The sequence below is a fragment of the Ammospiza caudacuta genome, chromosome 2 (assembly GCF_027887145.1).
Source record: "Ammospiza caudacuta isolate bAmmCau1 chromosome 2, bAmmCau1.pri, whole genome shotgun sequence".
Classification (NCBI taxonomy): Eukaryota; Metazoa; Chordata; class Aves; order Passeriformes; family Passerellidae; genus Ammospiza; species Ammospiza caudacuta.
This window is the reverse complement of record NC_080594.1, coordinates 120,872,361-120,994,256: the sequence shown is the minus strand read 5'-3', so window position 1 is coordinate 120,994,256 and position 121,896 is coordinate 120,872,361. Positions and strand designations below refer to the sequence as shown.

At 50.0% G+C, this 121,896-nt stretch overlaps 3 protein-coding genes across 5 annotated transcripts; 1 reads left to right on the top strand and 2 right to left on the bottom strand.

Annotated features, from left to right (window-relative positions):
• Positions 1–600: 600 nt before the first annotated feature.
• GART (phosphoribosylglycinamide formyltransferase, phosphoribosylglycinamide synthetase, phosphoribosylaminoimidazole synthetase) lies at positions 601–36,102 on the top strand. 3 transcript variants are annotated; one of them, XM_058824733.1, is made up of 23 exons: positions 601–637; positions 4,238–4,308; positions 8,289–8,437; positions 12,964–13,059; positions 13,622–13,796; positions 14,406–14,517; positions 15,677–15,745; positions 17,213–17,338; positions 17,952–18,039; positions 18,420–18,505; positions 19,072–19,240; positions 19,727–19,958; positions 23,978–24,072; positions 24,999–25,108; positions 25,735–25,933; positions 26,970–27,218; positions 27,520–27,672; positions 28,749–28,952; positions 29,215–29,346; positions 29,893–30,023; positions 31,745–31,886; positions 33,308–33,423; positions 34,724–36,102. In XM_058824733.1, the coding sequence occupies exons 3-23, from the start codon at positions 8,293–8,295 to the stop codon at positions 34,904–34,906; spliced, it is 3,012 nt and encodes a 1,003-aa protein (XP_058680716.1). In that variant the 5' UTR covers positions 601–637; positions 4,238–4,308; positions 8,289–8,292; the 3' UTR covers positions 34,907–36,102. The 3 variants fall into 3 exon arrangements, with proteins under 3 accessions (XP_058680716.1, XP_058680715.1, XP_058680717.1); XM_058824732.1 differs by lacking the exons at positions 601–637; positions 4,238–4,308 and adding an exon at positions 5,850–5,900; XM_058824734.1 differs by lacking the exons at positions 601–637; positions 4,238–4,308; positions 23,978–24,072; ... (8 more) ...; positions 33,308–33,423; positions 34,724–36,102 and adding an exon at positions 5,850–5,900 and having other exon boundaries at positions 19,727–19,962.
• A 1,418-nt stretch (positions 36,103–37,520) lies between these two features.
• LOC131572451 (trifunctional purine biosynthetic protein adenosine-3-like) lies at positions 37,521–63,902 on the bottom strand. The gene is made up of 21 exons (XM_058825631.1): positions 63,758–63,902; positions 62,606–62,701; positions 61,397–61,571; positions 59,959–60,070; positions 59,449–59,508; positions 58,080–58,205; positions 56,765–56,852; positions 55,922–56,007; positions 55,330–55,498; positions 51,815–52,046; positions 51,587–51,681; positions 50,861–50,967; positions 48,033–48,231; positions 46,969–47,220; positions 45,072–45,221; positions 43,876–44,082; positions 42,999–43,139; positions 41,505–41,635; positions 38,983–39,124; positions 38,103–38,218; positions 37,521–37,799 (listed from the first exon to the last, which is right to left on the bottom strand). Exons 1-21 carry the CDS (start codon positions 63,900–63,902, stop codon positions 37,521–37,523), a joined length of 3,108 nt encoding a protein of 1,035 aa, XP_058681614.1.
• An 18,008-nt stretch (positions 63,903–81,910) lies between these two features.
• Positions 81,911–85,515, bottom strand: ATP5PO (ATP synthase peripheral stalk subunit OSCP). Its single transcript, XM_058800158.1, has 7 exons — positions 85,449–85,515; positions 85,244–85,294; positions 84,504–84,614; positions 83,872–84,001; positions 83,646–83,758; positions 82,399–82,485; positions 81,911–82,092 (listed from the first exon to the last, which is right to left on the bottom strand). Exons 1-7 carry the CDS (start codon positions 85,476–85,478, stop codon positions 81,979–81,981), a joined length of 636 nt encoding a protein of 211 aa, XP_058656141.1. The 5' UTR covers positions 85,479–85,515; the 3' UTR covers positions 81,911–81,978.
• Between the last annotated feature and the right edge of the window lie 36,381 nt (positions 85,516–121,896).

Genomic DNA, 121,896 nt, shown 5'->3' with positions numbered 1-121,896 from the left:
TAATAGTAGTTCTGCTACAATCATCAATACTACTTAGAGCATTTATTCATGTGACTTTCCCTTTCAAAGGAGGAGTCTGGTCTGGTGCTTAAATATGCAAAAAAGAACATTAAATTTTATTTCCTAAGGTATTTTACAAAGAACAGTGATGCTTTCACATTATAGCTCTGGAAGGGAGGAAAACTGGATTAAATTTTGTTTTATTAACAGTATCATAGCACAACTGTAATGCTGAATTAGACTTAAGACTAATATGCTTTGGCTTCATAAAGCAAAAAGTTCTAAATGTGGGACAAACCAAGGATGTGGTATTTCAGGGGATGTAGAGACAAAACCCAACTTTGCACAGCCCTCACAGACCACCACACTCAGCTCCTGAGGCGATGGATAAAGCAAAAAACAACCTAGGCGATGGATAAAGTAAAAAACAACCTAGGCATCCCTAAGGTCTTTGGGCCGCCTCTCTCCCTTTCCCCAGCCGCTCTAGACTTCAGGGATTGCTGTGCTAAAGCGAACTCCGGATGGCCCAGCCGAAAACACTGCTCGCTGGTTCCCGTCCCTCCTCCCCCTGCGGTGCTCTCTGGTTGTAGCATTTCCGGAGCGTTTCTTTCTACTATCGCATGCCCTCTGGAGCACAGTAAGTTCCCGAGCCGCGCTGGAAGCGTGCAGGAGCCGCGGTTTCCTCGGGTGCGTGGCTGCCGCTGTCCCGGCGCTGCCGGTGGCCCCGCGCTGCCCGCGCCGGGCTGGGGGCGCGGGGGGCGGCCCGGGGCCGTGTGCGCCGTACCCGCACCGCAAAATGGCGGGACACTCCTCATGGGGTATCCCCGCTCTTCAGGGCAAATGCCCTCACGGCTTGGCGTTCAAGGCACTCCCCTCATAGCATCCCAGTCATGGTTTGGCCCTCATGGCAGTCTCCTCATGGCTTGGCGCTCACAGCATAGTCCCCCACAGCAGTACCCTCAGGGCACGGCCCTCATGGCACCCCCTTCATGGCAAATGCCCTCATGGCATCCCCCTCATGGCGTGGTCCTCTTGGAATCCCCATCACGGCTTGGCCTGGTGAGAAATGCTACTCACTTTCAAAAATGTAAAAGGTTTATTAAACCTTTATCAAAATACAACAGAAGACTGAATAGAGAAAATATTACAGAGCTGGAGCAAAGGAATTTTTCCCCCCCGCCATGTGCTTTGAACCCTTTGGCCCCTCCCAAAGCTCTGCCCACCGACTCCTTCCCTGTCCAGTGGTGATCATTTCCTTAAATCTCAATTGATGCCAGCTCTTGTCACAGCAACAGTGCCACCCTCCCAAATGTCCCAGGCCACCCCCTGATAACAGCACAAGGGGGGTAAAACATAACTATAAATCTATAAAACTTCTCCTAACAAATATACATGATATTTGCATTTGAGTTGTGAGAGTCAGCCATGGCATTACTCATCTGTCGCAGCCCTCATAGCAATCCCGTCACAGCCTGGCCTTCACAGCCAAAGTGGTGAAATATTTACTTGAAATAAGTAAATATTTCGTCTCTGGTTTTGGACTTTGATTCACTTGAATTCTTTCCCTGCTGTTTGCAAAGTTGGGGGCTTACCAACTTTTGAAGCATTTTTTTAAATTTATCCAGTAGCTGTTGGAATTGAGCATAGTTAATACTTATGCTATTGTTTTGGGTATATAGCTGAAAGGGTAACACAGAAAGTGCATTTCAAGGTTTGTGCTGCTCCCTCATCACGGTACAAAACACCGAGCACTTCCAGCATCCTACTTGCTTGAGGTGTCAAATTTAGTACTATGGGGGTGGTTGTAAAAGTTTATGATCCTGTTTATTTTTGGCAGCAAATCTTGAGGGAGTGTTTTGCCTAGAAAAATGCCAAATCCAGCTGTTTGGAGGATCGTACTTGGACACAAGGGGCCTGTGTGGCAGAGCTTCAGCTTGGGCCATGAAAGACACATGTAATAATGACTTTTTTCTTTTATTTCGTTTTCTACACCGTACTGAATGGCAGGAGGTGAAACAAGATGATCTTTAAGTTCCCTTCCAACCCAAACCTTTCATGATTCTATATGGCCGGGTGAGAGCTGGGAATTTATCCTAAACAAAACACACGAGTTAAAAGAAGCTTATTTAACCTAAAGCTCTAACTGAAAATAATAATTGCCACCAGATTCTGGAGGCCTCCAGGCTACTTAAGCCGCTCTTCATGTGTTGAAGTCTGAGGAAGTGAAAAGTTTTCTAAAGTTGTGTTTTTTTCCTTCAGGATGAGCCTAATTGTGCCCCAACCTAAACCTGCAGTTCCCCTGTGGGATTCTGACCATTTTGCAGGTTTGGTTGCCATGGCTGTTTATTGTTGTGCCTCAGAGCTGCCTGCACACTTGGCACAGTGAATTCCCTCTGGAAACTGAGCCACACAGGGAAAAAATGCAGAGAGAGGTGGATGTCTTCCCTCCACAGCCCCCGGTTCCCTGGTGTGTCTGTCCCTGGGAGCGGGGCCAGGCTGGGGCAGGAGGTGGGAATGGGACTGCAAACTTGACTGTGTCCTGGTCCCTCCATCCATCGGGGTGACCCTGGGCACAGCTGGGTTTGCTGTCTCAGCCTCCCTGGCTGCCTTGTGCTGCCGCTTCCCTTGTCCTGGCTGTGGTGATCCTTCACCCCTCAGCAGCTGGGAGTATTTCCTTTATATACCCACAGTCACACATTCACTTTGCTGCACTGCTTACCCTCGCAGTGTCTGCTCTCCAGCACTGCCCTCCTGCCCCAGGTGCCCACACTGCCCTGGCACGGGCAGGAGCAGAGGGAAGGAGAGCCTGCAGGGGGAGAGGTTGGGCTGGGACCAATGGGGACCGGCCCAGGCAGGGGCAGCTCAGCCCTGTGCACCCGCAGTCGCTGAACCCGCAGCTTGCGCATCCCCGGCTGAACGGGGGCCAGCAGCTGGCACACATCCCCGGGAGGCTGCCTCAGAGCTCCCCTCCTGCCTGCCAGCTCTGGGGGCACCCAGCGTGGCCAGAGAGGCTCATTCAGAGGGCATCAATGCAGCCCACGGGGCTTTGGGGCCACACAGCCTGGCCGTGGGTGAGTTTGGGGGCTGAGTCAAGGATGGCAGGGTGGATCCTAGGAGGGAATTGAAGTTGAGAGGAGAAAGTTTCAAGCTGGGAGGAGGATATGGCAAGTTTTGGCTTTTTCTCCAATCCCTTCTTTTGATTTTTTTATCCCATAACAAGTCTGAAGAAAACCCTGAAACTCATAAACACTCAGACTGCTAGGGTCAGAAACACACAGCCCTCAGTAGGATGGGAATGGCACAGCCTTCCCAATCTGGGCTTTTTTCTATCTCCTGTGAGAATTATTTTTTTTTTCTTCTGCCTAACTGCAAGAGGAAGAATGAACCTTGTCCTTTAGTCCAAAGCCAGGTTATGAGAGCTCCTCTCCAGGGCTGGAAGTTGTGGATTTGAACTTCCACAGTGACACTGGGCTTGGGTCTGTAGTGTTTGGGAAAGTACTGGGCTGTTCTTCAGACTCAGCTCCAAGAAGGGTAGGAGTTCATTCCCTCCCAGGGTGGTTGGAAGGGACCTCAGAGCTCATCCAGTTCCAGCTCCTTGCTCTGTTGAGGGACTCCCTCCACTTCACCAGGTTGCTTCCAGCCCTGTCCAACCTGGTCCTGAATTAAGACACTCTGGGCAAAGACCATATCTTTGATCTAAAAAAACTTGGATGCCTGCATCAGATTTCCTGAATGCCAATGTTGGGAAACAAAGATACAGAGGAAACAAACAGCACTGGAGCTTAATTAAAAAAAAAAAAAAAATACAACTGTGTGAAGCTGTTGTTTGCTGTTTGTGCTGGAGTGCAGAGGTCTGATTGTAGTTGCACCTTTCCTGCTGTAGTTTGAGGTGAGCTGATAAGGCACTGCCTCATTAAAATACTCCACCCGGTTGAGATTGAATATTTAGGTGTCTTGCATCACTCTTGAGAATAAATTGCTTAGGGAGTTTATGTTTTCTTAGAGAGTTCTGTTCATAAAGCAGCCAAGGAGCTGAGTGTAACCCCCAGGTGTGTGCACAGGGTGAGTTTGGGAGGGTCAGTGGCTCCTGTCCCTGGGATGGGACAGGAAGGGACAGCCTGAGTAGCCTGACGTCACTGCTCCCTGTGTTTGGAGCCTCCCTGTGCAGGAATTGGGCTGGGAGGGCTCTCAGGACTGTGGGCTTTGCCTCCCTCACTGGATTTTCTCTGCCCCACAGGCCCTGCTGGTGAGGAAGAGTTCCCTGGTGTGTTGGTGAGCCCCAGCTGCCTCCCTGCAGTGAGGATAAAGGTCTCTGAGCTGATGCTCCTGCCTGCTGACTTTGTCCTGACATCCTTGGATAAGCTCTGGGAATCTCCTTGCTCCACTCTGTCCTTGCCTCCTCTCCTCCTGGAGACACCGAGTGATTAACTCATTTCTTCTTTCCTGCTCTCACTTCATATAAGGATCTAACAACAGAGCCTCTTCTGAAATGTCCCTTATCTTCATTTTAAAGCATCTTTTAAACAAACATCTCCTCCTTCTTTACCAAAGCAGGCAATGGGTGCAGAAGGTAATGACATCCCATGGTTTGGAACTGTTAAGGATTTCACACATTGCTTCCAGAAATCCTGGGGGTGTGATAATCCTCACAGAGTAAATATCTACCTTGTGAATGACTTTAGCTCTTTGGGGAACACATTTTTGACTGCTGGATTAGTGACAAAAATAAAAAGGAATGTTTCCTCTTGGGATCTTCATTTTTAAAGTGAGGTCCTGTTGGGCAGCAGAGGGGCCTCCATGACATCTTTGAGTGTCAGTGTAAAATAAAACAGAGGCTGCCATGGCTACATCTGAGCCTCCTAAACTGGCACTGCCACCACAACTTCTTCTCAAGTCACATTCCTAAATAAAAGTTGCTAGGATACCATAGTGGGATGCACAAATAACACTGAGCTTCAAAACAAAAGTGTGAAACCTAACCTTCACTCACATTTTGATGTAAAATGATCAAATATTATTTGACAATAGCAGACATGGCTTGTTCTGTTACTGCTCCTACAGAAAGCTTTGTCCTGTATGTGATGAATTCTTCCATCTGACAGTAGTGCCAGAATGTTTTACTTCAGGGAGGAGAAGGAGGTGACTCTTGGAGTGGGTTGCCATCATGGTGAGTCCCTTGAGGTGGCCACGGTGTCACTGGGTCTGCAGGCTGTGCTGAATTTCACAAGCGCCTTAGGATGAAGCAGAGCAGGGCTGGATGGGACACTGGGAATGAGGAATTGTTCCCTGGCAGGGTGGGCAGGCCCTGGCACAGGGTGCCCAGAGCAGATGGGGCTGCCCCTGCATCCCTGGCAGTAGGATCCAGGTTGGACACCGGGGACATTGGAGGAGCCTGGGACAGTGGGAATTGTCCCTGCCATGGCAGGGCTGGGATGGGGTGAGATTTAAAGATCTCTCCCAACCCAAAGCATTCCATAATAATTTGCATTATACCCCCTATTTATCATGCTGCTGATTACACAGAGTATTTTTTATTTATTGCAAAAGTGCAGATCCTGATTTTTAGATATAAAGAGAATGTTCACAAGCTGGTTAATGAACAGCTTTTAACCATAAAAAAAGAATACCTGGGATGAGACAGAAGTTCTAAACAAGAGGATGAGCTGCTCCTGTCCTGCAGAGCTTTTGCCTCTCTCTCCTAGAGCACTTGCAGGGAAGTTTCTGTCCCCTGTCCCCAGCTGGAAGGGCTGGAGTCCCTTCCATTGGCTGCCTGCAGGGTCATCAGTGGGGCGGGAGTGTTGGGACAGGGACATTTTAACCAGGGGCTGCCAGTCTTCGCTCTCTTTGTGCCTCTGAGCTCCTGAGTCCTGCTCTCCTCAGCCTGCTACACACAGCACACAGTGAGTAGTTTAAAGTCATCCTGGTTTAAAGTTTTAACATTTTAAAATTTAAATTTCTTAACATTTTAAAAGTTAAAAGTTTTAATTTCTTTTTTTTTTTTTTTTTTTTTGGAAAATCATGTTGTGTATAGTTCAACTTATTCTTGATAAAATTTGCCTTAAAAAGTACAATTTAGTGGCCACTGGCTCTGGATACCACTGGCAATGCTCATTTGACTTCAGAGACACTGCCTGCTGTGTGATCAGTGCTCTTCTACCTTACTGTTATGTTACTGTATTTATCTAATTCACCCTTTGTTGTATCCCTCATTCTTTTACCTTTCCTTCGTGCTTGAGTTGTAATATAAAAGAATTGGTCATGTGGTTTCTCAAACATCTCTACCATAACTGATAATTTATAGCCTAACCTGAGCTTTTTTATTGCAAGTAATCATGGTGTTTTATAATTAAAACATATCTGTAACTTTGCAATATCTACATTTGACCCAACACTGGATTAGAAACCTGTTGGTCTCCCCCAGCAGATATTAGCTCAGGCATGTTTAGTTGACAGCAAACAGCTCAGTGTTCATTTTCTCTATTTTATCCTTCTGTCCACATTTATTTTGACTTTGTTCTGTCGGGATGTTTTGCCTAATGCAGATATTTTCCCTCATCAGGGCAGCTTTAGTCAAGTCAAGCTGCAGCAGCTGATGTGAGGGCAGGGCACATCCCAGCCTCACCTGAAAATCTGCTTTGGATCAATTTTGCTTTTCCCTTAGAAATCTCCTCGATTTTGTGTTGTTTTCCCCCTTTTCTAAGATGTATTTTGTGTTGTTGCCATCCCCTCTTGCCCTCCTGCACAGGGGGCTCTGAGCTCACCTGGGCCCTGGCCAGTGCAGGTCAGTGACTGGCGGTGTGAGGAGGGTGACCCTGGTTCTGTGTTGTGTGTGCTGGGATTACACCAGGGGCACTCGTGGCTCCTTTTGTCCTGAACCCTTCCCTGGGCTCTGTTCCTCCCCCAGCAGTGGGAGATGGGAGCTGATCCCTGCAGCCAGGCTGGGAGAGCTGGGGGTGCTCACCTGGAGAGGAGAAGCTGCAGGGAGAGCTCAGAGCCCCTGGCAGGGCCTGCAGGGGCTCCAGCAGAGCTGCAGAGGGACTGGGGACAAGGCCTGCAGGGACAGCACCCAGGGAATGGCTGCCAGTGCCAGAGGGCAGGGCTGGGTGGGACATTGGCAGTGAGGAATTGTTCCCTGGCAGGGTGGGCAGGCCCTGGCACAGGGTGCCCAGAGCAGCTGGGGCTGCCCCTGCACCCCTGGCAGTGCCCAAGGCCAGGCTGGGCACTGGGGACAGTGGGAGGTGTCCCTGCCATGGTAGGCATGTTGGAATGGGATGAACTTTAAGGTCCCTCCCAACCCAAACCAAACTATTATTTTAGCTCAAAAGAAGAACATACAGAATTAGTTTATAAATTATGTCCTTCCTTCCTGGAATCCTTCCTTTCCTGTTTTCTGGATTCTGGTGGATTTGTCAGTGCAGGTGAACTCCTCCATCAGTCAATATGTGAGAGTACACAGGGCAGTGACTCTCAGGGAGCAGAGGTTTCCTGGCTCTCAGGGAACACGCTGTCCTGTTGCTGTGAGCCCCACGTGTGTAAGCCAGGTGTGCACACCCAGGGGATGACGTGGGCACCCGTGCTCCCACTGGCCAGCACAATGTCCATGTGTTTTTCCAAACCTCACTGCAATGGGAGAGTGCAGTGGATACCCCACTCTACCTTGTGTGAGTGAGCTCCTCCAAGGAAAGCCAGAGCTAGAAGTTACTGTGTTGTCTCATTGCTCAGAGCCTTTCCTTTCCATGAGGTGTTCAGAGCTTTTCAGTCATTGCCTCTAAAATCTCTTGAGTGGCCTCAACCAGCTCCAGACACTCTCTGTTCATACCATGGGTGTAGCAGAAGGGCTTTGACCTTTGCAGGTTTGGAATCTCCAAGGAATTGTTGCTCAGAGGGGCTGTGGACTCTCCATCCCTGTCCCAGGCCAGGTTGGACACTGGGGCTTGAGCAGCCTGGGACAGTGGAAGGTGTCCCTGCCATAGCAGGGGTGGCACTGGGTGGGCCGTGAGGTCCCTCCCAACCCAAACCATCCTGAGAGTCTGTGATTCTCTGGGCTGCAAATCCCAGCCTGCTCACTCAGCAGGGTTTTGTCCTCTATCCCAGATTTCTGTAAGTGGGAGCAGTTTCCAGTCAGACCCAGGAGGGTTTTCCTGACGGGTTCCTGCTGTGCTCTGGGTCAGCTCAGCCTTGGAGGTTTAGTGTGTACCCGATGAAGCTCTCCAGCACTGCACGGTCCCTGGAGCTCCTGCTGTCCCCACGGTCCCCAGCTGACCCCCGGTGTTTCCTGTGTGCCGCAGGGCCATGGCAGAGCGGGTGCTGGTGGTCGGCAGCGGCGGCAGGGAGCACGCCCTGGCCTGGAAGCTGGCCCAGTCCCCCCACGTCAAACACGTGTTTGTGGCTCCAGGAAATGCAGGCACGGCTGACAACGGCAAAATCTCCAATTCAGGTAAAAACAAAAGTCACCCATTTGAAATTTGATCATTCAACTAGGATGTTGCTGAGCTGAAATCACAGCTGGTAGTGTGAAAGGATGATGATGATGATGATGATAATGAAATCATGATGATGATGATTGTGGTGGTTTTAGTTTGAAGCTGAGTGGAAATATTAATTTTTGTATAGTGGTTTTGGTTCGCTAATTAAATTTGGTTCTCTGAACTAATATTTAAATCCTATTTTACGCATTCATTTTTTTATCTTGACATTTTAATTTTTTTCATTAAATAATTAAACCATATATCCCTACATTATCCAAATGACTTATCATCAATACTTTCAATTAGCCTTCCTCTATATTTCCTATTTCATCAAAAACAATGACCAACTGTCATCATCATTTCATAACCACCCCAAAACAAACATAGAACCAACCCCAAAAATAACCCCACCCAAAAAAAACCAAGTAAAAATACAAACCATCATCATAAATCATCGACCAATCACCCACCAAATTTTACGTTCTTGTAGCTTATAAAAAGCATGACACTGAAGATGTCAAGATGGCTGCCATACACACCCAATGACAAAAGTGTGTTAGTTCTAGTAACTAACTTACTGTTAGTTTTTGCTAGGTAAAAAGCTAAAAAAGCTTTTGTTTTTAATTTTAAGATTTATTGGCTGATGTATATAACTACAATTCCATAAAAAATTTAAACAAAAAATCCTATACCCCCCCAAAAATCTCTATTCCCATAAAATAATTTAGAAATAAATAATAATAACTTTTACATTTAACCAACTCATCTTTAAAACAGCACCCCATAAATCAACATAGCCCATAAACAAACTGATGATGGATGATGATAATGGATTATTATTTTTTTAAAGTTTTGGGCATGTGAAATAGGTGCAGTTAAGAAGAGAAAAAAGTATTTGAACAAAGCCTTGTGTAAGTTGTGTAATTAATTTTTTGAGATCTCAGCTGTGAAGTGTCATTCTTTAGGTTTGGGTTTGGAGGATTCAGCCAGAGCTGTTCCTCTGGGATCCAGCTCAGAATAGTTGCTGTGGTTGCACCTAAATTCCCTCTTGTGCTCTCAGAATTGTGTTGAAACCCCATGATCCCCACAGCCTGTGACAAGAGCACGCTGTCACTGGGAGCATAATTCACTCCTTTGTCTTTGTGACCTTAAGAAATCAAGGTTATCTTCAGATATTTCTCTGTGTACTGCCTGCTTGGCTGGAGCTCTGACTGGCTGTAATTGAGACTTTTCATAGTTAGTAATTTTGAGAAATCAAACTTCAGATGTTGCAAATTGAGCATCCAAAATTTGGAGCTGCATTTCAAAAAAGCCTGGTCTGAGGGGCTGACACCCAGGGAACCAGTCCAGATCACAGAGATTCCTGTGTCCTTTACACAACAGATCCTGATTTGGGGGTTTTAACCTCCCCAAAACCTCAGTTTTCCCCTCAGAACATGTGTAAGATGTGGAGTTCACAGGATGTATGTGAATGTGGATCAGACACTTCCATTTTCTGCACTTGTGCTGCTGTGGGAATAGCTTTGTGTGTTGTTGTCTCATGGAAATGTGAGTGCTGCCAGGTCCTTGTACAGCAGGTAATTATTGAATAGAATTCCCTTGGAATGCTTAATTACAGCCCTTTGAAACAACTTTGTCCTGAATTTCTTTGTCCAGTCACAGCATCATGAGTGAGCTCCTCACTCCAGTTTTTTGTTCTGTTTGGCCTCTGAGGGGAGGCCTGGAAGGAAGAGCTTGACAAGATCAGAAAGTCAAAAAATCCCCTTTACCCTTGTGCTAAATGGGGTCAGTGCCAGGCTGCAGGGCCTGTGGAATGGGAATTCAAGTAGGTTTTTTTCAAGCTGTGCCTTTTTAAACCCCCACTGGGTTTTTCTCTCTTTCATCCCATAAAAAACATTGCACCAGCAGTGGGAAATGCTTGATCTCGAGCCAGGTCTGTGAAATTTCCATGTGGAATAAATGGTTTTGTTCTGCACATGGGCTCACCTGTGCTTTGGGAGGGAAATCTTCACCACCCCAGGAAGAGCCTAGAATTTATGAAGAGTTTGACTTAAGTTGGTTTTTAAGGAAAGAATTTGTCTCACCTGTTCAAGAATTCCAGTGCTGTCACTGGGGCCTTGATTTAACTCAGGGTGGAAAATGAGGAATTGCCTGTCAGAAAGAAGCACATGAGCCCTGTGATGTTGTGTGGGCAACAATACCTGGGATATCTGGGAAATTCCTTCCCTGGTTTCTGGGAGTTTTTTGGTATCATCAAGATTTTGCTCTGAGAGTTCATCCTCCCTTTGTGGGTCATGGAATTGCCTTTAATTAGGATTGCAGCTCTGGGTCTTGGGTGACTTCTGAAACACAAAAAAGTGAGCTGAAAATTATAAATAACCTTAAATCTTTCAAACTTTGTATTCAAGTAAGAAAAAAAAATTGTGGTTGATCTCAGTTTGTAATTGTTTCCAGCAATAAAGTGAGATTTAATTTGGGTGCCTAAATACAGGTTTATATTTAATTTAGGTGGATTATCTGGGCAGTTTTGGTGCAGAAGCACAGACAATGGCTTGCTAAATGAACAGATGTGTCTGTGAATGGAGTTCACCATCCTGACACCTCCTTCTGTCACATTTTACCTCTCAGTGTAACTTGTGCTCTGAAATTTAACCTCCACCCTGGAAATCCTTGGGCCAAGGTCCTCCTGTCTGCTTCCAAAGGGATGGTCAGCTGTTGTTTCAAGCAGTCAAACACAGCTACAGAAATGTTCCCTTTCAGCCAGGAATCCAAGAAAAATTATATTTGGGAGGAAAATTAAAATCATGGATAAACAACACAATTTGTTCCTTCCTGTTTGTTGTTAGGACGTTTCTCCATCGTGTAAATCTTGTGCCACACTCACTGCTCATACCCTGAGATCAGACCTGCAGAAGGAAATCTGGGGTGAATTCCAGGCTCTCTCCTTTCCTGCCTGGAGAGGGACAAGGGGAAATGGCTCCCACTGCCAGAGGGCAGGGCTGGATGGGATATTGGGAATTAGGAGCTGTTCCCTGTGGGGGCAGGCCCTGGCACAGGTGTGTGGTGCTTTTGGGTGAGCCAGAAGTCAGCTGGCATCAGCTGCACATGGAAGTCAAGGTACAAAACACTTGGGCAGTGGAAGAGGTGCCAAGGAGGTGAATTTTATTTGTGCTCTGTCTGGGTGTTCACCACCCCACCTGAATAGGGTAAATTTATAACAAAATGTAGATTCTGTTGTGAATCAGGAAATTTTATGGGCAGGGATTGTTCCCTGGCAGGGTGGGCAGGCCCTGGCACAGGGTGCCCAGAGCAGCTGGGGCTGCCCCTGCACCCCTGGCAGTGCCCAAGGCCAGGCTGGGCACTGGGCACAGTGGGAGCTGTCCCTGCCATGGCGGGGGGGTGCACTGCGTGGGCTCTGAGGTCTCTCCCAGCCCAAACAAGCCTGGAGTTCAATGATTCTATGAATTTATTCATCCAGAGCAGGGGGAGCACAGTGGGACTGACCAAAATTCTGTCATCCCCTTCCTCTCTCATCACTCCCCAGAAAATGGCTGGAGGAGACCATCAGCTCCCAGTGTATTGCCATGTCCCAGGGGAAAGGACAAGAGAAAATGGCCCTAAATTACACCAGAGGAGGTCAGATTGGAAATTGGAAATAATTTTTCCCTGCCAGAGTGGTCAGGCCTTGGAAGTGTCCTGGAGGTGGCTTTGGGGACAGGGTTTGGGTGCTGCTGGTGGCACTGGATGGTCCCAAAGGGCTCTCCCAGCCCTGGTGATGCTGGGATCCTGTGCTCCCTTTGCCAGCTCCGTGCCCTGGTGTGTGCAGTCTCCTCCCTGCCCAAGCAGCCAATCCCCACTGGGCTCATCTCTTTTCTCCCATCCCTGCAGACCTTGGCTTTGTTTATTCGTGATAAAAGCTGTGCAATTGCAGGGCCTTTTGCGTAACTTCTGGGTTATTGTCTTTGGTGCAGGACTTTTGCTTTTGTTTGCACAGTTTGGGCCATTTCAAGTGTCATCACACTGAATGTTTGGTTTTGGAAAGATAATGGTTGTAACAGCCCAAGCCCACATACCCTCAGCCATAATGACAGCACAGTGCCCTTAATTAAGTTTAACATAATGGAAAACAAAATTCTCATTCCCCCTGCTTCCAGAGGGCTCAGTTTAGTGCAATTTTTGGTAGCACTACAGAAAGAAAGAAAATAAGAAAAAAGATGTTGGAATTCTACCATCAGCCATTTGTTTCATCCCCAACACCCTGGGGGTCCCTGCAGCTCAGGACATTTTGGGATTCTGTGATTTAGGACTCTGACAGTGGATGTGCAGCCAGAGCCTTTGCCTGGGGTTTGGGGCTGTGCTTTGGGTGAGTCTGCGTCAGTATGGGTCTCACCCCTCCAGGTTCCCTGGCAGCCCACAGGAGGCTGGGGGTGCTCTGTGGTACCTCACCCTGAGGAGCACCCCTGGTGGGATCTTTCCCTGTTTGTGTCCCCAACAGCTGTTCCAGTCAGTGACCACGCTGCTGTGGCCCAGTTCTGCAGGGACCAGGACATCAGGCTGGTGGTGGTTGGTCCTGAGGTTCCTCTTGCTGCTGGTAAGAGACACAAGCTGGAAATCAGAGCCTTCGGCATTTAGAAGAAAAGTAAATTTTAGTCCTCATATATGCATCACTCAGCAGTGTTTCCAGTCTGAATGGAAACAGATCCTCTGGAGTTTCCCTGAAATCCAGAGTTGTGCTGAGGTGAAAAGGAATTTCTGAAGGGTAGTGTGTGAGCAGGAAAGCCAGTTTTGGTTTTCCTATGGAGTTTTCATGATTTGAAATAACTATAATCTGAGTCTTGCTAAAAAAAACCTAATTATAAACATGCTGGTAGTTTTTCTGCTTAAACCTTTTGGCATCTCCACCAAAGACTCATGTTGACTTTTGGCTCAAAGGTGTTATAAACCAAGGGGGGATTGTCATCCCTTCCCAAAGGCAGCACATCCTGAGGGGCTGCAGTGGTGCAGGGTTTCTGCTCCTGGCTCCAGTGAGCAGAGCAGGCACTGCAGACACAGGTTACTTCTATTCCTGGCATTCCTGCTGAAGGAATCAGTGCAGCTTGGCTGGCCTGACCCTCATAAATCACCTGGAGATTTATGACATATTTTGTGTTTAGGAATTGTGGATGACTTGACAGCAGCTGGGATCAAGTGTTTTGGCCCCACAGCAAAGGCAGCTCAGCTGGAGTCCAGTAAGAGCTTCACCAAAGCCTTTCTGGATCGTCATGAGATCCCCACTGCCAGGTGGAAATCCTTCACTGATCCCAAAGCAGCATGTGCCTTCATCAACAGGTACAGTTCTGGTCAATATTCTTACTGACACTGTAAATATCCAAACCAATCCAATGATTGCCAGGTATCCATGCCTTTGGGATAGAACATCTGCAAAGGTTTCAAAGGATCACCTGCCATGACTCTCTCAAACTGCAGAAAGTCTGAGAAAAATGGTTCCTCCTGCTCTGAAATGGAGTGCAGGTTCAGTGTTCACTTCACAGGAGAATGTAGGACAAGCTGTTATTTTTTTGTCACTCTGCCTGCTGGGGAAAGGCAGGGAGCAGCCCAGAGCCATCTGTGCTGGCCTCTTATCCCTTTTCTTCACCAAGAAAACCTGGAGAATTACTCAGCAACTGATGATCTGCTCATCACAGTGCAAGCCATGTGACCCCAGATGAAATTCCCAAATGGAAATCAGTAATGGGCAGTCAGGGAATTCCCTGGTGGGGAAAAGAAGCAGGAACCTTTCTCAGGCAGAGCCTAATGAGAGGAGCCTGGTGTGATTTGTGTGTTACTCAATAAGGTTGCCATGAAAACTGAGAAGCACTTTGATTTTTCAACTCTGGAAATGTTCAGAATGTCCCTGCAAGGGCTGTTGGTGTTGAATGTCTGTCCTTGCCTTGGCAGTGCCACCTTCCCTGCTTTGGTTGTCAAAGCCAGTGGGCTGGCAGCTGGCAAAGGAGTCATCGTGGCTTCAAGCAAGGAGGAGGCCTGCAGAGCTGTCACTGAGATCATGCAGGTGAGGAGGAATGTCTCACACCAAAGCAGCTCCTCACCACCTCAGAGCATCACAGATACTCCTTATTGCATGGAACAGGGACAGACGTGGCTGTCAGACATCAAACCTTTCACCCTTTTATTTGGGCAGCTGATTTATTCATGGCTTGAGGTGCAGTTCCTGCAGGCTAAAATAAAACCATTCTTCATGAAAACCCACCCTTATTTCACTGATTTATATATGCAATTCCTTTTATTTCACTCTATGAGACTCCTGCAATCCATCAGTCCCACACTGAACTCCTCAGTGATTCAGGTGGGTCTTCACAAGCCCCATTAGGACCAAGCACAGCACTTCAATGTGCAGTCAAATTATTTGGGATTATTTCCAGTGAAGTTCACACTGAGGAAGGATATTCCACAAATGTATTTGGAGCATCAAGATTTGAAGTGAGGCCAAGTGAAGTAATTTTATCTGCCCAGTGAGGAGCACAGAGCTGAGGCTCCCAGGTCAGGCCCTGAGCTGGTGTCAGCAGCACAGCACCCTGAGATTCCTTGGAGCTCTGCTGATCCATGGAACACATTCTGGGACACACTTGTGCTTCAGGGGTCAGGGCATGGGTGCTGCAGTCACATTTTGGGGGTCTGTGGTCACTGCACAGTTCATGTCTGAACAGGGCCCAATGTCTTCTATAAAAAACCTGAGTTAGAGATTTCTAGAGACCCCCAAAATCACCTTGGCAGTGTGGGCTGTTTGTTCTTAATTTCTTAATTATCCAGAATATGCAGTCAGGTTCAAACATTGCACTGGCATGTGAGAATCTTGCTCCCTTCCCAGGTGTTGGATAAAATTGCACTTTTTTATCCAGTGGAAGTGCAGACTGGAGACTTGGCTGTCACTGGTGTTGGGGTGAATTTCAGAAGGCAGAGCATGAGGAATTGCTCAGTAATCACAAATACCCTCTGTCATTCCAAAATATTCACTAATAAACCCTGCATTTATTTAAGGACAAAGAGAGGAGTAGGGATTTCACTACTGGTGACATCCCTGGGGGGGAGAAATGGATTCATCATCTCAAACCTGTGCTGCATTTTTGGCTGTATTAAAAATACCTATTTCTTGTTGCATTTTCAGCAGTTTAAAACTGAAACAGAACTAAAGAGATTTTGTTTCACTGTAGGATAAGAGTTTTGGCACAGCTGGGGAAACTGTTGTTGTTGAAGAGCTTCTTGAAGGAGAAGAAATTTCTGTAAGTGCATCTCACTGTAACACTTTAGTTCTACCTGTTCTAAATTGTTTGGGATTCACTGAGTGCCTTCACCTACAGAGTGGAGGATTTGATCAGTTAAATTAAAACCATTCCCTGCTTATAAATAAAATTGTATTGGTTAGAGACAGCTGTGTGGCTCATTTTGGATCCTTGCTGGTTTTATAATTAGCATTGTAAAATGGTTTTGAGTATTGCTGTCATTAGTCCCAGTATGAGTGCACAACATCCTCCAGTTCCAGAAGATGCCAGCAGCTTTGTTATTCTGAAGATACTGAGGATAAAAACAACTGCTATAGAAGTAATTTATAAATATTTCTCAAGTAAATAACTTTATCAGCAAGGAGAAGGAAGTCTTGAAAGGGATGTAATTCCTTCCTTCCTTCCTTCCTTCCTTCCTTCCTTCCTTCCTTCCTTCCTTCCTTCCTTCCTTCCTTCCTTCCTTCCTTCCTTCCTTCCTTCCTTCCTTCCTTCCTTCCTTCCTTCCTTCCTTCCTTCCTTCCTTCCTTCCTTCCTTCCTTCCTTCCTTCCTTCCTTCCTTCCTTCCTTCCTTCCTTCCTTCCTTCCTTCCTTCCTTCCTTCCTTCCTTCCTTCCTTCCTTCCTTCCTTCCTTCCTTCCTTCCTTCCTTCCTTCCTTCCTTCCTTCCTTCCTTCCTTCCTTCCTTCCTTCCTTCCTTCCTTCCTTCCTTCCTTCCTTCCTTCCTTCCTTCCTTCCTTCCTTCCTTCCTTCCTTCCTTCCTTCCTTCCTTCCTTCCTTCCTTCCTTCCTTCCTTCCTTCCTTCCTTCCTTCCTTCCTTCCTTCCTTCCTTCCTTCCTTCCTTCCTTCCTTCCTTCCTTCCTTCCTTCCTTCCTTCCTTCCTTCCTTCCTTCCTTCCTTCCTTCCTTCCTTCCTTCCTTCCTTCCTTCCTTCCTTCCTTCCTTCCTTCCTTCCTTCCTTCCTTCCTTCCTTCCTTCCTTCCTTCCTTCCTTCCTTCCTTCCTTCCTTCCTTCCTTCCTTCCTTCCTTCCTTCCTTCCTTCCTTCCTTCCTTCCTTCCTTCCTTCCTTCCTTCCTTCCTTCCTTCCTTCCTTCCTTCCTTCCTTCCTTCCTTCCTTCCTTCCTTCCTTCCTTCCTCCCTCCCTCCCTCCCCTCCCTCCCCTTCCTGGAGGGGAAAGAGTCATTTCCATCATGCAGTATTTTAATTATTTTTTTTTAAACCTTTTGAGTGTTTCTTTTCAGTGCAACTGCTGATGGTATAATTTTTCTAGGTTTTATTGATTTCTGAAGGAAGGTCACACAAAATGAGTCCCAGCTTCCTGAGGAAAAGCCAAATGCTTTGAACGCCATAATTTATTTTATCAGGGAGGCAGAGTTTATCCTCTTCAATATCCCTTTGTCACACTGAAAATCAGCTCTAGCTGCACTTTAACTGTAACCATGCCAGGAACTTTACCTGTTGTCCTTGTTTCAGTGCCTGTGTTTCAGTGACGGTGTCACCATCGCCCCCATGCCCCCAGCCCAGGACCACAAGAGGCTGATGGATGGAGATGAGGGCCCCAACACAGGAGGGATGGGAGCTTATTCCCCAGCTCCTCAGGTGAGGAGGGGCTGATGAGGAGGGGATGTTTCACTGCAGCTGTCACTGAGCCTTGGGCATGGTTCATTCCAGCAGAGGAGCAGGAGGGATGGGCTCTGCTGGATGGAAATTGCTGCCCAAAGCAGCCAAGGCCAAGTCAATCCCCAGCTCCAAAACCTCTCTAAAGAGAGAGTATCTCCACTGAATTACCTGGAATTCCAAAGCAGGCAGTGTTATTTCTGCAACCTGGTGTCTGATTGGGATTTAAGTTATGAAATGCTGCTCATCAGAACCAAGGGCCTAAAACCACAGGTTTGCTTTGTGCCAGACAAAGCTCATGGTGAATTTTGGCTGTGGCTTAAAGTACATGAAATGCTGCTCATCAGAACCAAGGGCCCAAAGCCACAGTTCTGCTTTGTGCCAAACAAATCTCATGGTGAATTTTGGTTGTGGCTTAAGGTAGTTGGGGGTTTGTTTGATAGGGAACTTCTGTGAGCAGAAATAGAGAGAAAAACATTCTTAGCTTTCCATTGGAGTGAGCAAGAGGCCATCCAAGAATTCTGCTTGGCTCTTAAAAACACAAAGCCAAGCCCTCCCTTTTTACAGACACTGGTTTCCAATCCTTTCTTATCAGATTTCTAAAGACCTGCTGCAGAAGATCAGTGAGACTGTTCTTCAGAAGACTGTTGATGGCATGAGGAAAGAAGGAGTCCCCTATGTGGGTATGTACAAGACTTTAAGATTTTTAATCATAATGAAAACAACCTTTTATTTTGCTTTTTCCTCTTTGTATCCTGACACACTGGAGGTTAAGGGGAAACAACTTTAATTTATGAGGAACTGGGTTTGGTACCAGCCTTGATTCAGGGTCCATGGAAATCAGCAGAGGTCATGAACAGGGAATAATTCCTCAACTGAGGAGGAGCAGAAAGGAAAATGTTCCAAAATATGCTGTAAAATTGTGACAGCCATTTCTGCCTGATTTATTGTTACCGTTTTTCAAATTCACTGAGCACAGGTGGCAGCCTTTTACACCCTGTTACCAACAGATTCAAAACAAGTGAGTTACTGAGAGATCTTTATGTCTCATGTTTTGTTCCAGGTGTGCTTTATGCTGGATTAATGCTCACCAAAGATGGGCCTAAAGTTCTGGAGTTTAACTGCAGATTTGGTGACCCAGAGTGCCAGGTGAGTTATTTTGTACAATTTGCCATTATGGGAGGAGTAAAATCTATGACCATCTACCACTGTTGTTAACCAGATTTGGGGTGAATAATCAGAATTTTAAATCACCAAGATTTAAAACATTTGGGTTGTTTGTTCAAGGCAGAAGGTCTGTAAGGAAATTGTTCCATTCCAGAGAGGATTCAGTAGGCTGGACTCAAATCTGGGCTTTGCAAAGGTCAGCTTGAGAAGAGCTCAGCACTTCCCTGTCTTTTCTGGAATGGATTCTGGATTTTTCCTTGCTCCCTGTTGACAAGTGGAACAAAACTCTTAATTTCTATTCTTCAGAACAAATGAGGTTCTTTGTCCTCACCCTTTCCTCTCCATATGTAGCAATTCCTTTACCCACAGAAATTCCCTGCAAGGATGAGTATTTCTAAGATTATCTCTCAGATGATCCACTGCATGCCTGATGTGTGAAAGCACAATATGTGGGCATATTTAATTCTGCTTTTTCAGCTGCACTGGTGTCTTTCCAAGGCCAGGGAAGGCAATGACCCCATTTGCTTTGCTGCTGTGTGTTCCTGCAGGTGATTCTGCCCCTGCTCAGGAGTGACCTGTACGAGGTGATGCAGGCAGTGCTCAGCAGGAGGCTGGCCAGCTCCATGCCAGCCTGGAGAGAGGACAGTGCAGCTGTCACTGTGGTCATGGCCAGCCAAGGCTACCCAGGGACATATCCCAAGGGCTTGGAAATAACAGGTAAATGGAGCAGAGGAGCTGCAGGAGCCTCATTGCCCCCCCAGCCTCTCCCTGTTCTCTGCTGCTGCTGCATGAAGGAACTGGAACTGAGATTCATAGAAACCCTGGTCCTGGGTCAGCAAGAGCAGCTGGATTTTCACACATCTCAGTTTATTCTGGTGTATTTTCAGTTCTCCATGCTGCTGTTATTTGATATTGGCACAGGTGGTTCTGATCAGGGTTTTGGGTCACGTTGGTGCTGATGTTTGTCACTGAGGCATAAAACCCCAGCTGCAATCAGATGTTGTGTGCCACATCCCTGAGCACACAGCTAGGCTTGTCTCTCCTCCAGAGGTATTTTTAACAGATTTATTCCCTTTTTTACAGATTTACTCCCATTTCCCAGCAGGATCACCCTGACTTTGCCTGTGGCTTTCAGACAGAAAGCGTTCGGTCTCTCACTGAGAGCATTCTAACCAAGAGCTGGTGTTTGTCACCCACCCACAGGGCTTGCCAAGGCCAGGCAGCTGGGGCTGGAGGTGTTCCACGCAGGCACAGCCCTGAAGGACGGCAGGGTGGTCACCAGTGGGGGCAGAGTGCTCACGGTCACGGCCATCAAGGAGGACCTGCCCGCGGCGCTGCAGGCGGCCAACCTGGGGGTGGCTGCCATCCACTTCCAGGGGGCCATCTTCAGGAGGGACATTGGCCACCGGGCCATCGCCTTCCTCAGGCAATCCAGGTAGATATTCCCACTCCCTGACATGGCAGTAATGGGGGTCAAAAGGATCTAAGCACATCCCTGGGTGATATTAATAAGTTCGAACCCCATCCGTGTGCTCACCGTCAGCAAGACCAGCCAAGGCAGGATTATTTTAAATGCCTGATGTTCTTACTCTCCTAAATCTGAGTTAAACTACAGTGACAAGCACAGAGGAGTGATCTGCGTTGCTGCAGTTGTTAGGCCTTGTTTAGGGAAGGTCAACTTCTGCTTCTTGGGCTTTGGATCACAGATTTGATCTGGTTTGTTTTGGATCACAGATTTGCTCTGGGTTTGTTTTGGATCACAGATTTGCTCTGGGTTTGTTTTGGATCACAGCTTTTGCTCTGGATTTGTCTTGTCCAGAGGTCTGATATTCAATATCATGAAATGAAAAATCATGTAATATCATGAAATGAAAAATCGTTTAATATCTTGAAATGTGGTCCCAGCCCCAGCCTGCCAGAGCTCCAGGAGTGTTTGGACAGCTCTGCCATGTGGAGTTTTTGGGGTGTCTGTGCAGGGTCAGGGCTTGGACTGCATGATTCCTGTGGGTCCCTTCCAGCTCAGGAGATTCTGGGATTTTACATATTAACAAAGTTGAAGCTGGCTTACTGGTTCTTTTTTAGCTTTTAGAAATGGTTAAAATCACCTTGAACCCCCCACCTTGTTGGGATTTACATTTTACTAGCACAGCTGCCTAACACCAGGGTAGGATTCATCCCTTCTTTCCATTCTCATCCCTTTAATTGGCTCAGTATTTACTGTAAGACTCTGGAGATCATATGGGTGTGGGTTTGTTTGGTTTTTTTTAATAGTAGGGAGTCTTGTTGCATCTTTAATGTTCCTGAAAGCTTCTTGTAGTTTTTTAAATCATTTTTACCTAATAAGAAAAACTGCTCTGCTCCAAAGTGCTCCCAACGTGTCTTTTCCCAAGGGGTTTTTTTGTAGGCTGGGAAACACATCAGTGACAGTTCTGTTGCTGCTGGCAGTGTATCCTGATTAGCATTTTGTAAAATTATCATCAATAAACTTCCTAAAAGAACAAGGGTGTTGGTATTTAGTCTTCTTTCTCTCTCAAGTGCTCTGCATCTCTTGACAAATTGATGTGACAAAGTGGAATTGGGATTTGCAGCAGGGAAAAAAGCCCCAAAACCAGGTCAGTGAGGCAAGAGGAGGCTCTGGGAGCAGTTCCCTCCCAGTGTTCATTCCTTCCAGCCCCTGGAACGGCTGCCTGGAGGATCCCTCCTGCACACGGAGGCTCCTGGGGCTGCTGCAGGCACTGCCCTGAGGCAGCACAGGGTGCTTCAGCCCCAGAACCCCAGGCTGGGCTGGCTTAGAAAGGACCTTAAGGCTCATCCATGGCAGGGACACCTTCCCCTCTCCCAGGGTGCTCCGAGCCCCAGAGTCCCCTCTGGACTCAGTGAGGAAGGGGGACGGCTCTGGAATCAGGACTCAGCTCCTCTTGGCAGCCTGGCAGGATCCAGTCCTGAGGCATTTCACCTCAGGAAAACAGCCAGAATGCTTAAAAAAAAAGTATTCCAGAAAATTTAAAGAACTAAAGATTCATTTAAAGGATCAAAGCAAAAAGAAAATTTAACAAATTTGAAATGCTCCTAAAAATATGGTGCAAATCTGGTGGACATTTATCATATTCAGACTGAAAGGAGCTGACTTTGATCTCTGGTTGTTGCAGGCCAATATTTCCCTGAGTCTTATTCACAGCCTGAGCAGCTGCCTGTGGTGATTCTTGTCTTCCTGCCAGTTTTTGGGCAGGGTGTGCTGAGAGTGCAGACACCTTTGGATTTTCCTGGCAACGCTCTCCTGGGCCAGTTCTTCTGGCACTTGAAGTCTTTATCAATTCCAGCTATTCCAGCAATGATCTTCACCAGAGAAATACCTTTGATCCTAAAAAAAACCTCCCACATCTTAAAATAAGATTCAGTAGGCAGAGTAAAAAAATATTTACTGCATTTAGTGCAAATGTAGGCATTTGTGTCTGTCTCTGACTTTTCCAGTGTTTGCTGAATTCTTGACCTGGTTCCTGAGGTGGGTTTTGTGGATTAACTGAATTTTTTTGTTCAGCTGAGTCAATTCTAAATGGGTTTCAGTTGTTTTGTTGTATTTGTCCTTGTTAATCAACACCCTTAGAACTGAAACTTCAGGCTGAATCCCATGCATAGGAGAGAGAAAACAGGGATGGATCTAAAATAGGGATGCACCTGGTTCATGCCACTGACAGCCTGGGAATAACAACTGCTCAGCTGGCACGAGCCTGAGTGTTTGCTGCAGGGAAAAGTCATGAAATCCCTGTCCCCAGAATGGAAAGGTCCTTCTGTAAACATGAGCCGGTGTCCCCAGGGAGCTGTGGGGACACACAGGTGACACCAGTTTGTACCAGGGTGTTGATCTTGCATAAACCCCACCCAGAGCTCACAGACATCTCCTCTAGGTTCCTGAGCCTTAGGAGCCTGGGTCTTTTGAAGGAAATATATTTTATGTTCTTTATTGAAAGCCCATTGAAGTAAGAGAGGCATGGCTGCTTCTGAGGTGGGATCATTGCAGTGACAAGGAGAGGCAACCTTAGAGCAGCAGCTGGAAAAGCCTGGAAGGATCCTGGGGGTTATTGATTCACCTTGGGGGTGGAAAAGTGACTTCAGCTCAGCCCTGCTCTGACCCAGCCGTGCATTTCTGTGCTTGGTTTGGTTTGGGTTGGTTTGGTTTGGTTTGGTTTGATTTGGATTGGTTGGGTTTGGTTTGGTTTGGTTTGGTTTGGTTTGGGTTGGGTTGGTTTGGTTTGCTTTGGTTTGGTTGGGTTTGATTTGAGTTGGTTTGGTTGGGTTTGATTTGGGTTGGTTTGGTTTGATTTGGGTTGGTTTGGTTTGATTTGGATTGGTTTGGTTTGGTTTGGTTTGGTTTGGATTGGTTTGGTTTGGATTGGTTTGGTTTGATTTGGTTTGGTTTGATTTGGTTTGGTTTGGTTTGGTTTGGATTGGTCAGGTTTGATTTGGATTGGTTTGGTTTGGGTTGGTTTGGTTTGATTTGGATTGGTTGGGTTTGATTTGGATTGGTTTGGTTTGGGTTGGTTTGGTTTGATTTGGATTGGTTGGGTTTGGTTTGGTTTGGTTTGATTTGGTTTGGTTTGATTTGGATTGGTTTGGTTTGGTTTGGTTTGGATTGGTTGGGTTTGGTTTGGTTTGGTTTGGTTTGGTTTGGTTTGGTTGGGTTTGATTTGGGTTGGTTTGATTTGGATTGGTTTGGTTTGATTTGGATTGGTTTGGTTTGGGTTGGTTTGGTTTGGTTTGGATTGGTTGGGTTTGATTTGGATTGGTTTGGTTTGATTTGGTTTGGTTTGGTTTGATTTGGATTGGTTGGGTTTGATTTGGATTGGTTTGGTTTGGGTTGGTTTGGATTGGTTGGGTTTGATTTGGATTGGTTTGGTTTGGTTTGATTTGGATTGGTTGGGTTTGATTTGGATTGGTTTGGTTTGGGTTGGTTTGGTTTGATTTGGATTGGTTGGGTTTGGTTTGGTTTGGTTTGGTTTGGTTTGGTTTGGTTTGGTTTGGTTGGGTTTGATTTGGTTTGGTTTGGTTTGATTTGGATTGGTTTGGTTTGGGTTGGTTCAGAGCTTTCCCACTGACACCTCAAGGCCTGGAGGTGGCACTCAGAGCTCTGGGCTGGGGACAAGGTGGGGATCAGTCACAGCTGGGACTCCATGGGTTGTATGGATTCAAACCCTGCAAAATCAGATCTGTGCTGCTATTTTACCTTGTCAGGGGTTTGGTTGTTGGGTTTATTTTGGGATTTGGCTATGTGATCCCAATGCTCTGATACCATCTTCAAAACTCTGGAATTATCCACCTGCTGCTCCTGGCAGTGCCTCCTCAGGCAGCAGGATGGGATTCTGCACAGTTCACCCACCCAGGGATGTACAGAAGTAAATATTATTTGGAAATACCTCCAGTAATCAGCTGCCATGCCATTTTTCCCCACTCTTGCAGAGGCCTGACCTACAAGAACAGTGGGGTGGACATTGAAGCAGGGAACACTTTGGTGCAGAAGATCAAACCCTTTGCTGCAGCCACATCCAGGTCAGGTAAGACCAGAACCTTCTGCTTCTGCTCTGGTCACTTCTTGGCAGTGAGGTTTACCAGTTGATCTTGATAAAAAGCTCATCTTCATGTGCCCTGCCTGTTTCTAGATGACACAAGAAAGCCTGTGGTAAGCAAATGCCAGTGATTTTATTGCAAATGCACAGCTTTTAACCCCCACATGGCTCTAAACTCCACCTCCTGAATGCCAGGAGTGTTACAGAGCACAGTTCAGCACTGTGTAAGGATAAATGCAAGGAAAAATTTCACCATTAAGAACTGAGTTTGAGTCCATGGATTATTATTTCTTGCACAGTGAACTCCACCATTTGGGGGGATGAATGTTTAGACAGGTTATGAGATGTAGAACTCCTGAGACAGATGTGGAACCCACCTCTTTTGCTCAGTTGAACCAGCATTGATTCATCCTTGAGTTTGGGGCTCAGGCACACCTTGCTCTAGCAAATTCTTGTAGTTCTTCAGACAGATTTAAAATATTCATTTATTTAAAATATTCATTTATGGAATGGCCCTTTTATTTCAGATTAACTGAGAACCTTCTAATGAAGTCAGGTATACATAGAGGGGAAAATATAGATTATTTCACACCAGTACAACCATCTTACCACAATTCCTCCTGTGTTTCAGAGAAACCTTAGTGCAAGGGGGAAACCTCTCATTTACAGGAATTACTGACTGCTCAGTCACAAAGTTGGGGATTTTTAGGCTTAGGCTAATGATGAATTAAAAAGGCAAAGCCAACCTAAGCAGATTAGGAGCTCCTCAGTGAAAAGGTTCTAAATGGCAGAGAAAAGTTTCCTGGTGACAAAGCAAAGCCGTGTTGCCAAACCTTGGAGAGAATTTGTGCTGGAGATGCTGGGGAAGCCCCTGGGAGTAAAGCTGGGCTGTTTCTCCTTTTCCTGGCTGGCAGGCTGCAATGCAGAGCTTGGAGGCTTTGCTGGGCTCTTTGACCTGAAAGCAGCTGGTTACAGAGATCCCATCCTGGTGTCTGGAACCGACGGCGTCGGCACCAAACTCAAGGTAAGGTGGAAATCCACCCAAAGGAGGAAAAACAGCACAGAAGGGAAAAGGTTCTGTCACAAAATAGCAGCTGTCCCGGAAAAATACCTATTGGTCTTTCTAAAAAAGGGGATGGAAACTGAAATTGCCTTTCTTCAGGCAAGAGAATTAAATACCTGTAAATAGCCAGATATGCTGATATCTGATAATATCAACTGATATGATAATATCAACTATCAGAAGTTGATATGATAATATCATCAGTAAATATCAGAAGTTGATAAGATGCCTAAAATAGCAGGGTTTTAAATATTAAGACTATAACCAGGAATCTTGTTTCACAAAGGCAGCATCTCCACCCTCAAAAAAGATTAATTGATGGGGAAAAACATTTAATCCCAGGTTTGCTGTTGTGTTTGGGCTGCAAGGAAACCCTTTTGCAGCAGTTTCCTTCTCAGTGCCTTTTGGATTTGCCAGTGGAGACAGGAATAATTCCTGAAGAGAGTTAGGAGAGGATAATAAACAAAGCTGCTCCTCAAAGATTTGGCCCATTGCTCACAGACTCTGCTCCTGATTTCAGTCCCTTGCAGACCCTGCCTGTGCTCCAGGGGCCCAGAGCTGATCCCAGGCTTCTCCCTGTCTTGCAGATTGCTCAGGAGTGCCAGAAACACGACACCATCGGGCAGGACCTGGTGGCCATGTGTGTCAATGACATCCTGGCCCAGGGGGCTGAGCCCCTCTTCTTCCTGGATTATTTTGCCTGCGGCAAACTCGACGTGGACGTGGCTCAGGGCGTCATTGCAGGAATTGCTGATGCCTGCAGGAAGGCTGGATGTGCTCTTTTGGGTAGGAACACTTCTCAGGGGGATCTGAGAAACCTTCTGCAAGGTCTTTTAGTTGGTGTGAATGCAGTTGGTTTCCTGCTCTGTGGAAGAATCTGGGAGGAGTAAAAAAGCAAAATGTTCCATGTCTTTGCTTTCAGGGAACTTGATGTGAATCACAGTGGAAGGAGACAGTGCTTTAAAAGTTTAGGTTAAATTTAGATTAGGTTTAGGTACAGATTTAAGTTAGATGTTGAGAAAAGGTTCTGTCCTTTTTTCCAAATTTTAGGGAAGTTAGGAACACAAGTCCTTTCTCAGTGGGTGTCATTTTGGGTCTGTTTATAAGCTTTGAACAAGAGGCTCTTTATGCCCTGGTTTACTTTTTTCCTGCATGAACTGTTGGTCAGCTTTATGTTTGTTTTAAGGTGTTCTCTGCATTTATCAAATATAATCACCCCATTCATGCTGCAGCAAGGTCTGTGTTAGGTGAAACCTTGTGATGAAACCACCAAAATGTCAAGATTTTATCTCCAGTTCAAGATTTTCAAACCCCACAGGCCTTTCTGCAAGAGCTGAACCTTCAGCTCAACAAATTTAACTCATAAGCCCCCTGACAGTGAGGGGGTGAGGGCTCATCTCTTGCCTGGTTTTGCACAATTATTTGTGGATTTAAGTGGTGGGTGGCCAAGCAGTTCTCCATCCTCCATTTGATCCAGCCCTCATTAAATACAGCTGAAACACCAGGACTGAAAAAGCAGGGGAAGCTGGAGCACAGGGCAGGGAGTGCAAAGTGGGAAGAGGAGAGAAAAAGGCAGGATTTTACCCAGAGCAGCTGGGGCTGCCCCTGGACCCCAAGGCCAGGTTGGGCACTGGGGCTTGGAGCAGCCTGGGACGGTGGGAGGTGTCCCTGCCAGGGTGCAATGAGATGAGCTCTAAAATCCCTTCCAACCCAAACCAGGGATGAGATGAGCTTTAAAATCCCCTCCAAGCCAAGCCATTGTGAGATTCCATGATCAAAGCCAGGCTGTTTCAGCCCCTCTCTGCTGTGTTTTGGTCCCCAGGAGGAGAAACGGCCGAGATGCCGGGGATGTATCCCCCTGGCGAGTACGACCTGGCTGGCTTTGCTGTGGGGGCCGTGGAGAGAGGGCAGATGCTGCCCCAGCTGGACAGGATCACTGAGGGGGACGTGGTCATTGGGGTGGCATCTTCTGGGGTCCACAGCAACGGCTTCAGCCTCGTCAGGAAGATCGTGGAGAAGTCGTCCCTGGATTTCTCCTCCCGCGTCGGGGTCTCGGGGGACCAGACTCTGGGTACTGCTTCCTCCTGAGCTTCCTCCCAACTGGGCCTTTGAAACTTTCTCAGGCACCAAAAAAAGAAAATCATTCCATCTTTAGCATGTTTTCATCTTTTTCTTTTCCTGAGAGTCACATGTGCAGGGAAGAAACAAAGGGAGGGGGATAAATAATTAATTGTGGGCTAAAATGAAAAAGGTAAAACTTTGTGTTTCTCTCTAGTACAATGCTCATTACTATCCAAACTGCTGTTTTGAGATTCCCCCCATTTTGTACTGGTTCCCATTTCTCTCCATGCTTTCCCCTCTGCCCTGGGCAGGAGAGCTGCTGTTGACCCCAACCAAGCTCTACAGCAAGACCCTGCTGCCCGTGCTGCGCTCGGGCCACGTCAAAGCCTACGCGCACATCACCGGAGGGGGCCTGCTGGAAAACATCCCCAGGGTCCTCCCAGACTCCCTGGGGGTCGTTCTAGGTGAGAGAGAAGCAGAGCTGTGGAAAAACCCTCACCTTACTGTGCCTTGCTGTGGCCACAGCAGCTGATCTGTGCTGTAGGAGCTGGACATGTCTCTCTAGAAATGTTTGAGTTTTTCCTTGTACCTGAACCAGAGCCAGTCAAAACAGCCAGTGCTTCCTTTGTGGTGGAAAGACTGCTCCCCACTGAATTCCTTCCCCTGGGGGTGTTTGGGATTGGATTTCATAGGACACTTGCAAAAAGAAAACAGCCTTACCAGCATTCCCAAGTCAGCTGCACCATTTGCAATTCCCTACGAAATTATTGCTAATTAAATGATACTCATGAAGTTTTCAATTAGCATTCAGAGGTGGTTGTGAGCTCAGGGAGAGCTCCTGCTGTTTGGCTTCATCAATCCTCAGCACTCTCCCCTCAGGTGTGCTGGAGAGGTTTCACTGCTGGGGAAGGTGGGAAAAGGCTGGCACAGGTTGTGAGAGCTCACGGGGTTGTACAATAAAACAAGGAATTAATGGGGAGTTCTGAACTCAAGAACTGCACATGAATCATTTTCCACTTGTCCACTGATAAATATTTATGTGTGTGTGCACCTCTGCTCTGGAGCCAGGCTGGGAGAGCTGGGGGTGCTCCCCTGGAGAGGAGAAGCTGCAGGGAGAGCTCAGAGCCCCTGGCAGGGCCTGAAGGGCTCCAGCAGAGCTGCAGAGGGACTGGGGACAAGGCCTGCAGGGACAGCACCCAGGGAATGGCTGCCAGTGCCAGAGGGCAGGGCTGGGTGGGATCCTGGCAATGAGGATTTAAGGTCCCTTCCCACCCAAACGATTCTGTGATTCCATGGATCTGTAGAAACTGGGATAGAACCATTTTCAAAGAGAACAGGACAAGAAAGAAATTTCCTGTCCTTGGAATTCCTTTCCAGTGCTTTGTCCAGAAGCATTTTTGTGCTGCTGTAAGTCATCCTCACATGGTTGGAACTGGGGCAGTGGGGGATTTTTGTGACAGATTTTCCTCTTAACACCCCAGTAATTGTAGTCCATTGGCAGCAATTCCCACTCTTGATCTGTATTTCCCATTCCCTTCAGATGCTCTCACGTGGAAGATCCCTGAAATCTTCTGCTGGCTGCACAAGGAAGGGAACCTCTCTGAGGAGGAGATGGCTCGGACCTTCAACTGTGGGCTGGGGGCAGTGCTGGTGGTGCAGAAGGACATGGCCCAGCAGGTGCTCAGGGACATCCAGGGACACGAGACCGCCTGGCTCATCGGCAAAGTGGTGCCCCTGCAGAAAGGTTACTGCAGCTTGGTCTGCCTTGGGGGAAATCAGCAGAAATGAGAAGCAGAGGGAAATTCCCTTGTCTGGGAGTCTTCATGAGGTGAAAACCTCTGCACTGGCACCTCCCTGACTTTTTTGTGGGGGTATTGAACTGATTATCAATTATTATTATTAGAGTTCATTAATCTCTTCCATGGGGGCTTTTCTCCTCTCTCTGTTTCTCCCTTTACTGACACTTTGTTTTGCTGTTTTTTGGGTTTTTCCGTGTGCCTGCTCAGGCTCTGACAGCGTTAAAGTCCTCAATCTGCATCGGGCCCTGCAAGCAAACAGGTCCCTGTGTGTGCAGAGCCACATCCAGGGCAAGATCCAGACAGGCAAAATGAAGGTTGCTGTCCTCATCTCTGGAACAGGTGAGTGCTGCTCTTTGCTGCCCTGGGATGCAGCCTGTGCAGAAGGGAATTCAGCTTGCATTTAAAGTCCCTGCAGTTCTCCATGGGCACTCTGGTAGGTTCTAGCAGGCAGGGGAGATGTTGTGCTTGGATTGATGTCAGTCACAAACCTCTTTTAACCTCTGCTGCAAACTGGGTTCAGTTTATCCCCAAACCTCTGCAGGTGTCCAGATTCAGGCTCCCACTCTGCCCTGTAGGAACAGCAGCATCATTTCACAGATAGAGCAGAAGTTCTTCTTGCCATGTAGAACTCCATCTATTCTATTTCCAGTGTTCCCAATCACTAAGGCCACCAATCCAGTGCTATCAATTACAGTTTCCAAGTGCAGCTGCCAGGAAAGGCCTTCAGCTGTCTGAATCAGCTCCCAGCAAATCAATTAAAAAAGGATTAAAGTTTCATCAGGGCTGTTTGGTTTGGTCTCCCACTCAGTGATGCTTATTTAAAGCCTCTTCCAGCTGTTCCCTCTATTTATTCTCAGGATCCCTGAGTTATTCTCTGTCCCCCAGGCACAAACCTGGAAGCCCTCATCAACAGCACAAAGAAAGACACCAGCTATGCACAGATAGTTCTGGTTATCTCCAACAAACCTGGTGTGGAGGGGCTGAGGAAAGCTGAGAGAGCTGGGATTCCTACAAGGGTGAGCATTTCCTTTTGTAATAGCCACCATTGGCTGGGACTGCAGCAGGAAGGTGTTGATGAGTTTAATGGGGTAACACATGGGCTGGTAGGGAGCGTTGGCTTTTCTTTCTTGGTCTGTTGTGAACTTGTGACAGCAAAATCCTTCCTTTTCTCCTTCTCTGCCAGCAATCCTGATGCTCTGGGGACAGTTATTGCATTAAACCAGCATAAAACTTTCAGTTACAGCTTAAACTTTGTCAGTTGCTTAACTGTAGGGCATTGACACTGAAGTACCAATCTATTTTATGTGAATTTAATTTTAAAATTACCTGGTGGTTCATTTGAATGGAATAGAGAGGTCACACTCAGTGGGGCCTCCCTGGGTATTGCCTCAGGCTCCCCAGGAATCATTCCCAGGGCTCCCTGAGCTTCCCTGGGTTTTGTGTGCCTTCCCTTTGCGTGGCAGATCTGAAATGATCCTGTTGTCACTTAGAAACCTTTTGCAGTCACTGTTCCCTGCTGAATACAGACCCAGGGAAATTGGGGCCCCGACTTTGCTCCTTTATTGGTGCTGGGATCTGTGCTGGTGCTGCAGCTCCTCCTTGGGAGGACACAAAGGGCACTGGGGAAATGTGAAGAACAAACAGAGAATCACAGACTGGCCTGGCTGGGAAAGGCCCTGAACGCCCATCCAGTGCCAGCCCCAGGGTTTTTATCAGGGAAAAACCAGTGTGGGAGAGCTGATGGCCCTGGGGGCTCAGCTGTGGACTGAGGGGTGGGACAGGCACAGGGCAGAGGCTGGTGCAGCCCAGGGCTGGGCTCTGTGCCCAGTGCCTGCTGTCCCCGTCACCTGAGCAGCCCTGGCTTTTCCCAAACCACCCCTGTGACTCTGGTGACCTTTGACAGGGCCTTCTGTTGAAGAATGGGTGCTCTAAGTTAGGTAATGGTCCCTTATCCTGCTTAAATCAGGGGATCTGTCCTGGGTGGAAAACACACAGCTCAGGCTGGGAGAGCTGGGGGGGCTCACCTGGAGAAGGGAGAGCTCAGAGCCCCTGGCAGGGCATGAAGGGCTCCAGCAGAGCTGCAGAGGGACTGGGGACAAGGCCTGCAGGGACAGCACCCAGGGAATGGCTTCAAACTGAAAAATTATAGGTTTAGATCAGATTATGAGGAACAATTTCCTCCCTGGCAGGGTGGGCAGGCCCTGGCACAGGGTGCCCAGAGCAGCTGGGGCTGCCCCTGCACCCCTGGCAGTGCCCAAGGCCAGGCTGGACACTGGGGACAGTGGGAGGTGTCCCTGCCATGGCGGGGGTGGCACTGGGTGGGATTTAAGGTCCCTTCCCACCCAAACCAGTCTGGGATTCTGGGATTCCATCGTTATGGGGTAGGGGCTGGTTTAGGAGTTTGTGAGCAGCCTTTTTCCCAAGCTTTTCTGGTGCAGTTTTTGCCACGATTCAACTGCTTATGACTGCCAGAGGCCTTGAAGTGGGGGAAATCTTTGGAAGGCTTCAGGATGGCTTAAAGCCCTGCACTTGTAGGGTGTTCCTTGGATCACCAAATCCATGTAGGGTGTTCCATAGCATCGAGAGCCGTGGGCTTATCAAGCGAAACGTGTTTGTCCCACTGTTCCCTGTGTGTGGGGAGGAGCACAGGCTGCACTGTGTCTGTCGGCTGGGCACTGAGGGGCTGTTCATCCTGCTGGAATTGCCAGCACATCCCTGTCTGTGCTTTGGTGCCCAGGTGGTGGAGCACACGAGGTACCAGAGCCGCACCGAGTTCGACAGCGCCGTGGACAAGGTCCTGGAGGAGTTCTCGGTGGAGCTGATCTGCCTGGCCGGCTTCATGCGCATCCTCTCGGGGCCTTTTGTCAAGAAATGGGAAGGTGAGCACAGCTGGGGGGCTGTGCATGGGCACCAGGGCATTGCAGAGGTTGTCACCAGGAAAAAGAGAGAGGGCACCTGATTAAACATGGTGATGTTCAAAGTTCCCTTCCAACCCTGCCATCCTGGGATTCTGTGAAATGAAACCCTTCCCATCTTGTAAGGGAAAGGATGAGAGGGAAAGGCAGTGCACCTGTGCAGAGCCTGAAGGAAGCCAAGGGCAGGCACAAGTCTGGCAGTCTTTGATTTCTTAGAAAATATCTTTTAAAAGGCTGTGAAGGCTTTGTGCCTCTGCACACAGGAGGTGCTGGCAGAGGTAAGCACCCAGCCACTGAGATTCCTTCCCCTGACAGAGGAACTGCTCTGGGTCCTTGTAAAACCACCAAACTGGGCAGCATTTTGCAGTAAAACCACCAAGCTGGGCAGCATTTTGCAGTTCTGGGTAAGAAGCCCTGGCCAGTCCCAGGAGCTGCCTGAGTCCATGGTGGGGTGTTCCACAGGCAGATGCAGGCTGTGCTTGCTCAGATGTTCACAGTGTCTCCACTCTGCTCATCTTTTAGTTTTCCAGCTCTCTGAGAGGCTGGTGACACCTTCAGGGCCTGCTCTCCCTGCCCAGCTGTTCCTTTTCTCTTCTCCTGTGTTTTCCAGGAGTCCTGAGCACACAGAGCAGCTGCTGCTTGCTCTGCTTTGGGCCAGGGTTACCTAAAGCTGCCCAGAGCAGGCACAGCCTGGTCAGCCTCTGCCTTGCAGCTTTCACTGTTCTTTGGTGACTTTTGTGTTCCCCTGGGTGTGCCAGCAACATTTCACACCTGAACTTCTTTTCAAACCTCTCTTTAGAATCAGTAGAGCAAAGCAGGCACTCCTGAGAGGCCTTGCTGTGGGTTTGGAGCTGTCAGGTGAAGCCAGTCAGGTGAATTGCTTTTGTTTGTCTCCACTCAGGGCCCAGAGATGGAAGTGCCTGTGCTGGGGGCAGTGTCAGGAGGAGACAGAATCTCTCACTCCAAGGGATGGCTTTGGAGCAGGCAGTCTCTGTACAGGACAGAACAGAACTTCCTCTAGTGCAGAATCTTGTGCAAATAAAGGATTTTACTGCCTTCTTATTCAGGGACAGAGCACTGACTCTTGTCCTGCACAGTGCAGGATTTGCTTTACCTGCATGGCTGTGAGAGAAAAGTAAAGACTTTTTCCAGACAGAGGAGTTAAACTAAAGAGTTAGTTAATGAGTTAAATGAGTTAAACTCATTTTTTAAATGTCCAGAACTGGACTGAGCTTGAAAACCTGAGCTGGGACCACGAGATGGGAGCTCAGACCTTGAGCTCAGCTCAGGGAGCTGGGCCAGCTGCAGGACCCTGTCCTGGCCCCTGACACCCCTGAGTTATCCAGGAAGAATCAAAGCCAATAACCTCAGCTCTGCTTTCCCAGGGAAAATCCTGAACATCCACCCGTCCCTGCTGCCGTCCTTCAAGGGAGCGCACGCGCACAAGCTGGTGCTGCAGGCCGGGGTCAGGGTCACGGGCTGCACCGTGCACTTCGTGGCTGTGAGTACCCCTGCTGCCCCTGCATGCCCCCCTGTGAACATCTGCACCTCTGAAATCCTTCACTTTGAACATCTGCCCCTCTGCATCCTCCCCTGTGAACATCTGCAGCTCTGTATCCTCCCTTTTGAACATCTGCACCTCTGAAATCCTTCACTTTGAACATCTGCCCCTCTGCATCCTCCCCTGTGAACATCTGCAGCTCTGTATCCTCCCTTTTGAACATCTGCACCTCCTGCCCCTCTGCAATCCTCCTCTTTGAACATTCTCACCTCAGAGCCTGCTGGGAGCACCCCAAACCCTCGTGTTTGATCTCCTGCCCTCTGTGTTCAGAACTTTGTATCCAAAGGAGGTGGAGATTTTATTGTGGCCACACAGTGCTGTGGTTTGCTGGCTCTGGAGAAGGAATGGAAATGGATAATTTGTCCAGGAGTTTAGGCTTTCCCTAAGGGAACTTCTTCCCTAAGCATCCCACTATTCCCCCCACTGGAGAGGGGGAATAGTTTATGTAAGGCCTTGGCTAAGCCAAAGCTCTGTTAAACATGGCCCAAACTTCCTGGGTTTTGTCCTACAATCTGCTTTGTTTCTTGCTTTCAAGAAAAAGAAAAAATAGAAACAAACAAACAAAACCCCCCTGGAAATGGCAAAAGATTTTTAAAGGAGTGATTAGATGTTTGTGGGAACAGAGCAAAACTTGACAATTTATGCTGGTCAGACCCTAAGTGAAGAAAGAGCAGAGATTGCTCAGCTTCAGAGCCATACTTTGTCAGGCCAGGGATCATTGGTTCCCTTTTGGTCACTTCTCAGGGTTCAAAGGTCTCTCCTCTGGCTCCCCTCTCCCTCTGCTGCTGGAATCTGTCTCAGCATTTTTGCTTTCCCTTGGAAAAAGAGAGTGGAATCACTTTTGCCAATAGAAGGGAAAACTGCATTCTTCTCTCTATGCCATGACTTGGGGTTTCTCTGTGTGGCAGCTGCTGAGGAACAGCCCCTGCCCTGCAGGGATCTGCCCCAGCAGCGTTCCAGGGAAGATCTGTCCTGGCTCAGTCAGAGGGGGAATGAGGCAAGGACTGCACAGAATGTCCTGCCGGCCCAGCCCCTGCTGTCCCTGGGCTTTTCTGGGATAGAATTGTTGCTCCCTGCTGTTCTGCCTCCCTCCTGCTCTCTCCGAACCCTCCCCAGAGCACAGCCAGCCCCAGCCCCTGCTCTCCCCGTCCCACCAGCCCAAACCCCAGTTCCTGCCAGCTCCCCAAGGCACCCCAGGCCTCCCCTCTGCGCCAGCCTGACCTTGCCGCGTCTGCTGCAGGAGGAGGTGGACGCTGGCGCCATCATCTTCCAGGAGGCGGTGCCGGTGAAGCTGGGGGACACGGAGGCCACGCTGGCCGAGCGGGTGAAGGAGGCCGAGCACCGCGCCTTCCCCGCCGCGCTGCAGCTGGTGGCCAGCGGCGCCGTGCGCGTGGGCGAGGCGGGCAAGATCTACTGGAAATAGAGCCGGGCCTGGCACGGGCCTGGCACGGGCTCTGCCCCTCACCTCTGCCTCACACGGTTCAAATCCCAGGAAAGCCACCAGTGGGAATTTGGGGGCCGTTCCCAGAGGGTGCAGCAACGGCTCCTGTAAGTGCTTCCTCATTTTAATCGCTTCCTTGGCCAACAGTTTGGTTCTCTCAGTCGCGTTCCTGACAACCCCAGTGCAGCCAGGTGGGTCTGAGCAGCCCTGGGGTGGGCTGGAGACAACACTGGAGACCCTTCCATGCAAAATCACAATCCGTCTGGGAAGTGCACAAGCCTTTGTCACATGGCTGTCTCCAGCATTGGGATTAACTTCCACTCGTGCCAGGTGGGGAATGTGGTGAGTCTCCAGCTGTGAGTCTCCAGCTGTGAGTCTCCAGCTGTGAGTCTCCAGCTGTGAGTCTCCAGCTGTTTGCCAGCCACCGGGGCTATTCCCTAACAGGGACCCTCCCTGTGCTGGGAAGTGCTGCTGAGGGAAACTGCAATGGAAGAGACAGACAAAGGCAGAACCCTCCGCTCTAAAAACCTCATCAGACCAGGAAAAACTGTATCCCCAAACACCAGTTATTGGATTTTTCTCCATTTGCCGCCTGGTTTGATGGTGGCCCAGCCCCGTGACACACCCTGTCAATTCCAAACCTGAAGTCCAGCAGATGCCAGCAGCATTCAGTGTCTGCTGCCCCTTTGTCTGCAGCATTCCCATGTGAATCCCACAAACTCCCCTCAGATTCAGGGGTTTATTTTTTTACATGAGTAGAAAGACCAGACACAAAACACGTCCTTGGCTTGTGAAACAGTCCTCAGGAATTCTGAAGTGCCTTTATTCTGGAACCAGCATTTTCACCTGCAGTAACACTGAGGGACACCCAGGAATTATGAACATTTGGAAAACAATTGGGGGTTTTGTGCAGCTCAACACTTGTGGTTTTCTTTTAGTATTTTCATATAGTTATGAAACCATTTAAATGTTCTTACTGAAAGGATCAGGTTTCCCACACACCGAGCAGATGAGGTGGTTTGGAGCTCCCCTTAAACACAGATTCAGAGAAATCTGATTTTTAATCAGAAAAAGCAGATTGTATTCTGGGCTCTGATGTCCTGACGGTACTCCCATGTTGGCATATTCTCCTTTGGGATTTGAAATAAAGCCTAATAAATTAAATAAAAAATTCTATCTACAAGTATTTCCTTGGAATTGATTCCCAGGGCTGCTGGGGGGAGGAGGGAAGGGGCTGTACATGGTGTGGGGGCTGTGGGGCAGTGGGGAGGTCACAGCTCCAGCCAGGGAAGGCAGAGGAAATAAAGACTTGGAGGGGTGAAATCAGTGCCTGCGCAGGGAATCAATATCACATTATTGATCAGAGCAGCTGATCACTGCAGAGAGGCCAACAGAGAGAGCTGGCCCAAATCCAATATCCATCTCCATCACAGGCACCTTGGTCCAGATTGCCATGTGAGCCTGATGTGAAATGAGAGGGACCCCAAATCTCACCCAGTGCCAGCCCTGCCATGGCAGGGACACCTCCCACTGTCCCCAGTGTCCAGCCTGGCCTTGGGCACTGCCAGGGGTGCAGGGGCAGCCCCAGCTGCTCTGGGCACCCTGTGCCAGGCCCTGCCCACCCTGCCAGGGAACAATTCCTCATTGCCAAGATCCCACCCAGCCCTGCCCTCTGGCACTGGCAGCCATTCCCTGGGTGCTGTCCCTGCAGGCCTTGTCCCCAGTCCCTCTGCAGCTCTGCTGGAGCCCCTGCAGGCCCTGCCAGGGGCTCTGAGCTCTCCCTGCAGCTTCTCCTGCCCAGGTGAGCACCCCCAGCCTGGCTGCAGAGGGGCTCCAGCCCTGGAGCAGCTCTGTGAATCCTCTGGGCTCTCTCCAGCAGCTCCATGACTTTGTTGTCCCAGCAGCAGATCCTGTTTGGGGTTACTCCGGGAAGTTCCCACTGCTCTGCCACAGAAATGGATTCCTGGGAAGGATGAATTCCCCTTGGAAACACCAGATCAGTTTTACAGCTCGAGCCCTGTCCATGTAACACATTTTCTCCTTTACAGGTTGAAAAACAGAACGAAGGAATTCCAAACCTGAAAAGCCAACCTGGCTCCCACCATGGATTGTCCAAGGGGTGTGTGACAAAAGCTGTGATCTTGGGGAAAAGGCTGGGAAGGGAAACTTGGGATACTGAGACATCCAAGAGAAGCACATGGAGGAGAAGGGAAGAGGAGGGAAAATGAGCTGAGCCCGAGCCCCTCAAGGACCCGCCCAGAGCCCCTTGGGGACCTACCCAGAGCCCCTCGGGGACCGGCCCAGAGCTTTCCCTTGGAAAAAGAAGGTGGAATAATTGAATAATTGAATCCCTCAAGGATCTGCCGAGAGCTCCTCAAGGGACCCGCCCAGAGCCCCTCAGGGACCTGCCCAGAGCCCTTCAGGATCTGGCCCAGAACCTCTCAGGGACCTCCCCAGAGCCCCTCAGGGATCTGCCCAGAGCTTTCCCTTGGAAAAAGAGGGTGGAATAACTGAAGGGCGCCCAGAGCCCCTCAGGTCCTGGCCAGAGCCCCTCTGGGATCCACCCAGAGCCCCTCAAGGATCTCCCCGGAGCCCCTCAGGGACCTGCCCAGCGCCCCTCGCGTTCCGGCGCCTCCTCGGTAGAGGCCGCTCCGCGTCCCTGCTCCTCCTCCGGGCTCAGGCTCTGGCTCTGCCGCCTCCAGCACGTTCTTCCGTGGGCTCCCAGCCATGCGGCCCCGCTGGCCACGAGCTGCAGGGCCAGGGGGAAGGCCCTGAGCTCGGCCTCCTGCAGCCGCTCGCCCAGCGCTGCCTCCGTGTCCCCCGGCCCCGCGGGCAGCGGCTCCCGGCGGATGGCGGCGCCGGCGCCCGGCTCCTCCTGCGGGCACAGAGCGAGGGAGGCCCGGGCAGCACCGGGGAAGGGGCCGGGGGTGTGCGGGAAGAAAGGATTTCTTCTCTTGGGAAGAGGAGAAATGGGAAAATCCCACCCCAAAATGCAAGGGAGGAAGACAGGGCTTCAAGCAACTCCAAATCTTCCTGGTTTTTACTGGTAACAATCCCAAGGTTCTCACCCCTTCCCACACCTGTTACCTCTGCCTGTTTCTGCCCCTAGAAAGAAAAGGAAAAAAACAAATGCCTAACTTCCAAATTTTGCTGATTTCCCAGTTTTGAGGCCACTCACCAGGACGAAATGCACGGTGCAGCCTGTGACTTTGAACCCACTTTCCAGGGGCTCTTGCTGGGCATTCCCATCCTTGGTGAGTGGAAAGAGCGATGGAGAAGCATTCAAAATTTTCCCTGGGTATCAGTGTGAGAGGAGAAAAAAAAAAAAAGGAAAAAAAAAGATAATTTGAACTGAATTTCCTTAGAAATAAAATGAGGTGAGATCATCAGTCCAAACCCTGAGCAGTACGGAGGGAATTCTGCTCTTCCAAGAGCACGCGTGCAGCAAAATTACCAAAGGAGCCTGTCCAGGCTGTCAGTGAGTGAGTAACTCCTGAGCAAGGCCTCAGGAGCTGGCACTAACTCACTGCTCACCTCTCAGTAACTCACTGCTCACCCCTCACTCACTTAGGGCACACACTGAGCTGTGTCAGGGTGTGCAGGACACCACAGGAGGCAGAAATTCCTCCTGGGAATGGATAAATCCATCTTTCTCCCATTTTTCTGAGAGAGAACTGTGGGGGCTGAGTTCAGCAGGACTCCCCAGCACAGCTCCCTGGCAAAGGATGGGACCAAGCTCCTTCCCTGGGGAAGGCACAGAGCCACTCCACACCCCCAGTTTGCCCCTCTCACTGCTGAGGCACCACAAGGAGTTCCTCTGGAAATCCTCAGCTAGAATCCCAATACAATCCCACTGACAGAGGGAAGGGGAGCAGAATCCCAAATTCAGAATTCCCACAGTCCCAATGCCAGAGGGAAGCACAGGGTTTCCATCCTGGAATGTCAAAAGTGCCAGCAGGGCTGAGGGATTTAATCAAAGGACAAGGAACTCCGACAGTGCAATCCTGGTGAGACCAGCCAGCCCTGCTTTAGTTTCTCTTTTACGTTTGATTCCTCACCTTTCCATTTTCGGAGAAAAGGGCTGGACAGAACTCTCATGAACCCTGACAGGCAGATCAGCTCCACAGAGAATTCCTCCAGGACTCGGTCAATGGTGCTGTCGAATTCCGAGCGACTCCCGTACAATTTGTGATCAATCACCTGGGGCAGTGAGACACAACACAAGGTGGGACTGGGAGCAGCTGCTTGGGCAATAAAGAGGAATAAACCAGATTAATTCCAGGAGACTCCATGATTTAAAAGGAGGGTGCACTGAGGTGGGGTCGCTCTTTTCTGCCATTTCCCAGGTGAAAGGGTGAGAGGAAATATCCCTGAAGTGCACCAGGGGAGGTTCAGATTGGAGATTAGAAACAATTTTTCCCTTTTAAGAGTGGTCAAACACTGGAATGAGTTGCCCAGGGAGGTGGTGGAGTCAGTGGGCCAGACCCTTGGCTAAGGGGAGGAGGAGGTCCTTTATTTCCACCCCACCTCCCATTTTCAGCCCCCCCAGGTGAGTGCAGATTCCTGACTCTCCTGAGGACCTTCAAACAAGGGGCTCACAAAACTTTGTGCTCTTGCTTGTGAAAATCTGAGTGGATTTTGGTATCACTTATTTTTTAGACATGAGTCAGAAAAATATGACATGAATCCAAGTCAGGAGCTGAAGAAGCTGCTTCAGAACCCTTTCCATGCCGGGACACCCTCTAGCAGAATTTATTTCCATCTGTGCACAGCTGTAAAAACACCTCCTCAAAACCATTTAATATCAGAAGGAGGAGTTCCTGCCTTTGACATCCCAAGTCACGAAATGCTCTCAGCCAATGCTGGTGGTCCTTGCCAGGGGTTTTTATGGAACAAGCCAGAGCAAATTCCTGTCCCAAAGAGCTGCCTTGTGGCCCACAGGCAGGAGAAAACTTGTATGGGACTGGGCACAATGTGAGACACAGGTTTTCATCCTGGAGAGGAGAAGCTGCAGGGAGAGCTCAGAGCCCCTGGCAGGGCCTGCAGGGGCTCCAGCAGAGCTGCAGAGGGACTGGGGACAAGGCCTGCAGGGACAGCACCCAGGGAATGGCTGCCAGTGCCAGAGGGCAGGGCTGGGTGGGATCTTGGCAATGAGGAATTGTTCCCTGGCAGGGTGGGCAGGCCCTGGCACAGGGTGCCCAGAGCAGCTGGGGCTGCCCCTGCACCCCTGGCAGTGCCCAAGGCCAGGCTGGACACTGGGGACAGTGGGAGGTGTCCCTGCCATGGCAGGGGTGGCACTGGGTGAGATTTGGGGTCCCTCCAACCCAGACCAACCCAGTCTGGGATTCTGTGATTCTAAGGAAAGATACACCCAGGAGACATCACATTCCTGTGCTTTAAAGAACCTGAAGTTTGACTGATTTCAGCCAAAGCTTGAGGCTCATGGGCTGCAATCTCAGACCCAAGCCATCCACTGAAATCCCTTCCCTGGGATGCAGCACTCACTGCTGAGCTGGGAAAAGCCCCCAGACCCCAGTGAGGCCTCCCAGCTCTGTGCTGCGTCCATGGAGCTTCACACTGAAGTGAAACCTCAGTGCTCAGTAAGGACTGCCTGACCAGCCACAGGCTCAGCAGCTGGGAATAGAAAGGAGGAGGGGATGTGTCCTTACTGTTGGAGATGGATAATGAGATGATTGGTTTTCGCAATTAAGGGATGGATACTGTGTGTATATTAAGAGAAACTTTAGTGATGTATAATTATGTTATTGTGGTTTAGATGTCCTCTGTTCTCCCCACAGTCCCCTTTCCCCTCTGTATTGTTCCCAGCAGACAGCCTGGGCTCTTTAGGACAGGTAGAAAGAAGCCATGTGCACACACTCATTGCATGGGAGGGTCAGGAATGGAAAAGCTTGGTGCTGGGGGGGCATGACAACACCTGACTCTCCAATCAAGGTGCAAGAAATCAGTGTCCACCAAAAAACTGCAAAGAAGAGCTGACTGACAGACTTTGGGAGGGCCTAGGGGTGGCTAGTGCAACCCTGAGGGGTGTAAAAGGCAAAACATCAATCCTGAAGATTAGGGCAGCCACGAGGGCAGCTCCCAGCGCTGCAATTTTTCCTTATTTCATCCTTGTGCTGTAATTCCTGTAAAGGTTTAATGTTACAGACATCTTTTATGAAAAATCCTTTCCTTAGGATTTTTCCTCCTGAGAAGCTGAGAGGCCTCAGGAACAAAATGTAAACAATGGTTATCTGCTGCTGTGGAATGCAACAGGTGGATCTGTGATTGACCCATGTTGTTTCTAATTAATGCCAATCACAGTCAGCTGCCTCAGACAGAGAGTCCGAGCCACAAACCTTTGTTATCATTATTTCCTATTCTCTTCTTACCCAGCCTTCTGATGAAATCCTTTTTTCTATTCTTTCAGTATAGTTTTAATGTGATATATATAATAAAATAATAAATCAAGCCTTCTGAAACATGGAGTCAGATCCTCGTCTCTTCCCTCAACCTGAGCCCCCTGTGAACAGTTTACCAAACCCTCTACCCCTTTCAGAGTGAGCCGTGGTTTCCCGCTTACCCGCGTGGGGATCCCGGCGCGGGCGGCGCGGCGCAGCTCGGGCACCCCGGGCCTGTTGGAGATGACCAGCACCAGCTGGGCACAGCTGCCCGGCTCCCGGGCACCGCCGATCAGGGCAGGCAGGGCCGTGCCTCCAGCAGGGAGAGAGCACACAGGGGACACGTCAGCACCCAGCCTCGGCAGCCCTCTGAACCCTTCCCTCAGGGAAATCCACAGAGCCCGGCCTTGGAAGAATTTACCACAGTTTCCCCCACCTGGACGGACAGTTTCCCGCCCATGGACTCTTGTTTAACAATGAACCACTCCTGTTCCCTTCCCCACGTGTCCCAAAGTCTCCTTTCCCCGTTCCCTCATTGGGTGTGGTATCCCTGGTGGCCAGCCCCATCTCCCCTGGAGGGCAGTGTCCTTTGCCCTCAGACCGTTGGCCACTGACCCCACACTTAACCTTGTGCTTTGTCTTTTGTCCCTGGTTTCCCTTTGGCCTGCTGAAATAAATCTCCCTGGAACTGACCCTACAAATGCCCTCCTGCCTCTCTTGGCTGAGCTAGCTGAGTGTGGTGTGTGAATGCTGTAGATACATATAATATTGGCTTTTTGCAGATATTAAAGTGGATCTTATATGTGTGATGTTAAAGTAACTTTGTTATAAAGATATTTTTTTATTTCTGTTTTTAATTAAGCTCAGTGAAATAGCTGATATCAGTGTGCTTGTGTTAAACTCCTTGCTTGGGTGGGATAACACCCAATGAACACAGGATGAGCACACCTGTACACATCTGCCAGCTATCAGCGCTCACCCTCTGAAGGCAGGGTGGGCCAGGGCCCAAAAATTGAAGGTGATGATAAAAAAGGACTGAAACCACACCCAAGGAATACACAGGCTATAAAAAAGTGGACCCAAGAAGAAGATATGCTAAACAATTATTGGAACATGTAAACTGCTTTGGGGAAAAAAGTTTGGTATGCATAAGCATCTATGAATATGCAAAGGGCTGATGCAATGAAAAGGTATTTAAGGGGTATCCCTGATGATAACAGGGTGCTCTTGGCTGAGAAACAACCTTTGCTCTGTGCTCCTTGTCTCCTGTTGTCCTTTATTAAACTTTTTACATTTTCACAGGAGAGTGAACATGTTTTTCACAGCGGACTTGACTGCCTTGCCTGAATGCCTCCCCAAGCAGCTTTTCCACAGGAGGTGCTTATTGGGGATTATAGGTAGCAGGATCCACCATGCAAACCCCACTCTGCCACACCACAGCCCTGGGAGGAGCTCTCAGCTGCTGCTCACAGATCTGCTCACCCACAACCAGCCCTGAGGGTGGGGGCACTGATAAAGCTCAGTTTCTAAGCAGTGCAGCACAACTCTGGCCTACAGTGAAACCCTGGACTTTGAGGGGTCTGGAGATTCCACTGGAAGCAAGGCCAGGTGGTCACACCTGAACCAGCCTCTGCTGTGTGAGGAGTTTCTCTGTGCCAGGACAAGTGACAGCTCACCTGCTCCAGAGACAAGAACAGCCACCTTCACCTTCCTCCTCCTGGGCTGGGGCTGGATATCAGCAGTGCTGGAGTCCAGCAGCTGCTGGGGGCTGCTCAGCTGCAGGGCCTCTGCAAGATTCTCCACTTCAATGTGACAACCTGCTCCAAACACATGAGAAAAGTGTTAGATTTTACCTTTTCATTAAACTGACTTCGTGCAGTTTATTAATAATGTTTCAACAACAAGAAATTCCATCAGCAGTGAGTTTATGCTGGCACAGATGGAGCTCCAGAGGGATTCTGTGCTAGAACAGCCCAGATCCCAGGAGCTGTGCTGCTCTCTGGTGCTCACAGAGTTGTTCACAAAGGCCCAGACATGGGCTTTTCAAGGATTAGTCCCATCTTTTATACCTCCCGTGTTACAAAACGACACTGGCAGAACTGAAGTGACATTTTGGCTGCCCAAACTGTTGGGTTTCCAGAAGGATTTGGTTCATGTCCTGCTGGATGTCAATCAGTGCCACACCAGGGTTCAGCCTGACCATCACCAGATGTGACTGTACAAAGCTGTGGCCTGTCCTCAGCCTTTACACAGGTCTGTGTGAGCTGGGGAGGGCTGGACAGGAGGGGAGGTGATCACCATGAGGGTGGTAAAACATCCCCTGATTTTTGGAACAATCAGCACAGGGATTCCCTGAAGCCCCAGGGAGGGGAGGAGGTTATCCAGGTGCTGCCACTCTGAAACAAGAACTCATTTCTCATCTATTTAATACTGAAATGTAGATGTGGAGGTGTTCAGCAGCCTCCAGCCTAGTGAAACAACAGGAAAGTGGTGTGGACTACACAGACTTTGCAACAGGGAGTCTCTTCAGTCCCACAAGGACTCCCTGCTCACCTGTGTGACAAGGGGCAACCACCTTCCCAATCAGCCAGGCCTCCTGCTGCCTCTGGATGTCCTGGAGAATGTGCTGGGCCAGCTCCTTCTGCACGACCAGGACAGCCCCAATGCCACAGGGAAGGCTCTGGGCCATCTCCTCTGCAGAGAGGTTCCCCTCCTTGTAGAGCCAGCCAAAGATTTCAGGGATCTTCCAGCTGAGAGCATCTGGGAAAGAATGAAATTGCTGTGTGGGCAGCACAAATGTTTGTTATTACTTATTATTTACTGTCTGCAATGACAGTGATGTGTCACAAGAGCTGATAGAGAGCAATTCTTGCTGCCACAGAATCCCCAAATTCCCGGGGCTGGCACAGCGCTGCCAGCCCATGCAGTGCCAGCTGTGCCCACCTTGTGCCCAGCCCAGAGCACTCAGTGCCACCTCCAGGGCACACCTGCAGGGATGGGCACTGCAAAGCTCCCTGGGCAGCCCCTGCCAAGGCCTGAGCTCCCTTTCCATGGGCAAATTGCTGCTGCTGTCCCAGCTGAGGGGACCTTAAAACCCATCTCAATCCATCCTCTGCCATGGCAGGGACACCTTCCCCTATCCCAGGCTGCTCCAAGCCCCAGTGTCCAACCTGGCCTTGGAAATTTCTTTCTTTCCTTTCCAATTTCATTCCAGAGAAATACAATCCAACACACAGACAACTTTCTTCCTCCCTCCCCATCCCCACTGTATTTTTAGACTCACGTGAACACGGTTTTCTTTAGTATTGCAAACTTCTGAATTCTTTGCCCAATTTTGGCTTCATCAGAAAAAGTTCTGCCTTATAGATGTCAGATGTGGTGGGGAAGCTACCAAAAAGTGCATTAAATATGTGTGTGTGTAGAGCAAATCATGCAAATCTATTGCCCTACCAAACCTCAGTATTTGGTCAAAATGTTTTGTTTGGAGAGGTGTCCTGAGGAACACACAATCTTCCCCAACACTTTTTGTCCTGGAGATGTGCTGCCCTAATCTCCTCTGGAATTTCCCTTCTCCAACCAAGAGTGGGGATGGTGACTTGGAACAGGAATGGCTTTGGCAGCCCCTTGGGAAGCAGCCACGTGGGGCTGTTCCCCTCTGCAGGGACATTTCTGAGGACTCCACAGGTGACGCTGGAGGTCAAGGCCGTGCTGGGCCTGAGTTCTGTGCCCCAGGCACCCTCAGTACTCACCCAGGACGGCGCTGACGTGCTCGGGCAGGAGCCTGGAGATGCCCCCCAGGAGCCCCTCGGCCGTGGGGGCAAAGCCCTTGACGTGCCCTGAGCGAAGGAGGGGCAGCAGAGCTGGGCTGAACATCTTCCCCGGGGTCAGCAAAACATCTCCTGCAAGGAACAGCCTCAGCTCAGGCCTGCTTAAAACTCAGGAGAGGTTTAGAATCAAAAATCACAGAAGGGTTTGGGTTGGGAGGGACCCCAAATCCCACCCAGTGCCACCCCTGCCATGGCAGGGACACCTCCCACTGTCCCCAGTGTCCAGCCTGGCCTTGGGCACTGCCAGGGGTGCAGGGGCAGCCCCAGCTGCTCTGGGCACCCTGTGCCAGGCCCTGCCCACCCTGCCAGGGAACAATTCCTCATTGCCAGGATCCCACCCAGCCCTGCCCTCTGGCACTGGCAGCCATTCCCTGGGTGCTGTCCCTGCAGGCCTTGTCCCCAGTCCCTCTGCAGCTCTCCTGGAGCCCCTTTGGGAACTGGAAGGGCTCTGAGCTCTCCCAGAGCCTTCCATTCTCCAGGCTGAATTCAAAGGATTTGTTTCAAAGGCCATGGGGTGTTTTTGGGAATGTTTCCCAGACAGGTTCTCTCCCAGTCTTTGCAGAAGGCCTTGGGAAGGAGGCAGATGTAGCCATGATATTTTCTGAAAAACCCTTTCCTTAGGATTTTTTCTCCTTCCTGAGAAGCTGGGAGGCCTCAGGAACAAATGTAAACAGTGGTTATCTGCTGCTGTATGCAACAGGTGCATCTGGGGTTGGTCTCATGTGGTTGTTTCTAATTAATGGCCAATCACAGCCCAGCTGTCTGGACTGTCTTGGTCAGTCACAAGCCTTTGTTATCATTCTTTGCTATTCTTAGCCAGCCTTCTGATGAAATCCTTTCTTCTATTCTTTTAGTATAGTTTTAATATAATATAGATCATAAAATATTAAATCAGCCTTCTGAAACATGGAGTCAACATTCTCATCTCTTCCCTCATCCAAGAACCCCTGTGAACACCAGCATAGGCAGAAGTGCTGTCCACTCCTGCAGAGCAGCGGGCACCATCCCACCCCGCAGAGCCCCGGGCACCATCCCACCCCGCAGAGCCCTGGGCACCATCCCCACCCCGCAGAGCAGTGGGCACCATCCCTACCCCACAGAGCCGCGGGCACCATCCCCACCCCACAGAGCAGTGGGCACCATCCCTACCCCACAGAGCCGCGGGCACCATCCCCACCCCACAGAGCAGTGGGCACCATCCCTACCCCACAGAGCCGCGGGCACCATCCCCACCCCACAGAGCCCCGGGCACCATCCCCACCCCGCAGAGCAGCGGGCACCATCCCACCCCGCAGAGCCCTGGGCACCATCCCCACCCCGCAGAGCCCTGGGCACCATCCCCACCCCGCAGAGCCCTGGGCACCATCCCCACCCCACAGAGCCCCGGGCACCATCCCCACCCCGCAGAGCAGCGGGCACCATCCCACCCCACAGAGCAGTGGGCACCATCCCCACCCCGCAGAGCCCTGGGCACCATCCCTACCCCACAGAGCCGCGGGCACCATCCCCACCCCGCAGAGCAGCGGGCACCATCCCACCCCACAGAGCAGTGGGCACCATCCCCACCCCGCAGAGCAGCGGGTACCATCCCTACCCCACAGAGCCGCGGGCACCATCCCCACCCCGCAGAGCAGCGGGCACCATCCCCACCCCACAGAGCAGTGGGCACCATCCCCACCCCACAGAGCAGCGGGCACCATCCCCACCCCGCAGAGCAGCGGGCACCATCCCCACCCCGCAGAGCCCCGGGCACCATCCCCACCCCACCAGCCCAGCCCCACGGGAGCAGCCGCGGCCCCGGGGAGGAAGGGGAGCGCACCCAGCGTGGTGTGCCCGCAGGTGCCCGGCGCAGGCGAGGAGCAGCGCAGCGAGGATGTCAGCAGGACGCTCCGCACGAGGCCGAAGCCGCGGCCGGGGATGCCGGGGCAGCCCAGCCCCAGGAGCGCGTCCCCCTCCCGGGCCCGCTGCAGCCCCGGCAGGCGCTGGCCCCGCTCCACCGCGCCCACCGCGAACCCCGCCAGGCCACAGAGCCCCGGGGCACTCGGAGCGCCCACCTCGGTCACCTCCTCACCTGCAAGGGGAGACAGCGCTCAGCACCTCCTGCGTGTGGGCGTTTTACACTCACAGGATCACACAATGGTTTGGGTTGGGAGGGATCTTACACCCACCCAGTGCCACCCCTGCCATGGCAGGGTCACCTTCCACTGTGCCCAGTGTCCAGCCTGGCCTTGGGCACTGCCAGGGATGCAGGGGCAGCCCCAGCTGCTCTGGGAATTCCATCCCAGCCCTGCCCACCCTCCCAGGAAACAATTCCTACCCAATATCCCACCTAACCCTGCCCTCCCTCAGCTCAAAGCCATTATTGTAACACCATTTTAAATTCATGGCATCTCCTAGAGTCAGCAGCACATCCAGCCACGCACAGCCCAAGAAGATTCAGATGTATTTTTAAAATCCTTCTTGGTTTGTTACCTCACCTCAAGACTCCAACAAAACCAAGCTTCATGAGAGAAGTGATTTTGTCATTATTGATTCTGGTACCCACGTAGCACCTCCCTGAGTATGGGAGAGGGCTTGGAAACATTGACACTGACCAGTGTGAGGCTTCCAGTTCTGCTCTCCTTGGTTCAGGGATAAAAAAGGAAGAACAAGGAAGGTCTCTTCCAACCTTGTGATTCTGTATGAATACTAAACCCCATCTTTCTGTGCTGACCCATTTTACACACTAGCAAGAGCTGAAGCACAAATTCCCAACTGTTTTTCCCACCAAACACAAACCAACAACTGCAGGGCCATATTCTGCCTCCGCCTGCCAAGTCCATTTCTCTGGTGATAAATTCAACCTCAGACCCTTCACATCTCAGAGGAGAGGAGGGTCCCCACCCAGGAAAGCACAGCCTGCGCTCCTGCAAGCCTCAGCTATTCCTTCTTTGATGGTTTCCATCACTTCAGCATCGAGTTTGCCACAGGACAAATGGCTGAGGAAGAAGAGGGGCTCAGCCCCCTGGGCCAGGAGCTCATTGACACACAGGGCCACCAGGTCCTGCCCGATGGTGTCGTGTCTTTTACAGACCTGGGCCACCTGCAAAACATGGTGGGAAGGAGAAACAGGCAAAACTCAGTTATTCATCAGTGAAATCAGCAGAAACCTTCTTTTCCCTGAAAGGAATCTCTACAGGACACACATGGAAGACAGAACTTGGTGCATTACCTGGTTGAAATCAAGAGAAAACAGCTCATTTTCTTGCAGACAGGAAAAGAAAACTCTATTTTGCTTTTTTAAAATATTAGTTCAAATTTCAGCCATAGAAATTCTATTTCAGCTGCCTAGAAATTGTCATTTTGAGTTGGTTTTTTTGTTTGTTTTTTTTTTTTGTTTTTTTTTTTTGTTTGTTTGTTTGTTTTTTTTTTTTTTTTCTTTTTGGAATATTATCATAGAAATTCCATGATTATCATAGAATCATTGAATGATTTGGGTTGGGAGGGATCTTGAAGCCCACCCAGTGCCACCCCAGCTATGGGGACACCTCCCACTGTCCCAGGCTGCTCCAGCCCCAGTGTCCAGCCTGGCCTTGGGCACTGCCAGGGATCCAGGGATGGAATTCCATCCCAGCCCTGCCCACCCTGCCAGGGAACAATTCCTCATTGCCAATATCCCAAGGGTGCAAAAGGCCTTTAATGATCAGTGGACAAACTTCCAAGGAGGTTCCTTTCACTGGCACAGTGCCATCTGTGCAGAAAGGGCCAGGACAGAGGGATGGGTGAGGGAATAATGTGAATAAACACCACTGGATTCCCAATGGGGAGGGAGCAGCACCCAGACAGAGCCTGGGCTTGGATTCCTGATGGATTTCCCTGGCTGCTGGGTTGGGGAGTGCCATGGAAACAGGCAGCCCACGGCCTCTGCTGCTCCTCCCTGCCCCTGCTCCAGGAGCGATCCTGGCAGGCAGCTGCCAACCTGTCCTTGGCCAAGGAGGAACCTTGGGAACACAGCTGGGGATGTCTCTGTGCCAGGCAGTGCAACAAAGGCCCACAGGAGCCTGCACCACTCACTTTTCATGCTCAGAGGTGCCTGAGGGTGTGAGACTGCCAAAGACTGGGGGATGATTCTGCTCAGTCTCCTGCTGTTTGTTGTCCTGGCATTAAAGGCAGAAACCATTGGAAACAAGGGACATTGCTGTGCCTGACAATGAAAGGAGCTTCAGATCTCCACTCTCCTGATGGCTGAAAACCTCCTGATTCAATAGATAAATAAATCCCCAGGCCAGCTTATCCTGATTCAATGCACAAATATACCCCTGGTTCAATTTATCCCAATTCTCCACATAAATATATTCCTAACTCAGCTTGTCCTTTGTGTTCTTGCCTAATTAAAATTCTTTATTTCCTGGCTTCTTTAATGTTTATTTCTTCCATCCTTCCATTCCCCAATGCTCTGAGCTGTTCTCCTTCTCCACACACAATTTATTAGTCTGAGCCTGCCAGTTCTCATTCCAACAACTCCCTGTGCTCCTCCACACAGACCCTCCTCAAAGCCAGTGGAGCCTCCAGTTTATAGCAGAAATTCTGGGCTTCAGTGCCTCAAGTTTTCAGCTAAATTTGGGGTTGTTATCATTTCACCACAAAATATCCACATCCTCAATTAAGTATGCCCAGGCCTGGCAACAATAACAATTTCCAAAGTGCAGATGCCCACTGTGGTGGACTCAGGAGTGTTTGTGGAGCTCAGGAGGGTGCAGCTGGTGGCACTGAAACATCCCTGGCAGGTGGTTGGAACCCTGGTTATGGAGAATTTCAGACTTTCTGTGCTAACAAACACTGACCCCCAAGAGAACACTGCATTTGAGCTGAAACTGTGGAGAAAACTTCCAAAATTAAATTATAAAACTGAAATTATTGGTGTGTAGTTTAAATAGAATTGTGTAATATCACGTGGTAAAAAACTTAGAGTTTAAAGTTTTAGAATACAGTAATATATATAAAAGAAGATAAAAGTTTTTAAGCAGAAATCACTCCTTCTTTACCTTCATCTTCTTCACCTTCTTCTTCATAGGTTTAAGTAGCATTGTGTAATTAGATAAAAAGCCGTATTACAAGTCATGGGTAGTTAGTTACTAAATTAAAAGTAAAAATAATTTAAGTGTAATTTCTTAATTAGACAGTTTATCCTTAAAAAACCTTATAGAAAGACACAACTCCAGTTTTTACCTTGTTAGTAAAGTACTGTAAAACTCACAACTTGTAAGACTGTAACATAAATAAAAACTAATAAACATCTAAGTCCACGATACAACAAGATACAGACATGTAAAGAAACAGCATAAAGACTTCGAAGTGAGTAAATAAAAATTGAAATCCAAAATAGGAGGGATGAGGAAATGCCTTAATCTTAAGGCTGAAATCCTCTTGCAAAACTATAGAGAATATTTTTCCCTATAACACATAAAATTATAGAGAGATGAAAGTGTTCAAATTGCTATCAAACAAAAGCCTCCATATCGAAGTTATCAGATGGTAAAGTAGTTGTAATCTATAAGTAGTGTAAACAGAGAAAGAGACAAAAATTATAAGACCCTATACCCCCAAAGAGAGAAGAAGACCTCTATTCCCAGAGATAAAGATGATTTTAGAAATAAATAAAAAAAACTAAAAATCAACAGCAGGTGCCATCAGCTGTGCTGCAGTGGAGCTGCCAGTTAATCACTAATTACCTGCAGTTTGGGTCCAAGGCCCTTGGTCTGGGACACCAGGATGGGATCATCATAGCCAGATGCCTTCAGGTCAAAGAAAGCAGCAAAGCCTCCTCCTTCTGAGCGACCTGCAGAGGGCAAACACAGCATGGGCTGGATTATGGGAAATAAAACACCCAAAACTCTCACCAAGAAAAGAACTGCAAATTATCCCCAAATCCCTGGGGCTGGCACAGCCCTGCCAGCCCATGCAGTGCCAGCTGTGCCCCATGGGCACCTTGTGCCCAGCCCAGAGCACTCAGTGCCACCTCCAGGGCACACCTGCAGGGATGGGCACTGCAAAGCTCCCTGGGCACCCTTTCCATGGGCAAATTGCTGCTGCTGTCCCAGCTGAGGGGACCTTAAAACCCATCTCAGTCCATCCTCTGCCATGGCAGGGACACCTTCCACTGTCCCAGGCTGCTCCAAGCCCCAGTGTCCAACCTGGCCTTGGTAATTTCATTTATTTATTTCCACTCTATTCCTCTCCATTCTGCACCTCTAAGAAGCACAATCCCCTCTATGGCAAGGCAGGAATTTGTTAATTCATCACAAGAGGAGTGACAAGAAAGAAATTTATTTTCTTTCTTTGTGGTGATCCCAGCCCAATTTCCCAAGCTCAGTTTCAATGCCACGAGTGCATTGCCCAACCCCCAGGGAGGAAAAACCCAAACACTGAGGGAATTCCCAGATTCTTCCCAGTCCTACCTGCCCTGGTGCCTCTCACAGCTGATGTTTGTGGCAGACAGCTCAGAACCTCCCTGGCTCCAGCTCCCACGTGTCTGTCCTTGTACATCAGGGCCCTGTGGGGAGGGAAGGACGAGCTGGCAGCAGCAGGGACCCTTTCTGCAGGCCCAGCAGAGGTGGCCCAGATGTGAGGGGCAGGGGGGAACATCTCGGAGAGGCAGGGGGAACATCTGGGCCATGCTCACGTACAGGGGCTGGTGCAGCAGCCGCAGGCCCCGGTGCCCAATGTCCCTCCTGAAGGTGGCCCCCTGGAAGTGGATGGTGGCCACCCCCCTGTTGGCTTCTCCCAGGGCTTCCATCAGGTCCTGCCTGACAGCAGTGATGGACAGGACTCTGCCACCAGTGGTCACCACCCTGCCATCCTTCAGCGCTGTGCCCCCGTGGAACACCTGCAGCCCCAGCTCCTCGGCTTGCAGAAGCCCTGCAAAGACAAATTTGGGGATTCTCTGAGGGTTTTGAATTGCATTCTCTGTGGACAATCTCAGATTTAAGGTGGGAAGAGCCCACCCAGTGCCACCCCAGTAGCACCAGCACCACCCCAATCCCTGTCCCCAAGGCCACATCCAGACTGCTCGGGGACAATTCCAGGGACTCCAAACCTCCCTGGGCAGCTCAGCCCAAGGCCTGACCACTCTGCCAGGGAAATTTTCTGTGCCAGTCTCCAACCTGAGCCTGCCCTGGTGCCATCTGAGGCCATTTCCTCTCCTCCTTTCCCTGCCCCTCCTGGCAGGAGCTGTGCAGAGCACTGAGGTCCCCCCTGAGCCTCCTTTGCTCCAGGCTGAGCCCCTTTCCCAGCTCCCTCAACTGTTCCTCCCAGGATTTGTTTTCCAGATCTTTCCCCAGATCCATCACCTTTTGTGGGCAAAACACTGAAGATTCAAGTCCTTTATTCAGTCAAGGGAGAACAACAGAAATTTTCACCTTTGCTTTTTTCTGAGAAACAGCATCATCAGTGAAAGGCTGCACGGGCCCCAGGAATTCTCTTCTGAGCCATTCCATAATGGAATTCCAGACTGGTTTGGTCTGGGAGAGACCTGAAATCCCACCCAGTGCCACCCCTGCCATGGCAGGGACACCTCCCACTGTCCCCAGTGTCCAGCCTGGCCTTGGGCACTGCCAGGGATGCAGGGGCAGCCCCAGCTGCTCTGGGCACCCTGTGCCAGGGCCTGCCCACCCTGCCAGGGAACAATTCCTCACTGCCAGGATCCCACCCAGCCCTGCCCTCTGTCACTGGCAGCCATTCCCTGGGTGCTGTCCCTGCATCCCCTGGCAATTGTCTCTCTCCAGCTTTCCTGGGGCTCCTCCAGGCCCTGCAAGGCCACCCTGAGCTCAGCCCAAAGCTTCTCCTGTGCAGGTGAGCAATGCCAGCTGTGCCAGCCTTTCCTGCCAGCAGAGCTGCTCCATCCCTCTGCCCATCCTGGAGCCTCCTCTGGGCTCTCTCCTACAAGTCCACATCTGGGGCACCCCAAAATTAAAGAAAAATCCCAGAGGAGCAGAAATGTGGGATCCAGGAGCCCCCACAGGACACATCCCTGCCCTGTGCCAGGAAAGCTGTGCTCTCTCTGGGAGCTGTGTGGAATTTGTGCAGGGTTTTCCTGCAGGAAATCTCAATTCACAGCCATTTCCTGCCTGGATTCCCCCCTTTCCCTGGCATTAAACCATCAGTGCTGATGTTACCTCTGCTCTCCCCCACTATTCCATCCTGCCCACTCCACACAATTCCCTGGAACTGTTCCACAAACACTCACAGGGCTGCTCTGACACAGGGGAGCAAAACTGTGCAAGGTTTGGAGTTTGTTTGGATTCCTGTTTGGAGGGAAGGATAAGGGAACAGGAGGAACTGCTGCCATCACCTGGGAAATGAGAATCAAGCACAGTTTGTTTAGATTCCTGTTTTGATAAGGGAACAGGAGGAACTGCTGCCATCACCTGGGAAATGAGAATCAAGCACGGTTTTCTCCTTGCTACAGGCTCAAGGGATTCTTTCCCCTGGCCCTGCTGCAATCCGGACCCTTTGCATCCTGTTTTAAGGAATACTCAAGAATAAAAGGTTTGTCAAGCCATTAAGATCAGAGAATCACAGAATATCCTGAGCTGGAAGCACACACAAGGATCGCCCAGTCCCACCCCTGGCCCTGCACAGGACACCCCAACAACCCCACCCTGGAAGCATCATCCAAAAATATGTGGTCTAATGTGAAAAGAGAATAAAAACTAATAAACCCCATGAAACTCCTAAGTGGAAGATAACAGCAGAATAATAACATAATAATAAAAAATAATAATCATAATTATGTAATTATAATGAAGAAAAGAAATAATAAAAAAAATCATAATAAATAAAAGAATAATAAAAGAATGGATTGGATTCCATTGGTTTGACTGGTTTTTTTGTGATTAACAAGTAGGGGGTCAGAAACCCAGCCAGGGACAAGGCACCAGAACACAACATTGTCCCTGAGCAATGGAGAAATGGAGAATCTCTCTTTTCCCCAGAGAGAAAATGTCCAAAATTGCTGCCAGAATTGGGGAGCCCTGGCCAGGAGCTGAGGTGCTGGGCTGGGCTGACACCAGCTGAGGGTGGGACTGGCTGGGCAGGAGCTGAGTGGGATGGAAATGGTTCTGTACAGTTCCCTCTGGTTTTAGGATCATGAGATCCTGAACCAGGAGTACTGGGACAGAGGAGATGGATATTGGATACCTGCATGAATCCTGAATATCTATATCAATATCCCAATGGATATTGAATACCTGCATGAATCCTGAATAGCAATATCCAAATGGTATTGATATCTAAATGCATATTGAATACCTGTATGCATCCTGAATATCTATAGCCAATATCTAAATGAATACTGAATACCTGTATGAATCCTGAACATCTATATCCAATATCCAAATGAATATTGGATATCTGTATAAATCCTGAATATCTACATCCAATATCAAAATGAATATTGAATACCTGCATGAATCCTGAATAATATCAAGATATCAATATAGATATCAATACAATATAGACATCAATATAATAATATCAGCATAGATATCAATACCATTTGGATAATATAGCTATTATAATATATCTATTATCCAAATGGTATTGATATTTAAATGATATCCAATATCCAAATATATATTGATATCTAAATGCATATTGAATACCTGTATGAATATCTATATCCAATACCAAATGAATATTGAAAACCTGTATGAATCCTGAATATCTCTGTTGAATATCTATATGGATATTGAATATCTATTTCTAATATCTGTATGAAGATTGAATAGCAATATCAAATATCCGTATGAATATTGAGTATCTATTTCTAACATATATATAGATATTGGATACTTATGCAAATAGTGAACATCTGTATCAAATATCTATATTGATGTTGAATATCTACATGTATATTGAGTATATATATCAAATATCCATATAAATATCTAATATCTATATGCATATTGAATATCTATATCTAAAATCCAAATGAATATTGAACATCTCTAATATATATAGAATATCTATTCTAATATCTATATGACTATTGAATACCTACATGAATATTGAATACCCATCTCTAATATCTAAGTTACTATTGAATACCTACATGAATTCAGAATATCCCAGTGCCCACCTTGCCCAGACCCCGGAGCCCTGTGAGGAAGCAATTAAATAATTAACAATCTCCCAGAGTTACCTGTTACCTCCATGCCTTTGTCAGAGTCCCCTGGGTATCCTGGGCTGGCCATGACCACACACACAGCAGTTCTGTTCTCCAGCCAGGCTGGCATGCAGCTGCAGAGTTTGCCATCAACTGTTGCTTGAATCACTTCATAAAAATCATTTTTAAGCAGAGGGAGAATTACCTGTAGAAAAGTTTTCAGAGTGATGGAAATTTATTTTTATTTTGTTGGCTTGTTGAAGTTCACCTTAGGGAAAATTCAGTTGATGGAATACAATCTGTATGTGCCAAGCCAGTTTTCCCTTGGAAACTCTGGGTTTCAATTTCATTTGCACCATCTTTTGGAACCAAAAAATTTAGAAACATAAGGTGTGAGCTTATGTAGAAGGAACATGAATTTAGGTCTCTCCCATTCTGCTTCTATCCAGAAAAACAAAACCTGAGAAACAGATTTTTTTAACTAATAATTCATAGAAGCTGACGAGCCAAAATGTTACCTCAGACATTGTCTAAGATAGTCACATCCAGATCTTTCCCTAGAAATAAACTACAACAGTAGGAGGTAAAAGAATGGAGCATCTTGAATTTTCCAGTGTGTTCCACTCACCTGACACTGGGGATCCCCAAATTGGCATTTAAAGTTTAAAATCTTCACCCCCTCCTTGGTCAGCATCAAACCTGTTTGCAGCACACCTGGACACAAAGCCAAGCAAATAACTTAATCATTTTTTTATTTATTTATTTGGAGAACTCCTTTAAAAGAAACAGAGCATTTTGGAGCATTCTGCAAATCAGAAGGCATGAGGAGCAAGAGTTCTGCAAGCCACAATAATCCCCAAATATCCATAAAAGTGACAAGCGGCCACCTAAGGAGCAGGGCACCACATTTTAAACCCCACAAAGCAAAGGTTCTCTGGCATCGTGCACCCAACTCCATTCTTACTCAACTCCCACTCCATTCTTACTCAGGCACTGTAAAAAAGGCCCCAAAAAGCAGAATTTGAAGATGTGAGTGGGAGCCCAACTCTTTGGAGGTCTGAGATCTCCTCAGTGCCAACAGCAGCCCTTGGCATAAAGTGGCACCTGTGGGCACCACCTGCCTTTTCCTAAACAGCCTCTGGATAAAGACCTGGAGAAAATGGACATTGTTGTATGTGTAGGAGTGAGCAGTACTGCAGGACTGAAGTGTATGTTCTGCCCTGAACAGAAAATAAATCTGTTTTATTTCAAAATATTTAATAAAGTCATGCTGTTTTAAGGAAACAAGGCCAAGGTTCTCTCCCAAACAAAGAGCTGTGAACCAAACTGAGTGAGGCTTAACACTGCATGAAAAATGAGCTGCTGCTGGGTTGCTTTTTTAAAGCAAGCACCATCTGGAACTCAGGAGCAGCCTCTGACAATGGAAGTGACCTGGAGAGGGGCTCACCTTGGCTTTCAGGTGCTCACTCACCTACATAGGCTGCTCCTTCTTGTCTCAGGCTGTCCACCATGTGCTGGAGGATGCCACCCTTGATTTGCTCCAGAAGAGCCTCTGGGACCTGACAAGCAAATGAGAGCCATGAGGCAGTGGTGACATCTGCTGGCCCTGCTGGAAGGACTGGGCAGGGCTGAGGAGCTGCCTGAGATGTTTGCTAAAATATTTTTCCCTATTACAATTTTGCTGCTTTTTCTTTATTACAATTTTGTACCCCCAAGCCCTGCTCCTTCCCTTGGAGCAGGGAACAGGCAGCAACATAAACTGGGTGTTCTTACAGAGCAAAAACAGGGAAAAGGTTGGTTTTACTCAAAAAAAACCCCACAGTTCCACAAGTTTATCCCACATGGAGCACTTGCCAGCAAGGACAAAGAGTCTGGGAACAGAACCCACAGGCAAAGAAATGGGACTGTTCTCCTTTACTTATGGACATTTGACCAGAACCTTCCAAATCATCCTCAGAGTGCGCTTTGGTGGCATCTATCTGGGTAGAAATTATTCTCAGCCCTTAACTAACAGAAAGATTTGGTGAAATATTTTTCTTTATTACAATTTTTTGCTGCTCCTTCCCTTGGTGGGGGGGTGTTGCCTGAGGGGGAGAATCTCACTGCTCTGCCTCCCGAGGGGGTTTGGGTGGTCCTGAGGGATGGAATCTCACTGCTCTGCATCCTGAGGGGGTTTGGGTGATGCTGAGGGGATTTGGGTGGTCCTGAGGGATGGAATCTCACTGCTCTGCATCCTGAGGGGGTTTGGATGATCCTGAGGGGATTTGGGTGGTCCTGAGGGATGGAATCTCACTGCTCTGCCTCCTGAGGGGGTTTGGGTGGTCCTGAAGGGGAGGAATCTCACTGCTCTGCCTCCTGAGGGGGGAATCTCACTGCTCTGCCTCCCGAGGGATTTGGGTGGTCCTGAAGGATGGAACTTCACTGCTCTGCCTCCTGAGGGGGTTTGGGTGCTTCTGAAGAGGTCTGGGACTGGACCCTGGGCAGAACACAGCCAGAGCACTTCTGTCCTTGGAGAAACACCCACTGAAAACGTGGTGGAGCAGTGCTGTAAGGACCAACAAGGACGCCCAGGTTATGCTCAGGCCCCACAGGGAATTCTGCAGGGATTCCTGACGTGGCGCTGACGGGAGCAAGCGTCAAAAGAAACTTAGAGAAACACTAAGTTTAGGAATAACTGAAGAAGTAAAAGAGGGGTTACTCCAGAGAATTAAAGCCCAAAGGATGACTGTCGGGGTGAGAGCACTCCAGGGGCAGCAGGGCCCTGCAGGGCAGGGCTGGGGCAGTACCTGAGGCACGGGGCAGTAGGCGCCCATCCCTGCCGTGCTGGGACCCTGCTCCCCGTCCAGCAGCCGCTTGTGGGGCTGAGCCGGGGGCATGGAGGCCACGGTGACACCGTCGGTGAAGCAGGAGCACTGCAGGGACAGAGACAGGCACAGCGGTGACAGCGGTGACAATGGCCACAGCACAAGGGACAGCACTGCTGAGCCTCAGCTCAGTTCTGCTGGAAAATGTGGAAATTGCAGAGGCCCACACTGCAAAGTGTCACCGAGATATTTTATGAAAAATCTTCTTTGCCCAGGATTTTTCTCCTGAGAAGCTGAGAAGCCTCAGAAAGGAAATGGAAACAATAATTATCTGATTGCTTGGAATGTGGTCTGGAGGTTGCTCACCAACAGGTGCATCTTGGATTGGTTCCATGTGAATTGTTTTAATTAATGACCAATCCCAGTCCAGCTGTGTCAGGACTCTGGTCAGTCATGGGTTTTTAGTATTCATTCTTTTCCAGCCTTCTGATATCTCCTTTCTCTCTTTAGTATAGTTTTAGTATACCATTTTAATACAATATAACATACAATATACAATAGATAATATACAATATATAAAATATATAACGTAACATATCAGCCTTCTGTGAACATGGAGTCAAATTCTCCACAGCAAAGGATATTCAATCCCACCCAGTGCCACCCCTGCCATGGCAGGGACACCTCCCACTGTCCCAGGCTGCTCCAGCCCCAGTGTCCAGCCTGGCCTTGGGCACTGCCAGGGATCCAGGGGCAGCCACAGCTGCTCTGGGCACCTGTGCCAGGGCCTCAGCAGCCTCTGAGTAGAATTTCTCAGGATCCATGTAGATCAAATAGGAGCCATTTATTCTGCTACAAACCCATTGACCTGAAGGATTCATTATTTCTTTCTCATGTTTAAATTACCAAGAGGAATGGTGGCTCTCTTTACAGCTCCCTTTTAATGAATCAGATTTTGAGTCACATGGGAACACATGCCTGTCCTCTGGCACGTGAATAGCCTAAAGGAGGCACTCAATATTACCACAAAGTTACAGATGTAACAAGAATTATCAAGGCAAAGTCCATAAAAACATGTTTTGGGTCACTTCAGGAGGAAATCCCCCCCCCTAAAATAACCACTATAAATGCAATGTCATTGTTAATGTAGAAAAAAAATCTACTGACAACATACATTGGTTAGCATGACACAGGGCTTAGATAGCATGTTATGAAATAGATATTCATTTGTCAAAGTGCAAATAAAACAAAAAGAATGAAAGAAATTTGAAACAAAAATGTGGGTGTTTATATAGAAGCACAGCAATAATGCCAAAGAGTAAAAGCACAACATCACACCATCAATACCTACAGAAAGTTCTTCCCCTTGAAGCAGTTCTTCAATAACAACCATCTCTCCAAACATTCTGTCCTGTAAAAGACAGAGCAAAACAAAAGAAATCCCCAGTGAGCAGATATGACTCCACTGCCTAAATCCTCTCTTGATTTTCTTCTAACAAAATAACCAATGTCTATGAGAAGTGCCAGCTTGCTTGAATGCCAGTGGGGAAAGCCACTGGAATTTCATTTGGACACAAGGAGGCAACACTGAAATATTCCCTATCAGGTCTGGGAGACAAGGAAAAATTACAATTTGGAGGGGCAGAGAAGGGGAACCTGAGGCTAGAACAGCAATTCAGTCACAAAAGCTCCCAGCCCTGCCTGGGGCACACAGGAGGAGTCTGAGGAGACCCAGGGAAACTCTTGAGTCAAATGAACAATTTCTCCCAAAAACGCTGGCCCCTGTTGCAGGAATTACAAAATCCCAGAGTACAGAGCACCAAGGTTTGGACTGGCAGGGGTTAATTAAGGATTTTTGTACCTGCATAATCTCCTGGACAGCTCTGCAGGCCTCCTCCTTGCTGGCTGCAATGGTCACTTCCCTCCTGGCCGCTGGTCCCCGCGCCCGCACCACCCATGCAGGGAAGTCTGTGCTTTAAGGGAAGCAGAGAGGGGTCAGACATCCCTGCTGCATCAAAGGAATCCAGGGAAAGCTCCACTTTGCTCCTGGATGCCCCCCACACTCCCATTGTGCCTCCAGAATTCCCCCACTTACTTGGAAACACAAGCTAAATCCAGAACTTAAAAAAGAACAAAGCACCACCCTGGTAATGAATGGATTTTACCTTTACCAATCACCCCCTGGCTTGTGAGTAACCAAAAAAAACCTTTTTTGAAAGGCTGAATTTCCTGTTTCCTGAAAGAACACCTCACTCTCCTTTCCACACTGTGATTTCTGTTAGGTTAAACCTCAGACCAGTTGATACCACCCAGGCTCCCTTTTCCCCCATCTCTTTGTGCACACCTGGGACAGTTTTCCCTTTGGAGCCCTGCATGTGCTGACAGAGAAGGTGTTGGCCTTGTCTCTGTGTGGCAGCAACATCAACTGGGTGTTCTTACAGAGCAAAAACAGGGAAAAGGTTGGTTTTACTCAAAAAACCCCCCACAGTTCCACGAGTTTATCCCACATGGAGCACTTGCCAGCAAGGACAAAGAGTCTGGGAACAGAACCCACAGGCAAAGAAATGGGACTGTTCTCCTTTACTTATGGATATTTGACCAGAACCTTCCAAATCATCCTCAGAGTGCGCTTTGGTGGCATCTATCTGGGTAGAAATGATTCTCAGCCCTTAACTAACAGAAAGATTTTTTTAAATACTTTTCTTTATCACAATTTTTTATCTATTAATGACGTATTGAGCATCTTGAAGGAGTAGATGGAAAAGAAGAAGAGCTGGGAATTCAGAACAGAAAAATCAACTGCTGCAGTTCACAAAATCACAAAAGGGTTGGGTTGGAAGGACCCTAAATCCCACCCAGTGCCACCCCTGCCATGGCAGGGACACCTCCCACTGTCCCCAGTGTCCAGCCTGGCCTTGGGCACTGCCAGGGGTGCAGGGGCAGCCCCAGCTGCTCTGGGCACCCTGTGCCAGGCCCTGCCCACCCTGCCAGGGAACAATTCCTCATTGCCAGGATCCCACCCAGCCCTGCCCTCTGGCACTGGCAGCCATTCCCTGGGTGCTGTCCCTGCAGGCCTTGTCCCCAGTCCCTCTGCAGCTCTGCTGGAGCCCCTTCAGGCCCTGCCAGGGGCTCTGAGCTCTCTCTGGAGCTTCTCCTGTCCAGGTGAGCTCTGCCAGCCTGGCTCCAGCAGCTCCACAGCTGCACCTTCATAATCTGTTTCTAGTTCCAGAGCTGATTAACCCAGCAGGAGCTGAGGGGTTCCAGGTGATGGCAGAGGAGCTCCATGGCAGCCCATGTACCTGGAGATGAACCTGCAGGCCTCCTGGGGGGTGCTGAAGGCTGCCCAGCGTGCTGTGGGGAGCCCGTGGCGCTGCAGGAAGGCTTTGCTGGAGCTGCTGCTGGAGGCCAGCTGGGCTGCCCTGGCCCCGGGCCCGAAACACCGAACTCCTGCTGCCCGCAGGTCATCCACGATCCCTGAGCCGAGAAACAGCACAGGCACTGAGGGGGCTCCTTGGGGACACAGAGCCACCACAGAAACAGCACAGGCACTGAGGGGGCTCCTTGGGGACACAGAGCCACCACAGAAACAGCACAGGCACTGAGGGGGCTCCTTGGGGACACAGAGCCACCACAGAAACAGCACAGGCACTGAGGGGGCTCCTTGGGGACACAGAGCCACCACAGAAACAGCACAGGCACTGAGGGGGCTCCTTGGGGACACAGAGTGGCACCCAAACAGCACAGGCACTGAGGGGCCTCCTTGGGGACACAGAGCCACCACAGAAACAGCACAGGCACTGAGGGGGCTCCTTGGGGACACAGAGTGCCACCCAAACAGCACAGGCACTGAGGGGGCTCCTTGGGGACACAGAGTGCCACCCAAACAGCACAGGCACTGAGGGGGCTCCTTGGGGACACAGAGTGGCACCCAAACAGCACAGGCACTGAGGGGGCTCCTTGGGGACACAGAGCCACCACAGAAACAGCACAGGCACTGAGGGGGCTCCTTGGGGACACAGAGCCACCACAGAAACAGCACAAATACCAAGGGGGCTCTTTGGGGACACAGAGCCACCACAGAAACAGCACAAACACCAAGGGGGCTCCTTGGGGACATGTAACAAAAGGAGATTCCCGTCCATCATCCCTTTGTTACACCTCCCTTTGTCTCAGGTAATTAATGCACCTTCCAATGAGGTTCTGAATATCCACTGACTCTTCTCAGCCTGTGGTTTTAGGGCTCTTTAGCTTTGTACTTTACTGAGCCCTCCCAGAGTTACCCATGCATTTTAAAGCAGATTTCAAGGTGCTGATTTTTTCTGTCAATATATGATTATATTACATTACAATACATTATATTATATCTTTATTTTATTATAATTATATTTTACTTTATTATAATTATATCTATATTATAATTGTATCTATATTATAATTATTATATTATATAAATACAATTTATATTTTTTCAGTCAACTTAGTTTTATTTAATTATTTTATTAACTTACCAGCTGCCAGAAGAGCTTCTGGGCCGACTACCACAAGCCCAATGTTGTGATCTTTGCAGAACTGGGTGACAATAGTGTGATTGCTCACTAATACAGCTGAAAAGGAAAAATAATTAACTGAATGTAAAGCCTAAATAAGAGACAGGGGATGAGAATGCCTTTTTTCCATCCTCCTAATTGTGTGTTTAAAACCATGAAGCAGCTCACTAAGGGCAAAGTGGAATATCAATGTAATAAAAGCAGCTCCAAAAGGAGCTGGGAACAGCTCCAATTTGCACTACTGTTTTTAATACACATCTGCTAGCTGATTAAATCTCCTTTATTTGCCATGTGTAATCAAGATATATTTTTAAAAGCTGCTTATCACAACAATAACAACTTTGAGAAATAAAACTTAAGTTTGGGAAAGAAGCTCAATTTCAACAGCTGAGTAAAGATTTACTCAAAGCATTGGATGATACAGCTAAATTTCACTGAGCTGCCTGGGCAGGCACAGAGATGTTTCTATTCAGAATTAAGAACTTTGAGCCCTCTGCTTCTGGGTTAAGTTTCACTGGAATTGGTCACAGAATTCAAGCACAAAAGTGGAAGAGATGAGGTGTAGAAATAGAATAATATGGTATAATAAAGTAATTAATTAGCCTTCTGATAAGATGGAGTCATATGCATCTTTTACTCCCCCTCGTTGGGGTTGCCCTGCATTTACTATACCTGCCTGTCCCCATCACATTCTCTGAAAAATCCTCTTTGCCCAGGATTCTTCTCCTGGGAAGCTGAGAAGCCTCAGAGAAAAAGGAAAACAACATAATCTCATTTGCTTCTCCTGTGTTTTGCTGCTTGGGAATGTGGTTGGAGATGGTTTATCCAATGTGCGAATTGTTTTGACTTAATGACCAATCATGGTCAGGCTGGAAGGAGTCATGAACTTTAACTGTCATTCTTTGTAGCCTCCTGTCTGTATCCTTTCTCTGTTCTTTAGTATAGTTTAGTATAGGATTCTATAATATCATATAATAATAAATTCTAAGAACATGGAGTCAGATTCATAATTTTCCTCCTTTGTCCTGGGCACCCAGCAAACACCACACCTGCCCAGTTGGTTTGTCTCAGTTGCTGATTGCTTGGACGGGGATTTTTCTCCCCCCTTTTTACCTGAATTGGAGATTTTGCCGTTGTCAGCCGTGCCTGCATTTCCTGGAGCCACAAACACATGTTTGACGTGGGGGGACTGGGCCAGCTTCCAGGCCAGGGCGTGCTCCCTGCCGCCGCTGCCGACCACCAGCACCCGCTCTGCCATGGCCCTGCGGCACACAGCCGTGCAGATCCTCACTTCAGGGACAATTCCTCCCAGGCTGAGCCTGGGAATCTTGGAGGAAAGAATTCAAACAATTATTATCTCTCTTTCTGTAACCATTGTTTATAATTATGGTCCTCCACAGTGTGTTATTCATAGTCACCAATAGTGTGAGATTCACATTCACTGAAAAATCCCATTGCCCAGGATTCTTCACCTGGGAAGCTGAGAAGCCTCAGAGAAAAAGGCAAACAATAATTATCTGATTTGCTTCTCCTGTGTTTGCTCCTTTGGAATGTGTTTGGGGATTGTTTACCCACAGGTGATTGTTTCATTGGACTCTGGTGTGAATTATTTGGCCAATCAGGGCCAAGCTATGTCAGGACTCTGGAGAGAGTCACGAGTTTTCATTATTATCTTCTTAGCCTTCTGTAAGTATCCTTTCTGTATTCTTTAGTATAGTATTCTTTAATATAATATAGTATCATAAAATAATAAATTAGCCTTCTGAGAACATGGAGTCAGATTCATCATTCCTTCCTTCATTGGGGCACCCCACAAATACAATACACCTTAGCAAGTCAAAAGACCTGTACTTTATATACCTATATAAAAAGACCTGCTGCTTTCATTAAACAGAGCCTTCTGATCCACCTGGTGGAGGACTGGAGTCTTTCTTTCCGTCCCTGTCACACAGCAGCACCCCTGCCCTCAGCCAACAGCACAGGGATTCCATCCCACTGCCACAGCTTTTGGGTGACATTCACCCAGTTTAGGGCACAAAGGGGCTTGTAGGCTGTGGGACACGGTGGCTGTGCCAGCAGTGCCACTGGATGGACACATTGGTCACATCTGGTTGAAATATGGACAACAAATGCACTGGGAATTGCCCCCACTTGTTCCAGCAGAGTGAAAATTTCATCTCTTAAGCACCCACAGATAGGAAATAATCGTGCCTCGAGTAGGTCTCATCAGGTCCTTTGCACAACTGCACAGGACAGGGCTAAAAGTGTGATACAAATGGTTTAAAAATGTATTTATATATATATATGTGTATATATATATACATATAATATGTTTATATACATATTATATATATTATATTTTTATACTTGTAGATATTACATATACATATATGTGTATATATACGTTTTATACATTATGTGTGTTTACTTCTAAACAAAAAATAAAGAAATCTGTATCTAATAAACAAATTAAAATATATGACAGAACTAAGCAATGAATATATAATGAATAACTATATAATAAATAGATATGCAAAAATTAATCTCCTTTTCATATTTAATAAACATGTTTCAGTCTGAATGCTTTGATTGGTCTAGAAGCTTTTAAGAGTGCAATCATGCTCAGCAGTAAATGGCAAAGGCAGATTTCAGGACAGATTTTATCCATGGACAATTGCTTGGAGGACACTTCAGCAGAGCAGCACATTCAATAAAAGACAATTGTTCATCTCACTGGCACACTGACATTTCAAGCATATGTATTCCTCAGCAACATTTCGTGGCAGATTAGTCTGGATTTATTTCAGAAATGTTATCATAGGTCACATCTGCAAACTTAATTTCTCCCTATGTCAAACTTAATTTCTCCCTATGTGCTGCATGTGGACAAATGTCAGGGAGAAAAATGCACCCCAGAACATGACCTTTAAGGAGGTGCTGATGGAGAAACCAGTCCTTATCCAGGAGAGGGATCATAAATTAAAGGGACCACAGACTGCAGCAAGTGCTGCTGCCTTCTCCCAAGGAATCACAACCCCTGGGTTTAATTCATTCAGCAGCTTCCAAAGGCAAATGGGAGCTAAGTGGGGACACTGAGGGAGAATATTCCAGGCAAGATGTTCATGCAGCTGGGATACACCAAGAATTGTACACGGAGCTCCTGAGACAGGATCACACCATTTTAGCTCACTATAAAATCCAATTTAACTCTCTGTATTTCATCCTTCTGGAATTGCCCAAGTACAAAGTCAGGAATTCTCAGAGCCCAGCCCTGGGAACTGCAGACTTTTTGGGGTTGTTTGCTTTTAAATTTCAGCTGTTGTGCTCTAGGTGTGCAAACACAGAGCACATCCTTCATGTTCTACCAGGACTTATTTCCTTGCACAAGACTTTTCTCAGCCTTTTTGTTGGGTAACAATCCAGACTGTCAGGTTTTGTCCTTCCTTTTGTCACTGCCTGAGAAATAATCCCTGGAAATGGCTGTGAATGTGAAGATGGTTTACAACTGCTCTGTCTCTAACAAGGGCACACACGTTCTCTGCCAGGCTCCAGAATGGTACAGCAGTTAGCAATGAAAAGGAAAGTGGTTTTAAAAGCAATTCCACACCCCCACCCACCCCCCACCCCACCAATAATCTCACAATTCCATGAAGTTTCTAAAGCAGAATGAATTAAAATTCTGAACTGGGAAGAATGGAAGCAAGCAGTGCCTCCAGTCCTTTGGGAGAAATTCACTTTCCCATTCCACCTCCCAGCGAGGACACTAAGGATGTTATTTGCAAAGCCAAGCAAAAGCGTGCTGGAAGAGAGGAAATTTGGTGAGTGAGTTGGTCCAGGAGGGAAGGCTGGAGAGAGGGACAGAGCTGTGGAGGAAAAGAGAGCTGCAAGGAGTCCTGGTGCTGGGAGGAAGGCTGTGGAGAGCGACATCTCCGTGGAATTATTTCCCTTACCGTGTCAGACCCTGCTGTTTGCCCTCACAAAGGAGTCCTCCAGAAGGATCTTCCTGCAGTTCCTGCTTCAGCTCCAAATGATTTCCGATCCCCTAAAGCCAAGGATAAGAAGTGGAACAGGCAGCCAGACCTGCAGCAACCCTTGATCCTCCACCCTCACTGGAGGATCCCCAGCAGCATCCCCTTGGTGCCTCCCACCCTTCAAGCCCTCCCCACACCTTCAGCACTGTGGACCCTCCTTTCTCTCTCCATCTTCCTTGGTTAAGGTCACAAACAGCTCCTCCCACAGCCTGTCTGACCATGGAAATAGGATTCAGCCCTGGAGGAAAAAACCCACCTACAATGTGTCACAAAGCTGAGCTCGGCACTCAGATCCCATGCAGGAACAACTTTATATCCCCTGCCAGGGGAAGGATCTCAGAGAGGCAGACAAAAAAGCTGTGCTAGAAAATCTGAAAAGTTTTTGTCACTTGTTCTTGTCTTTTTGAACTTTTAAATTTATTTCCTGTGATCTTCTTTATTTTGGAAACATTGAAGCAAAACTGAGCAACAGCAGGGAAAAACCAACAGCTGGCTCCAAGGCTGCAGAATGGGTGTGCAGCTCCCGCAGGACTGCCACGCTTCAGCCGGGCACAAAAGCCCCTCTGCTTTCCCAGGCTGCATGGCAGCGCACCAGGAGGAAAATCAGAGCTCCTCCTGATTTCCTATGCTTGCCCTGCATCACTGATCCAGAACCTCCTCCAAGTGCAGTGAGAGCAGACAGATCAAGTGTGCTTCTGGATCATCTGTTTTCTCTCCAGTTTTCCCCTCTTGGCACAGCTTTGAGGTGTCAGCCTGCAGGTGGGACCACACCTGATGTCCCCCAGGCCTTTCCTCTGGGCTGGAGCCCTGCAGGGCAGCTCCACCATGAACAGTTCCTATTTCTACTGCAGGAGTCTCCTTTGGTGTGGAAAAGACAGAAAGAAAGGAGAATTCCTGCCTTCACCTCTGTCAGAGCTGCAGAATCCTCAAACTTCCCTCCTGCTGCTCCCCCAGAGAGAACGCTGGCCTGGGGACTCTCTGCTGTTGGATTTTGGGCAAGGGAGGAGGGGACACTTGGCTGACCCTGTGGACAGAGGAAATGCAGAGCATCCAGTAACAAATACTCATGAGAGATTTCTCATCCTTCAGTGATTCTTATTTGGTTTTGGAAAGCAGAGAGGAGGAGGAGAGGGCCTAAGAAAGGAACAATCCTTCTGTACGCCCTGCCAGGAGGGCACAGCCGGGGGGGTCGGGCTCTGCTCCAGGGAACAGGGACAGGAGCAGAGGGAGCGGCCTCAGGCTGGGCCAGGGCAGGCTCAGCTGGGACAGCAGCAGCAATTTGCCCATGGAAAGGGAGCTCAGGCCTTGGCAGGGGCTGCCCAGGGAGCTTTGCAGTGCCCATCCCTGCAGGTGTGCCCTGGAGGTGGCACTGAGTGCTCTGGGCTGGGCACAAGGTGGGCACAGCTGGCACTGCATGGGCTGGCAGGGCTGTGCCAGCCCCAGGGATTTGGGGATTCTGTGAGAGTGATCCCAGAAGAAAGAAACCCTAATGCCGGAGCAAGGCCCTGCCCTGGGGCAGCACAGGAGTGTTGCAGTGTGTTCTTAAGTTTCTTGTTTAGCTCCCCCATTTTATGTATTGTTCCCCCCTGTTTTCTGTGAAGTGGTTCTGTCCTCCCCAGTTTTCCCGCCTCAAGCCCTTTGTCAGTTATATTTCCATGGTTACTCCTGCTCCCCCAGTTTGTCAGTCACCTGAGTTATGTAACTTCTCTTCCCCTACTTGTCCTTATAAGTGAACTTTTCCTCCTCCCTGGGCCCAGTCAATCACCCCCCACTCCTCCTCGTCTTCGAGAACCTTCTTCTCTCTGGGGGTTGTGGTTGGCTGTGGTCCCAGGGCCCCTCCTTTACTTTATATTTATTGGTTACTTTTGTATGTCAGTTAGGTTATGCCTTTCCCTATTGGCTAGCTGGGCATTCCCTCCCTTCTCCACCCCCTTGCCTTTAAAACCTTGCCTCTCCCTTTGCTCCTGGCCATTTGCTGGTCGGTGCCTACTCCGGCTTTGTGTCTACCCTCTGTTGGTGACTCCCTGCCATCAATAAACGGACTTCCACCCCCAGCAAGTGGTCGCTCCTTTCCTCGTCTCATCAGTGTGCAAATCCGGTCCGCGATCCAGCCCAGCCCGAGGCTAAGACGCCAAGGGGGGCTGGCCTTTGCTGCAGCAGAGGCGTCGGCCTTTCACCTCCTGCTAGCTGGACCTTTGGCCACATACGCCCTCGCGCACAGGAGCAGCCCCGAGGCTGGAGGTGCCCAGAGCGGCTCCAGCCCCGGCTGCCCAGCCCTGAGCCCTGTGGGGCTGCCCAGCAGGAGCAGCAGAGCCCCAGAGCCGCTGCTCAGGCTTGGCTGCGCTGCTTTGGGCTCTGTGGCCGCACAGCCCCGAGCAGCTGCTGCCCAGGGATCGGTGTGAGCAGCACAGAGCGGCTGCTGCTGCCGCTGCCTCGGCTGGGGCTGCAGCGGGGGAACCCCTCCCGCCGGGCCGGGGCTGCTCCAGGCGGGCCGGGCTGCTGAGGAACGGCCCCAGCCGGGCTGCCGGGCCACGGGCAGCGTCCCAGCGGGGCTGTGCTGGCTCCGCTCTGGCGGCTGCACAGCCCCGCTGCCAAGGGCTCTCTCCCAGCACAGCTCTCTCTCAGCCGGCCCCAACGGGCGCCTTCAGTTCAGCTGCAGAGAGCAGCGCCAGCCCTGCCCTGCCCGCCCGGCCGGCAACTCTCCCGCTGCGCTGGGGCTGAGCACTCCCTGCTCACAGGGGACTCCGTGCCACTGCCTGGGAAAATGCATCGGCACCGCCGAGAGACAGAAATGAAACCTGGGCACTCTGTTCTTGTGCCTTTTCAGAAACTTTATGAGAAAACACACAAGTTCTTCAATAACGAGAACAGTGTTGGGACATTGTAATGAATCATAATTACAGCAAATGGTATATGAATGTTTTTATATCATAGACTGTAATATAAATATTCAATATAAAATAAAAATAAATTATTTTCTAGTTTTATTGATTCATTCAATTTTCACTTCATTTATCTATTCTTATCCTTCTCAATGTTATTCTTCTTTGAACTACTCTGTCTTACTACTCTTCTTTGCTACTTCTATGTATTTCTAAATTCCTATTCCTATTCTTCTTCTACATATGTTTGAATTCTTATTCCTATTCCTAGTACTCTTCTAAGTATTTCTAAACTCTTATTCTTCTTCTATGGATCCTTAAATAAGCCTTCTTCGATTTGTCTTCTTAGTTGTCATATTTGTCTTCTTCCTCTTTGTCATCTTCTTTATTTTCTTCGTCTTCTTTGTCTTTGTCTTCCTCATCGCTGTCTTGCAGTGGTTTGTGCTGAGAGTCCGTTCCAGGAGCCTCTGCTTTGTGCCCCAGAAATGGTTGCTGCACCTTCCAGGCCGGGGCCGGGTGTGCGTGGGGCGGGCAAGGGGGGAGCTTTGGGCTCTTTGGCTGCCCATTTTCCAAGCCACACTGCCCAGCTGTTCCTGGCTCTGCCTGCTGCAGTTTTGCTTGGCTTGCTTGGCTTTGCCGGCCCATACAAAAGCTTTTCCCTTGCCTGCCTTGGAGGAGCTGCAGCAGCAATCTTTCAGCCCCTCCAGCTGAACCCAACAGCTGCTGCTCCCGCACCAGAGCAGCGGCACCGGCGGGAGGGGTCATCTTCATCTTCTTTGTCTTTATCATCTTCATATTTCCTGCTCACTCGTTTTGCTGTTTCACTCCTCAGGCTGTGGCCTCAGGCAGGGACAGCGGCACAGCGCCCGCCTGAGGAAGGGACGTTTGCTGGGCACAGCCGGCTGCCCACGGAGGGCCTGGGCTCCCAGCTGGGCAGGGCAGCCGCCGGCCCTTGGCTGCACGGCTCCTGTGCCGGGCACTCAGCCAAGGCCTCCTGAGGGAAAGGCACTGGGAGCCCGTCTGCCCCAAAAACTTTCCATTTCTGGTCTTTATCCTCTTCTGGGGGCAGCTCCATGACGCTCACCTCGTCCCACTCATCCTCCTCGGGGGCCAAGGGCTTGGTCCCGGTGCCGTTCTCGGTGTGGGGCAGATCTTCCCCCATGCATCGTTCACAAACAGACACCTCCTGGGACAGCTCTGGGTCTCCAACGAGGAACGGCTCCAGGTCATCCAAAAACTGCCAAAATTTCATTTCCTCATTGGAGTCGTTCATCCTCTGGAGCACTGCCAGCACTGACCCAGCTGCCGCCTCCTCAGCAGCTCCACCCTGGTGCCTGTGTCACCAAGGGCCACCCGGGGCAGCCCAACATCAGTGCAGCAGCCAGGAAGTTGCTGGGAGCAGCCCCGCACTTGTGGCCTTTGGCCCCTGCTGTGCCCAGAGCCCTGAGAGGCTTTGGCCACGCTGCCCCAGGACAGCCCCAGCCCCACAGTGCAGAGCCCTGGCTTTGCCGCCTGCGCTGCCCAGGGCACCAGGAATTGGCCGCACGGACGGGCCGGGCACTCGTGGGCAGCGGCTCCAGAAGCCGCGGGAGCCCGGGCAGCAGGGGCGTCCCTCAGGGCTCTGCCAGGCACCGGGGCTCGGCCCTGCCTTCAGCAGCGACAGCCGGGGGCACCGAGCGCGGCCTGGGCGCCTTTGCCGGGCACGGGAAGCCGAGCGGGGCAGGGGCAGCGCGCAAGGCCGGGGCCGTGCACGGGCACCCGGCCGGGCCGGAGAAGCGGCACCACGAGAGCCTCCTGCGCTGCCACAAGGCCGGGCCCGGCTCCTGCAGCTGCCTCGGGGCACTGCCTGAGGCCGCGACTCCTGCAGCTCTGCCCTGGCCTCTGCGGCACCACGGGCACAGAGGCCGGGCCGGGGCTCGCTCCCTGCTGCCCGCAGGGCGCTGCCCAGGGCTCCCCGCCCGCCGGGGCCGGGGCCGGGCGCTGAGGGAGCGGCGCCGCCATTGCTACCGCCCTCAGGGGCTCTGAGGGGAGCGCGGCTCCCGCCAGCCCCGCTCTGCCCGCACAGTCCACACAAACACGGAACACAAAGACAGACGGCACTGAAATTGTGTCCTTGCCCTGCCAAATGCACCCGGAAAGCGGCCCCAGGGGCTGGGATCGGCTCCGGCAGCATCGCCACACGGCTGCCCCCGTGCCAAATCTCCTGTGCTGATACCGGAGCCGGGGTTGTGCAATGGGACACGAACCACACGGGTTTCAGCCTCTCTGGGAGAAAGAAATGAGTTTTTGAGGCTATTTGGGAGAGAAGACTACTCTCGATGGCACTCGTCTGTTGTACACGGTGCTCAAAAGGCAAACAAATGCTAAAAATAAATACTTACGAATACATGTGGTTGAAGAGACTTAAAAAGGTAGCTGTGAGCAACATGTCTGCTGACCAATGGTTTAATAAAAAAACCAGCTATACTATTTAGAAAATCTTCCATCTGCAATTTTTTCACTTGTTGTTCTTGCCTTTTAAACATATGAATTCCTTGTTTTTCTTCTCTGTTTTATTTTGGAAACATTGAAACACAACTGAGCAGCATCAAGGATAAAATCAACAGCTAGGTCCAAGGCTTCAGAATGGGTGTGGAAGAATTGGAGGACTCACAGGCTTCAGACATGTGTGCACACAGGCACAAAGCACCTCTTATTTCTGGGGCTGCATTGCAGCACACAAGGAGTAAAACCAGAGTTAGTCCTGTTCTCAGAGTAAAAATGCCTCCTGTGCAAACTCCTGCTGCAACCAAGTTAGTGACCATGAAACTATATTGGATTTCAGAAGCTGGGAGTTGGGAAACCATTTCTTCATGTCCATCTCTTATATCATAGATTCTTATTCCTATTACTCTTCTTCTTCAATACATTTGTCATTTCTTGTTTTTATTACTCTTCTACTGTGCATTACTGAATTCCAATTCATCTTCATAATCTTCTTAATCTTTGTGTTCTTCACGTTCTTTGTTGTCTTTGTCACCGTCTTCATGTTCGTCTTCTCCATCCGCATCTCCCTATTCCTGTTTGCTGGCCCCAGCTCCCTTTGGTGTTTGTGGTCTCAGTGGGCCCCCAGCTGAGTAATAATTAGCATTGACTCCATGATTCACAGAAGGCTGTTCAATCTCTGTATTGTTATATTGTTATTAAAAACCCATTGCTTTTATAGGGTTATGATACACCTGGACCTAAGTGGTCCACCAATCCAAACATCATCAACATTGGTTAATTAAGAAACCACCCTTTGGTAAACAAATCTCCATAACACAGTCAACATGTTCACAATACCAGGTGCAGCAAGTGAAGATAAGAAGTGTTCCTCATTCTTTTCTGTGATCTTCTCATAGCCTTCCCCAGAAAGGCCTGGGAAAGTTGTGTGTTGCTCTCTGTGTTCAGGGAGCTGCTGCTCCGGGTGTTGGCAGCGCCGTGAGAGGCGCAGCCCTGCAGGACGGGAGCTCTGGGAGCACTCGCTGCTGTCAGCACTGTGTCTGTGCCGCTACTCCGGCCGTGGCCTCAGGCAGGGACAGCGGAAGAGCCACCGCAGCGCCCGCAGCGCCCGCCTGAAGCGGGAGGGACGTTTCCTGGCCTTGGCTACACCAGGCAACACCTCCCGAGCAGCTCCGCCCCGGGCAGCAGCTGCCGGCTCGGCCTCCGTGGGACAGCCCGGGGCAGGAGAGGCGCTGGCCAGGGCAGGAACTGCCAGCTGGGACACCTCTTCCAGAGAAGAGTCTGCCCAGAGCAGTGACGGCAGGGACTTCACCTTCTTCCTCTCTCTTGCTGTAGATCTCCCTCTCAGCGAGAGAGAGGAAGGGCTGCAGGGCTCACTGGAAAAAGGCGACGTCTCCTGGCTGCCCTCCAGGAACAGCCGTGGCCCTGCCAGCTCTGACCCTGCCACTGCCCACTCCTCTTCCCAACCCACACTGTAGATGTCCCACTCAGGGCAGGGCTCACTGTCCCAAGCCGAGGTCTCCTGGCTGCCTCCCAGGGACAGCTCTGACCCTGCCAGCTCTGACGCTGTCCCTGCCCACTGCGGCTGCTCCCCGGGGGCCGGGAATGCCAGCGGGGCAGGGCAGGGCCCGGGGGGGCTGTGCGGGGCAGGCGCCGCCCCCGCTGCCGCCTCCTCAGCAGCTCCGCCCCGGGCAGCGGCTGCCGGCTCGGCCTCCGTGGCACGGCCCGGGGCAGGAGAGGAGCTGGGCAGGGCAGGGGCTGCCTCTGCTGCCACCTCTGTGCCCACGGGGCTGCCACAGCGGGGCCCCTCTGGGGGAAGAGCCGTGCTGTCCTCTGGACCAAGCTCGATGGCCTCTTCCACTTTGGGCAGCTCCTCATCCATCGGGTTGGGCCCTGAAACCACCACGATGTTCTCTTCCAGAGGGGACAGCTTCTCCTCACTTGTTCTGTGCCCTGGAGAGACCTTGATGTCCTCCTCCACTGAGGACAGCTCCTGGTCACTGGGGCTGTCCTCTGGAATATCCTCGAGGTCCTCCTCCACTGAGGACAGCGCCTGGTCACTGGTGCTGTCCTCTGGAATATCCTCGATGTCCTCCTCCACTGAGGACAGCGCCTGGTCACTGGTGCTGTCATCTGGAGTGTCCTCAATGTCCTCCTCAACTGAGGACAGCTGCTTCCAGGAATGGCACGGAAGAGGATGAGGAGTGCAGCTGTGTTCGCTGGTTTGCAGGCAGATCTGGGGCTTCCATTCTCAGGAGAGCATCAGGAGATTCTCAGTTTTTTGGTTTGACATTTGAGGTCCTCTGTCCAGGAAGGACCTCATCTTTTAGTTTAGAGCGAGGGGTAAAAAGGGTCTTAGCGGACACTGGATTCTGTCCCTCACATCTAGACATCACTTTGATCCGTCAATTCCGTGTTGGCTCGTTGTTTTTAGGGGTTTTTGGCTAGGTTTTGTGAGGGGCTTCTCCCTTTGCATGCTGGCTCTGATGTCCCCTCCTCTTCACTGTCTGGGTGCCATCTTCCAGGAAGCAGCAGGGTGCCACTGCACAAAAGGGGGAATTCTTAACCATCAACAACAGGTAGTTAAGGAAAAGGACAGGTGATTACAACAACAAACAGTTAGAACTCCACCCTGGCAGCAACTAGCTCAACCTGTGAACTCTACAACCTTTTTAAAAAATGGGCTACTTTTTTACTCATAACATTTCTAATATGTTTAGTTTGTCCCAATCAGCAAATATCAGTCAGCTGAGATCAGCAATTTTATCATCTTTTCAGGTGTACGTTGGCTTCCTGTCCTTTTTGTGGTCATTTGGAGGGAGGCCTTACACTGGTATCTGCCACATGAATTTGTTAAGTGCATCAAGCTTCTTATTATACAGAAGCATTAAGATGCTTTGTTGCAATATCTCTTAGCTTTACCATAACTTCTTCTATTTTATTCTAAGCATTAGTCGTCTTGTTACTTCATCTCTTTTACTCTACTCTACTTCTTTTATTTCCATGCTTTATTAAGCTATTGGGTCAGAAAGTTTCCAACCTGTTCTTTGTGTCTATTTTTCACACAGCAGATACAATTACCAATGAACACAAATCACAAAACCATTTTTCACAGAGCACAAAGACAGACGGCGTTGAAATTGTGTCTGTGCCCTTCCAAATGCACCTGGACAGCGGCCCCAGGTTCTGGGCTCGGCTGCCACAATGTCACCCCTGGGCCCAGCTGTGTGAGATGTTGTTGTCATCTTATTGCAAGAGTTCTGTACTTTCTTGGTGATTTTTCATGGGCAACTCCTCACAGCACTGACTCCTTCTTTTTCACAGCACAGCCAACAAACTCCAACTCTCTCCTCAACCAGCTAACCCACGCTTTTATGGCACTCGTTGTCTTCTTAATAAGCTGTGGCTTATTAAGGGCAGGCCTGTTCTTAACCTTTGGTGATTAGTACAGCTGCAACTCCTCAGGTGTGAGACCAACTTCTGCACTATCTTTATTTCTTGCATTCTATGCAACACAAGATTTTAAACTAAACGCCAAGCTTCTGGCAGTTACCTTGGTGGCTCCTGCTAGGAACAGGGACACAGCCACCGGCACAGCCACCAGCAGCCCCTGGCCACAAGTGCCCAGAGCTCAGGGCCGTGCAGGGCTGCAGGGACACGGCCCCGAGCCCAGAGACAGAGCAGGGCCCGGCAGGGACACGGCCCCGAGCCCAGGGACAGAGCAGGGCCCGGCAGGGACACGGCCCCGAGCCCAGGGACAGAGCAGGGCCCTGCAGGGACACGGCCCCGAGCCCAGGGACAGAGCAGGGCCCGGCAGGGACACGGCCCCGAGCCCAGGGACAGAGCAGGGCCCTGCAGGGACACGGCCCCGAGCCCAGGGACAGAGCAGGGCCCGGCAGCGCCGCGGGGCCGCTCCAAGCGCGGCCTCGCCGGGACGGCAGCGGCGCCACCCGGGGCTGGGCAGGACCCGGCCCTGCTGTCCCACACGGAGCTGCTGCAGGGGCTGAGCAGGAGCTCCCGGCCCTGGAGCTGTGATCCTGGGACTCTGTGAAAGTTCCCCTAAAACAACAAAATGGAGATGAGGCTTGGAGCCGCCTAGGATAGTGGAAGGTGTCCCTGCCCACGTGTCACCATGTGATGACGGGGAGATGGCTCTGCCCCAATTAAGGGGCAAATGGGACCACAGGAGCTCAACAGAGGGATTTAATTCATCAGCAAGTCTTTGACTGCACAAGAAGCATGAGGTAGAAAGAGGGAAAGAAAGAGGAAACTCCTGTCAGAGAGAGTAGGGACAGAGCAGGAGGTAATCAGCTGGAACTCCATGAGCTGTAAGGTCCCTGCCAGCCCCAAGCGCTGCGTCCTGTAGGAGTTGTACGGACTCCAGAAGTGACTCCACAGCTGCTTTCTGCTGAGCAGGCCCTGGGCAGGGACAGGGGAGCAGAGGGGGCAAGGCTTCAGCCACAGGCTCAGCGGCAAGTTCCTTCTGCTGCATGTTCTGTGTGCAAACTAGAAGGGAAAATGGGGAGAAGAGCCTTTGCAGCACCTTCTCAGGCACAGCAAGCCCGGCCAGGAGCAGCCCTTGCTCCTGGCCCACGCCCAACCAGCGCTGCCCTTCTGAGGCAGCCGGGCTGCCGGGCCACGGGCAGCGTCCCAGCGGGGCTGTGCTGGCTCCGCTCTGGCGGCTGCACAGCCCCGCTGCCAAGGGCTCTCTCCCAGCACAGCTCTCTCTCAGCCGGCCCCAACGGGCGCCTTCAGTTCAGCTGCAGAGAGCAGCGCCAGCCCTGCCCTGCCCGCCCGGCCGGCAACTCTCCCGCTGCGCTGGGGCTGAGCACTCCCTGCTCACAGGGGACTCCGTGCCACTGCCTGGGAAAATGCATCGGCACCGCCGAGAGACAGAAATGAAACCTGGGCACTCTGTTCTTGTGCCTTTTCAGAAACTTTATGAGAAAACACACAAGTTCTTCAATAACAAGAAAAGTGTTGGGACATTGTAATGAATTGTAATTACAGCATATGGACAATGAATTTTTTCATATCATAGACCATAATATAAACATACAATATGAAATATAAAGGAATTATTTTCTAGTTTTATTCATTCATTCAATTTTGTCTTCATTTTTCTATTCTTATCCTTCATAATGTTATTCTTAATCTTTGTACTACTCTTTCTTACTACTCTTCTTTTTCTCAGCTACTTCTATGTATTTTTAAATTCTTTTCCTATTCCTATTCCTATTCTTCTCTTCTTCTTCTACATATTTTTAAATTCTTATTCCTATTCCTAGTACTCTTCTTCTTCTAAGTATTTCTAACTTCTTATGCCTATTCTTCTTCTATGGATCCTTAAATAAGCCTTCTCCATCTTGTCTTCTTCCTCTTGGTCTTCTTGCTCTTTGTTGTTGTCTTCTTCATTTTCTTGGTCTTCTTTGTCTTTGTCTTTGCCGTTGTCTTGCAGTGGTTTGTGCTGAGAGTCCATTCCAGGAGCCTCTGCTTTGTGCCCCAGAAATGGTTGCTGCACCTTCTAGGCCGGGGCCGGGTGTGTGTGGGGTGGGCAAGGGGGGAGCTTTGGGCTCTTTGGCTGCCCATTTTCCAAGCCTCACTGCCCAGCTGTTCCTGGCTCTGCCTGCTGCAGTTTTGCTTGGCTTGCTTGGCTCTGCCGGCCTATGCAAAAGCTTTTCCCTTGCCTGCCTTGGAGGAGCTGCAGCAGCAATCTTTCAGCCCCTCCAGCTGAACCCAACAGCTGCTGCTCCCGCACCAGAGCAGCGGCACCGGCGGCAGCGGGGCCGTCCCGTTCCGGCTCCAAGCATCAAGGAGCCCCGGCGGGCACAGAAAGCACAGCCAGAGACTCCGGCCCAGCTGCTTTGGCTGCCCTGGACAGGAGGTGCAGGAGCCCAGAGAGCCGCCAGGGCTGTGCCTGCTGCTGCATGGAACTCCTCTGGGGCAGCTCCACTGCCCTCAGCGGGAAAGCCGCTGCCACTCGCACCCCAAGCTGGGAAGGGGAATTGCTCCAACGTTTGCCCCGTTCTCCAGGAATTTTGGGTCTTTGTTCCTGTGCCTGTGTGGGCCAGGGGAGAGAGTTCTGTGAGCATCCTGTTGGAATAAACTGTTGTGTTTGGAAGTTGCCACTTTCCTCTCTTGCTATTCATTATCTGATTGTGGAGGGCAATTGCTGAAAGCTTGGAGAGGAGACATTTCATTTGGGAGCATCTTCCTTTCAATAAGTCTCAAAACCGAGACGGTCGTCTTCTTCTTCATAATCTTTTTCTACTTGGTCTTCCTGGTCTTGTCTCCATCATCATCTTCATCTTCACTTCATTATCTTCTTCATATTCTTTGTCTTCTTTGTCTTCAACTTCTTCCTCATCACCTTCATCTTTGTCTTCATAATCTTCTCCTTTTTCTTCATCATTTCTCATTCTTCCTCGTTTTACTCCTCGGGCCGTGGCCTCAGGCAGGGACAGCGGAAGAGCCCCCGCAGCGCCCGCAGCGCCCGCCTGAAGCGGGAGGGACGTTTCCTGGCCTTGGCTACACCAGGCAACACCTCCTGAACAGCTCCGCCCCGGGCAGCAGCTGCCGGCTCGGCCTCCGTGGGACAGCCCGGGGCAGGAGAGGCGCTGGCCAGGGCAGGGGCTGCCAGCTGGGACACCTCTTCCAGAGAAGAGTCTGCCCAGAGCAGTGACGGCAGGGACTTCACTTCACCTTCCTCCTCCTCTCCCTCGCTGTAGGCGTCCCTCTCACTGCAGGGCTCACTGGAAAAAGGCGATGTCTCCTGGCTGCCCTCCAGGAACAGCCGTGGCCCTGCCAGCTCTGACCCTGCCCCTGCCCACTCCTCTTCCCAACCCACACTGTAGATGTCCCACTCAGGGCAGGGCTCACTGTCCCAAGCCGAGGTCTCCTGGCTGCCTCCCAGGGACAGCTCTGACCCTGCCAGCTCTGACTCTGCCCCTGCCCACTGCGGCTGCTCCCCGGGGGCCGGGAATGCCAGCGGGGCAGGGCAGGGCCCGGGGGGGCTGTGCGGGGCAGGCGCCGCCCCCGCTGCCGCCTCCTCAGCAGCTCCGCCCCGGGCAGCGGCTGCCGGCTCGGCCTCCGTGGCACGGCCCGGGGCAGGAGAGGAGCTGGGCAGGGCAGGGGCTGCCTCTGCTGCCACCTCTGTGCCCACGGGGCTGCCACAGCGGGGCCCCTCTGCGGGACAAGCCTGGCTGCCCTCCTCCTTCACTGGGCCCACACTGGCTCGCAAGAAGTCCCAAGAGCTGGAGCTCACATCATCCTCCAGCTCGGACACTTCTTCCAGAGAAGAGTCTGTCCCTTGGGACAGCTCTGACTCTATTTCCTCTTCCTCGTCCTCACTGGAGGCGTCCCAGTCACTGTCCCAAGGCAAGGTCTGCTGGCTGCCTTCCTGTGCCAGCTCTGACTCTGCCCCTGCCCACTGCGGCTGCTGCCCGGCTCCCTGGATCTCCAGCAGCACCTGGCTCACGATCACGCAGCTGATGAGCCACGCTAAATCCAGCAGAGTCTGGCTGCAGCCTGGGGGGCTGACAGGGGCAGGCACTGGGCTCTGTGTCCCTGCTGATGGCAGCTCCTTCCTGGGGGCAGGAGGCTCTGCTGCCTCTTCTGCCTCAGGGGCCACAGGCTCGAGGGGCTCCTCCTGCTCAGCAGCTCCCGCTGGGGCAGCAGCTGCCGGCTCGGCCTCCGTGGGGCTCTGTAGGGAAGGAGAGGCGCTGGTTGGGGCAGGCACTGCCTCTGCTGCCACCTCTGTGCCCACGGGGCTGCCACAGCTGGGCCCCCTGCGGGACAAGGCTCAGGCTCCTCCTCACTCACTGCTAGCAAGGATCTGTCCCACATCTCAGAGCTGATGGCATTTCTCCACTGGGACAGCTCCTGCCTGCTCACATCTCCCTCCCACAGGGACAGCTTTCCCTCACTGCCATCGTCCCACCAGGGCAGCTCTGGGGCTGCAGCATCTGCTCCTTGGCACAGCTCCTTGTCACTGCTGGCTCTCACCTGGGACAATTCCAGCTCTCTCCTGTCTTCCCATTGGGACATGTGACAGTGCACATCTGGTCTTCATGGTCAGAGGTGTTGGTACCTTTCCCCTTCCCTCTGGGAAAGCTCTTGGGCATTGTCCCATTGGGAATCCTCTGGGACACTCACATATCTCTGCAGGGACAGCTCGTGGGATCTTTTGTCTTTTCCCCATCCCAACTCCTGCTGCCCTCTCATGTCTCTTTCCCACTGGGTTACCTCTTGGGTTGTGAAATATTTTTCCCCCTCTCACACCTCTTGGTACATCTCATTGAGGACTCTCCCCACTGCTACAGCTCCCACACTGTGACAGTTTCTTTCCCTTCCTAGAGCTCTTGGTGTGTCCCACCTCTGCACTGCGAAACTTCCCCAGCTCTCACACATACCTGGCATTGGTACAGCTCTTGGCAGCTCCTGGATCTGTGCTGGGACATTTCTCAGACTCTCAGCACTTCTCTCTTGCACACCTTCCCACTGGGAAAGCTCCTCTTCAGTGTCACCTTCCCACTGGGAAAGCTCGCAGTCCACTTGGGCAAAGGGCCTCTCCTCCTCCTCAGTCTGTGACAGGGGCAGCACTGACCTGCCCACTGCCCCCGACCACTGCCCGCTGGGGGCCTCCAGCCAGCTGGGCAAGGGGCTGGCGACCGGGAGTTGGAGTTGCCTTTGTCCTCCTCGCTGTCCTCGTCTGTCGCTGTCGGCCTCTGTCGCTGTGGGCGTCCAGTGCAGACAGACACAGGGAGCTGCTTCCTGCACAGAGAGCGGCTCTCCTGCGACTGGGCACCGCAGGGCCCTGTGCCCCTTAGACACCCTCAGCCAGGCCAGGGCTCCCTGATGTCACAAGGCTCTCTGGCCACCACCACGTCCCACATCACAAAGGGCCCCGACACCGTGTGCCTGTGTCACCAAGGGCCACCCGGGGCAGTCCAACATCAGTGCAGCAGCCAGGAAGTTGCTGGGAGCAGCCCCGCACTTGTGGCCTTTGGCCCTGCTGTGCCCAGAGCCCTGAGAGGCTTTGGCCACGCTGCCCCAGGACAGCCCCAGCCCCACAGTGCAGAGCCCTGGCTTTGCCGCCTGCCCTGCCCAGGGCACCAGGAATTGGCCGCACGGACGGGCTGGGCACTCGTGGGCAGCGGCTCCAGGAGCCGCGGGAGCCCGGGCAGCAGGGGCGTCCCTCAGGGCTCTGCCGGGCACTGGGGCTCGGCCCTGCCTTCAGCAGCGACAGCCGGGGGCACCGAGCGCGGCCTGGGCGCCTTTGCCGGGCACGGGAAGCCGAGCGGGGCAGGGGCAGCGCGCAAGGCCGGGGCCGTGCACAGGCACCCGGCCGGGCCGGAGAAGCGGCACCACGAGAGCCTCCTGCGCTGCCACAAGGCCGGGCCCGGCTGCTGCAGCTGCCTCGGGGCACTGCCTGAGGCCGCGACTCCTGCAGCTCTGCCCTGGCCTCTGCGGCGCCACGGGCACAGAGGCCGGGCCGGGGCTCGCTCCCTTCTGCCCGTAGGGCGCTGCCCAGGGCTCCCCGCCCGCCGGGGCCGGGGCCGGGCGCTGAGGGAGCGGCGCCGCCATTGCTGCCGCCCTCAGGGGCTCTGGGTATCCCTTCCCTCTGTCTTGGCAGTCCAGACCAACCCCCAGAGGTTTCTGGGGAGCCTGGCAGTCCCTCCACAGCACCGCCCCCATTCATCAGCTCCCTCAGTGCTCTTTCCATGTCCTTCCCAACATCCTTCCCCAGCGTGAGCCCCTATTTCAAGCCCTGCCACGAATGTTCAGCCACAGCTACAGAAACTCAGGGCGGCTTCAGCATCTTCCTCCCTCAGGGCTGTGCTTCCCCAACCAAAATACTGGGCACCACCTCCACGAGAAGGAAGAATTTTATTGTTTCCATGTGTCAGGTTTCCCTGGGAACCACCAGAACAGCTCTCTAGACAGTCTCTCTCATTATTTTGGTGAGTTTCTGGATCTTGGACCTTGTTGACATGTCCACGTACTTCTCCCCAATATTGACAATCATGCCACCAAGGATTGCTGGGTCAGTCTGAGGAAGGAACATTAAACAGAAAGTTGATTAGCAGTAATTTGTTACCATAGGACACAACTTTTATAGTAGTAAAGAAAGAAAAAAAAAAGCTTTTCAAAGAGCCTTTTTTGAGATGATTTTGCTGTCATTGCATTCCAAAGTGAACATTTTAGAAATTAAAACATCATCATGTCTATAAGAAGCACGGAACTATGTAACAAAGTAACTGGACTCAACAAAACTTTTTGTTTTCATAAAAATCAGAGACACAAAGGCCCTTAGCGTGAACTTAGTAACACTTATTTGAAAGTCAAGAATCCAGACCTTAGTCTCCAGTTTCAACACCTCTCCTTTGGCCAAGAACCCATTCAGAGCACTTTTCAGTTCACTGAGGTTAGCCTCATCCAAGGGCTGAAACAAAACAACAGAAGAGCAGGAAAATGAAGGACTTAAAAATACTCAATGATATAATGATAATAAATTACATAATAATAATATATACTCAAATGATATAAATTATATAAATTTTCTTCTTCATGACACACTTCCACCAGGAATGCAGCATTGTGGAACACGGATAATCAAGGGCAGCACAGGAACAACAACCACTTTGTGCCTTTTTGATTTCATGAAACATTTTCCTGTTTGGAAGAAGAACAGGGGCAGCTCTACGTGCAGCTCTACCAGCCTGACTTCTGTCAGCCCCTGGGTTCACACACAGGAAGGAAAACCATGAGCTGTTGAGCTGCAGTGGGATGAAGAGTTTCCACTTTGGACCAGGAACTGCTGGGTATCAGCCCTCTCTTTGCAGCAATTTGTTCAGCTTGGCAGAGGTGAGACATGTCCTCACTGCTCTCACAGCAAGTACTTCAATCACAGAGTGCAGCCTTAACTGGGAGAGGTTTGTCTTTCCTGTCATTCCCTATCTTTCCTCCCTGTGGAAACCCAGGGCACCAGGAATATTTCTGTGTCTGCTCTGGGGTGCCCTGACCCCCAGGGCAGCACTGACTCTCACCCTCATCCATGGAGAAAGTTTGCCAGACTTCAACATAGACTGGCATCCACAAAAGTGTGCAATTATAGAGAGCAGTGTAGGTGCATCACTTGGTGAGAAATTGAGGTTTTGGGGTTTTTAGTCTGTTGTGGATGGCAGCAAGATGGGGGGCACAGGGTGTTGTCCTGGGTTTGTTCTTCATGCTTCTTCTTCCTCCTTCTCCACGGGTTTGGGTGGCATTTTGTAATTGGGCAGAAAAGTCCCCATTGCAACACTTTGGGATCAGTTATTGCATTAAAAGGGAAAATAATTCAGGTGTCAGTTCTTCATTGGATAGTTCAGTCCTAAAAGACCTTGTAACAAGAGATTGTTGGCCATTTTGTGCCTTCTAATGAAAAGCTGCAGAACTCACAGCAGTGAGACTGTTTTACTGATAACAGATAATAAACACCTGAGTGTGAACGTGAATTACTGTCCCAAGTGCCTTCAATCCAGAAACGGAGAAACCAACAACTGGGACCCCCACACTGCCACTGCCTGTGTTTGCTGCCACTGCCTGTGTTTGCTCCCAGCCCACCTGGGCCGTGGTGACCGTGCACACCACCTCCCCTCGGACGGCGCTCATGATCTTCCCGAAGGCTGAGACGATGCCCGGGGTGTAACGCAGGCGGCCGTTCTCAGCCAGCAGATCTGCAAAACAGCCACACACCGAGGCCTTCAAGCACCTCCAGAGGCACATCCCAGCATCCATTCCAGCAGATGGCACTGCTGGGATGCCCTCCTGAAGCCCAGAGGTCACTCACTCATCAGGTTGACGGTGATTGGGGTCATCTTCTCTCTTGCCAGGGCTTCGTTCACGGCTTTTTGTTTCACGGAGCTCTTGGTGTGAGGGTTCATCACCACACTGGACAGCTTGGGGTCCTTCAGGAGGCTCTGAGGGGATACACAGAGATGTGACAAATGCCAGGGGTTTTCCTGCTGTCACAAGGCCCACCTGGAGCAGCCAAGGCAGGCAACAGGGGCACTCCTGGAATGAGAACAAAGGGGCTCTGGAGCTGATGGGAAGTGAAATGGCAGCTCCAGCCAGAGAATCAGGGAATGGTTTGGGTTGGAAGGGACCTTAAAGATCGAATGGACACGGACACCTTCCACTATCCCAGATTGCTCCAAGCCCCTTCCAACCTGTCCTTGGACACTTCCAGGGGAGGAACAGCCACAGCTTCTCTGGGCACCCTGTGCCAGGGCCTGCCCACCCTCCCAGGGAACAACTCCTTTCCAATATCCCATTTAAACACCAGGGCCACAAGCAGGCAGTGCAGGTGCCAGCAGGATGGCAGTCTCACAGGTCATGGGAGCTCAGCCCCCTCCCTACTGGGGAGGAGCAGGGAACCCTCCCCACTCCCACCCCTGGCAGCCCTGGCTGGGAACGCCTTACCCACACCCGGGTCAGCTCCTTCTCCACCTGCTCCAGCTTCTTCTGCTTGCTGGCAGCCGAGTAGAGGGCGGTGGCATAGCGCCCCTCCAGCCCGTACACCTGGATGGGCGGCTGCAGGAACGCGGGCGGGCGCTGAGCGGGGGGACCCGGGCAGAGACCCCTGCCCCGGCCAGCCGGGAGCCCCCTGCACCCTCCCCTCACCATGACCATCTCGGCCACCCGCCCTGAGCCACCCAGAACCCGCCTGGACACCCCCCTTGACCACCCCTGGGATCCCCTGGATCTCCTCATGACCTCCACTCCTCACATCAACCACCCTGGAGACCCCTCCGAGGCCCTGCAGGACACCCCTGTCCCCTCATTTTCACCAGCTTGGAGACCCCTTCAGGACACCCCTGCCCCTCGTTTTCACCAGCTTGGAGACCCCTTCAGAACACCTCTGCCCCTCATTTTCACCAGCTTGGAGACCCCTTCAGAACACCTCTGCCCCTCATTTTCACCAGCTTGGAGACCCCTTCAGAACACCTCTGCCCCTCATTTTCACCAGCTTGGAGACCCCTTCAGAACACCTCTGCCCCTCATTTTCACCAGCTTGGAGACCCCTTCAGAACACCTCTGCCCCTCATTTTCACCAGCTTGGAGACCCCTCCCGGCCCCTTCAGGACACCCCTGCCCCCTCATTTTCACCAGCCTGGAGCCCTCCCTACCCTTTCCCTCTGACATCGCCCCTGCCCCCTCACCTTGACCAGCTTGGTCGCCGGTCTCGCCGCCGTCGTGCTCAGCTGCCGCACCTGGGGGGGAATAAGGGGGAGAATGGCGGGGTCGGCGCGGCCCTCGAGGATCGGGAGGGAGGGGAACGTCCGAGGCCCCGCGCAGGGCTGGAGGGCGGCAGACGCCGCTGCTCCCCCCGAGAGCCGCCCAGGCCCCGCCGCCCCCCAGTTTCACCTTCAAGACGAGCCCCGCTGCCGCCGCCATCTTTCCCGGCTGCCCCCAGGGTCACCGCGCACTGCGCAGGCGCTCCGGAGCCACGCCCACCCCAGCGCCATTAGGGCCGCTCCTGCCGCGGGGCACGCTGGGAGCTGTAGTTCCACGGGGCGGCGCCATCGGGCTGCGCGCCCCCTGCCGGGCAATTGGGGGAGCGCAGCCCCCGCGCCCGGCTGGGGTCCCTGCGGTGTCCCTGCGCAACCACTGTCCCTGTGCCACCGGTGTCCCTGTGGGGTCCCTGTATCCCTGTGACAGGACACACATGTCCCTGTGCCACCACTGTCCTTGTGCCCCCAGTGTCCCTGTGGTGTCCGTGTGGTGTCCCTGTGTCCTCAGTATCCCTGTGGTGTCCCTGTGTCACCAGTGTCCCTGTAGGGTTCCTGTGGTGTCCCTGTGTCCCTCTGGTGTCCCTGTGCCACAAGTGTCCTTGTGGTGTGCCTGTGTACCCGGTGTTCCTGTGCCCACAGCATCCCTGTGCCCATGGTGTCCCTTTGCCCCCAGTGTCCTTGAGCCCTCAGTGTCACTGTCAGTGTCCCTATCTCCCTGGTGTCCCTGTCCCCACGGTGGCCCCGTGCCCTCAGTGTCCCTGAGCCCTGGTGTCCTCCATGGACTTCTCCAGCCCGAGTACTTCCCACAGGATCAGTTCTTCAGGATCAGGCTGTACCTGTGTGGGTCCTGTATCCATGGGGTCATTCCTGCAGGACCTGTCCCATGTGGGTCCTTTATCCATGGGGTCATTCCTGCGGGAACTGTCCCAGTGTGGGTCCTTTATCCATGGGGTCATTCCTGCAGGACCTGTCCCATGTGGGTCCTTTATCCATGGGGTCATTCCTGCAGGACCTGTCCCATGTGGGTCCTTTATCCATGGGGTCATTCCTGTGGGAACTGCCCCATGTGGGTCCTTTATCCATGGGGTCATTCCTGCAGGAATTGCCCCATTGTGGGTCCTTTATCCACGGGGTCATTCCTGCAGGAACTGTCCCAGTGTGGGTCCTTTATCCACGGGGTCATTCCTGTGGGAACTGTCCCATGTGGGTCCTTTATCCATGGGGTCATTCCTGCAAGACCTGTCCCTTGTGGGTCCTTTATCCATGGGGTCATTCCTGCAGGAATTGCCCCATTGTGGGTCCTTTATGCATGGGGTCATTCCTGTGGGAACTGTCCCATGTGGGTCCTTTATCCATGGGGTCATTCCTGTGGGAACTGTCCCATGTGGGTCCTTTATCCATGGGGTCATTCCTGTGGGAACTGTCCCATGTGGGTCCTTTATCCACGGGGTCATTCCTGCTCCAGTGTGGGTCCTTTATCCATGGGTCATTCCTGCAGGACCTGCCCTGTGTGGGTCCTTTATCCATGGGTCATTCCTGCAGGACCTGCCCTGTGTGGGTCCTTTATCCATGGGTCATTCCTGCAGGACCTGCCCTGTGTGGGTCCCTTTTCCCATAGGATCCCAAATCCTCCCACCAAACCTGCTCCAGGGGGGCTCCTCTCCCCACAGGGGCTCAGATCCCTGCCAGGAGCTGCTCCAGGCTGGAATTCCCATGGGATCACACCTTTTGTGCATCCCCTGCTCTGATGTGGGCTCCTCCGGGGGCTGCAGGTGGGTTTAATCTCATTTAATCTCCTCTATGGATCTCCATGATGGATGGATGGATGGATGGATGGATGGATGGATGGATGGATGGATGATGGATGGATGGATGGATGGATGGATGGATGGATGGATGATGGATGGATGGATGGATGGATGATGGATGGATGATGGATGGATGGATGGATGGATGATGGATGGATGATGGATGGATGGACAGATGGATGGATGGATGATGGATGCATGATGGATGGATGCATGATGGATGGATGGATGGATGGATGGATGGATGGATGGATGGATGGATGGATGGATGGATGGATGTGTGTGGCTGCCTGGCTGCGGGCTCTCTGCAGGATCCCAGCACTAGGTGCCGCTCTCGCTGCACATCCCGAGCGCCGAGATCGTTCCGGGACGTTTCCAGCGAGGCTCTTTAGAAAACGCGGCTCAGCATCCCTGCGGGAATCAGGCAGCGGCTCCAACCCGAATTATTTTGGCTGTCAGGGTTTCATTCCCTCCTGTGTCCCTGGCTGCATCCCGGGGTGACACTCCAAGGCGCAAGGACAGGTTTGAGCTGTGCTTTCACTGTGCTTTCAATACTGAGAAAAGCATGTCTAAAATGTAGAAAAAGACTTGTTTTTCTTCAATAATTTTTTTTAATAATATGCCTGCACTGAATTTTCAAATGGATTTATTTCTAGCATGGTTTCATATCCCAAATTATTTTATTGTTATTCCAGAGCATTCTGTGATCTTGCAGCATTTTAGACAGAAAATCTGGTTTTTTGAGGCCAGGGAAGTCACTGTGTGCTGAGGGCACTTTACTGATCTGGGGATTGGGTCAACGTCTGATAATGCTTTCAAGAATTAAAATTGGAGCACCTTTCACAGGTTAATTTTGGACAAATAGCATCCCCCAGATCATAAAGAGTTTGTACCTTGATGCCTTCCACTGGAAGGAAAACTTAAGCCTGGATAAAACCAGTCCTTGTATTTGGATATCTGTCACAATAATGGACTCCTCCATTTTCATAGATGGGAGGGTTCAGGAGGGTTTTTTCCTCCTGCAAACAATTAAATATTATATGCTAAATAAATATTGCCCCTTTGCCATTTCCCTGTGTCCCTGGTTTCAGTCTGGTCACTTAATGAGCACTTGAACATCTGCAAGGTGGGAGAAACACCTGGAAGAACATTCCCTTGTGGGCTCCCCTTTAGTGCTTGTGGGGTTGTGACCTTAAAGTGCTCCTTTTAGTCATGTGGGGATAGAAAAAAACATCTTTTTCTGTCTCCTGCTGAGTCAGAGCACCACTGAAACCATGCAAAGTGTGAGTTATCTTCCTTTCACTGAGAACCCTCCAGAAAGAAGGGGACAGTTCTCAGGCCACGCTGGCGCTGGGGCGGTGCTTCCCTCAGGGCTCTGCTTCAGGAGGTGCCCTGAAATCTGCAGCAAGGCTTGTCCAGCTCCACCAGCAGCTGATGGCACAGAGAGGTGGAGAAAGGAGGTTTTTAACAACACACCTGGGGTCCTCACAGTGCCACAAAGCCCGCTGGGCTCACCCTGGGAAGGAACCCAAAATGCCCTGCGATGATTAAACTGCTGAGCGCAGTTTGGAGCAGCGCTGGAAACACCGAGAGCTTCCCTGCCTGCCTCACCTGAAACCCGAGCTCTGCTGCTCCCCACCTGCTGTTCAGCGATTGCACCTGGACTGGGCACCTGGAGTCCCAGAGGAGCCAGGCTGGAGCTGGAGCTGGAGCTGGAAACCACCTCCTGAGCAGCTCCTCTGGGAAAAGCCTTTGGTGTTTACCAGCACTGGGGGCGTTTTGCTCTCCGGGTGCTCCAGTTCATCCCAGAGAAGCTGGCCCCAAAAGGCCAGGACTGAACTCACCCCCATCACAACCACGGGCTGGCTCCTGCAGCTGCAGGAGGGCTTGCAGGGGCTTTGTTGGGGTTTGTCCCTCTTTCCCAAGGGCTCCAGCCCAGGTCAGTGTTTTCCACACCTCTGCTCCGCAAGCAGCTCCCCTTGGGCAGGTAAACCAGGAGCTCCCAGGGGATGGAGCCGGTGCCCACCCTCCAAAATCCCCTGCCCAGGCACGGCCTGACTCATTTCCCCGTTAAGAAAGAGTTTTTTTACTCACTGGCAGGGTCAGAAAACCTTTGAAAATTTTTTTTTTTCTGCCCTCCAAACCGGAAAGAATGATTGAAAAGGCACAAAAATTGGTCAGGGGGAATTCCAGGCAGGGCCGGTGTCACTCGAGGTGGGTGACTGAACTCTCTGCCCTCAGCAGCACACAGCACTCCTCCAAAAGCTGCAAAATCGAGCACCTCAAACCACATTTTCCTGCCCTCCTGGGGGATGTCAGCTTAGTGTCTTTTAACAGGAAAAAGATTCATCATTATTATTTTGTTGTGCCTGTGATGCTTCCAGGGCAGCTCGTGGTGGTTGCAGTTATTTTCCACGTAATTGTTGTAAGAGGGGGAGAAAACCATAACCAAGTGCCTGTAGACTTTACAAAATAATCTAAATTCTTTTAAGATGCTGCAGGACACCTGAAAAAAAATTAATTTAAGGGTGAGCTGGTTGGGGGAGTAAACACTGACTGCAAATCTTTAACTAGGAAAGGTGATGTGGGTCCACCTGGATTTTCTTAGAGATGATTCCATTTATTAATTTGCTCTATGAGATTGGCTGTGAAATATCAAAGGTAAAAAGAACAGTTTTGGGAAACTCTGAGGAGAACAGGCACGGGGTAGGTGGCACCAGGAGCCGCATGTCACCATCTCTCACCCTGGCAGAACGTGGCCCTGAGGCTCAGGAGATTTGGGATCTATTTCCAGCTCTGCTTTGGACCTGCTGATTGGCTTCTAATTATTCCACACCTCAGTTCCCCCATCTGCAAAAAAAGCAAGATACCAGCATCCTTTATAAATAGCTCTCAATTCTGTTGATGAAACACAGTTTATTAATAGCAGTGGTACCTTCTCACACTCACTGTGGGGGGAAAAAATCGTTGTAAATTCACAAATGTCACTCAAATGATGGAAATGTGCAAGTGGCTCTGGAGGAAATAAAGCAGAGGAGGAGCACCAGGCCTGGTTAGATATTAGGGCTCCAGTTTGTTCATTGCCACAAGAGGGAAGCCAACACTAATAAAATAACTTTATTTGTGCATTCACCGTGGGTTTTGTGGAGGGGTTCACCCATTTCAAGGCTGTTGTTTGTCCTCTTTCCTCGTGGCAAACTTGCACTTGATCATATGTCAAAAGCCAGGGAACATTATTCCACATTCCCTTTGGTCAATGTGCTGTGAAATGAATTTCATGGATTTGCCTGTTTGAATGGCAAATCCATAAACCTGAAACAGAAAGTTGGGACAAAACGGAGCCAGCTGCTCTTGGAGTGAATTTTAAAAAGGCTTTGTACGAGTAAGGGGAAGTTTGGTGGATGTGGGGCTTGAAAAAACAAAGGTGGTGTTTCCCCTCCCATGGGTGAGCACGAGAAACTAAAGACTAATCACAGGCAGAGGTATTTTTAGGAGTTTTTACACCACAGCAGTGACAAATCAATTCAGGAGGTCTTCTGACTCTTGTTCACAACGTGTGTGAGCGTCTTCTCTGTGGATTCCTTACAGCAGAGCTGCTCTCACTGCCTGCTCAGACCACGGGATCTGCAGATCTGGGGGATTTCTGGGGCAGGGAGGAACCTGTGGGAGTCACCCTGGCTGGGGTCACACGTTGGTGGCACAACCCTGCTGGGTCAGGATTTGTGGTTACACCTCCACCTCGGGCTTTTGGGAAGGGCTGAAAGCAGGGCTTGGGCAAAGAGGGGTTTTTAAAACACTTCCTGTGAAACTGAACAAAAAATCCTCACCCAAATTCCTTGGTGGATCTTTTCCTGGCTGTGATCTCTGTGAGATGGGAACATTTGAGAGTCTCTGTTCAGGTTTCTGTAGAGCTCTGGGACATTTTTGTCACTCTCAGAGTGGTCAGGCCTTGGGCTGAGCTGCCCAGGGAGGTTTGGAGTCACTGAATTGTCCCAGAGCAGTCTGGATGTGGCCTTGGGGACACGGATTGGGGTGGTGCTGGTGGGGCTGGGGTGGCACTGGGTGATCCTGGGGGGCTTTTCCCACCTTGGTGATCCTGGGATTGCTGGCAGGGCTCAGAGATCACAGTTCCTGGTGTTTGCAAGTCAGGATTTTTGAGGAATGGCAGAAAAGGGAAGCCCCAGCAGTGCAGAACATCACCTTTGCTGAGGTGTCCTGTGGAGACCCCGAGGGAATCAGGGCAAGGCTGGGAAAGTCACAGACAGGGATTGCAGTCCCCAAAGGGCATTTGCATAACAAGCTGCTTTGTTAATTCTTTTTTAATATCCTTTTGGAACATTTTGGGTGTTTTGTTCTCCTCCCCTTCACAGCAGGCAGACCTCAAACTGCTGCCCTAAAGAATCTGAATTGAGGAGAAATTCCTCCTCAGTTCCTCAGAGGAACTGTCAGGCTGAGAAGGGGAAACAGGCAGAAATATTCCCCATGTCCAGGTGGGCAGCTCCCCTCCCACATTGCTCAGGAATTCCCACCCTCCCATCCCTTCTCCTTCCCCTGGGATGCTGTTTCAGCCCCAATCCTCGTGGATGTGTTTAACTCTGAGGACATGAGCAGGCACACCGGGCAGATCCACATGACTGCAGCCATGCCCTGGCATAGGGATCTGCTGAATGAAGGGCATGGCAGGAAATGGCCAGGTTAAAAATACTGCCCGGGCTTTGTCCCTGCTGCAGTGCCCGTGACACCAGTGGAATTGTACAGGCCTGAACGGGCTCCAGCTCCCTCACCTGCCAGTTTCCACTGCTGTGTTTATGGAGGGATGAAAGCCAAGCCTGTGCCTGGCTGGGGGAATTCAGGATCCTCTGTGTCCTTCAGGACAGGATTGTGCCCCTGGAGCTCCAGCAGAGCCCTGTTCCCCCTGTCCCCACAGCCCTGACAGTGCCACAGGAGTGGCTGGGGTGACAATCCGAGCAGGCCTCCCCTGGGACACTCTGTGGCCTTCTCATGGGACAGGAGCCCCTCTGGTCTTGCCTGGGCTCTTGGCTGCCCCTCTTTGTGTCCTGCACCAGTTTCAAACAGCTGGGAGGTGAACATTGAAATAAAAATGTAAGAAAGCACTAGGAAATCTCTCCTCAGAACGTTTCTCCCTCTTTTCCGTGGTGCTGCTTTTTGGGAGCCCCCAGACTGTGCCACAGTGACTCCAGTGAGGCCAAACTTGCTCTCATTGCAGTCCCCGTTTCCCTGCAGATCCCAAAGCTGTGCCACACCTTCACCCAGGAATCCCCAAACCTGGGCACTTTGGGATCCCCAAACCTGGGCACTTTGGGATCCCCAAACCTGGGCACTTTGGGATCCCCAAACCTGGGCACTTTGGGATCCCCAAACCTGGGCACCTTGGGATTCCTAAACCTGGGCACTTTGGGATCCCCAAACCTGGGCACTTTGGGATCCCCAAACCTGGGCAGTTTCTCCCTCTTTTTTGTGGTGCTGCTTTTTGGGAGCCCCCAGGCTGTGCCACAGTGACTCCAGTGAGGCCAAACTTGCTCTCATTGCAGTCCCCCTGTTTCCCTGCAGATCCCAAAGCTGTGCCACTCCTTCTGCTGGGAATCCCCAAACCTGGGCACTTTGGATCCCCAAACCTGGGCAGTTTGTGGGGTAGGAATCCCACCCCAAAGCAGAGCCCAGGAAAGCAGCCCCGTGCGCTCCCGAGGGATCTGTGACAGATCTATCTTTAGTGCCACGGTGAGTCACACCATTGTGATCTGACTTTAGCCTTTGTCGGAGCTGTGAGCCAGGCCATGGGACCGGCTGCGGGCGAGAGCATTATGGGATGGAGCTGTAAAATTCCACTGCTGCCTCCTCTCCCCGCCGGCAGCGAGCAGCGAGGAGCGGGGGGTGCGAGGCTGGCACAGCATCCTCGGCACGGGGAGGCTGCCGGGCACACCCGGGCACGGCTGGGCACGGCTGGGCACCGCTGGGCACGCGGGGCCGGCCCGGGGTGCCCGCAGTGCCGGGGTGCCCGCCCGCTTTGGCGCGGATGCTGCCGTTGCTAAGCGACAGCGACAGGCAGAGATGCTCCTGCATCCCGCACAGCCGAGGGGTGGCCGGGCCGTTCTGATGGGAAAATGTTCATTTTCTGCTCGCCGGAAGGGCACAGGGTGCTGCTGCCTCCTCCCCGGGTGCGGTGGGAGTCACTGGATCCTCGGGATATCAACTCCTGCCGTGCCCCGGGGCTGGGCAGCTCGGGGAAAATGGGAATAAACAACCAGGGGGTGGCAGGGATGTGACAGACAGAGTGATCCCTGCACACAGAGCCCCTGCCAAGGGTTCTCTCACGGGTTCATGGGGTCACTGAGGGTGGGAAAGCCCTCCCAGACCAGCGAGGTCCCCCCTTTGTCACCGAGTGCCACCTCCAGCCTTCCCTGGGCACCTCCAGGGCTGGGCACTCCAAACCTCCCCCTGCCAAATGAAACCCTCTGCGAGCCCCGCGTGTGGGTGGGACAAACACAGACACCGAGTGGGCATTCTGGGACAGTTTTGAGGCCCTCAGCACCCCAGAACATTGGATGGTCCCACCACAAAGCAGTGGGGAGCTTTTAGCCCGACGAGCGCGGTTTTGGCAGAGCCTCCCTGCCGAGCCCCCTCCTTGAAATGATTCCAGGACCAGCTGTTGCTCACAAAAAGAGAAGAGCAATCCCATTCTGGAGGAAGCTGAGGGGTTGTTCTAGAAGGAAAGGGCAGCCAGCTTGGTCCCCAGGGCCACAGAGAAGGTGGCACCAGCAGCGTCCTGTCCCAGGGCGGCAGAGGCCTCTGCACGGGCCAGGCTTTGAGCACAGCCCACATCCCCAGGGCTGAAACGTTCATTTTTTGGGCTGAAACGTTCATTTTTTGGGCTGAAACGTTTGTTTTTTGGGCAGACCGTGTCTGGCAGCAGGTGCTGAGAGGGGAGGGATGCAGAGGAGCTGATGAAAGGCAGCAGACAGCTCCTGGCACGTGAGCCTGCCTGGGTTTTTCCGCTGCCTCCCGAGCAGGGAGGGAAGCAGGGCAGGAAAACCACGCTGGCAGCGTCCCCAAGGGTCTGGGGACACAGATCAGCAGCTGCCCTGCCCTTGGCTGGCCCCTGGGGACACCCCAGCACCAGCCAGAGCAGGGCCCTGTTTGGACACAGTTTTGGGGAGCAGCAGTTCCGTGGTGGCTGAGCCCCTCCTGTCCCTGCACACCCTCCTGCTCCAGGTAATTCAGGCACAAATCCGGAATGATCTCCTGGCTTGGGCAATGGTTGGGGTGAGATAGACCAGAGCAGCTTCTGGAGGAGCTGAGGCTCTGCAGCTCGAGGCAGAAACGCTCTGGTGGCGCTCGGTGGCGTTGGGCCAGCAGCAGAACAAAGGCAGCCACACAACTTCCATTTTTCACCAAATTGCTGCAGACTGAGGCAGATTTGGCACTCGAGGCTCCTCAGCCCCTCCCTTCAGGCTCCTTGATTTTTGTTTGTGCAGAAGGAAAATTTAATAATTTAATTCTAGGAGAAGGTGCTCAGAATTTGCACTGAGTGTAGGAAACCCCCTGAAGCACTTTGGAGGGCAAACCACTGCTACAGCCACATAAAACTAATCCTTCAGAGTTTGCATCTTATTTTTTTTTTGTCAGGTGAGATAAAAAAGAATATAATCTGTCCTTTTATTTAATTATCTTTTTAAACTTTACTTGGAATGATTGCCCAGATGGAATTTTCAGCAAGATATTTCCTCCACAAAACACTTCAACAAAAGCAGCGGCAGCAGAACACAAGGGGTAGGAATAAGGTGCAGAATTTCACCATAAGCCTGCAAATCTTCCCGTCACCTCGTGAAGAGCAGAGCTGTGAGTGTGGGGAGGTCCTGGAATTGGTTATCCAGGAAAAGTTGTGGACTCTCCATCCCTGGAAGTGTCCAAGGCCAGGCTGGACAGGGCTCGGAGCAACCTGGGGTTGTGGAAGGTGTCCCTGGCTGTGGCAGGGGGTGGAATTGGATGAGCTTTTAGGTCCCTCCTAACCCAAACCTTGTGTGATTCCGTGATTGATACAAAAGATGACTTATCCCAGCTCTTCCTGAGGGCTGAGAGTCATCACAAGGAAATTTATGGGATAAATTGCTCCTTGCCCCCAAACGGTGCCAAATCGGGCGCAGGGAGGAGAGCAGCGTTCAGCTGGGCAGAGGCAAAAAAAGAAACAAGATAATCTCTAATGAGATTGGAAATAAAAACCAGCCCGGGGGTGTTTTCTCTGTGAGTTTTGGGGTAAATACCGCTGGGTTTTGGGTATCACTAATATCTGATTATTGCAGCTCCTATTTGGCAGTGTCCCCACCCACCCCTGGCTCTGTTTCTCTGTTCCACGGGCACGTCCCAGCAATTTGCCAGCTGCAGGTTGTGCTGAGCGCTGGAAATAACTGTATCATCATTTCATTAGCACCTGGCTGGGGCAGAGCATCCATTAATCCAGCTCTGCAGGCACCTCCTGTGAGAAATGAGGGAGGAGGCCCCAGCACAGCCTCTCCTGCAGTGAAAGGGAAGCTGCAATTATGTCCTGACATTTTTCTACTTCCTCAGATCACCGCAGCTTCTTCTTCTTCTTCTTCTTCTTCTTCATATTTTTCTTTTTTTTTTTTAATTTTTTTTTTTTTTATTCTCTTCTCTTTACTTGCAAGAAATAAGGTTTGATTGTTTGCTTTGTGCTACAAGAGATGTCACAGCCTCCCTTTTGCTCCGAGTGGCTCGGGGTCAATGCAATCTGAAAAAACAACTGCAGCAGAACAAACTTGTCACAGATAAATCCCCGGGGACTGAATCTGCTGCTGCTCCCCCTCAAAAGCTGTTCTGCATTTTTCCCTTTCCTTTGTGCCCATCCGGGTGGGTAAGGGAGAAGTCAAATTGTCCTTCAGCCCTGCATGTGGGGGGTGCTCCTGGACAAAGGGATTTCTGTGCTGGGAATAAAAGGAGCTGATAATTCAAAAAATCTTAAACCTGTTTGGCCCATCAGGATCATCTCCTCAGCCTTCCTGCAGCACTCAGGCCATTGATCCTCAAATCCAGCTCCAAATTCCTCTCCTCACCCTCCGACAAGTGTTAGAGGTTAATTTGCTTTTTATGTTCATTTCAAATCTGGCCCTTGGATTTTGCCTTAGGATTTGCTGGTGAGGAGTAGCCAGGTTTGCTTGCAAAGATTTATTTTAAATGTTGCCAGAAGCAGGCTCACATTTATAATTTTTATTAATATATTTATTGAATAGATTTAGAATCACTGGATACATTTGGGATCACAGAATGGTTTGGGTTAAAGACCCTCTGATTCCAACCACCCTGCCAAGAGCAGGGATGGCATTCCCAGATCAGCTTGCTCAGGGCCCCATTTACTGTTATTTATATTTACTTTGAATTTCACTGAAACATTTATTTATGCCTAGATTTCAAATTGCAGCGAATTGAAAAATGTACCAAAAAAAGGAGTTCATTTTTGTGATCTTTTAATCTTTGTTTATTTGAAGAAACGTTCCCCCTAAGCAGAGAAGAAAAAGAAATCAGGATTTTAATTTTTTGGTGGATGTAGACATTTCAAGATGTTTTTCCTTTTTTTTTTTTTTTTTTTTTTTTTTTTTTTCAATGAGGGGTAAATGAAAACAAAAATAGTATAACTCCTTCCTTCATCCAGTCATTTTTAATAGCAGAGCCCTAAAATCTGGTTTGGAAGAGGGAAGATGCGTTACAGAAATATCCCAGCAGGGTTTTTTTGCCCTGCTCCTGGCCCAGTGACAGTAACACCCTCCTGAATGTTTTTCCAGCCCAGGAAAAGCTGCTGATGGCTGCTTCAGACACCAATCCTTGTTTGTCCCTTGCAGTTGTGTCTGTGTCAGAGCCACCTGACAGCACCAAACCACGAGTGAGGAATGCACCCAAAAATTTCAGAGATGGGGAAAAATCCAGGGAAATGTCCCTGTCTGAGGCTTGAGCTGCCCCAGGAGCTGGCTGGGCACAGATGTGTGGGGCAGCAACAGGAGCCAGCTCTTGGTGCTCCCCTTGTTGTGTCACTGTGCTCCAGGGGCTCCCCAGCCCTGAAAATGTAAAATAAAAACCAAACCAAAACAAAACAAAACAGGCTTTTCCCTCTTCTGCCTTGGGGAAAAGGCAGAGTTTGACCCTGAGCTGGTGGGGCTGAGGTGGCCCCAAGGTCACAGGGAGGAGATTCTGATCTGTCAGAGCTCTGAACCTGGAGATGAGGAATTAATTCGTGGCTCAGTTCACACAGGAGTTGTTGTCTTGCAGCTCTGGCCCCTGTGTTGGGTGTGTGGAGGACAGACGAGAGGACAGAATTTCCAGCTCCTTGCCCAGGCTCCCATCACACAGAATTTGTTCTGGCTTCTTGTCACAGACTCCCCTGGATGAGTTTTGGGCCCCTGCTCACTCCTTGACGGGTCCCTGCAATCCTGTGAGGCTCTGCCTGAGGCTGGAGGGATCCCCTGGCACAGAACCCCCAAATCCCCGGGGCTGGCACAGCCCTGCCAGCCCATGCAGTGCCAGCTGTGCCCACCTTGTGCCCAGCCCAGAGCACTCAGTGCCACCTCCAGGGGACACCTCCAAACCGCCCTGGGCACCTCTTCCCCTTTCCATGGGGAAATTCCTCCTGAGCTCCTTCCTCTCAGCTGTTTCCATCTCCTCCCACAGCTCCTGTTTGTATTTGATGAACCTTTCCAGAGGACTCTCATTTGATTTATCTTTAAAACTTCTTTCAAACCACTGCAATGGTATGAAAACCAACAAAAATAATATGAAATAATTAATATTTATGAGTTGCATCTTTTAATTCACTGAGCAGTTGTGAGGAGCAAGTCACAGGAAACGGGGTTGGGAAAATCTATTTGCTCATCAGTGCTGAGCTGCTTCTCCACGGGATATTGTCAAATGCTTTTTCCAGCTCATGCTGGACTGGCCAGATGAAACATTCCCATGTGGGTTCCCATTTTGGGGGGGAAATGCTGAGAATCCCCCCCTGACTGAGCTCTGCTGCCCTGGGGGAAGGTGCCAGCACAGCAAAACCAACCCAGAGCACATAAAAATCCCTGCCCAGAGGTTTGGAACAGCAGCTGATGGGAAGGACAAGGGCAGAGACCCCATTTGTGGGTGACATTTTTCCAGTCTTTAAATTTAAACAGGGTTAATTTAGAAAGTTCTAGAATGGCCATATCTGTTTCCAGGGAAAAAGAAAAAAAAAAAAAGAAAAAGAAAAAAAGCCTGGATTTCTCAATCAGCTCAAATGTCCCTGGCCATATGTATTGGCATTGGGACTCCTCTTTCCACACAAAACTAACCCCAGGATTAGGAACACCAGTAATTATTTGCTCAAAGTGAAGTCTAGAAATAAACCTCATCAGGATCCAAATCTTGTTAAATATTTTGTGGTGCTGCTGGACAGAAGGAAGACATTTCAGATTTGTAGTTATAATTAACTATCAGGAGGGAGAAAATGCTCCCAAAGTTTCCTTCCCTTTTTCTCTCATTTTTCAGACTTTTATGTGGGCAAATTCTACAGCTGGAGAATTGGAGAAAATATCGGAAGAGGGATGGGAGTCAAGAAATGGGATTGTTCAAGTGCTAATGAGATGTAAATTGATATATAGGAAAACAGGAAATACTGGCTGCCAACATAGGGCAAAACAAGGAAATCCAGGTTGGACTCTTTGAGATTTAAACAGGAGAGAATCTCTTTATTTTTAAGAGATTTTAAGGGAATCTCTTTATTTGCAACAGAATTAGAAGAGCTCAAATCTGCCTCAGAAGCTGTTTAATGAAAGTGAGCCCACTGGCACGGGGATGGGATCACCACAGCAGGATCCACAGGAAGTTTTCCAGGGGTACAAAGTGGAAAAGAGAAGTTGGAGTGAGCCAAGGGGGCAGAGTCTGCAGTGCCTGTTGTAGAATTGGGATTTTGGCAGAATGTTACGTTGTTTGGTGGGGTTTTCCTGTTGATTGTGAAGAGAGCTACATCCACATCTATATCTGTATCTATATCATCTATACATCTCTGTCTATGTCTATGTCTGCCTATATATCAGTATCTACATATCTATATAGCTATATATCTCTATGCCTAATTATGTTTATATCTCTTTATATTTCTAGATCTTTATATCTCTGTCTATATCTCTCTACATCTATATATCTACATTATTTCTATATATCCATCATCTATATATCTCTATGTCTATGCCTATATCTAAATATCAACATCTATATACCTATATATAGCTATATATCTATATTTAAATTCATATCTATACTGATATACCTGTATCTTTATCTCTTTATCTCTATCTCTATATCTATCTATATTCCTATATTTATATATCTGTATATCTACATATCCCTGTCTCTATGTCATCTATATTGGTCTATGTCTATGTCTATATCTACATATCAGTATCAATAACTATATATCCATATCTAAATCCATATCTGTATTGATATATCTGTATATATATCACTTTATACCTCTATATCTCTATCTCTATATATCTATATCTTTATATCTACATATCTACATATCTACATATCTACATATCTATATCTATATCTATATCTATATATCAATGTTTTTATGTCTAAATCCATATCTATATTGATATATCTGTATCTATACCTCTTTATACCTCTAGATCTCTATCTATATATCTACATATCTCCATATATCTATCTATATCTAGATATAAGTCTATATCTTGATGTTTATGTCTATATCTACATATCAATGTCTTTATATCTAAATCCACATCTGTATTAATATATTTGCATCTATATCTCTTTATACCTCTGTATCTCTACCTATATATCTATGTCTCTATATCTATATATCTACATATTGACATATATCTATATCTATATCTATATATCTATATCTATATAATCTATATAATCTATACATCTCTGTCTGTGTTTATATCTACATATCTATATCTAAATCCATATCTATATTAATATATCTGTATCTATATCTCTTTGTACCTCAATATCTCTATCTATACATCTGTACCTTTATATCTATATATATATATCCATTTATCTCCATATCTCCATATCTGCATATATCTATCTACATCCATATCTATATCTAATCTGTATCTATATCTTTTTATACCTCTATATCTCTATCTATATATCTATATCTTTATATCTATATATCTATATATCCATATATCTATATATCTATATATCTATATATCTATATATCTATATATCTATATATCTATATATCTATATATCTATATATCTATATATCTATATCTGTACCTAATCTATCATCTCTATCTCTATCTATCTCTATCTCTATCTCTATCTCTATCTCTATCTCTATATCTCTATCTCTATCTCTATCTCTATCTCTATCTCTATCTCTATCTCTATCCTCTATATAATCTATATATATCTATATATCTATGTATCTGTGTATCTATATATCTATATATCTATATATCTATATATCTATGTATCTGTGTATCTATATATCTATATATCTATATCTCTATATATCTGTATCTCTATATCTCTATATCTCTATATCTATATATCTATCTCCATATCTCTATCTCTGTATCTCTGTCTCTCTATCAATATCTCAGTATCTCTATCCGTGCTATCTGCCCATCCCTCTCCCCAGCAGGCTCTGTGCAGGGGGTGCTCTCCAAGCCATCCTTTCCCCCTCTCCAGGTGCTCCCTGGTCCCTGTGCACCCCCAGCTTTCCTGGAGGATTGTGGGGAGACCTCTGGGGTTTCAGAAGGGATGAGCCCCTTCGAGTCACACAGAAACCAGCTCTGCAATTCCAGCCTTTACTCATGCCACCACTGCTTCCCACATTGTGTAACCTGCCCTTCCCAAATGCCACCCGGAGCAGGATGAGTCCCTCCAGCTCCTCCTGCCAGGCCAGGGAATCACAGCTGACTCAAATGTCTGTCCTTGTCCTCCCCAGAGCAGCTGTGACAATTGTTTGAATTATTCTGGTTGTTACTTGCCTTGGGCAGTTCTGGCATCAAGGCTCTCTTGTGCCGCTCTCCAGCACTTCTTGGAGGAACAGCTTGGAGAACCTGTTGGAATGAACCCAGAGGAGCTCTGGAGCCAGGCTGGCAGAGCTGGGAATGTCCAACCTGGGCAGGAGAAGCTGCAGGGAGAGCTCAGAGCCCCTGGCAGGGCCTGAAGGGGCTCCAGCAGAGCTGCAGAGGGACTGGGGACAAGGCCTGCAGGGACAGCACCCAGGGAATGGCTGCCAGTGCCAGAGGGCAGGGCTGGGTGGGATCTTGGCAATGAGGAATTGTTCCCTGGCAGGGTGGGCAGGCCCTGGCACGGGGTGCCCAGAGCAGCTGGGGCTGCCCCTGCACCCCTGGAAGAAAATATCAAAGTGCTCATTTCTACAGGTCAGCTGAAGAAGTGTAAGAGGAAACAATTGCTTGGTTTGGTTTGAATTTTTGTTCCTGTTATTCCTGCTGGCTGTTCCAGAACTTTCCCCTGCCCTCACTGGGAGCAGAAAGAGGCCACTTTCCCCCTCTGCTATTTTGTTATCATTTTATCACCTCACCAATGCATCCATCAGTTTGTTGGTGGTTTTGCAGCACAGCTCCAGAGCTGTTTTCTGGAAATGAGTAAAACAAACATCAGGAAGAAAGTTGACACAACATATTTTGGTTGGGTTTTTTTTTTTTTATTTCTTTCTTTTAATCACAAAATCTTGCTGGGCACTGATCAATGCTTTTTTTAAACACGAATTGCTCCAGATTAAACAAGAAAGGAGAGCAAACCACCCAGGGTTTGCTTGTTTTGGATGCCTTTCTTGCAGAGGTGTAGCTGCTGAGCATCGTGCCACTTTGATCAGCTGCACAGAGAAAACACACAGCCAGTTCACAATTTATTCTGCCAGCTGTCCAGGCAATTATTTGAAGCTCCTTAGTTCACCTGACCTTTAAAACTTCTTTTAACACACAATCACATCTGATCAAGTGGAGTGTTAAGGTCAGCTCTTGCTCCCAGAGCAGAGCAGAGCAGAGCCAGCCTGTTGTGCAAGCAGAGCTGGACATTTAAAGGATATCACTGTTCTGCGATTGCAAGAGAATATGACTTCAAAACTCCAAGACTAAAGGTGATGTGGAATTAAATTGTGGTTTAGAGCCAAACAAACGGAGCCAAAATAGGGCCAAAGATAAAAGTGCTGCCATTTGGCCAGGCCATGGCCACTTAAACTCAGCCCTGGCTGCTCTGTGCTCGAGCCCTGAGGAAATGAAACCTGTAGAAAACACGTGCAGAACCTGGTGGAATATTCCATGCTCCCAGACTGGAACATTCCAGCCCCATGGAGCACCTGGAGTGCTTTTCACACACAGCTGAAGTCAGGTCTGATGGCCAGGGGGGGAAATGTTCCCCTTGTTCCCTCTCAGATTGAACTCCCACTGGCTTCACTGGCAGCTTTTCATGGAATAACCATTGGATAAACCTCAAGGTCTGACTCAGACAATGGCCCCAGTGGCTCCTGAGGCTGTTCAGGATAAAAAAGCCTCTTTGGGGTGATGTTATCTTTGAGGAGAAACACTTTGTCCTTTGGCAGCTGCTGCTGTGAGAAGGTTCCAGTCCTGTCCGTGCTGGGATTCCAGCTCAGGACCTTGGGATGTTCTTCCTTTGGAGATGTGGGAGCCCAAGGTGTGGCAGAGGGAAGTGGAAGTGCCTTGATTGTGGCTTTCCATGGCCCAGTGACAACCGAGATGATGGTTTTGACCAGAAGGGAAGCCAAAAATCTGCTTGCTGCAAGGTATGGGGTGGATTCCAAAGGCTGGACCAATTTTAAATCTCAGCAATCCCCCTTATTCAATTCATTGAGGAGAGAACAACCTGCAGGGAGTAAATAGGGAGTAAAACATTCTCCTTTTGTTTCCTCCCTGCATCCCTGGCAGTGCCCAAGGCCAGGCTGGACACTGGGACAGTGGGAGGTGTCCCTGCCATGGAAGGGGTGGCACTGGCTTTGGGGTCCCTCCCAACCCAAACCCTGCTGGCATTCCATGAACATCTCCCCCAAGGGCAGGCAGGCAGAACTCAGAAATGGCCCAAAGGTGGTGGAAAGGATGGAAATGAGTCCTTGGGGAAGGCTCCAGGATCTCATCCATGCCCATGGACACTGCAGGGAGGGGCAAAGGCACCAAAACTGCCCTGGAATTCCCAAGGAATTGTATTTGCTTCCACATGAAACCCTGGGTAATTCATCCCCTCCCTGTTGCAAGAGTGGGAGAAAAAGGAAAGGGGCAGGGCCAGGCTGTGCCCAGTGTGCCCAGTGCCAGAGCTGGGGCACAAAGGAGAGCAGAGGAGGCTCCCTGGAACATCTGGGAATGCTTTTCCCTGTGAGTGGAAGGCCCAGGCTGCCCAGAGGAGCTGTTGGGAGCTTTCCATCCCTGGAGATACCCAAAAAACTACCTGGACACAATCCTGGGCAAACAGGGGGCCTGGGCCAGGTGCTGCTCCCACCTCAGCCCCTGGGACAAACTGCCAGCACTGATTTCCCAGCCCTTGCCAGCCAACAGAGAGTTCCAGAGCCACCCAGCAGTGCCTGAAAACAAGCTGCAATTCCCCAAATTGCCCCAGATAAGAGCCAGGGTTATCTCACAGGTATCAATACTACCTCACGTGCAGGTACAATGAAACGGGAGCGAATCTGTTTCTCCTCCAAACCAGGAAGGATTACTCAATGAATTAATCTGCAGTGAGTCACAAGGTAAATTTAAGTAGTTGCTCACTGCTTGGTGTCATAAAAGTGGCAAGCAGAGATTTATGGATAACTGAAGATCTGCTGTTTGATAGCAGGGAACAATGGAGCACTGCCAGGTGCCACCGTTTGTGTCCCCTGGGGAAGGAGAGCCCTGGCCAAGGTGTGGCAGTGCCACGTGCCAGGGACACCAAGGGCTGGAAAAGCTGAGGGTGACAACAGTGAGGAAGCCCTGAGGGAGCTGGGGGTGCTCAGCCTGCAGAAAAGGAGACTCAGGGCTGCCCCCATCACTCTGCACAGCTCCTGAAAGGTGCCTGTGCTCACCTGGGGCTGGGCTCTTGCTGCAGCAGCACTGACACACCCAGAGCACACAGCCTCGAGCTGCACCAGGGGAAATACAGGCTGGAGAGCAGGGAAAAGGTTTTTGCAGCAAGGGTGAGAAAGTTCTGGAATGGCTGCCCGGGGAGGTGGTGGAGTCCCCATGCCTGGGTGTGTTTAACAAAGCCTGGATGTGGCACTGGGGCCAGGGTTCGGTTGGGGCTGGGCTGCACTCGATGGTCTTGGAGGTCTCTCCCAGCCTGGTCATTCTGGGATTCTGGGAATTCTGTGTGAACCAGAGGTGACAGCAGCCCCAGCTGGTCCCTGAGGTGCTGCTCTGGTGCCATCAGAGCCAGACTCCTCTGCCCTCCCCAGCACTCTGCATCGTCTGGTTTCAGCTGCGGGGGACAGCAGGAAAGGGTTTTCAGAGTTATTAAATTCCTACCAGGGTCACGAAAATTAGAAACTGGACAGGAGAAGCTTTGGGCTGAGCTCAGGGTGGCCTTGCAGGGCCTGGAGGAGCCCCGGGAAAGCTGGAGAGAGACAATTGCCAGGGGATGCAGGGACAGCACACAGGGAATGGCCTCAAAGTGAAGGAGGGCAGGGTTAAATGGGATCTTGGCAATGAGGAATTGTTCCCTGGCAGGGTGGGCAGGGCTGGCATGGAATTCCATCCCTGCATCCCTGGCAGTGCCCAAGGCCAGGCTGGACACTGGGGACAGTGGGAGGTGTCCCTGCCATGGCAGGGGTGGCCCTGGGTGGGATTTGGGGTCCCTCCCAACCCAAACCCTGCTGGGATTCCATGAACATCAGCCCCAAGGGCAGCAGGCAGAATTCAGGGATCTGGTTGTATGACAAAGAGCATTTTAAGGCTGATCAACCCCGAGTAGCTCTGGCTGAGCTGCATTCCAGGCTGCTTCTTGCTTGACAGGGATCTTAGGGACAGGTGCTGAGAATTGATTTGGATAGAGGATAAAGGGCAAAAAATGGCAGAACCATTGAATTATTGAATGATGGAATGGTTTGGGTTGGAAGAATCCCTAAAGCCCATCGAGTTTCACCCCTTGCACTGGCAGGGACACCTCCCATTGTCCCAGGCTGCTCCATCCTGGCCTTGAACCCTTCCACAAAACCTGGCTGTGCTCACACCACAGCTGGACAGTGACCTGTGCAGTTTCCCCCTGGGTTGTTTTCCTTCTCCACAGTCAATTTTTCTAAACCAGGGATTTACTCCAGGGCTTCAAGGAGCTGAACTTAAGGTCATTCCCTGAACCTGTGCTCAGACTTTGCTGATATTCACGGGACAATGGTGGAGGGAACAACAAAACAAAAATCTGGAGCCTTTTGAGAAGTGCCCCTATTTTTCCTCACAAACCTGAGCGTTCCCAGATCCCAAACCCAGCTTCTGACCTCACTGGCACCATCATTTTTTTCCTCTAGGGAATGCTTGCCTCCCAGGCTGGGTGTTGGGGCTTGATGGACACGCTGCCTCATCCGTTGTGGCAGAGCCAGCATCTTCTCCCAGAAATATTCCCCACATCCAACGTGGGGAGCTGCGTCAGGGAGGTGACGCAGGCAGAGACGCGCGCAGTGCCCCTGGCTAAGGATGCCTCAATCACAGCCCCAAACGCACAGCTACGCACCCAGCACTCATTTGGAGCTCTATTATCTAAGCCTGCCATGAATAAAGATTTGTTTTCCCTTGTTGAGCGTCGTCCTTCCCGTTGGAGGGCAGAGCTTTGGGGCAGTGGAAATTTTTTGGTGGCGCAGTGGAAATTTTCTTCCTCGTTTTCTTAGGCTGCTTCAAACAAATCTGCACTTTGGTCTTTCCACACAGATTACTTCAGTAGTCGCCCTCAGGTTGCTTCTTTAAGCAGAAACTTATGTTGTGCTCGTGGTTTTTGCAAATTCCAAGGACTTGTGCTGGTTTCCAGCAGGTCAAGGGAGGTGATTCCACCCTGGTGCCCCCACAGGTATTTCCCAGCTGCAGAGCTGCCCCAGCCAGGGAGGAGCTGGAGCTGCTGCAGAGCCCAGAGGAGGCTCCAGGATGAGCAGAGGGATGGAGCAGCTCTGCTGGCAGGAAAGGCTGGCACAGCTGGCATTGCTCACCTGCACAGGAGAAGCTTTGGGCTGAGCTCAGGGTGGCCTTGCAGGGCCTGGAGGAGCCCCAGGAAAGCTGGAGAGAGACAATTGCCAGGGGATGCAGGGACAGCACACAGGGAATGGCTTCACATTGAAAACTTACAGGTTTAGATCAGATATTAGGAACAATTTCCTGCCTGGCAGGGTGGGCAGGGGCTGGGATGGAACTCCCAGAGCAGCTGGGGCTGCCCCTGCATCCCTGGCAGTGCCCAAGGCCAGGTTGGACACTGGGACAGTGGGAGGTGTCCCTGCCATGGCAGGGGTGGCACTGGATGATCTTTAATGTCCCTTCCATCCCAAACCACTCTGGGATTCCATGATTCCCCACCAAAATGAGGGAAGGAGGGAATGACTTTGTTGCTGTGCCTTTCCCAGAGAGCACCAGGAGTTGTTGGTCCCAGTCTCTGGAATTCCCTCACTTTAATTTGCCAAGATCGATAATTTGCAGTGCTTGAATTTAGGTGCAGAACGCCACAAAAAGCAGCTGGAGATTTGGAATTTTGGGTGCTTCATCCAGGAGTGAGGATCAAAAATCCCAAGGGAGAGGCTGGGGCAGAGAGAGGAGCCTGGGGAGAGGTTTTGTTGTGTCCCATGTCCCCAGCAAAGGGAGGATTTGTGGCTCTCACTGAGGATGAGTTGCTGTGCCAGTTAATTCCTAACGGGAATGACTGAGGGGGTGACAGAACAACAAACACAAGCGTAAAGAAAGCAATATGAAAGAAATGAAATGTTCCACTTTGTGCCTCCCCAAGAGAACCTGGGGGAACTGCAGAAAAGCAGGATTGAAAGGGAAAGGGAGTTTGTAGCAGAGTAATACAAATTAACATTAAACTACTGTGACATTCCCAAGGAATTATCTTTTGCATCCACATGAGAACCAGGGTAATTCATCACCTTTAATGATGTTACAAGGAATCCTGGCATGGCTTGAAATACTTCCCTGTTCTAAGAGTGGGAGAAAAATGTTTACCATGAGCACTAAATATGGACATTAATCATTGTGTCTTTAATGCCAGGGCAAAACCACTTTCATGCTGTGAATGTTCGGCTCAGTATTGTAATATTCAGAGTGAATAGACTGAGTGGGACAAGTCTGAAATTCCTGAGGAGATTGTGCAGCTGAAGGCAGGGAAAACCTCAGTTTGGGCAGAGGCTGCTCAGTTTTCATGAGGAGGAAAATGGCTGGAGGAGCAAGAAATGGAGCATGAGGTGAGCTGAGAGTGATTCCACAAAATCTTTTGGGGCTGAGACAAGGAGTGACGTTCCCAGAGCCACATTTGCTGTGTCTGGGAAGGACAACACAGCCTCTGGGTCAGTGGATGCAATTTTTCCATCTGGGAGAGAGCTCAGAGCACTTCCAGGGCCTGAAGGGGCTCCAGCAGAGCTGCAGAGGGACTGGGGACAAGGCCTGCAGGGACAGCACCCAGGGAATGGCTTCAGAGTAGGATTGGATGGGATCTTGGCCATGAGGAATTGTTCCCTGGCAGGGTGGGCAGGGGCTGGCATGGAATTCCATCCCTGGCAGTGCCCAAGGCCAGGCTGGACACTGGGGACAGTGGGAGGTGTCCCTGCCATGGCAGGATGAGCTTCAGGCTCCCTCCCAAGGTGGGAATTCCCTGACTCTGAGGTCCCTGTGGTCCCCTGTCCCAGCACGTGGCAGCTCCTCCTGAGCTCACTCCCCCAGGGCTGTTGGAGGCTCCGCTCCTGCTGGGGTGGTTTTGTTGTTGAGGGGAAATTGCCCTGCCAGGCACATGCCCAGATCTGCCTGTTTACATTCTGAAGCTTCTGGGGCTGTGTCCAAAGTCCACTGAAATCATTGGGAGCCTTCCCATTTATTCTAATGAACTCAGATCAGGCTGAGCATCAACAAAAATTGAGATTTATCCAGGCCCTTCCTCCTCCTCCTCCTCATCCCCTTCCCTGGCTTCTCCTCTCCCCCCTCCTCTTCTCCCTGTGATACCATCACCACATAAACCAGCAAGGCTTAACCAAGATTTGGGGTATCAGTGACATTTAAACCTCCAGGAGTCAGGAGCCTCTCCTAATGCCAGGCTCTGTAATCCCCCTGATTATCCAGGTAATGAGGGGCTGGAACCAAAATCATCTCAGCCTGCTCAGGGTGTTAATCCAGGCACTGGAAAATTAATGATCCCTTTACATCTGCACGTTTTCCTGGCTGGAATATCTCAGGGGCTGGAATATTGTGTGTTCTTCCCTGGATTTATCAGTCTGATTTTCTTTGAGGGGTTTTTGTCTTTTTTTTTTTTTTTTTTTTTTTTTTTTTTTTTTTTTTTGGTTTTTTTTTTTATTTATTTGGTTTTTTTCCTTTTTTGTTTTGTATTTTGGGTTTTGTTGTTGTTGTTGGGTTTTTTTGTTTGGTTTTTTTGGGGTTTTTTTGGTGGTTTTTTTGTTTGTTTGTTTTTGTCTTTTGGGTTTTTTTTTTTTTTTGTTTTTTGGGGTTTTTTTTTGGTTTTTTGTGTTTTTGGGGGGTTTTTGTTGATGGTTATTTGGGGTTTTTTGTTGGTGGTGTTTTTTTTTTAGTTTTGGGGTTTTTTTGTTTTTTTTTTTTTGTGTTTGTTTGTTTATTTTTGTTTTTTGTTTTTTGGGTTATTTTAAGGTAAAATTGGTGACTTTTTGCAGCATAATTGGCTGGAGTAAATATTACCAGGCAAATAAACAGAAGTAGGAAAAGGGCAGGGAGGTGAAGCTGCATTTCAACTTTTTTAAATGTTTCGAGTTCCAGGCTCTGAGCTTAACCCAAGCTACAGAATCATGGAATGGTTTTGGTCAGAAAGAACTTTAAAGATGACGGGCAGGAACACATCCCACCATCCCAGGCGGCTCCAACCTGGCCTTGGAAACCTCCAGGGATCCAGAGGCAGCCACAGCTCCCCTGGGAAATGTGCAGGGGATTTAGGAACCATGGAAAGGCTTTGGAGAAGGGGACCAGTGAGGCTGGCAGTGCTTCTCTTGCCTCAGCCTGGGGATTTCTCCCTTTTTTAGCCCTGGGGATCCTTTGGAGCTCCCACGAGTCCTGTTTGTCCTGGCTGCTGATGGCTGGGGATTCTTTATGTGCTGGAACAGGAGTTTTATCTGCCCCCCATTGGGGCAGAGCAGCAGAATTGGCCCTGGCATGGGGTGTAACACACAACCACGGCTTGGGGCCACCTTTGTCCCTGCCCTGGTGTCCCCTCTGCTGTGCTCAGGAGTGCAGGAGCTCAGGGATTTGGGATGGGAGCTGTGAGTGGCCAGGAATCCCTGGAGAAAGGGAGACATTGGGGCAATGATGGTTCTGATCAGAGCTGGGTGGTTTTAAACAAACCCTGGTTCTGATCAGAGCTGGGTGGGTTTGATCCAGCCCTGGTTCTGATCAGAGCTGGGTGGGTTTGATCCAGCCCTGGTTCTGATCAGAGCTGGGTGGGTTTGATCCAACCCTGGTTCTGATCAGAGCTGGGTGGGTTTAACCAAACCCTGGTTCTGATCAGAGCTGGGTGGGTTTGATCCAACCCTGGTTCTGATCAGAGCTGGGTGGGTTTGATCCAGTTCTGGTTCTGATCAGATCTGGGTGGGTTTAACCAAACCCTGGTTCTGATCAGAGCTGTGGGGTTTGATCAAACCCTGGTTCTGATCAGAGCTGGGTGGGCTTGATCCAATCCTGGTTCTGATCAGAGCTGGGTGGGTTTGATCAAACGCTGGTTCTGATCAGAGCTGGGTGGGTTTGATCAAACGCTGGTTCTGATCAGAGCTGGGTGGGTTTACCCAAACCCTCCCTACAAGGCCTTGCAGAGACCAATGGCCTGTGTGGTGTGATCCTGAGCAGAGGATTTTGTTTAACTTAGTGGGGATGCTCAGGGAGCAGGGCTTTGGGAATTGGATAAAATTCAGCAGATCTGGAGCAGCTCTGTTTATGTGTGTGTGTGTGTAAATCCTGAGCCTTGGGCTGAGCCAGCTGAGGCCTGCAAAGGCCTCATAAACTGTAGATTATCCTGACCTTATTACAGCACTTTCTATCCTAGGAGTGGCTTATTTCTGAGTCATTTCTGAACATGATCCAAAATGTTGGTACAAATGTATCCAAATGGTTTTACTGATTTACAATAATCTTCACCCAGGCCAGGTTTCAGGCCTGGCTTTCCGGAATTAGGAACCTGAGTCAAGGCAGGCCTGGCAGGGCCCATGGGAAGGGTTAATTACATCCTCCCTATCACCAGGATGTAAAAACTTGATAACCAGGCTTGAGGATGAAAAAGGGGAGAGGTTTTCCTAATTTAAAGCAAGAACTTGTGACTTATCACATCTTATTCCCTAAAAAAGCCTTGGGAAAGGGGGTTTCACTGACAGGGTGCCCCCCTGGGGCACAGCACCACCTCAAACGAGCATTTATGTTTTTCATAAGCAGCTGCCTTAAATTTTTAATCAACCTTTGGCAGCTGCTTTCATGTTGCCAAGCGTCTCATCAATGTTTCAGCAGTGTCACATTTCCCAGGCACTGCTTTGCCACAGGTGGGGCAGCCAGAGCCAGGAGGGTGCCAGGGAGGAAGGGATGGGGGAGGGATGCAGGGGTGCAGGGATGCAGGGGTGCAGGGACTGAGGGATGCAGGGATGCAGCAATTTAGGGATGCTGGGATTGAGGGGTGCAGGGATGCAGGGGTGCAGGGATGCAGCAATTTAGGGATGCTGGGATTGAGGGGTGCAGGGATGCAGCAATTTAGGGATGCTGGGATTGAGGGGTGCAGGGATGCAGGGGTGCAGGGATGCAGGGGTGCAGGGACTGAGGGATGCAGGGATGCAGCAATTTAGGGATGCCGGGATTGAGGGGTGCAGGGATGCAGGGGTGCAGCAGAGATACAGGATGCAGGGGTGCAGGGGTGCAGGGATTATGGGATTATGGGATTATGGAATTATGGGATGTAGGGATGCAGGGGTACAGGGATGCAGGGGTGCAGGGATTATGGGATGCAGGGGTGCAGGAATTTAGGGATGCACAGATTGAGGGGTGCAGGGATGCAAGGATTTAGGGATGCAGGCATACAGGGATGCAGGTTTTATGGGATGCAGGGATGGGGGGGATGCAGGGATTATGGGATTATGGGATGCAGGGATTATGGGATACAGGGATGCAGGCATGCAGGGATTATGGGTTGCAGGGGTGCAGGAATGCAAGGATGCAGGCATTCAGGGATGCAGGGATGCTGGGATTATGGGATGCAGGGATTATGTGATGCAGGGATTATGGGATGCAGGGATGCTGGGATACATGCAGGCATGCAAGGATGCAGGGATGCAGGCATACAGAGATGCAGGAATTTAGGAATGCAGGGATGCAGGTATACAGGGATGCAGGGATTGAGGGATGCAGGGATTGAGGGGTGCAGGGATGCAGGAGTGCAGGAATTTAGGGATGCAGGCATTCAGGGATGCAGGGATACAGGGAAAGCCATCCTGGGGCAGCCTGCTGGAAGGGAAGCCCCTGAGAGCTGCTGCAGTGGGAATTGAGGAGTTTTCCCTGCTGGAGGGTTATAGGAATGTGCTTTTTGTATGTATGAAACTATCTTTCCTCCCTTTAAAAAGGAAATAAACCCAGAAGTTTAGTTTTCAATTAGGTGAAAAGGCATCTCATAGGACTTGGGGGACTTCACCTCATACTTAAGGATGGCCAATTGGACAGGAGCCAAAAAGTTCTGCTTGAGCAATTTACTAGAAAAAGAAGAGAACAAAGAAACCAAAGGCTTTTGTGAGGTGTTTTACCAGGAGTAAGAACCTCTTGCACCTGGATTGGTTTTTCTCTGTAAAGACTTTTGTTGTTTTGCCTTTTATTAAAACTTTTTGTTTCCAACACTGCCACAGAACCCATCCTGCTGATTTTATACTTTCTAAGGTAGCTGAGCTATCCTGGGTGTGACATAAACCTCCAAGAGCTTGTGAGACCTGGCTGGAGGAGCCCCTTATTTCAGAGGGTGACAATGCAGGGATTTTGCAGGAGCACTGGTGATGCTGGTGAGGAGCACAAAAAGCACAGCTGAGACAACAGCAGGGACTGGAGCAGGATGTCCTGGACGTGCTGGGGAGTGGAGGAGCAGCAGGGCTGCAGTGCAGGCACAGAACATCCCAAAAACCCCCCGGGGAATGGGGGCTCAGCTGCGGCCCGAGGCAGAGCAGCTCCCGCAGGGCTGCGAGGATGAGGTGGGAGTGAGTGATGAAGGGTTGTGCTCAGCAGTTTGCTTCCCTCATTGCTCATTCCCAAGCACTCGAGTGTTTGGGTGGTATTTCAGTGGCAGGGTTTCTGTAAGGGAAGTGTGATGTTGTTTTATGGGGTGCCAGCCAGATCCCACTGAGCCGCGCTCTCAATCCTCAGCCTCCTTAGTCACAGCTTTTTCCAGCAGGCAATTCAGCTGCTCAGAAAGTTGCCAGTGTTTCAGCATTATCACTGCTGAGGACAGGCCTGCATTTCCATTTTTGTGCCAAAAGGGCTGTCTCAGTCAGAAATGTGGGGTTTTATGGGTTGCTATTGCTGTGATAAAGGAGCAGCCCTTCGTGCTGCCCCAAAGCTTTTGTGTTTTGCCAGAAGGCACAAATTTTCCAAGCAGTCCACACATTTCATCTGCACTCATTGCTGAGCACCTCAGGACAGCCCAGAGAGGCATTTGGAGCACTTTTCCTCAGCTGCACAGAAACAGCAGTGCAGGGAGTGGAATTTGGAAGGAACTCTTCATTTCCCCCTCTCCTTGCTGTCCTCCCCCTGCTCGAGGGGGCAGGAGATTGTTGAGCACCATGTCAGCAAGGTCTTTTGGTGTAAGAGCTGAAATGAGGGATGTGGGACTCCAGGGGCTCTCCAAAATGCAGTTTATTTTATCAAAAATGCAGTTTATTTTATCAAAAATGCAGTTAATTGTGTACAAAATGCAGTTTATTGTATCCAAGGTGTTACAGCAGCCCAGGGTTGTGGGTGACAGAGCTGTGCCCACAGCTGTCAGCTCCAGCTGCAGGCAGGCCTGGAGACCCTTTGGTTTAGGTTACATTGCATTATATACTTTTCTTTTGGTTCCAACACATTATATACTTTTCTTTTGGTTCCAACACATTATGTACTTTTCTTTTGGTTACAATGCATTATTTACTTTTCTTTTGGTTCTAACACATTATATACTTTTCTTTTGGTTACAATGCATTATTTACTTTTCTTTTGGTTACAATGCATTATTTACTTTTCTTTTGGTTCCAACACATTATATACTTTTCTTTTGGTTAAAATGCATTATTTACTTTTCTTTTGGTTACAATGCATTATATTCCTTTCTTTGCTGAGCAGCTTAATACAGCAGAACCAATCTATATCTTAACTTTTACCTATAGCCCATCATAACTACTGTAATTACCATGTTCATGTTACTGTTTTCCAATCACTAAAGTCAGTACATTATAATTTAAGCTAGAAATTGTTTTTCAGTTTTCTTGCAGTGGAAAATCCTTAGACCTTTTTTCTACTTGCAATTTTGCTGCCTTGTCTGCCTGTGCTCTCTTTCTGCTTGGTAGAAACATCTTCTTGTTTGGGGTGGGTTTATCCTTTGCTCTAAGCCATAAAAACCCTTCTAACTAACACACCCTTTGCCTCCTTGGTTATCCAGTGAGCCTGGCTCAGCAATTCTTTTCCTCTATATCAAAACTTGCTTCCAACTCTATTCATCTTCAGAATCCATCAGATTCAAAAATCTTTCTGCTAAGCACACATATCTGTGAGACTTTCTTGTCAAAATTTCATCCTTCCCAACATTCTGGTTATTGCTTCCCCGTGAGGAAAAAAATCGAAAAAATCGTTCTGAACCCTCAGAAATAGTTTTTCCTTGATGGCCCAGCTTTTAATCCATGATTTTGGGCTCCAGTGGTCGGCCTGAGCCACAATAAACCACACTTGGAACCATAATAAACCACACTTGGAACCATAATAAACCACACTTGGAACCAGATGGCTGCAGGTGGAGGTGCTGAAATTGAACCTGTGTGATTTAAAGCCAAAACACCTGCCCAGGACAGAAGCTCCGAGAGCAGCAATAGTGACCTGAGAGAGGGAAGGAGCTGAAGGCCAAGCAGGTGCCAGCTCTGGGCAGGATTTGGTTTCATTCCTCTCAGAGGTTTTGGGATGTGCTCTGCACCCCAGTCCCAGCTGCAGTGCTCACTCAGGAGTGGTGTTTTCCCTGGGAACACCCCTGCCCAAGGAGTTCTTTAGCATCCACTGCTATTTCTGACTGCACAAAACGAGCAGGTTGGATTTTAGGCCTGATTCTGTCAGAGCAGACTGCAGGGCTCTGGAGAAATTGGAATTTTCAGTGTGTGGGCACCGTGACCGTGCCCTGCTCCCCTGCAGCAGCTGCCCTCACACTCTGCACTGGAAAGCTCCAAAATTGGGTCACATTTCAGAGTCTTAATTGTCATTAATTTTTCAGAGGGCCCCATGTGCCAAGGGTCATCTTGCCCAGGCTGCCAGGGATGCCCAGGGAGGGAATGCTGGGGGGTCTGGGCTGGAACAGAGGCTGGAATTTCATGGAATTTCATTGAATTTCATGAAATTTCATCGAATTTAATTTCCTTGTGGGTCCCTTCCAGCTCTGTGATTCCATGAGCAGTCGGATTCTGAGTACACCCAGCTGGGGATGAATTGGGAGAACTGGGAAAGGGCTTTGCAGCATTCTGGAGGCTCTGATCCCTCTGATTTGCTCTGTAGGGAAATTTCAAGGCCAAGATTTTGACAGTTTCTCTGATTTTGCAAGAAATTCAGTTTCCAGAAATTCCAGAAATTCCAAAAATTCAGAAATCCAGTTTATCTGATTTTGCAAGAAATTCAAGAAATTCAGAAATCCAGTTTCTCTGTTTTTGTAAGAAATTCAGTTTCCAGAAATTCAAGAAATTCAGAAATCCAGTTTGGCAGATTTTGCAAGAAATCCAGTTTCTCTGATTTTGCAAGAAATTCAAGAAATTCAGAAATCTAGTTTCTGTAATTTTGCAATAAATTAAAGAAAGCCTCCAACTCCCCTTTGGGAGAGGGGCAAGGCTGAGGTGGGATAGAGCAAGAAATCCAGGGAGTCCCTGGCAGGCAAGAGGGAACCAGGGCCCCAAAATTAACAAACCAGGGCCCCAAAATTATTTAATGCCCACTTTAAGTAGAGGAGCAAAATATAAAACCAGCAAAAAGCCCCAATTCCCTGGGGGATGTGGTGAGCTGGAAACCTGGGCTCTGTACCCTGTGGTAGTCTGGACCTGTGTTACACAGCGAGATAAAAGTGACTCAGTGCCAGAATTTATTTTAGAAATGCCATTAAAATGCTCTTTAAAAGCAAAATAAAACCAAGAGACACATGATCAGCATGGAGCAGTTATTAGGGAAACAACACCGATCCAGCATAAAATACTTTATTAAAGACAAAGCAAATCAATCTTCCTGGTGAGTAAGAATTCAGTCACCAAATGAATTCCAGCCATAGAAGGCAGAATAGGAAGTTTTGCTCTAAATTTCACCTACATGATTGTAGGTGAGTATTTAAGGATTGGGAACTGCTGGATGTTTAATTCCTGGTTCAAAGGGTTGTTTTGGGTACCCCTTGGCTTTGATGAAAATTCTGTTTTAAAAATCTGTCATGGCTGTACAGGGGTCAAACAAATGGCTCTGCCTTTCATTCTGTACTTTAAAAATTGAGAAAGATTGGGTTGCCCACACAACAACAGGGTAAAACAAAAGGTCACAGAATCCTGGAATGGTTTGGGTTGGAAGGGACCTTAAAGATAATCCAATTCCAGCCCTCCACCATGGCAGGGACACCTCCCACTGTCTCCAGTGTCCAGCCTGGCCTTGGGCACTGCCAGGGATCCAGGGGCAGCCAGACCAAGGTGAGAGGAGCAGTTCAATGAAGAGGAAGAAGGAGAAGGAGAAGGAGCAGCTTTGCTCCCTGTGAGGTTTTGCCCCCTTTTCCCAACCACTGCTTTTCCTAAACCCTCTCCCATTTGCACCCACCTGGCCCTGGGTGTCCCTGGAGATGCTGGATTCTCCTCCCTGCTCCTGTGGGATCACTGGCCCCACAGCTCTCCCTTGCTGTTGGAACCCAGGACATCCCTCTGGCTGCCCTGCAGGACTCAGGACCCTGGCAGGGGCTCAGAGACCTTGGCATGGGCTCAAAACCACCTGTGTCTTTGATTTTAGCCCATGGAAACAATTCCCAGCTTTGTGTGAGGATTTACAAGCCACAAGAGTTTGAGTAGAATGATAGTGAGTTTGTCACAGGGTGAAAAAGTAAATTTTGGGGATTTAGAATGGGGGTTCAAGAGGCAAGATGGAGGAATCTGGGCGTGTCCTGTCCTTCTTCTCCTTCTTCTTGTCCTCCATCTTCTGCTCTGATGGTGGCACTTTTGGATTGATTCAGGATAGAGACAGACTGTCTAACACAGGTGATAGGTATTGGAAAATTATTGTAAATAAAGTACACACGTAGTTTTTAGTATAAAAAGCCAACACCACCCCAAGGGCAGGGACTGTGCCAGAACCCAGCCTGCAGGACAGATCTCACAGGTCAGAGAAAGAATGTGATAGATAACAGAAAATAAACAACCTTGAAAAGCAGAGCCAAGGAATTCTGTCTTCTTCTTCAGTCTTGGGGCTGGGAAAAAGAGACTTTCCAACACCTCAGGGTCATCTGGACACCAGAGACCTCATCACCTGGCCACCAGAGGGAAACCACAGAAACCTCAGCTCTCACCCTTTGAACCTCCCTCCCTGGCCCATTTTGAGCAGAACCGGAGCTCAACCTGGCCAGATTTTTGTGGGCAATCACTGGAGCACAGCTTGGCCAGATTTTTGTGGGGATCACCAGAACTGGAGCACAGCCTGGCCAGATTTTTGTGGGGATCACCAGAACTGGAGCACAGCTTGGTAATATTTTTGTGGGGGTCACTGGAGCACAGCCTGGCCAGATTTGTGTGGGGATCACCAGAACTGGAGCACAGCCTGGCCAGATTTGTGTGGGGATCACCAGAACTGGAGCACAGCTTGGTAATATTTTTGTGGGGATCACCAGAACTGGAGCACAGCTTGGCCAGATTTGTGTGGAGATCACCAGAACTGGAGCACAGCTTGGTAATATTTTTGTGGGGATCACCAGAACTGGAGCACAGCCTGGCCAGATTTTTGTGGGGGATGACCAGAGCTTGGCGCTCTCGGGAAAGCAGAGTCAGGAAGAGCAAAAGGACCCTGAAACTCTGCTGGGAGTGCAAACCCTTCAGTGCTCAGGGCCTTCCCTTCACCTCTGGAGCAGGGCTGGGCGTGCAGAGCACACAGGGCTGTTTTCCTGGCGCTGCTTCCCAGAGCTTTCAGCCTGGAGAAGGCTGGTGATGGATTGCTCAGCTACTGAGGGAGCTGTGGAAATGTGTTTGCAGCAGGCTGCTGTTCCCTGAGCAGCCCTGGGATCCCAGAGGAGCAGGGTTCCCTCGGGGTGTTTGCTGACCCAAAAGCCTTCCCTGCCTCACCCTGAAATTCAGGGGCTGCTTGGCTCTGTCTCCCTCAGGGCCAGGCATCTTTGGCTTGAATTAGGTCACTCCCAACCAGTGTCAACTTGGAGGAGCCTTGCTGAAGCTGGCAGTCTAAAAAAAACAACATCCAAAAAAAAAAAAAAAAAAAAAAAAAAAAAAAAAAAAAATTGGAAATATTTTCCATGCCACAGAGACTATTGGTCTGTGACCCACCAAAATATCCAAAATCCAGATGCATCAGACCAATTCTGATGAAGTTGGCATGGTCTTATCTGGGTCAATTGTCTTAACAAGACATTATGTCACCCGTTAGGGGAAAATACAATCTAAACCCCCTAAAAATAACTAATGGGAAAAACCTTGCACAACAAAGCCAGTGGCACATCAGAATAATAAAAATAAATTCAGACTCATGATATATTTAATCATCTGTATTTATTCCTCTGCTAATCTAAATACAGGCAAATGTTCTTTTTCTTCTTGGAAACGAGGCAATTCTGGAAAATCTCATATTTTAGGCAGCTCTTTGAACAGCTTTTCTCCCCAAACTTCAATTTTTTTATTTGTTAGGAGGAAAGCCATTGGAATGAAAGACATTTGCATTGAATATAAGTTATTTTACCATGGCAGCTCTGTCTGCTGGGCTCTCAGAGCATGCACCAGAGAAATCTCATTTTTGTATTTCGCCACAGAAGGAGAATTTGGATTTAAGCCAATCCCTCTGAGGAAGATGGGAGCAAAGACAAGGAAGGCCCAGGAAGAAGGGGAAGGCAGAGGGATCTCCAGGTGTGTTGTGTCCATGCACAGCATCCTGCACGTGGAAATATTTTGCAGTGGTGATGGACAAAACCTTCAAAACTGGGAAGTTCCCCAGCCACCAACTCTCAGGGTTTTGTGTGAAAAATCCAGAGGTGGAAAAACCTGAGGGGGGAAAGCTCTAAAGCAGCATCCTGCAGGTTCCTCCTGGGGGACAATCTCTGTTCTGGGGACAGGGACAAGGACAGATCCTGGCTGGGGCTGGGCCTGGGGGGATTTGGGTTGGGTTTTAGGGAAAGGTTCTTGCCCAGAGGGTGCTTGTAGGGGGGAGATACAGTATGGGAAGTATAGGATGTAATCTTATCCCCTAAGAGAGCTGCAGCTGAACTAATTACTAAAAATTAGGAACAGGCCTGATGTTAACAGGCCACACCTGTAGCAAATAAGAACAAATGGTATAAAAGAGTGGATTGGTGGCATCTGCAGTCAGATGGCTGCTGTAAGGACCAGGAACACTCAGTGCCTAGAGGAGCTGCCTATGACAAACATTGAGGAGGTGTGAAACTCTGGTGATATGGGATCCTTGCACTGTAATGATAAGAGATCTCTTGATATAGAAGACAACAGGAGCTGGCACTGCCCAGGGAATGGGCACAGCCCTGAGGCTGCCACAGCTCCAGGAGCTGCCAAGGATGCCCAGGCTGGGCTTGGTGGGAAATGGGACTGGGGGATCCCTGGGGATTTATTCCCATCAGGATAGTCCATCATTCCATGAAATTTGGTGTTAAATCCAACCACGTGGGGAGTTTTTCCAGCCCAGCCTGAATTTGAGAGGAAAAAGGCAAAGCAGTGAGAGCTGCTCAGAGGGTTCTGTGTCTGAGACACCCCAGGGACCAAAAGGATCCTGTGGTACTTCATCCCAGCAGGACCCAGAAAAGCCAGGAAGTTCCTTGAGGAGATGCCTTGGAGCGCAGCGATGGTGGAATCATGGAATGGTTTGGATTAGAGGGACCTCAAAGCCACGAATCCACGTGGGGACATGGGAATGGGCTGGATTGTGTTGGGAATACCTTAAATCCCATCCAGAGCCACCCCTGCCATGGCAGGGACACCTCCCACTGTCCCAGGTGCTCCCAGCCCCAGTGTCCAGCCTGGCCTTGGGCACTGCCAGGGATCCAGAGATGGAATTCCAGCCCAGCCCCTGCCCACCCTGCCAGGGAACAATTCCTGCCCCAAATCCTATCTAAAGCTCCTGTCAGCTCAAGGCTGTTCCCTGTCTCCTATCACTACAAAGATAAAACATTTCAGTTGTCTTGGGCTTCTTGAGACTCTTGAAAATGGTTGTTTGAAGCTTTTTTCTTTTGCTAAATGGATTTGAGATTTAGTTGGATTAGAGCCTTAATAAATACCTGCAGTGTTTGTCTTTCATCTGGGAAATGTTTGCCTGCTTTTAAATAGGCTGTTCTTGTTTGCTCCAATGGTGTCATGTTGATGGGAGCCTTTGGAAACAGGAATTCTGCCCTTGATTCAATGAAAGGATTTGGAAACCTGAGGCTCCAGCTCGCCTCAAATACAACTGGGAGAAATCCAGAGGAGCAGGACTTCATTTCATTGCTGGGGAAGCAGCAGGGGAGCAGCTCCTTGACAATTTTTGATGTCTGCATGACTTTTTTATGTGCCTCAGGACAGTTTGTGGTAGTATAGCTATTATTTATAAAGCTCAGCCCTGGCCAGAGGGCAGCTGTGCTGTTCCACGTGGTGAGAAAACCGAGCAGAGCTTCCCTGGGAGGAGAAGATTCCTCCTAGGATCCATCTGGGAGGAGCTGGAGCTGCTGCAGAGCCCAGAGGAGGCTCCAGGATGAGCAGAGGGATGGAGCAGCTCTGCTGGCAGGAAAGGCTGGCACAGCTGGCATTGCTCACCTGCACAGGAGAAGCTTTGGGCTGAGCTCAGGGTGGCCTTGCAGGGCCTGGAGGAGCCCCAGGAAAGCTGGAGAGAGACAATTGCCAGGGGATGCAGGGACAGCACACGGGGAATGGCCTCAGACTGAAAAATTACAGGTTTAGATCAGAGATTAGGAACAATTTCCTGCCTGGCAGGGTGGGCAGGCCCTGGCACAGGGTGCCCCTGGATCCCTGGCAGTGCCCAAGGCCAGGCTGGACACTGGGGCTGGGAGCACCTGGAACAGTGGGAGGTGTCCCTGCCATGGCAGGAGTGGCACTGGATGGGATTTAAGGTTCCAACCCAATCCAACCCATTCTCGAGTCCCCACGTGGATTTGCGGCCTGGCTTTCATGGGGAGGGTTTCTCACAACAAAGCCGAGGTGGAACCTGCTGGTGGGAATGTCAGGATCCACTGCTGGGATTGCCAAAACCTCCTGGTGGCACTGTCAGGATCTGATGGTGCATGGTGGGCTGGAAGGTGCCCAAGGATGAGCAGAGCTGGGACAGTCCCAGCCTGGGGAAGGGCCAGGCCTGTGCCAGGCCTGCAGGGAGGTGCCTTTGGCAGGGGCGCTGTTGGCTGTGCAGGGCAGGTGAGCCCAACAATGAACTCCTGGGCATAAATCCGTGCTGGGACAGCTCCTGGGCCTGGGATTTTCCATCCTGGGAGCTCCCAGGTGGTCAGCAGCAGGGACAGCAGGATGAGCTTCCTCTCCCCCTTGGAAAACGCTCACGGAGCCGATTTGGCTCTGCTTCACTCCAGGGCTGTGATCTCTCTTCTCCAAGGGACATTTGAGGTTTTCAGTGTCCTCCAGGCCAGTGGTTGTGCTCCAAGGAGCTGTGAAGGTCACAGGGCAGCTCAGGTGCCACCACCCTGCCCTCAGCACTCCTGCCTTTGTCACCTGATCCCTCAGACTGCGGGGATGGGGCTGGGTTTCATCAGGCCCGATGAAAACAGCTGGGAGAGAAGGGCTTGTTTCTGCTCTGTGTCTCATCAAAGGCTGTATTGAGCTTTATAAAGGAGAATCAGGAGGTTGTGACACAATTTTCACACTGAGCTGGGGTGGCTGCAGCCGTTCTGGAGAGGTCAGTGCTGGAGTGAAGGTGAATTTCTGATCTGGAGTTTGCAAATCTCACGGGATAATTAATAGAAATTAATAAGATTTATTGCTTGCTTTTGAAGAACCCTCTCTCTCTGGTTACAATAATAAAAAGAATCCCCTTTGCCCAGCCCTTATCTACTCACGTGACCAAAAACCAGATGGAAAAAGCAAGGAGCAAAGAGGGAAACAAGGACATGAAAGGATCTGATTGCCCAGCAATCCCTGGTGTTGATGTATTGTCCACCTGC

Coding starts and splice junctions, on each gene's coding strand:
- GART (XM_058824733.1), top strand. CDS start 8,293: ATGGCAGAGCGGGTGCTGGTGGTCGGCAGCGGCGGCAGGGAGCACGCC. Junction 13,060..13,621: donor TGAGGTTCCTCTTGCTGCTG/GTAAGAGACACA, acceptor TTTTGTGTTTAG/GAATTGTGGATGACTTGACA. Junction 15,746..17,212: donor TTGAAGGAGAAGAAATTTCT/GTAAGTGCATCT, acceptor TCCTTGTTTCAG/TGCCTGTGTTTCAGTGACGG.
- LOC131572451 (XM_058825631.1), bottom strand. CDS start 63,902: ATGGCAGAGCGGGTGCTGGTGGTCGGCAGCGGCGGCAGGGAGCACGCC. Junction 52,047..55,329: donor CAAAGGCATGGAGGTAACAG/GTAACTCTGGGA, acceptor TTGTCTTTGCAG/GGCTTCTGCAAGCCGAGGAG. Junction 39,125..41,504: donor GCGCCGGGATCCCCACGCGG/GTAAGCGGGAAA, acceptor TCACTGCCCCAG/GTGATTGATCACAAATTGTA.
- ATP5PO (XM_058800158.1), bottom strand. CDS start 85,478: ATGGCGGCGGCAGCGGGGCTCGTCTTGAAG. Junction 85,295..85,448: donor CAGCGGGGCTCGTCTTGAAG/GTGAAACTGGGG, acceptor ATTCCCCCCCAG/GTGCGGCAGCTGAGCACGAC. Junction 83,759..83,871: donor AATCACCGTCAACCTGATGA/GTGAGTGACCTC, acceptor GCTGTTTTGCAG/ATCTGCTGGCTGAGAACGGC.